General features: G+C 39.0%; 1 protein-coding gene across 4 annotated transcripts; it reads left to right on the top strand.

Annotated features, from left to right (window-relative positions):
- Positions 1-39492: 39492 nt before the first annotated feature.
- Positions 39493-143285, top strand: AK4 (adenylate kinase 4). 4 transcript variants are annotated; one of them, XM_037827009.1, is made up of 6 exons: positions 39493-39542; positions 40146-40418; positions 89893-90012; positions 124391-124563; positions 127265-127383; positions 137515-143285. In XM_037827009.1, the coding sequence occupies exons 2-6, from the start codon at positions 40274-40276 to the stop codon at positions 137627-137629; spliced, it is 672 nt and encodes a 223-aa protein (XP_037682937.1). In that variant the 5' UTR covers positions 39493-39542; positions 40146-40273; the 3' UTR covers positions 137630-143285. The 4 variants fall into 4 exon arrangements, with proteins under 4 accessions (XP_037682937.1, XP_037682938.1, XP_037682940.1 ...); XM_037827010.1 differs by lacking the exon at positions 39493-39542 and having other exon boundaries at positions 40125-40418; XM_037827012.1 differs by lacking the exons at positions 39493-39542; positions 40146-40418 and adding an exon at positions 40487-41055.
- Positions 143286-144179: the final 894 nt, after the last annotated feature.

Below are 144179 nucleotides of genomic sequence, written 5' to 3'. Positions count from 1 at the left end.
GACCTGTGGATATCAACTCACTTGGGGTTTTAAATTCCACTGAAAAAATGGTGCAGTGGTCTTAAAAACATCAATATGTATAATATCCTGGAAATTATAGCCTTTCAGTTACTTAAACTTATGATAAAAATACGAGATGTCAACAAGAAAAAAGTGCAAAGGGTACATATCAGACACAATCTTCTTGAGGGGTATGTGAACAAAAACATTTGAAGACCACAAGTATAGAATAAAGAACAAAGTCTTTGGAGTCAGGAGGCTTGGAGGCTGTTTCCCAGTTGTGTGTCCTTGGACAAGTTACTTCACCTCTCTTAGTTCATTTCCTCCTTTGTGCATGCTATCATTAAAATGGATTTGATAATAGCACGTACTTCATGGGGAGGGTTAAGCAGGATAATACACATAAAAGAACCTGAAACATGGTAGAACTCAATAAAGGCTACTTACTCCCTTCCTATTAACAATGCTGTAGAAGGTATTCATTCATTCATACATTCATTCATATATCCATTCATTCATTCAATAATTATTTTTAACACCCATGGGCCAGTCACTATTCAAGGACCTGAAGAGATAGATAAGAGTGGATGCTTGGAGTCAGATTGCCTGGATTTGAATCGTTTCTTTGCTAGCTGTATAATCATTGACAAGTCTCTAAATGTGTCTCAGTTTTGTGACCTGTGAAACAGGGTTAATAGTACTTTAGAGGGTTGTTTTATTGAATTGTAAAGGAGTTAGTACTGCACCTGGCACACAGAAAGCACTTAGCAAATATTAGCTATTAATGTGATTTTTCATGGAAGTTATGGTCTAGTGTGGGGTGAAGGGGATAAGGATATTTGTCTGCAGTTTACAGGTAAAGAAACAGAAGTTCAGAAAGGTTAAGTAAACTACCTAAGTCAAATAGATAATAGGGGTGATGGAGGTGAGACTTCATCCTCTGTCCCAACTGACTTCAAAGCCTGTATATATACTATTTATACATAAAACCAGGTAGACTTTCTGATGACATATCTTATCTAGATCATTCTTCACTACAAAATCCTATGGATGGGAGAAGGGGTTTAAAACAATTGTCTAGAGAGGACTTAGAAAAATCCAAGAACCCAGTTAGAAGCCCCAGAGCCCTTCAGTATCCCAGGTCTGTCCACTGCAAAGTCTGGCTTCTGTCCCTTTAGGTAAAAAAGAGTATCTCTCAAACCGTCAAACAAGTCATGTGGAAGGAACTGGAATTAGTCCCAGAAAACACACAATGCGTGGAGGTGATAATAGCTTTAGATTCAGCATATTATGAACTTTCATTTCTTATGTTAAAAATTTTTTTTGAATTTTATTTTGAGGCTGTACCAGGTCCCAGGCTCTTTCCTAAGTGATAAGGATATCAGGTCAAATGCCAGGAGTGAGAATCCTTAGAAGGAAGTGATTAACTCAACTACAGGGCCAGGTAGGGCTCCAAAAGAGACAACATTTAAGCTGGACCTAGAGGGATGTATAGATGTTCTTTAGTCAGAGAAAGGGAAGAAGTGTATTCTGGAGCCTGATCAAAGATCCAGAAGTCTGAGAAGGAAAGAGGGTTTGCCAGAAGGGTCTGGAAGGCACTGTGCAGGTAAGAATTTTATGGGGAGGTTAGAGGATGGAACACCATGAGGGCAGGGACTTTTCCTTATTCACGCAAACACCTAAAATGGTCCCCAGCACCTAGTTGATTCATAGCAATTAATTGTTGGCTAATTGAATGGTAAAATCCACAGAATCCACAGATTCTGACTCTATTGGTCTGGGATAGGGCCTGGACATTAGTACATTTTAGAAGCTCCCCAGGTGATTTCAGGCTGAGCACCACTGGACTAAATGAATGATCTGAACAGAACAGCGGAGATGAGAAAATTTACATTTATATTTTTCTGTGGGTCAGAACCTTACCTCTTGAAAACACAAATCAAAGGAAGGTACAGTGATACTTGTGCTATAGAAGGGGGGAAATGTAAACTGCCAAAAACTTGTTTAAAGCTAAGCTTGGCAGATGTGCTGGTTTGGATGTATTATGTTCCCCACAATACCATATTCTTTGATGCAATCCTGTGGGGACAGATGTATTAGTGTTGATTAGGTTGGAACCTATTGATTTGAGTGTTTCCATGGAGATTTGACTCAATCAACTGTGTGCAAGACCTTTGATTGGATAATTTCCATGGAGGTGTTACCTCACCCTTTCAGGGTGGTTCTGAATTAAATCACTGGAGCCACACAGAAGAGCTGACAAACAGAAGGAACTCATAGCAGCTAAGAGTGACATTTTGGAGAGAAGCTAGGAGTGACATTTTGGAGCTGCAGGCAAGAGAGATATTTTTAAGACAGCCATTGAAAGAAGACTTTTGCTACTCCAGAGTTTGCCTGGGAGAAACTAAGATAATACCCCCAGATGCCTAGAGAGAAACATCCTGGGAGAAAGCCATTTTGAAACTCAACCTGGGAGCAAGCAAATGCCAGCCATGTGACTTCTGAGCTAATATAGATTTTTCGGACACCATTGGTCTGCCTTCGGTGAAGGTACTGTACTTTTTGGACACTTTTATGGCCTTAGGGCTCTAACTTTGTAACCAAATAAACCCCCTTTATAAAATCCAATCCATTTCTGGTATTTTGCATAATGGCAGCATTTGCAAACTGGAACAGCAGATATACTGAAATATTAATGGTGGAAACTAAGTTGTGGGTATACGGGTGGGTATATAAATTTTTTCAATTCATCTGTATTAAATTTTTTTTTTTCTTAGTCAAATGTTGGGAAAAAATCAGCCTGCACTAGGGATAACACATGCTAATCAAGTCTCAATAAGAAACTGATAGAAATCTGAGTGCCATTTTGTCCAGCATTCTATGAGGAAGCAGAGAAGAATAGGAGAGGCCTCCCAGGTAGAAAGGCAAATGGTGCTGTGGGTGGTGTGTTGGTGGGTCTGGATTGTCACATAAAAAACAAATCTGGACTTGGTAAGGAAACACTTAATTGGAAGGATTATTGCAAATGGGGAAAAGAGCTATTGCAATATAGAGAGGGAATTATTGCAATAGGGAAAGCTCTGACCATGAGGTCTGCAAGTGTCTCAAGAACTAAGCACAAAAGAGTTTTTCTCTTGTACAGAGAAGAAAGAACTGGATGTAGGGAAGTGGGATGAAAGGTTGGCATGAACAGATAGTAGAACCGAGAATATTTTATGCTGAAGCAGCATTTTTTCTGGGAGGTGCCCTTAAAGTTCACAGGAAGTTCCAGAGGAAGGTAAGAAGCCTAGCAAACATTTGGCTAACAAGCATTTTGTTCTGCATGATCAGTGGGAACAAGCACATCAGCTAATCATTAACGAGGGAAAGAATGGAAATGTGGAGGGTCTATGTCCAACCTTGTCATAGGTAAAAAGGGGGAGCATCTGTGAGTCTTATCTAAGTCAGAAGGGGAAGAGTGGTTTTTCACACTATGCCATTTTCTTGAATACAAAGGGTTGGGGGTGATTTTTTAACCTTCATTTTTCTCCAGGATCACAAGGCTCAGGTAAAAATTTAACATTGTTAGGCTGGAGCAGAAGCAGGGTGACTCTGCTTAAAGAGCCTGGATTTGGATTTAACTAATTTCAAGTGACTTTGGGTAAGTGGTAAAATGTGTCTACACCTTAGTTTCCTCATCTGTAAAATGGAAGTCACATTAATAGCTGTTTTGGGTACTAAGCTCAAAGAGCTTATATGAGGATCAAATGGTATAAATGGTATAAATCAAATGGTTTTCAAAGACAGACACAAAGACTTTCCAAGAGACATAAGGGGACAGATAATTTTAAAGGACATGGTTTCTGGATCTCAATTTGTATTTGTAATTCTGATAAAAAAGATTCATCTGAGAAAATGCCAGGCATTAAGGTGTTATGCCATTTTTTTTTTCTTAACTCCCTTTTCTTGACCACCCTTATTCCATTTGATAAAATAAAACGGCACGCTTCTCCCATCTTATTATGATACCTTGCATTTGGTTGTAAAAACCTCTAGCGCTCCAAAGAGACCACTCAAAATACTGGAGTAGATGACACCTCTTTTAATCCAGGCAGCTGCACCCAAATTAGGGCTTTGTGTTTTCTCCTGACTTATATGTTCTATGAAGGCTGCAGTGTGGCATCTGGAATGGGCTATTTTGGCCCCTGTTGGGATGTTCTGAATTTAGTTACAATATAGAGCTGGTTAGGGGAGTGATGATAATTTTTATTTAACAGCTTCAGACTTTCCATCCCTGACTAAGCAAAAAATCTATCACTCCTGAAGGAAAGTCTTGTGATGGCAAAGGAAAAAGTGTATTGGTAAAAAATATTGAAGAAAGTGACTCCTTATGTCATTTAATAAAAAATTCGTAGCAAGTTTCTTTTTCTCTCTTTCTCTATCTCTTTCTCTTCATTTGATTTCAGAAGAGAGACGGTTGTCATGGGGATGTGTCTTAACATGTTTATTTGAATAGAAAAATTTAATGAGATCTTTTCTGACAAAAAAAATCTGATTGGTCTGGTTTCTTTGACAGGAAAGGCTGACTTTCTAGTTAGGTGGGCATTTTCTGTAAATTAGATGAGCTAATAATACAGTGCTGAGATTTTTGAATCAAATATATTTAAGTCACATAATGAGATAAAAGTACTTTGTCAAAATTTGTATTACCCAAAGTATTTTAACTAAATACTATCTCAATTTCCCAAACTTTTCTGAATGTATCAGGTTAATAAAAATGCCTCGAGGGGGAAAAGTAAACAGATACAACTTAATAATCATTTAATAATTCTTGAAAAACCTTTGATCCCTTTCCCCAAAACTGAGAAAATGAATGACTCGCGTGACTGGATAACAGATACTTTTGCAAGTGAGATATTTTCTAATTCCTTCGTGTAACTGAATTGAAGGAAGAATCAAGTTTCAGCTAAACAGATTATTAAAAATGTATTTTCATGATAAATGAGTTTGTGATTTTTGGAATATAACTTGGAAGGAGTTTAAAGAATTGAATGACATTGCCATAACAAAATTCCTTTCATTCCCTTTGATTTATTTGAATAAAATTTCTTAACACTTAATACCTGTAAAAATGGAAAATAGAATGGAATGCTGTTGAACACTATCTCAATGTAGCACTAATATATGAACATATTTAAAAATTATATCTCAGAAAAAAAGACATTTCCAATAAAATATTAATTTTATATTTAATAATTTTGAACAAAATTAGTAATGCATTTGTCATTTTGATGATTATTGTACTATAAATAATTATAATGATAATTCTGAAGCATTGAGTTCTTTAAAGAGTTAAGGGCACAGGAAATTAACAAAATTAATTTCTGTGTATATACGTGTTTGTTTCTGAAAAGCATATTACGGTGATCAATAAAAGACTTTCAAGAATAAAAATATAATACATCAAAATAAAATTGAGGGGAAACAGGATGGAAATGTTGGTTCATGGTAAAAAGGGTCCAATGTAAAATTTTGATTGTCATAGAAGTCTCGTTCATGTAACTTTCAAGAGATGATAGTGGCTGTCAATTTGCTATGGTATTTAGATTCCATTAATCACATTTAAAAGAGTGATGTAAGTTTTATCTTTAAATGTCAGAATTTATGGTATGGCTGGAAATTATACCCCTTGCAATTTTTTTTTTTACATGTGTACTGTAAAATTTTAACTGTCATTGTCAAAATGTGTTAGGGTTACATTCCAAAATTATTTCAGGAGGTTCTGGAGCACAATTTCACAGGCCGCTGACATGATGTATGTGACAAGAATTCCTCCATCCCTTCACCTGTTTCTCCTCCTCCAGTGTTTCCTGGCTCAGGGAAAGGTGTCATTTTCCCTTAGTCATAAAAGCCACAAACTTCTTTCTCTGCCCTTTCATCTAACCAATTTATTCTATTCCTTAAATAACTCTTATATTTGTCTTACATCTCCATTGCCACTTAGTTCAAGGCCTTACATTCTCTCCTAGAATACTGCTAGCACCTTCTTAATTAGTTTTCCTGACATCAGACTAAACTCCTTCCATGAGATGTTCACAAGGAGGAAAGATTTTTCTTTCTAAAATTCAAAATCAATCACATCACACTTTTACCTGAATTTTAACTCAATGATTCTCCTTTCGCTAACATAAAATCTAAATAGTTAGGACTGTGTACAAATCTTTTGTGATCTGGCTTCCATCTCTTCAGCCTTTTCTACCCTTACTCCTTTGCTCTCTGTCCTCCAGTAATTCTAGGTCCTTATCTCCCTCCATACCTCATGTTCTCTCACTCTTGATGTCCTTCCCTTTGCTTGGGATGCACTATGTGCTTTTGTCCCCTTAGCAGATTCATCCTTCAAGTCTAAAATCAAGAATGATTAGTTTCTCTGGGAAGCCTTACTTGTCTTACTCAAGCAGAATTAAATGCCCTCCCTTATTGTCATTCGTTCTTTCTTTTTTTTTTTTAAACAGTTTTATTCTCACACCGTAAAATCCATCCAAAGAGTACAATAAATGGCTTTTGGTATAATCACAGAGTTGTGCATTTATCACTACAATCAGTTTGAGAACATTCTCATTGCTCCAAAAAGAAAAATGCCATATCCTTTATACCCCACTATTATTGACACTTAGCATTCATATGTTACCTTTGTTAAAACTAATGAAAGAATATTACAATATTATTGTTAAATATAGGACATAGTTTGCATTAGTTGTACTTTTTTCCCATATGCCTCCCTATTAATACCTAGTTCTAGTTCATGGAAGAACATTCTTATATTTGTTCCTTCTTTTATGTATTTATCCAGTGCCTGACAACATCTGGCACTCTGCTAGTATAGCACAGCTGTTGGTGCCTTATCTACATTCCCTTGGATACATGAAGACACCTGCAGATTACTTCCTGTGCATGCGAATGGATTCCAGTGTTTTTCTGCGAATGGATTCCAGTGTTTTTCTGCCTGACAGATGCCTCAGGAGCAACATTCCACCAATGAAGAACTAATTGGTGGACAGATATCCCAGTACAATTCTGCAATTGTAGACATTCTGAGAGTCCCTGTGAGATTGAGTCCCAGTTGTCCATAGAGGTGACACACTAATTCGTGTACACTGTATTGGCTTTCCACCAGTTCTTGTTTCACTTTGCCTCTCCCTTACTGTGCTTTCTAGGATCACCTCCCAAAGGAATGACTTGCATCCAGTTTCTTTTCTCAGGATCTGGGGGAACCAGATATCGCCTGGTGAGCTTCCACAAACACCTTAATTTTATGTATTTATGTTGCATATTTAATGCAGTTTTATTGAGATATATTAACATACCATACAATCATCCGAAGTGTACAATCAGTTGTTCACAGTATCATCATATAGTTGTGCAGTCATCACCTCAATCAATTTTTGAACAATCTCATTACTCCAAAAAATAAGTATAAAAATAAAAGTAAAAAAGAACACCCAAAACATCTTATACCCCTACTCTCCCACTGTTACTCATTTACTTCTTGTCCCTACTTTTCTACTCATCTATTCATACACTAGATAAAGGAAGTGTGAGCCACAATGTTTTCAAGGTCACATGGTTACACTGTGTAAGCTATATAGTAATATAAACATCTTCAAGAATCAAGAATACTGAGTTGCAGTTCAACAGTTTCAGGCATTTCCTTCTAGCTAGTCTAATACACAAAAAACTAAAAAGGGTATCTATATAATGCTTAAGAATAACCTCCAGAATGACCTCTCAACTCCATTTGAAATTTCTCAGCCACTGAAACTTTATTTTGTTTTGTTTCTCTTCTCCCTTTTGGTTAAGAAGTCTTCCTCAATCCTACAATGCCAGGTCCAGGCTCATCCCTGGGAGTCATGTCCTATGTTGCCAGGGAGATTTACACCCCTGGGAGTCATGACCCATGTAGTGGGGGAGGGCAGTGAGTTTACCTGCAGAGTTGGTTTAGAGAGAGGGCTACATCTGAGCAACAAAAGAGGTTCTCTGAGGCTGACTCAGGCACAATTATAAATAGGCTTAACCTCTTCTTTGCAGTAACAAGCTTCATAATGGAGAGCCCCAAGATCAAGGGCTCATCCTACTAAACTGGTAGTCCCCAATGCTTGCAAGAATATCAGGAATTCTCCAGATGGGTGAGTTTTATATTTCCACATTTTTTCCCTAGTCTCTCAAGGGGGTTTTGCAAATACTTTTTATTCTCTGCCCAAATTACTCTGGGATGTATTGGGGTTTCATACAGACCTGTATGAACCAACCAGATCTCACCCCCTATTCAAGGTTCCATGTAAACATGGTGTTTGAATAAACTGATCATACAAGTTAAATTATATAGTGTGCTACAGAAAATACAGATTTTGCACCAAATAAACATCTCTTCCTTTGGTCTCACATAGAAGCCAAGCTTAAGCTGTTTTGGTTTTTATTTTTTCTTTATCCCCAGGCCCTGGTGTCTGAATTCTCTGAGGGAGGGCAGCCACTTGAGCTGGGCCCTGCCCCCCTTTTTTCTTAGGGAAGATATACCCTTTAGGGAATTATCTCCTTCACTTGACTTCTTCCTTTGTTTCGCTAACAATCTTAACTCCACTTTTGCCTGAGTCAGCACTGACAATTGAAAATGCCTGAGGCTTTCTCTAATGAGCTACTTAGAATGAGAGAAAAAAAGAGAAAAAAGAAATTCCCTTTTTAGAGCCAGTCCCCAGCCCCCTAGTTTTGCCAGTGGACCAGAGTTGGTACCCAGTTCTATGTGCCCCTTTTCTTGGGACACAGCCCGTTTCCAATATTCTGAGCTCAGCCAACTCCAAAAGCCTCATTTTTACTTTTTTATTATTATTATTTTCCATCAGCCCTGCTTCCTCTCTTCCCAGAGAGGCCTCAACATTCCTTTCTTGCTTGCTCCAGGTTTATCTGTGCTCATAGCTTGTATCCAGTAGTCCAAATTCATTAATTAAAACCACAATTGGAGCTTGGTTGAGCTACCTTCCCTTGCTTCCAGCACAGATTGCTTCTTTTATCCACAGGGGAGTGTTCCAACTCAGTCTGCTGTGCCAGTGGGGGAGGGGCACCAACTCCTCAGTTTGGAGAGCTTTACTTACAGTTCTATGCTGCAGTCTCAGCCATTCCACTCATTCTGGATGGGTGGTACAGTGTGTGTCCAGTCACGGATTTCCCCCAAACAGTTGTTCCAGACTGTTTACTAGTTGTTCCCAGATATTTACTAGTTGCTCTAGAGGACTTAACTAAATTCCACACTCCCTATGCTGCCATCTTAACCTGCCTCTATTCTTCATCATATTTTATCATATTGCCTGAAAATAGTAATTTAAGGTTCATAAGGACAGAGTACTTTCTTGTATTTACTGTGTATCACAAACATCTAGAATAGTCATACTAGGCACTCAATATGTATTTGTTGAATGAATAGTAATAGCTAAGGTTTATTGAATGTTTCCTATATGCTTGAAATGCAATTTTTTCACCTCATTTAATTTTCAAAATAATCTTATGAAGTAGGTATTAATATTATTTCCCTTTTAAAGATGAGAAAATTAAGGTTAAGCAATGGGTCCAACTCACCCTGTTAGAAAATGGTTGACCCTGGGTTAAGGTCCAATTAATACTAGAGCCATTCTTTCAAATGTACTACTCAACTGTTCTATAGTTTTTTGTTTTGTTTTATTTCTGTTGCTGTTTAAATGTCTGCCTTATCCATTAAACTTTAATACTTTAAAGCTTATTAAAGGCAGAGACCCTGTTCATCTGTATCTTTAACACCTAGCCTAAAGCCTGGAACATACTAGGAATTCAGTAATGTGTGCTGAATGAATGAAGTGAAAAGGGGTTTTGAGAATGTACCTATATTGGGGAAGAAAGGAAAATAAGGTTTGCTGGAGCCAAATGGAGAAAATCCTTGAAAAGCCTGAGATATGATCTCCTTTAAAAAAACAGAACATCTGAGAATATTCCTGCTTAAAGATCCCTTGAGATTTTTTTTATTTTTAAAAAGCAGTTTTATTGAGATTTCTTCACATACCATACAATCCATCCCAAGTTTACAAATGATGGTTTCTAGTATATGCACAGTGTTGTGCATTCATCACTACAATCAATTTTAGAACATTTTCATAACTTCAAAAAGAAAAACCTCATACACCTTTCCAGTTACTTCTCAATCATATAATATGTAATACTTTTTGTCTGTGACTTTCACTTAACATAGTGATTTTTTTAAAATTATTTTTTAATTAGAGAAATTGTAGGTTGACAGAAAAGTCATGTAAAAACGACAATATTGCCATATATACCCCTATTGTTGACACTTTGCATTGGCGTGGTACCATTGTTACAATTGATGAAAGAATATTAAAATAGTACTATTAACTATAGCCCATACTTTACATTAGGTGTATTTTCCCCATATACCACCTGTTCCAGTTTGCTAATGCTGTGGAATTCAAAACACCAGAGATGGATTGGCTTTTATAAAAAGGGGGTTTATTTGGCTTCACAGTTACAGTCTTAAGGCCATAAAGTGTCCAAAGTAACACATCAGTAATCGGGTACCTTCACTGGAGGATGGCCAATGGCATCCGGAAAACCTCTGTTAGCTGGGAAGGCACGTGGCTGGCGTCTGCTCCAAAGTTCTGGTTTCAAAATGGCTTTCTCCCAGGACGTTCCTCTCTAGCAAGCTTGTTCCTCTTCAAAACGTCACTCACAGCTGCACTCCATTTCCTCTCCTTTAGTCAGCTCATTTATATGGCTCCACTGATCAAGGCCCACCCCGAATGGGTGGGGCCATGCCTCCATGGAAATATCCCATCAGTTATCGTCCACAGTTGGGTGGGGCGCATCTCCATGCAAACAACCTAATCCAAACATTCCAACTTAATCCCCACTATTTTGTCTGCGCCACAAGATTGCATCAAAGGATATAGCTTTTTCTGGGGGACATAATACATTCAAACCGGCACACCACCCTATTATTAACACCCTGTATTATTGTTGTAAATTTGTTATAATACATGAAAGAACAGTCTTATACTTGTAATCCCAGTCCATCACCCATATGAGTTCATTATGTCATACAATCCCATGTTTCATCCTCTAACTTTGCTTCTATTAACGTACATGACCCAAAACTTCCCCTTTCAATGACATTCACATACAATTTAGTGCTGTTAATTACACTCACAATGATGGCTACCATTACCACCATCCATTTCCATACCTTTACAATCAACCTAAATAGAAGTTCTGCACAAATTAAGCATCAGCTCCCCTTTCTCTAACCCCCATCTATCCTTTGTTAACTTATATTCTAGATTCTAACTCTATGAGTTTGATTATTTTAATTAGCTCGTATCAGTGAGATTATAAATATTTGTCCTTTTGTGTCTGGCTTGTTTCACTCAGCATAATATCCTCAAGTTTCATCCATATTGTTGCATGCATCAGGACTTCATTCCTTTCTACAGCTGAATAATATTTTATTGTATGTATATACCACAATTTGTTTATCCATTTATTGGTTGATGGATATTTGCATTGCTTCTATCTTTTGGCAATTGTGAATAATACCACTATGAACATTGGTGTGTAGATATCTGTTCAAGTTCCAGCTTTCAATTTTTCTGGGTATATACCTAGTAGCTGGATTGTGGGTCATACAGTGATTCTATATTTAACTTCCTGAAAAACCTCCAAACTGTCTTGCACAATGACTGCACCATTTTACATTCCAACCAGCAGTAAATGAGTACTTCTATTTGTCCACATCTTCTTTAACAACTTGTAATTTTCTGTTTTGTTTAATAGTAGTCATTCTAGTGGGTGTAAAATGATATCTTGTGGTTTTGATTTGCCTTTCCCTAATAGCTAGTGATGTTGAGAATCTTTTCATGTGCTTTTTAGCCATTTTTATATCCTCTTGGAGAAATGTCTATTCATGTCTTTTGCCCATTTTTAATTAGGTTGTTTGTCTATTTATTGTTGAGTTGTAGGATTTCTTTGTATATTCTTGATATTAAATCCTTATCAGATATATGGTTTCCAAATGTTTTCTCCCATTGAGTGGGTTCTCTTACCACTTTCATGAAGAAGTCCTGTGATGTACATAAGTTTTTAATTTTGAAGAGGTCCTAGTTTTCTGTTTTTTTTCTCTAGCTGCTTGTGCTTTGGGTGTAAAGTGTAAGAAACCACTGCCTACCACAAGATCTTGAAGATGCTTCCCTATATTTTCTTCTTAGAGTTTTATGGTCATGTCTCTATATTTAGGTCTTTGACCATTTTGAGTTCATTTTTGCATAGGGCATGAGATAGGGGTCCTCTTTCGTTTGTTTGCATATGGGTATCCAGTTATCCCAGCACCATTTCTTGAAGAGACTAATCTGTCCCAGTTGAACAGACTTGGCACCTTGTAAAAAATCAATTTGTCATAGGTGTGAGGATGTAGTTCTGAACTCTCAACTTGATTCCATTGGTCAATGTATCTGTCCTTGTGCCAGTACCATGTGTTTTGAGCACTGTAGCTTTTAAACATGCTTTAAAGTCAGGAAGTGTGAGTCCTTCAACTATGTTCTTCTTTTTCAAGATATTTTTTGGCTATTCAGGACCCCTTACCCTTCCAAATAAATTTGATAATTGACTTTTCCATTTCTGCAAAGTAGGCTGTTGGAATTTTGATTGGAACTGCATTGAATCTATGAATCAATTGGAGTAGAATTGACATCTCAATAATATTTAGTCTTCTAATCCATGAAAACAGAAAGTCCTTCCATTCATTTAGATCTCCTTTGATTTCTTTTAGCAATATTTTGTAGTTTTCTATGTATATCCTTTACATCCTTGGTTAAATTTATTCCTAGATATTTGGTTCTATTAGTTGCTATTGTAAATGGAATTTCTTTCCTTGATTTTCTCATCAGTTTGGCCATTACTAGTATATAGAAACACTACTGATTTTTGCGTGTTGAACTTATACCCTGCCACTTAGCTAAATTTGTTTATTGGCTCTAGTAGCTTTGTTGTAGCTTTTATGACTTTCTCTATACAGGATCATATCATCTGCAAACAGTGAAAGTTTTACTTCTTCTTTTCCAATTTGGATGCATTTTATTCCTTTTTCTTGCCTAATTGCTCTGGCTGGAACTTCCAGTATAATTTTCAGTAACAGTGGTGATAGTGAGCATCCTTGTCTTGTTCCAGATTTTAGAAGGAAAGCCTTCAGTTTTTGGCATTGAATATGATGTTAACTGTGGGTTTTTCATATATGCCCTTTATCATGTTGAGGAAGTTTCATTATATTCATATCTTTCAAAGTGTTTTTATCAAGAAAGGATGTTAAATATTGTCAAATGCCTTTTCTGCATCAACAGAGATGATCATGTGTTTTTTCCCCCTTCATTTTGTTGATGTGGTGTATTACATTAATTGATTTTCTCATGCTGAACCACCCTTGCATACCTGTGATACAACCCACTTGGTCCTGGTGTGTAATTCTTTTCATGTGCTGTTGGATTTGATTTGCAAGTATTTTGTTGGAGGTTTTGTTTTGTTTTTTGCTTCTGTATTCATTAAATAAATTGGTCTGTAATTTTCTTTTCTTGTAGTATCTTTGTCTGACTTTGGTATTAGGGTGATGTGGCTTCATGGAATGAATTAGGTAGTGTTGCCTCCTCTTCAATTATTTGGAAGACCTTGAATAGGATTGATATTCATTCTTCTTGGAATGATTGGTAGAATTTATCTGTGAAGCCATCTGGTCCCGGGATTTTCTTTTTGGGAGGTTTTTGGTTTTGTGAATTCTCTCTAGTGGTTTTCCCCTCAACTTCCTTTATTTGCAATTCAGTCTCTTTACTTGTAATTGATCTGTTGAGTTCTTCTGTTTCTTTTAGAGCCAATGTAAGTTGTTTGTGTGTTTCTAGGAGTTTGTCCATTTCATCTAGATTGACTAAATTGTTGGCATACAGTTGTTCATAGTGTCCTCTTATTATCCTTTATGTTTTTGTGGGGTCAGTAGTAATGTTTCTGCTCTCATTTCTGATTTCATTTATTTGCATCTTCTTTTTTCTTTGTCAGTCTAGCTGAGGGTTTGTCAATTTTATTGAACTTCTCAAAGAATGAACTTTTCATTTTGCTAATTCTCTCTATTGTTTTTTTATTCTCAATTTCATTTATTTCTGCTCTAATCTTTGTTATTTCTTTCCTCCTGCTAACTTTGGGATCAGTTTGCTGTTCTCTTTCTAGTTCCTGCAGGTATGCAGTTATGTCTTTGATTTTAGCTTTTTATTCTTTTTTAATGTGAGTGTTTAGGGATATAAATGTCCCTTTCAGCACTGCCTTCACTGCATCCTGTAAGTTTTGATATACTGTGCTCTCATTTTCATTTGTCTCAAGATATTTACTGATTTTTCTTGCAATGTGTTTGATCCATTGATTGTTGAAGGAGTGCTGTTTTACATATATTTGTGGATTTGCCAGTTCTCTGCCTGTTACTGATTTCCAACTTCATTCTATTATAGTGACTGAAGATGCTTTTTATGATTTTGATCTTTCTAAATTCATTGAGACTTGTTTTGTGATCCAACATGTGGCCTATCCTGGAGAATGATCTATATGCAATTAAGAAGAATGTATATCCTGCTGTTTTGGGGTGGAATGTTCTGTATATGTCTGTTAGGTCTAGTTCATTTACCACATTGTTCAAGTTCTCTGTTTCCTTATTGATCCTCTCTCTAGATATTCCATCCAGTGACGAGAGTGTGTATTGATGTCCCCAACTATTATTGTGGTGTCTATTTCGCCCTTCAGTTTTGCCAGTGTTTGCCTCATGTATTTGGGGGCATCCTGGTTAGGTGTATAAATATTTATGATTGTTATTTCTTCTTGGTTGATTGCTCCTTTTATTAATATATACTGTCCTTCTTGGTCTCATAACAGTTTTGCATTTAAAGTCTGTTTTTTCTGATATTAGTGTAGCTACCCCAGCTCTTTTTTGGTTACTATTTACATGTAATATCTTTTTTCAATCCTTTCACTTTCAAACTATTTGTGTCTTTGAGTCTAAGGCGAGTCTCTTGTAAACAACATATAGTTGGATGTTACTTTTTTATCCATTATGCTAACCTGTTTCTTTTGATTGGTAAGTTTAATTCATTAACATTCAGTATTATTACTGTTAAGGAAGAACTTACTTCAGCTATTTTTTCCTTTTTTTTTTTAATGTCATATCTTTTTTTTTTTTTGCCTTTCTTTTCCTTTATTACAATCTTCTTTTCTGTATAGTTGATCTTTTGTGATGTATCTGATTGATCCCTTTCTCATTTTTTTTCTGTATATTTTTAAAATACTTTCTTTGTGGTTATCCTGGAGTTTACATTACACAGCCTACATCTACAACCTATTAATTATAAAGAAACCAACTTAACTTCAATAGAATACATGTTGTTTGCTCCTATATCCTTCTGTTTCTCTTCTTCATGATTTTTTTTCACTTATCTTTTTATATTTTGCATGTCCATTATCAGAAAATATGTCTTTTCCTTGTTCAGTTGTTTTCTGATTCTTACATGAATTAAAGAGTAGAGCTGTATATTAAGGAAACAGTACCTTTGAGTTTTGCATTTACCTTTTTATTTACTCTTACTTATGATCTTCATTTTTTCTTGCTACTTCAAGGCACTTTTTCCCATCTTTTCCTTTCAACCTGTAGAACTCCTTTTAGTAATTCTTTTAGGACAGGTCTCTTTTTGATGAACTCTCTCAGTTTCTTTTTATCTGTGAATATGTTAAACTCTTCCTCATTTTTAAAGTCTAGTTTTGCCAGATAATGAATTTTTAGCTAGCAGTTTTTCTCTTTACATTGATCATACCACTGCCTCCTTGTGTCCGTGGTTACTGAGGAGAAATAAGAACTCAGTCTTAATGAGGATTCCTTGTATGTGATGAATCACTTTTCTCCTGCTGTTTTTATCACTCTCTCTGTCTTTTGTATTTGACATTTTGATTAGCATGTGCCTCAGAGTAGGTCTATTATGATTATTCTGTCTGGAGTACTTTGAGCTTCTTGGACATGTATATTTCTGTCTTTCTCAAGAATAGGGAAGTTTTTGGCCATTATTTCCTCAAATATTCTTTTCCCTTCTCTTCTTCTTCTGGGACACTCATGATGCACATGTTGGTGTGCTTCATGGTGTCACTCAAATCCTTGAGACTCTGCTCTATTTTTTCTATTCTTTTCTCTATCTGTTCTTCTGACTTATGATTTTGATTTTCCTGTCTTCTAATTTTCTGATATTTTCTTTTGCCTTTTCCAATATGTGGTTTTATACCTCCTGTGTGTTCTTAATTTCTATTATTTTGCCTTTTATCTCCATAATCTGTTTCTTTATAAACTTTCAAACTCTCCTTTATATTCACACTGTCTTCTTACTATCCTTTATTTCTTTGTGCATATTTTCCTTCATCTCCTTGAATTGATTTTGGAAATTTGTTTGAACAGCTTTGATTGTTGTTCCAACTTCTTAGTCTCCACTGAAATTTTGATTTATTCCCTTGACTGAGCAGTGTCTTTCTGTTTCTTAGTATGGCTTGTAGTTTTTTGCTGATTATCTTAATAAGTTAATTCTGTAGGTCAATTTCTCCCTCTTCTTTAGGGTTTTATTGTTGATTGGGTTTGTGTCAGGCTCTTCTTTGACCCTTGGTGTAACTTACTCTAGACATTTAGAATAGCCCATTTTTAGCTGTTCAGATTTTCTCAGCAGTTCTTCATGCAATTCTTGCCCTGGATATGTGGTGCAATTTTAAGATTGCACTATTTGTGCAATTGTTTCATCTCCATGAAAGAAATTCCTCTCTAATATTCCTCTCTGGAAATCTTGATCTGTTCTGTTTTTGTGCAGACTTCTCTCCCCAGCTCCTGTGATTTGTTTGTATTCTTTCCCTCACTCAGTTCCCTGTTCTTTACATTTTTGAGTTCTGGGGCCTGTCCTGTCTTACAGCAGTTCAATTTAACCTCTCTCCCTTTTTCACTTGTGGGGTTTTCTGCTTCCAGTTTCTTCCCCTTTAGGGCATCCTGCCCCAGGGAGCCAGCTGGGGTCAATCAGGAAATTGGTTCACATCAGAAAAGTCCTTTTTGTCTGACTGACTGAAACTCTATTGACTGAGGGCACCACAATTCTTGCCAGCATTTCTATCATGGTCTCTCCCTTCACTGCCCCATTGTCTGGGGCCCTTTTCTATGCACCAGTCCAGTGTGGCTTGTGTTCAGCCCTGGTCTCTACAGATCTAGGTCCCTGTGCCTGGATGTGTGTGGAGTTCTAACTTGCTGCTGTGCATTGCTCTACAGTCTCTGTCCATGATGGGAAGGACCCAAGCCATACTGCCTCTGTGCAACTTCCAAGCTGTGTGGGACCATGTGTGGGGGAGGGTAATGGGAATGAACTGGCAGTCCAGAATGGAATTTTCCTGACTGATATTTTTCTGTTTCTTTGTGTCAGCATTGTGGACTCCTTCTCTACCATCCTCCAGAGTTCTAAGCAAGTAGGACTTGTCCTTTTATTTGCTAAATCTCTGGGGAGGCTTTTTTAGGGTATGTCTTACATCACCATGTTATGATGTCACTCTCCTCTGAGATTTTTTTACTCTACAACCAACACAATCTGAACTCCATTTGGCTAGTATTTGGATCTGTCTTCCTTAGTGAAGTATCCTTCATTCAAGGACTTAACCTACCTGTCTTTCATTTAAAGTTTTCCTGGCACAGGTGTTAAAACTGCTTCTGAATCTAAACTTCTTGTATGTGCTAATCTGTAAATCGACATAAAAGAGACTTTTTTTCATCACCATTGTGTCCTCATGGCTGATTCAGTGTCTTGCATGCAGGTGGTACTCAATGAATATTTTGAATAAGGCAGTACTGAAGAGTGAGAGTTGTCTAGTTCTCAAAGATTATTTATGAATAACTATAAAAAATGATCTTGGGGTTTTAGGCAACTATGTCAGCATGAGTTAATACATATTGGGTGTGCCAAAAAAGGCAACTTCAAAAATAGGTTACATAAAAGTTTAGCAAAATGAATTTTAGTCCTTTAATCAAATGTGTGAATATTTTAAGTTAAAAATTTTTCTATAAGTAAAATTAATGTTTATTTGTCAGGATGTTTTAACTGCAAGTAATAGAAAATCCTATCAAACTAATTTTAAAAATAAATAATTTATTAGCTAATATAAAATGAAATCCAAATTTATTAGCTAATATAAGAGGAATTTCCAAGCAGGAAAGACTTCAGGTTTGGTTCAGAGGCTAAATATGCCATTGAAGACCAAGTTCTTTCTATCTTTCTACTCTGCTATCATACTATTATCTCCAAATGAATGCTGGCTCCCCTTATGAGCCAACAGCAGTTGGGTTACCAAGACATCATTTTTGAGAGAAAGATTTATTGACTTCCCACTGTTCACTATAAACCTTCCAAGAAACTTCTATAAAACTGCTTTTGCTCATGGTGGAGCAGAATTATGCTGGGATAATTGTAATACCCTTGGACCATTCAGGTATTTCAACCACATTCAAATTGTGGTCAAACATCATTGCTACGAGAGGGAGAGAGAGAGAGAGAGAGAGAGAGAGAGAGAGAGAGAGAGAGAGAGAGAGAGAGAGAGAGAGAGAGAGAGAGAGAGAGAGAGAGAGAGAGAGAGAGAGAGAAAGAGAGAGAATGGATAATGGTTGTTGGGGAGTAATCCACAATGCCCTAAACAAAACTTCTGTTCTGCCAAGTGGCAAAAACTTGGTCTCAATCAATTCAGTGTCCCTATACCTTACCCCAGTCTTGTTAGAGAGTGGGACTTGGGAAGTGCCATCGCTTTGAGGAAGCATCCAGTCTGGTTGTCTCCCATCACCATCAGCATTCTGAGACATCCTTGTTTCCATCTGGTTTCCAATCAGAGGTGAGTTGTTCCTGTGACTATTGGGCTCTTCTTGGTGTGGTTCTTTTTCTCTTTCTGTCTTTCTCACATAAATTGAATTACTCTTCTCAGGCACATGAGGAACAATGTGAAGTTTTTTCATGTCTAAATGTCTAACAAAGGATTTTAATCTCAAATGACTTTAGGTATAGTATAGTATAGCTGTAAGATAATATACCCAGTATAGTATGGGTACAGTATAGTATGGGTATAAGTCAGTATAGTATGGGTATAAGATAATAAGGAGTGAAGAATGGGAAACCTGGAGAGGAAATGACCTACCCAAATATATTTAAAGTCAAATTGTTTAAAAATCCTATGCTTGTGAAACAAGACCGCTTTGTGGACAATATTTGGTTTGTGATACACTTTACTCTGGGGTCTTGCCATTTATCTAGGTTCTAACAGGGACAAAGGAATATAAATCTCCTTCTCATTTGGATCTTCTCAACCTATTTGCTGTTTCTTTCATCCTCACTACAGGAGCACTGTTCTGGAGAGTGAGTAGATATGCAGGTCCTCCTTTTTCAGGTAGTCATTTCCATTTAAGTTCTCCTCCGCCTTTGCCCTTTCCCTAGTCCAGAATTGTGATGGTTAGGTTCATGTGTCAACTTGGCCAGGTGGTGGTGCCCAGTTGTCTGGTCAAGCCAGACAACTGGCCCAGTTGTCTGGCCTAACTGGCACTGAAAGGACATTTTGTAGCTAGTTAATAAACCAGCAGGCTGATTTATTTATCATCAGTCAATTGATTGCATTTGTGACTGATAACATATACAATCAACTAAGGGAGTGTATTCTACAATGAGAGAATCCAATCAGTTGGATTTAATCCAATCAGTTGAAGACTTTCAAGGGAGAAGAGAGAATTTTCATTTCTTCTTCAGCCAGCCAGCCTCTCCTGGGGGGTTCATCAAGGACTTCCATCAGAGTTGCCAGCTTGTGGCCTGCCTTGCGGAATTTGGACTCATGCATGTTGCCCTGTGGAATTTGGACTCATGCATACTTCCCTACAGAATCTGGACTCATGCATCCCCACAGTTGCATGAGATACTTTTATAAAATCTCATATTTATAGATATCTCCTGTTGGTTCTGTTTCCCTAGAGAACCCTGACTAATACAGTTTGGTACTGGGACTGATTCTTGAGAAACAGAATCTTAAAATGGCTTTTACAATTGGTTTTCCACTCTGATTAGTTTTTTGTATATATATATATTTTCATTGGGATTGTTCATATACCATACAACTATCCTAAGATCCAAAGCATACAATCAATTGCCCATGATACCATCATACAGCTGTGCATCCATTACCACAATTAATTTTTTTTTCAATTTTTAGAACATTTTCATTACTCCAGAAAAGAAATAAAGACAAAAAAAGGAGACTCAAATCCTCCCATACCCCTAACCACACCCCCCTCCAATATTGATTCATAGTTTTGGTATAGTACATTTGTTACTGTTGATGAAAGAATGTTAAAATACTAGTAACTGTAGTATATAGTTTACAATAGGTATATACTTTTTTCCTATATGCCTCTCTATTATTAACTTCTAGTCATAGTGTCATACATTTGTTCTGGATCATGAGAGAGATTTCTAATATTTGATATTTAATCATGGACATTGTCCACCACAAGATCCTCTGTTTTATACATTCCCATCTTTTAATCTCCAACTTTCCTTCTGGTGACATTCATGACTCTGAGCTTACCCTTTCTACCATCTTCACAAACCTTTCAGCACTGTTAATTATTCTCACAACATGCTACCATCGCCCCTGTCCATTTCCAAATGTTTAAGTTCACCCTAGTTGAACATTCTGCTCATAATAAGCAAACACTCCCCCTTCTTTAGACTCATCCTATATCCCGGTAACTCATATTTCATGTCTATGAGTTTACATATTATAATTAGTTAATATCAGTGGGATCCTGCAGTATTTGCCTTTATGTGTCTGTCTTATTTCACTCAATATAGTGCCCTCAAGTTTTCTTCATAAACCCCTTTCTTGTAAGATGGTTTTGTTCATACACCATGCGTTCAGTCCTAAGTAAAAATCATTAGTTCCCTGTATAGTCACGTATTTATGTATTCAGCACAATAACCACTATCTATATAAGGACATCTCCATTTCTTCCCCAAAGAGGAGAAAGAGTCAAAGAAGTCAGAGAGACAAAAGAAAAAGAAACGAGAAAGAGCTAGAGAAATAAAACAACAACAAAAAAATCATGACAGCTAGAAAGCAACAAAATGAAAGATATCATTAACCTAAAGTAGAATAAAGAGTCAAAAAACATCACTAATGCCAGGAGTCCCATATCTTTCCCCTACTGTCCCCAACCCCCATATGCATTTAGCTTTGGTATATTGCCTTTGTTATATTAAAGGAAGCATAATACAATGTTTCCATTAATTATAGTCTCTAGTTTGCATTGATTGTATTTTCCCCCAATCCCACCCTATGTTAAACACTTTGCAATGTTAACATTCATTTGTTCTTTTGTATACTTTTTTTATCTTCATTTTATTGAGATATAGTCACATACCACGCAGTCATACAAAACAAATCGTACTTTCGATTGTTTACAGTACCATTACATAGTTGTACATTCATCACCTAAATCAATCCCTGACACCTTCATTAGCACACACACAAAAATAACAAGACTAATAATTAGAGTGAAAAAGAGCAATTGAAGTAAAAAAGAACACTGGGTACCTTTGTCTGTTTGTTTCCTTCCCCTATTTTTCTACTCATCCATCCATAAACTAGACAAAGTGGAGTGTGGTCCTTATGGCTTTCCCAATCCCATTGTCACCCCTCATAAGCTACATTTTTATACAACTGTCTTCGAGATTCATGGGTTCTGGGTTGTAGTTTGATAGTTTCAGTTATCCACCACCAGCTACCCCAATTCTTTGGAACCTAAAAAGGGTTGTCTAAAGTGTGCGTAAGAGTGCCCACCAGAGTGACCTCTCGGCTCCTTTTGGAATCTCTCTGCCACTGAAGCTTATTTCATTTCCTTTCACATCCCCCTTTTGGTCAAGAAGATGTTCTCCGTCCCACGATGCCGGGTCTACATTCCTCCCCGGGAGTCATATTCCACGTTGCCAGGGAGATTCACTCCCCTGGGTGTCTGATCCGACGTAGGGGGGAGGGCAGTGATTTCACCTTTCAAGTTGGCTTAGCCAGAGAGAGAGGGCCACATCTGAGCAACAAAGAGGCATTCGGGAGGAGGCTCTTAGGCACAACCATAGGGAGGCCTAGCCTCTCCTTTTCAGCAACCGTCTTCCCAAGGGTAAAACTTATGGTAGAGGGCTCAACCCATCAAACCACCAGTCCCCTATGTCTGTGGTCATGTTAGCAACCATCGAGGTGGGGTAGGCAAATACCCCTGCATTCTCCACAGGCTCCTCAAGGGGGCACTACATCTTTTTTTTTTCCTTGTTTTTCTTTTTTTTTTTTTTTTTAAGTTTCCCTTCTTTTTTAAATCAACTGTATGAAAAAAAAGTTAAAAAGAAAACAAACATACAATAAAAGAACATTTCAAAGAGACCATAACAAGGGAGTAAGAAAAAGACAACTAACCTAAGATAACTGCTTAACTTCCAACATGTTCCTACTTTACCTCAAGAAAGTTACCTAATACAGCAACATTTCTGTGAACTTGTTCCTACTATATCCATCAGAAATTAACAGACCATAGTCATTCCTGGGTGTATATTTTTTATTACAATTGTTGAGCACCCTAGGTTTCCCTGAGTTATACAGTCCCAGTCTTTATCTTTTGTCTTTTGTTCTGGTGTCCCTCTTGGTCCCAACCTTCCTCTTTCAACCATACTCACAGTCATCTTTGTTCAGTGTACTTACATTTCTGTGCTACTGTATTAGTTAGGGTTCTCTAGGGAAACAGAATCAATGAGAGGTGTGTCTGACTATCAAATTTGTAAAAGTGTCTCACGCAGCTGTGGGTATGCACGAGTCCAAATTCTGTAGAGCTGTCAACAAACTGTCAATTCCAAGGAAGATGTCCGATGGACTCCTCAGGAAATGAACCGGCAACTTCGATGAACTCCTCAGGAAATGCTTCACTGAGCAGCCGAAGAAGAAGTGAAGGTCCTCTATCTGTCTCGCTTATAAGTCTTCCACTGATTAATTGGATTAAATCCAGACAATTGCATTCTCTCATTGTGGAAGGCACACCCTTTGGTGAGTCATCAGTCACAGCTGCAGTCAATTGACTGATGATTTAATAAACCAGCCTGTTGGTTTATTAACCAGCCTCAAACATCCTCACAGCAATTGTTAGGCCAGTGTTTGCTTGACCAGACAGCTGGGTACTATCACCTGGCCAAGTTGACACATGAACCTAACCATCACAGCTACTATCTCTGAAAATTGTGTTCCAAACCTCTCACTCCTGTCTTTTCCTTTCTGTCTGCAGTGCTTCCTTTAGTGTTTCCTGTAGAGCAGGTATCTTGTTCACAAACTCTGTCATTGTCTGTTTGTCTGAGAATATTTTAAGCTCTCCCTCATATTTGAAGGACAGTTTTGCCAGATATAGGATTCTTGGCTGGTGGTTTTTCTCTTTCAGTATCTTAAATATATCACCCCACTTCCTTCTTGCCTCTATGGTTTCTACTGAGAAATCCACACATAGTTTTATCAAGCTTCCTTTGCATGTGATGGATCACTTTTCTCTTGCTGCTTTCAGGATTCTCTCTTTATCTTTGATGTTTGATAATCTGATTATTAAGTGTCTTGGCATGGGCCTATTCAGATTTATTGTTTTTGGGGTATGCTGTGCTTCTTAGATCTGTAATTTTATGTCTTTCATAAGAGATGGGAAATTTTCATTGATTATTTCCTCTATTTTTGCTTCTGCCCCTTTTCCCTTCTCTTCTCCTTTTGGGACACCAATGACATGTACATTCTTGATTTTCATTTTGTCCTTAAGTTCCCAGAGACATTGCTCATATTTTTCCATTCTTTTCTCTATCTATTCTTTTGTGTGTAGGCCTTTAGGTGGCTTGTTCTCCAGTTCCTGAGTGTTTTCTTCTGCCTCTTGAGATCTGCTGTTGTATGTTTCCATTGTGTCTTTGATCTCTTCTATTGTGCCTTTCATATCCATAGATTCGGCCAGTTGGTTTTTCAAACTTTCAATTTCTACCTTATGTATGCCCAGTGTTTTCATTATATGGTCCATCTCTTTTGCCGTATCCTCCCTAAACTTTTTGAATTGACTTAGTATTAGTCATTTCAGTTCCTGTATCTCAGTTGAAGTGTAAGTTTGTTCCTTTGACTGGGCCATAACTTCATTTCTCTTAGTGTAGGCTGTAGTTTTCTGTTGTCTAGGCATGGTTTCCTTGGTTACCCCAATCAAGTTTCCCCAGACCACAATGGACTCCTGTTCCAGAACGAAGGACTATTCAGTATCTGGTTTCCCTGAGGGTGTGTCTTAGAAAATTGGTACACCCTTTGAGGCCTCGGGTCACTGTGCTCTTCTGCCCAGCAGGTGGCACCTGTCAGCCTGTAACACCAGACTGGTGTAAGGAGGTGTGGCCCATGGCTATATTCCCCCAGGCTCTGCAGTCGGTTATGAATGGAAGATGGATAGTAGAGCTGGGCCCTATCCCTTTCCTCTTAGGGAAGATAGACCTCGCCCCCCAGGGAGAGGTCAGTAGCATTTCAGTGGTCTTTCTCTGCCTTTGCTATCTCCACCCTTGTCTGGGTCAGAGCACTGGGAACTGAAAATGGCTGAGGCTTTCTCCACTGAGCTGAAACAGGGACAGAAAGCCCCCTTCAGGGCCACTCCATGCCACCCTCTGGCTCTCCAAGATCAGTCTTCACCCAAAGCCTCTGTCTGCTTGTTGGGGATTCGTATAGAGCAGTCCACACTTGTTAATTAAAACCCCAGTTGGAGCTCAGCTGTGCTGTATTCGCTTCCTTTGAGAGAGCTGCTCTCTGGCTCCACGAGACTTTTCAGCTTGGGCCATGGGGGACGGGGGCTCCCAGCTTGGATCCACAGTATTTACTTACAGATTTTATGCTGCAATCTTGGGCATTTCTCCCAATTCAGGTTGGTGTATGCTGAGTGAATGGTCATGTTTGTCCCCCTGAAGTTATTCCAGATTATTTATTAGCTGTTCCTGGTTGTTTATTAATTGTTCCAGGGGGACTAACTAGCTTCCACTCCTCTCTATGCCACCATTTTAGATCTGTTCATCTCTGATTAGTTTTAAAGGCACTAATGACTCTATTTCCAACAATCAAGATGGCACTGACAGTCCATGGTGTGAGTTGGCAATAGAGATACCATTTGATTTTCCTAATATACTCTCACATGAGGCAAGGCTCTGGGTGATGGTATTTTTTACACTTTAGCAGCGTTTTGTGGAGTTAAGAGGTATAATGATGTTGGCTTGTTGCTCTTAGATACACTGGATACAGTTATAAGAGAAAGGGATGAGCTGAAGACTTCAAACTTGCAACGTAAATGCTGTACAAAAGATGTAAAGATTTCTGTGTGCCCTGAAAGAAAATCTTATTTCCTGTTTCTGCAGATTTGAGGACTCTGAAAACCAGACCCAGAATCTCATGGTGTGAGTTGTGGATTTACAACATAAATTAAAATCTCAGCCTCACAGTGTGTCTGTGTTAAAGTAAAGGCATTGATTGGAAAAGAATGGGATCCTGAAATTTGGGATGGGGACACATGGGTTGATAATGATGGCAGTGAAGACATTGGAACCCTTGGTTCTGCTGAGTCTTTGCTAGATACACCTGTAATGGTCTGCCCTGAGGAAACAGCCCTCCAGCCTGCTGTGAGGAAACAGGTCCCCAACCTCCAGCCTGCCCTGAGGAGCTTGTTATCCAATCTCCACCTAAAGATATTAACACTTCGGTGCCTGCTAAACCTGTAATTGCCTCCTCTGGGGAAAGAGCCCTCACTCATCCTCTGCCTGGAGAGATTAATCCTGTTTCACCAGATGAAATTGCAATGGAATGCCCTGAGGTAATTGACTTGAAGGATACTTCTAAATTCTTTTCATGATCCATTCCCACCACTGCCCTTTTCTTCAAGACCCATAACTAGACTAAAGTCCCAACAGGCCCTGAAAGGTGAGGTACAAAGTGTGACTCATGAGGAAGTACGTTATACTCCAGAAGAACTGCATGAGTTTTCCAACTTATATAGACAGAAATCAGGGGAATATGCATGAAAATCTATGTTAAGGGTGAATTCAGCTGAATCAGGCTGAATTTATTGATATGGACCCACTAAGCAGGGATTCTGCATTGAATGCTATAGCTTGAGGAATTAGAAAGAGAATTGACAATTTGTTTGGGTGGTTGACTGAAACATGAGTCAAAAGGTAGCTGACATTACCTGAAGTCAAAATGCTAAAACTACCTTGGTATAATGTAGAGGAGGGAATTCAAAGGCTTAGAGAAATTGGAATGTCAGAGTGAATTTATCATGGAAGACCTGTTCACACTCCCCAGGAATGTTCAGAAAACACACCTTTTACCAAGACTGTGAGGAATAAATTTGTGAGACTAACTCCATCATCCCTGAAGAGCTCTGTAGTTGCCCTTCTCTGTAGGTCAAGTATTACTGTGGGAAATGCTGTCACTGAGCTGGAATCCTTAAACACAATGGGGATAATCAGATCCTGAGTTGGTAAAAGCCATGTGGCAGCAGTTAGTCACCAAAGACAAGGTAGGCTTGACTACCATAATGCACAACACACTCAAAGCAGCAGTCAAAGTTATCTGACTCGCAGAGACTTATGGCATTGGCTAGTAGGTCATGAGGTACTTAGAAGTAAAATTGATGGGCAGTCTACTAAATTCTTGTTTGATCTGTATAAGCAGAAGGATTCTAGATCAAGTGAACAAAAATCTAATTTGCATTATGGAAACAAAGAGTCATATCCCCTTAATCAATTCCCAGATGTGAGACAGTTTACAGACCCAAAGCCCCTTGAATGAGGGGAAGACTGGGTACCTTTAGGGAAGGACCCTATTACACTGCCAAAAATTTATATGTTAATCTTGCTCCCAGCCTTCCCAGGGAGACCTATGGCCTTTTACCAGGGTAACTGTGCATCGGAGAAAAGGAAATGAACAGATATTTTGGGAATTAGCAGAAACTGGCTCAGAAATGATGTTAATTACAGGAGACCCAAAATGTCACTCTGGTCCACCAGTCAGAGTAGGGGCTTATGGAGGTCAGATGATCAATGTAGTTTTAGCTCAGGTCCATCTCACAGTGGTCCCAGTATTTCCCAAGACCCATTCTTTGGTTATTTCCCCAGTTCTGGAATGCATAATTGGAATAGACATACTCAGAAACTGGCAGAATCCCCACATTGGTTCCCTGACTCGTGGAGTAAGGGCTATTTTGGTAGGAAAGGTCAAATGGAAGTCAATAGAACTGCCCCTGCCTAGTGAAATAGTAAATTAGACACAATACCAAATTCCTGGAGGGATTTCAGAGATTAATGCTACTTTTAAGGACTTCAAGGATGCAGGGGTGGGTGACTCCTACCACATCTCCATTCAACCCTCCTTTTTGGCCTATGCAGAAAAGAGATGGGTCTTGGAGGATGACAGTGGATTATCATAAGCTTAACCAGATGGTGACTCCAATTGCAGTTGCTGTTCTAGAAGAGGTATCATTGCTTGAGCAAATCTACATATCCCCTGGTACCTGGTATGTAGCTATTCATCTGGCAAATACTTTTTTCTCAATATCTGTTAGTAAGGACCACCAGAAATAGTTTGCTTTCAACTGGCAAGGCCAGCAGTATACCTTCACTGTCTTACTTCACGGGTATATCAATTCTCCCACCCTATGTCATAATCTTGTCCACAGGGAACTTGATTGTTTCTCTCTCCCACAAGACTTCTTACTGGCCCATTTTACTGATGATAGCATGTTGATTGGACCTAGTGAGCAAGAAGTAGTAACTACTCTAGCCTAATTGGTAAAGCATTTGTGTGTCAGAGAATAGGAGACAAATCCAACAAAAATATAGGGTCTTCCACCTCAGTAAAATTTCTAGGTGTTCAGTGGTGTGGGGCATGTTGAGATATCCCATCTAAGGTGAAGGGTAAGCTGTTGAATCTGGCCCCTCTTATGACCAAAAAAGAGGCACGATGCCTAGTTGGCCTCTTTGGATTTTGGAGCCAACATAGTCCTCATTTGGGTGTGCTACTTCTGTGAGTGACCAGAAAAGCTTCTAGTTTTGAGTGGGGACTAGAAAAAGAGGGGGCTCTGAGACAGGTCCAGGGTGCTGTGCAAGCTGCTCTGCCACTTGGACCATATGATACAGCTGATTCAATGGTGCTGGAAGTATCAGTGACAAATAGAGATGCTGTTTGGAGCCTTTGGCAGGGTCCTATAGGAGAATCACTACATAAACTGGTAGGATTTTGGAGTAATCCTTGCCATCCTCTGCAGATAACTACTCTCCATTTGAGAAACAGCTTTTGGCCTGCTGCTGGGCCTTGTTAGAGACAGAACGCTCTAATGCGTATCATGAGCTGGGTGTTGTCTGGCCTGCCAAGCCATCAAGTTGGGTGTGCACAGTAGCAGTCCATCATAAAATGGAAATGGTCTATAAAAGATAGGGCTTGAGCTGGTCCTGAAGGCACAAATTAGTTACATGAGGAAGTGGCCCAAATGCCCATGGCCCCCACTTCTGCCACAATACCTTCTCTTTCCCAGCCCAGAGCTATGGCTTTTGGGGGAGTTCCTTACAGTCAGTTGACTGAGGAAGAGAAAACTCAGGCCTGGTTTACAGATGATTCTGCATGACATGCAGGTACCACCCAAAAGTGGACAGCTGCAGCACTGCAGCCCATTTCTGGGATGTCCCTGAAGGAGAGTAGTGAGGGGAAATCCTCCTAGTGGGCGGAACTGAGAGCAGTGCACCTGGTTGCTAATTTTGCTTGGAAGGAGAACTGGCCAGAGGTGTGTTTGTATACTGATTCATGGGCTGTTGCTAATGGGTTAGCTGGATGATCAGAGACTTGGAAGAAACATAACTGGAAAATTGGCGACAAAGCAGTCTGGGGAAGAGGTACGTGGATAGACCTTTCCAAGTGGGAAAAAATTCACATTGTGTCCCATGTGAATGCTCATCAGAAAGAGTGACTTTAGCAGAGGATGGTTTTAATAATCAAGTAGACAAGATGACCTGTTCTGTGGATACCAGTCAGCCTCTTTCCCCAGCCACTTCTGTCATTGCCCAATGGACTCATGAACAACGTGGTCATGGTGGTAGGGATGGAGGTTTTGCATGCACTCAGCAACATGGACTTCCACTCACCAAGGATGACCTTGCCACAGCCACTGCTGAGTGCTCAATCCTCAGTTCTGAAATTGGCACCATTCCCTGAGGTGATCATCCTGCTACCTGGTGGCAGATTGATTGCACTGAACTACTTCCATTATTGAAGGGGCAGAGATTTGTTCTAACTGGAATAGACACATACTCTGGATAGGGGTTTGCCTTCCCTGAACACAACGCTTCTGCCAAAACTACCATCTGTGGACTTACAGTATGCCTTATCCACCATCATGGTATTCCAAACAGCACTGCTTCTGATCAAGGAACCCACTTAACAGCAAATGAACTGCAGGAATGGGCACATGCTCATGGAATTCTCGGGTCTTACCATGTTCCCCATCATTCAGGGGCAGCTGGGTTGATGGAACGGTTGGAATGGCCTTTTGAAGACTCAATTACGGCACCAACTAGGTGGCAACACCTTGCAGGGCTGGGGCAGTGTTCTCCTGGACGCTGTGTATGCTCTGAATCAGTGTCTACTCTATGGTGGTGTTTCTCCCATAGCTAGGATTCACAGGTTCAGGAATCAAGGGGTGGAAACAGGAGTGGAACCACTCACTATCACCCCTGGTGATCCACTATGAAAATTTTTGCTTCCTGTCCCTGAAAGCTTAAGCTCTGCTGGTTTACAAGTCTTAATTCCAAAAAGAGGAGTGCTCCCACCGGAGACACAGCAATGATTCCATCAAACTGGAAGTTAAGACTGCCACCTGGCCACTATGGGCTTCTCATGTCTCTGAATCAACAGGCTAGGAAGGGGGTTACTGTACTGGCTAGGGTGATTAATCCTGATGACCAAGGTGAAAAAGGACTGCAACTACACAATGGAGGTAAAGAAGAGTTTTCCTGGAATACAGGTGATCCCCTAGGGTATCTCTTAGTACTACCATGCTCTGTGATTAAAATCAATGGAAAACTGCAACAACCCAATCTGGGCAGGACTACCAATGGCCAAGAAACTTCAGTAATAAAGTTTCCTGAACTTTATTTATTCTTTGCCCACCAGGCAAAGAACCACAGCCAGCTGAAGTGCTTGCTGAGGGTAAAGGGATTATGGAATGGGTAGTAGAAGAAGGTAGTGATAAATATGAACTATGACCCCATGATCAGTTATAGAAACAAGGACTATGATGGTATGACTATTTCCTCCTTGTTTTGTTATGAGTATATTTGTCTTTGTTTATACAGCCAATGTCTTTATTTTCTTCTCTATCTTATCCCCTTGTCATATGACGTAAGTTGTATTGTTCGTGTTACAGTATTTAAGTTATAGGATATCAAGTTTAAGAGTGAATATTACCCAGAGAGATTTAGCATGTTTCCAGTTGTACATAGGACAGCTGAATATTGTTAGGTGAATCATATGTCTGTTATTATGTTCTATTTAGATATTAAGTATGGTTTAAGGTGATGTGTATAGCTGTCAAGTTGACAAGGTGTGGACTGTAATGGTTTGGTTCATGTGTCAACTTGGCCAGGTGATTTTGTCCAGTTGTCTGGTCAAGCAAACAGTGGACTGTTTCTGCAAGGACATTTCATGGCTGTTTAATAAACTAGAAGTCTGGTTGATTAGATAATAAGTCAATTGATTGTATCTGTGGCTGATTATATCTACAATCAACTAAGAGAGTGTCTTCTGCAATGAGAGAATACAATCAATTGGATTTAATCCAATCAGTTGAAGTCTTTTAAGGGAGAAGAGAGAACTTTCATTTCTTCTTCAGCCAGTCAGCCTCTCCTGGGGAGTTTGTCAAGGACTTTCATCAGGGTTGCCAGCTTATAGCCTGCCCTGCAGAATTTGGAGTCATGCATCCTGCCCTATGGGGTTTGGACTTGTGCATCCTGTCCTATAGAATTTAGATTTGTACATCCCCACAGTTGCATGAGACACTTTTACAAAAACTCATATTTACAGATATCTCCTTTTGGTACTGTTTCTCTAGAGAACTCTAACTAACACAAGGGTATAGGGAGTAGAACTATTTAAATCATTTGCAGTTTCACAAGTCAGTTCTATTATCTAAGCACACACATATTTTCCATTTTCTCCGGGGGTATAGATCAAAACTCAAAGCCAAGAAATGAATTTTTTTCTTTATGTCTACTGTATTATACCTTCCTTACAGAAATGGATATAAAATTCCTTAGCTGCTGCATGAAGAAGAGGAAGGAATATGGGGTAAAATCTGGAGAAATCAGTTAATGTATTAAAACATTATCCTGCTATAGAAGACATATAGTGTCCAGAGCAAAGAATTATTCATCAAACAATACCTATAATGTTTTATGTGTTCTTGTATATTTCACATTTGGAGGGGTGTATTTATCCAAAGGAGATACAGAAGGTGAATGGACTCAGAATCATTTTATATCAGTATAATCAATAGGACTGCTGTACAACATTCAACTCCAAGGAAAGCAAATGTGGCAGATAAAATCAGCTAGGTTATACCTTGATAATAAATTAGTCCCAAATCTTCAAGGCTTATAAAGATAAAGATTTATTTCTTGCTTATGTTGCATGTCCACTATGGGTCAGCCTTTGCTAGGGAGATGGAATCATCTTTATGCCATCTAGGGCAGAAGCCTTTTGCTGACTGTTGTGGCAAAGAAGAAAGGAGCAAAGGGAATCCTTAAAGCTTCTGCCCTGAAGTAACACATTTCATTTGCCAAAGTAAGTCACATGGTGTTCCAGTTTGCTAATGCTGCCATTTTGCAAAATACCAGAAATGGATTGGCTTTTATAAAGCGGGTTTATTTGGTTACAAAGTTACAGTCTTAAGGCCGTAGAGTGTCCAAGGTAAGGCATCAACAATAGGGTACCTTTGCTGAAGGATGGCCAATGGTGACTAGAAAACCTCTGTTAGCTCAGAAGGCAAATGGCTGGCGTCTTCTTGCTCCCAGGCTGTGTTTCAAAAAGGCATTCTCCAAAATATCAGCATCACCTTACAATGGCTGTCTTGAAAATGTGTCTTTAAGCTGCAGCAAGCTCCTTCTGTCTGAGCTCTTATATAGTGCTCTAGAAAACTAGTCAAGGCCCACACTGAATGGGCAGGGCCACACCCCCATGAAAATTATCTAATCAGTTATCACCTACGGTTGGGTGGGTCACAACTCCATAGAAACAACCTAATCCAAAGGTTCCAACCTAATTCACACTAATACATCTGCCCACACAAGATTGCATCACAGAACATGGCATTTTGGGGACATGATACATCCAATCCAGCACACATAGCCACTCCTAAGTCAACTAGATGAAGATCAGGAGGGCTGTTTCATGAAGGGAAATCAGAATATTTTGTGGGCAGAAATGCAATCTATCATGTAGGAAGCCCTGAATCATCCTCTTTGGGGATCCTCTGTGGATCATCTAGGAACCCCAGGGACTTGCACAATTCAAAATGGGGTCTGGTACATAGCATAGTGATATTCAATATAGCTTAGCTATTATTGTTACTATTATTAATATTCTATTGAAAAGAAAAAATCCTTCCTATATGTGCCCTATCTATAAATTTTTTTAAAGATGAGCAGGGCATCTTTCTGATTCTTTTTGCTCAAACAGCAGAAAAAAAAAAAAACCGGAGTGCTTGTCTCCAGTAGGATACCATACTACATATGGAATGGCTAATTCAGAATATTTAGCATGAAGAAGAGATGCTTCATGTGGGCAAGATGGCTGTTTTCAAATACATGAAAGTCTTTATGTGAAAACAAATTACACTTATCCTGAGGGAACTCAGAAGATAGTCCTGGTAGTGGAATAAATTTATCTGGCATGGCTTTATCCTTCCAAGGATTTGCTGTGAAGCACATTGAGTTTGCGGTGGTTGAAGGACCAATGAAAATAAAACTAACATGTATACAGTGCTTACTTCAAGCCAGACCTTGTTCCACATCCTCAGATATGTTAGCTTATTTAAGTTCGCAGCAACTCTATGAGGTAGGAATTATTACTATCCCCATTTTTCAGATGGAAAAAATGAATCACAGACATATTAAAGAATCATTAAAGTCACACATCTAGTAAGCACAGAACCAAGGATTGAACCTGTCAATCTGTCTTTGGAGTCTATACTCTTAACCCCTGTGCTATAAATATTGTTTTTCTAATCTTAGAATTCATTTGGAAATCTTTAATTGATCAGTCTGTCTTATCCTATTTCTAGTCATCACATTTCTGCTCTTTACTTCTCCTCTAAATCCTCTGCATAACCTTCCAGCAAGCCATATCTTTTAATTTATTCTCCTTTTTCTGTGCTTTTGTTTTGTCTTTAGGAATGAATTGTCTGTATTGATCTCTCAGACAAATAGGGCCTGTGACATGGACTGGTGAAGGTAGACAGGTAAGGGTAGGGAGAGAGGAACAGTTGGGATTTGACCCTGGAGTTGGTAGGCTGACCTGTGACCGTGGGGTGAAGAATAAAGGAACGCCTTTTGAAAGTCAGATTAACAGTGAGTCAAGGGGTTTGGCAGCAAGACCAAAAGTTGGGCTGTAGCAATGGTTTGGCAACGGGAGTCTGACATATGAGATTGCAGGTTTGGAAGGGCAGATATAAGTTAAAATCTAGGAAGATTTTCTGAGAAAGATGGTCTAGGGGCAGGAAACTTTCATAGGATGTTGGTGGTCTCATCTTGCTGTTGAGGGACCCAAACCAGTCTGGACATGAGTGTTTTTCTCCTTTCTGGCAGTATTTCTCTGTAAACCAATGATCTGATGCAGAGCATTTCTAACAGATCATTAGGATTCTCTCCACCCAAGTACTGGGGAGGCAGTAGGGTACAGTGGTTAAGTCCTTGGACCCTTTTCTAGACTGCCTGGGTTCAAATCCCAGCTCTGCCATTTTGTAGCTCACTGACACTGGGGTGGGGTGGGGTGGGGTGGGTGGGTTGTAAATGGGTTGTAAATTACCTAACCTCCTCATTTATAAAATGAAAAGAAAAGTCTCTTATTTCAGAGAGATTTGTGAATCAGTTTAGGACAATGATTAAAGAACATGGATTTTGGAGTCAGGATGCTTTGATTTCAAGACCTTACTGTGCCACTTATGGCTGTGGGATCTTTGGCAATTTACTAGCTGTCTAGCTTCAAGTTATGTGCTGGACTTGGAATGAGAAAATCTGAATTTGAGTCCCAGCTGCACCATCAACTAGCTATGAGACCTTGGACAATTCACCTAACTTCTCAGAACCTCAGTTTTCTTATCTGTAAAATAGGAATAAGAATCTCTGCCACTGCTTTCTTTGCAAGCTTGTGAGAATCTGATGAGGGAATGTGTAAAAAGGTCACCAAATATAGACTTCACATTATGATCTAGGGGTGTTGCAGAGAGGCAACAAGGCTTCATATTTGAGAGTGTTAGGAGAGAGAGTGAGACCTGACAATATAATGGAGAATCCATCACAGGCCAAGAACTGAATGTTTTTTTAAAACTTTTAATTTTTAAATAATTTCATAATGGGATAGTTGCAAAAACAATAACAAACCCCATGCAGAGAACTCCAACATACTTTCCTCCAGATACCCAGATCCACCAGTTCCAACACTTTTTCACATTTGCTGAATCATGCCATCCATCTATCATTATCTATCTCTGTGTATCTCCATCCATCCATCCATCCATCCATCCATCTATTTTCTGAACATTTGGGGGCAGGTTGCATACATCATACACCTTGAACATATAATGCTTTCATGCATGTTTCCTATGAACAAGGACAACCCTATTCTCAGTCCTTTAATTACATTATCTCATTTAAGCTTTACCATGAACCTATGCCATAGGCATTACCTCTCTTTAACAGATAAGCAAACTCAGAACCACAGGGATCATGTAATCACTTTAAGTGCAGTCACCAAGTTCAAGAAAGTCAATGTTGATATAAAACTTACATTCTATATTACAATTTTTTCTTAAGTCCCAATAGTGTTCTTTTGAGTCTTTTCTCCTCCACTCTCAGGTCCCATCCAGTATCATGAATTACACTTAATTGTCATTGTCTCTTTAGTTTCTCTTTCTTTCTTTTTTAAATGTGGAAACATATATACAACATAAATCTTCCCATCCCAACCCCTCCCCAAAATACCACTCAGTGGGATCACAGTCACAATGTTGCACTACCCTCACCACCACCCATTACTATAGCTTTCCCTTCACCCCAAATAGGGGCATTAACTCCCTATTGCCCCTGTGCCATGTGTTTTTGAGGACATAAAAATGAATAAAATTGGGTCTCTGCCCTCGGAATTATCGGGATGTGAGAGAGACAAAAAAAAAATAGTTGTGTAATATTTGACAGACTGATAAATGTTATAAATGAGTTAAAAACTGTAGGCAAAGGAAGTATGAGGAAGTTGATCATGTGAGTGTATGTGATAAGAGTAGCTTCCATTTATTATGTTCCAAGCACCTGAAACATATTATTTCATTTATTCTTCGTGATTTGGGAACTGAGATCAGAGAGGCTAAATCATTGGCCCTTCATTAATAATGGTGATGTTCATGATGGAATACTTATTATATTCTCAACCCTATGCTAAGTCCTTTAATTACATTATCTTATTTAAGCTTTACCATGAACCTATGCCATAGGCATTATCTCTCTTTCAACAGATAAGCAAACTCAGAACCACAGGGATCAAGAGGCTTTCAGTTAGTGAATGGTGTGTTGAAATTTGATCCCAGGTCCATTTCACCCCAAAGGCTGTTTCTTTCTGTCCTACTGCACTTCCAGTCTGCAGCTGAGCAAGAGGCCCCAAGGTAACTGTGCACAGGGATGATCAGTTGCGGGCTTTTTTATGAAATCTTAGGTTCCGGTCTCAGCTGGATTTCTCCAATGAGTTTACCTGTGTCACAATCCCTCTCTCTGTTTCGTAATCTAAGCTCTTAAAATGCTAAGTAAAGCATTAAGTTCTAGGAAGTGTGGCTGGCTAGCACTGCACCTTGATATTATATGCTGGTGTTGATAAAGGCATTTCAAAAGTAGGCAAAAGAATCAGGTGATATGCAAGGTGGGTCTATAGGTTCGTCTATTTTATGGGTGCTAGAAGCAGGCAGTCCTGTGGGAACCTACAGAATCAATTCTTGTTAGATATAAAGGGACCTTTGGGATGCTCTAAATCTAACCTTCACATTTTACAAAGAGAAGAGATTAAGGGCTAAAGGTCACACTGTGAGCAGAGGAATCAACAGACCACACACGCCCTGTGTCTCAATTTAATGCTCTTTTCACTACAGCAGTACATTTCAAAGTGTGCTCTCCAGATCAGCAGCTTCAGCATTACCTGGGAACTTGTTAGAAATGCAAATTCTAGGACCCCACCCCAGAACCACTTGATCAGAAACTGTGGGGTTGGGGCTCAGCAATCTGTTTTTTTTTTTAAAAGCAGTTTTATTGAGATATATTCATATACCATACAGTCAATCACAGTGTACAATCAATTGTTCACAATATCATCATATAGTTGAGCATTCATCACCACAATCAGCCGTTGAACACATTCATTATTCCAAATAAATAAACAAATAAAATAAGAATAAAAGTAAAAAAGAACACCCAAAACCTCCCATTCCCCCCATCTCCTATTATTCATTTACTTTTTGTTCCCATTTTTCTACTCATCTATCCATACCTGGATAAGGGGACTGTGAGCCCCAAGGTTTTCACAATCACACAATCACACTGTATAAACTATATAGTTATACCATCATCTTCAAGAATCAAGGCTACTGGATTGCAGTATTAGGTATTAGGTATTAGGTATTTCCTTCTAGCTATTCTCATACACTAAAGACTAAAAAGGGATATCTATATAGTGCATAGGAATAACCTCCAGAATGACCTCTTGACTCCATTTGAAATCACTCAGCCACTGAAACTTTATTTTGTTTCATTTACCTTCCCCCTTTTGGTCAAGAGGGCTTTCTCAATCCCATGATGCCAGGTCCATGCTCATCCCCGGGAATCATGCCCCATGTTTCCAGGGAGATTTATACCTCTGGGAGTCATATCCCACATAGGGGGAAGGGCAGCAAGTCCACCTGCCAAGTTGGCTTGGAGAGAGGGGCCAATCTGGGCAACAAAAGAGGTTCTCTGGGGGTGACTCTCAGGCACAATTACAAGTAGGTTTAGCCTCTCCTTTGCAGCAACAAGTTTCATAAGGCCGACCCCCAAGATTGAGGGCTCAGCCTACTAAATTGGCAGTCCCCAATGCTTGTGAGAATATCAGGAATTCCCCAGGTGGGTAAGTTTAATATTTCCACATTTTTTCCTCAGTACCTTAAGGGGGCTTTGCAAACACGTTTTATTCTCTGCCCAGAGTACTCTGGAATGTATCGGGGCTTCACACTAACCTGTACAAACCAACGAGATCTCACTCTCTGTTCAAGGTTCCATGTAGTTTGAATAAACTGACCATAAAGTTAATTATATAGCATGCTACCTAAAATATAGATTTTCCACCAAATAAACCTCTCTTCCTTCGGTCTCACACAGAAGTTGAAGTTTTAAAACACAGTCAATATCATCCTTTACCCTTTAGTCTGATTTACCTTAATCCTAACGAAGTCCATTTCATTCATAGCTCTAAATGAAACCTGATCTCTGTTTAAGTTAGCAATCTGTTTTAACAAGATGATTATGATGCATGTTCAAGTTTAAAAATCAGTGCACAGAGGTATCTGTTATATCTTATACAGCACATGGAAGGAGGAAGATAGGGGAGATTTAAGTCCTTCCGATAACTCTTCTCCTTCTTTGTTCCCAGATGGAGGCTGAAGGAGCTCAGTATAAAATCTGATGTCTACAGCACAGTCTTTGAGACAGTTTAGAGTTGGAGTCTGCCTTATCTTGCCTGGGGACTTGACAATCAGATGGAATTGCTTATGGAACAAATGCTGGCCTGGGTGTGCTGCCAGGTAGCCAGAGATTAGGCCCTATCTGGCCAGTTCTGTGTGAGGAGGAGGCAGTGAATGGGGGAGAGTGGCTGGGCAGCCGGGTACTCTGTCAGGCTCTGCCACCCTCCCTGCAACACAGACAGAGCCCCCAGGAATGTAGAGGATGATCTTTTCCACATTGTCTTCTCTGCACTGTGTTTCTCCACGTCTCTGAGTCATGGTAGGTGTGCTTAGAACTCCACACCGGATTTCCCTAAAGGCAGGAGGCCTGCAGGAGGGCAGAGGAGAGGGCAGGTGAAATGCAAAGGTGTATATAAGGCACCTGTGGGCTCCTGCTGAAGATTTTTGACTTTATTCTGAAGTGAAGATAATACCTGAGGCAGGAAAATAGAAGTTGATTTGCACTTTAGCAACGTTTCCAGCATCAGTATGGAAGATGGACTGCAGCGGAAGCAAGAGACCTATGGGTGGTTATCGTACTAGTTGGGGTAGGAAAAGAGGGCCGCGGGTGGGGTGGGAACAGATTTAAGAGAATACAGATTGGGATATGCATAGGAGGGGGTAGGAGATGGAGCTCCCGATCGGAGCTGATGAGTTGTAGGCTTAGGTCTAACATCTGGACGCTGGAGATCTGGAATCAGTTGGCCATAAGGTCCTGAGTGCAGTGTCCGCTGCCTCCTTCCCTCTTCCCCCAAACAGCAGGCCTTTGGAGTCCCACGAGGGCAGGAGGGCAGGATTCCTTCTCGGTTGTTCATCCTAAGCAACTGGAACAGCGGCTCACACATAGTAGGCACTCAATAAACATTTGTTGAACGAACAAATCAACGAATGAGTGACCACTCTCCAAGCCTCATTTCATAATCTGTAAATACCCTACTGTGAAAGGTTGCATAATGAAATCACATAGCCCCAAACTTGACGCACAGTAGGAGTTCAACAAGTATTTTTCCTTCTCCGTAACAGCAGACCTGGTCCCTAGCGACCACACACAAAAATGGAGCGTGGGGGTGGGTTCTGTCCCTTCCATCTTCTTCACCACTCTTCGCCCCCACAGACCCCACGGGGTCCTGGGGAGCAAGTGGATCCAGGAAGGCGGGGTGAGGAGCAGAGCGGCGGGAAGGGGAGGGGGCGCCCGCCGGCGGCTCGCGTGGAGCCGGTCTCCCCGGCTTACGTAAGGCTCGAGTCCCGCGCGGCCGGCAGGGGCTCGGAGTGGGGGCGGGCGGAGACGGCGCCGCCCAGCAGGATCCGGGCTGGAGGCCACTCGGAACACTGCTTCCCAGCTGAGGTGTGTGTTTATTTGACTGTTCTTTGTGGAGGAGGCGCCGAGCTCGGGCTCCTCGCGAGCCCTGCGGCCGGGGAGAGCATCTTGACAACCCTCGGCGGAGGTGGGCGCGGGGCCGTCTGCCTGGCCCCTCCGGGTCCGCTCCGCTGGCGGACAGCGGCGGCCGCTGCGAATCCGGGGGATGTGACAGCCGCTAGGGAGGGGCCGAAGCGCGAACTAAACGCTGCCCACGTGCGGGAGCTCAGCCGGTGGGCCGGTGCTTGGGGTGGTGGGTTGCGCACTTCAAGTCACCCCCTATCTCGGCGTCGCCGACTCGGCGGAGACTGGCGTAGGGATGCCTGGCCTCCCGGTCCCCTCCTCAGACGCGGCGTGGAGAGCGAGATAGAAGATAGGATCCAAGGGGGACTGGCTGGGCTGAGCGCTAATTCCCGAAGGCTGACCGCGCCAGGGGCGGGGGCTCTGGAGTGCTCCAGAATCGCTGCGTGGGGGCGAGGAGGTGGAGGAGGGCGGGGAGGTGTAGCGTGGCGCGTTACTCCGCCTTAAGAGTCTGCCGGGGCGCTGGGCTGAGGGGAGGGATTGTCTCAAAAGTCTCTCGTTCCCCTGCAGGGGCGGCCGGCCAGTTCACGCGCTAGCCGAGGGTGCCAGGGGCAGGGAAAGAAGAAACAAAGTTCCCAGGTTCCCTCCCGGGTCGTGTCTGAGTTGCCTGTTTGGTCGCCCCGCTCCTCGCGAAGGCAATGGCTTCCAAACTCCTGCGCGCGGTCATCCTGGGGCCGCCCGGCTCGGGCAAGGGCACCGTGTGCCAGAGGATCGCCCAGAACTTCGGCTTCCAGCATCTCTCCAGCGGCCACTTCTTGCGGGAGAACATCAAGGCGAACACGGGTGAGGGGCCAAGGAGGTGAGGGGTGGGCCGAAGCGAGATCGGGACAGGCCGGGGAGAGAAACAGCAGCTTGAGAGGGGCCAGGTCTCCTCCCGTCCTCGAGCGCCCTTCCCCCGCCCGCGTGTGGTCGTGCAGCACGTACGTGCAGAGGCGCATGCAGTCGTCCGGCCCGTGGCTTGCGGCGGTGCGGGTTAACCGCGCCGCGGGAGGAGGACAAGGTTCTCGGGGAGGCCAGTGGGAGGTGCACGCGGCTCCTCTCCCACCCCCACCGCTTTCCCCGGGCTCCTGTCTTGGAAAAAAGCCGGTAACTATCCAGCCGAGGGAACGAGTACCAGGGAGCTCAAAACCCAGAGCTTCCCTCTCATGCTATCTCCTTACGGCAAAGCCACCCGGTGGCCCATTTGCACTCCCGGGCTCCGCGTCCCCCGGTGAACCGCGGCGCTCCCTCCTCTTGCCGGAGTCCACTGGGCCGAGCGCCGCCCACCTGTGGAGCCCGGCCCGACCGCGCGCGGGGGAACCTGTGGCGCCCGGGGACTCGCAGCCGCGCGCCTCTCCAGCCCTTCGGCGCCTCCTCGGGCCTCCGGGACAGAGTCCCGGGTGGCTCTGAAAGGCCTGTCTGTTCGCTGCCACCTTCTAAGGTAAACTCTCACCACCGATCGCCCCTCCTCCCCAAGCCAGGGCCTGCCCGTTAGGAGATTCGTTCTGATACATTACATTTGAAACAGCATCTCTGGCAATGGTTTCTGGAGAATGCCTCCCTTGGCTTGCATGGTGAAGTTGGGGTTATAGATCTTCAGACTTAAGATGTCTCTTAGTCTGACAATGTGCAATGCGTCCTTTCTCCCCTCCCCACCTTAATCCACGTTTACACCAGTTCTCAATGAATTGGCATTAAAAGGTGAGAAGAAGCGGTTGTGCTGCTGCGAGGTACATTACCTTTCTGGGCTGCAGATGCTTATAATTAGCAACTCCTTTATGAAAACTTAATGCAAATGGAGTGCTTTAATGCCGTTACTGGTCTCACCCGGTGTCCAAGTTGGTTATTGCCCATTGTGGGCTAATTATCCAGGCATCTTCATTTCAGAAGTACAGACTCCTTTTCAAGAAGTGGGTGGAGGACTATGCTGGAAAATAGAAGAAAAGCTTAAAAGCAAGGAACTAAGTATCTCAAATGCAGAGTTTGATTCATCATCTCCTAAGCAGGTTGACAATCAAGCTTATATTCTTTTTCTCCAGACCCCCTAGTCTCTCAGAAGGAAGGAAGAGTTATGTGTACCAGATTTTACTTGAATTTTCTTTTATGGGTTCTGTTACCTAACGTGGGCCTATTTTAATTTTAATCCCACATTTAAATGCATTTTATTCTTCCTGTTTGGTATGTGGTTTGAGGAGAGAAAAGTGGGAGAGGGACCATTGGCCAGCTTAAGGGTTTTGTATTTAGGTGGAGAGGTGAGGGAAGGGAACAGCTAGGGTGAGATAGAGCCAGTTTCATAACATTCTCTATACCTGACTTGGTGATTTTTCTTCTGGCATAAAGGGCTTGGCTGTGTCCTTTCTGGGACTGGACTAGTGGCCCTTTCCATTTTTAAAGAGAATATGATGGAAAGTGGCTTTTTTCTCACTTTCTTAGGGGTTTTGAAAACTTTCTGCTTGCTGTTTTTTTTTTTTTTTTTTTTTTTTTTCATTTTAACTTTCCTCTGTTCTGAATTTTAGTTTCAGTTCTCTTTCAAGTGTCCCCCTCCATCCCCCCACCCCCCAGTTCCCTCTGGAGTAAGAAGTGACTGCGAAATGCTGAAATTATCTCATTTTCTTTTTCTTTTGGGAATTAAGTAGCTTTTGCATGGGCCAGTTTAAAACTGGAGACAAAAGACAGCCATTTTTTTTTAAGTGGCCTATTTCTAGTGGACTTGGAGTAGTTCTCAGATTTTTCTCTCTCAGAAAGTCTGAGTAAGAATCTTATTTAGTCTCACTCTCTGTAAATAAGAAAACATTCCACAGTATTTATTTTTCTGTTACCTGTTTGCTCTTAGCTAATTTCCTGGTGGAGAAGCACAACCACCCCATCTGTATGTACCCTTTAATAAAGTAGAAAATTTGAGGAGATAATGACACCCAGCAAACCCCCAGGAAATAGAACCTTCGTAGGAATTTTAATAGGAAGGGAACTCAGGCCATCTGTTGATCGGATGCATTCTCTTTTCTACATGGTTTTCATCCTTCTGCTGTCACTGCCTGGTGAAAAGCTGTTCCTGGAGGGAAGGGCCGCTCAGATGTGATTGCTGCAGGGAAGTCTTCCCTTACCTGCACATAGCTTAATGATTCTGTTGGTGCTGCCACATACAATTATAAAGCAGTGCAATAAATGTTTACCTAATTTATTCAATAGATACTGAATACCGGCCATGTGTCAGACAGCATTCTAGCAGTGTTCTAGAGCAGTGTTCAAGACATTGCCCCTCTGCCTTCCCGTGCTACCACTTCCAGCTGAGAGAGTGAGAGGACAGGGATCTGGCCAAGTGCTTAATGACACCAAGGCTATCTTGAAGGTATGGGTCACAAATTGTATGTCTTCACCAGAAGGAGTCAAATAGCCTCATGTGATAGAGTCCATTCTGTTTGACCAGCTCTGATTTATGGTAAAAATTTGTGTTTAATATAGGTCTGAGATTAACCTCCTTATAGCTGTCACCCATTGGCCCTTACTAGGCTGCCTGGAGCAGTGCAGGCTCAGGCTTATCAAATATGTTTTTTGAAGACCCACCCCAAGTCTTTGGCTTGCATTCTCTTTAGCACATTAAAGTAAGTAAGTCGTGTTAAATCTTTAGATTGCGAGGAGCCTGGGTCCTAGACTCTGTCAAAGGAATATTACTTCTTTCTGTCTTTCTCTCCGTGGGTCTGTGTTGGGGATAGGCACTCAGTAAAGTGACTTGCATTAAAAATTCTGATACTTAGTGATAACTCCTTTTATTGGGTGACTGAAACTTCCTCTGAAGGATATGAAAACCATGTTTTAAGGAGTTTGACAAATAGTGCAATTTTTAAAAATCACATTCTGTATTAAATCTACAGTGTAGGAAAATTGGCACGTTTCCATTTGGAAGCATCCTGGACTTGAATGAGAGAAAAGGTTTTCAAGACCAAACCTGTTTCTGCTCTTAATTAATAGTAACTGCAGCTCCTGCTGGAGTTTTGCAGATTGGACTAGCATTTCAAATTAGACTATGGGTTGAGCCTTCTCTGAAAAGATGACCTAGTTCAGAGGGCTCAAGCTTTTAGCTACTCAGAAAGTATAAATGTGTGTCTGTCCTAGACTAGGTGAAAACTTCTGAGAATTGGAGGATAGAGAGGTTCTAATAAAGAGGTTGAGAGCCAGACTTCAAAAATGTATCTAAAGCAACTTTTTTTTTTGTAGATCACTCAGGGTCTTTGCTTATTACAGAGTTTACAGAATATTCTCTAGCCCCTTTCTTACCTGCTGAGATTTAGGATGTATCCCAGGTCAAGGGTGTGATCAGTTTTGAGATATCTTTTCAGATACTCCACATCCCTTTTATTTTTTGGTTTCTTTTTATGAGGGTTTTCACATTTATAGAAGAGCATTACTGCTACTTGAATAAAGCATTCCATGACAGTAAGTCTGCCCTTAGCCGCATGGACACCTGAATCTTTGAGAATTCTTCCAGGGTGGTCATTTTTTTTTTTTAAGCCTTTTCTGATCAGTCTTGCTTTATAGAAGAATTGGAAAATGTGAAAAAACTGTATGAAGAAGAAAGAAAGCATTGCCCTTAATGTCACACAGACACTCACAAATGCTAACAGAAGTTATTTTTTCTTTTCTGTGGATTTGTCTTCCTCTTCCCAAACAAACTTGGGAATATATTATCTGTTAATCTTTTTTCTTGTTACTCAGATATATCTTGTGAGCAGCATTCTTTATTCTTAAAGCTTTTTCAGAAACACGTTTAGTGTCTATGTAATATTCCATTCATTCACCAGATATTTTTTGATTATCTACTCAAATGTCTGTTTGTTCACAGAGCTTATAGTCCAGAGAGAGGTGAGGCAACAGGGTGCTACAAGAGGAAGAAGATAAGCAAGTACAGAGTATTAGGTAGAGATTGGTGTTGTGAGGGAACTTGGTGAGGAGGGCTGTGGTGGCTGTCCTAGGTTATATGAGTAGGGAAGGCCTCGCTGGGAGACGGATAACACTAAGGAATGAGCATGTGCCAATCTAGGACCAGGGTGTTCTGGGAGAAGGAATAGCAAGTGCCAAAGGAACAAGCATTTCTTGCTTGAAGAACAGAAAGAAAGGCAGTATGGTTGGAGCTTAGTGAGCAAGAGGGATGTAGAAGGCAGCCAGGTTAGAAGATGAGTGAGAATTAGATCAGGTGGAGCCTTGAGGACTCTGGTAAGAATTGGGTTTAATTCTAAGGGTGTTGGAAAACCACTGAAAGGTTATAAATAGAACAGCGACGTGAATGGATTTACCTTCTAGAAGTTGATCATTTGGAAGCTCTGTGGGAGAATCGGCTCCAGGTGAGCAAGAGTGCTACCAGGGAGATCAGTGGGTTGAAGAGAGTACACCATGGCTTGGACTGGGGGTGGTAATGGTGGAGGAGGAGAGAAATGCAGGGCTTTAGGAAATGTGTGGACGCAGAGCTGACTGGACATGACGAGTTGGGTGTGAGGGGTGATGATGGAGAGAAAGCATTTCACAATGTGTCCTAGGCTGTGGTCGGGCACTGGGGAGAATGTACCTTAGAACTGAACTAGAGTGCATCTAACCAATCTTGTGTAGAGCATTTTTATTTGCCTTCTAATAATACAAATATCATTGTATGTAAACCATTGGATATATATACTTTCCTTGGGATTGATTCCTAGAAATACATAGTTTTTAATACCATAGGGGAAGAAAGGAGTTTTAATTTTAAACTGCGCGGTAAACATTCAGTTAAGTTCTTGGTATAAAGGTAGCTTATAGATGCTCCTTTATTTTTTGGCTTAACATGTTTTCTTTAAGTATACATATAGATATACAAATATACATATATTTCCTTGTTTTTCTGATTATAGAAATAGTATGTGTAAGTTTATAAAAAATTTAGAAAGCCTAGAAGGATAAAGAAGAAAATCACTTGTGACCCCACTAATTGGGGGAAAAAAAAACCTTTTATATATGGTATATCCTACCAGACAGTTTTTCAGGGATATGTACACATAAATATAAATGTATATAAATTTTGAGTTATATTCTATATTACTGTTTTGAAAATTGTTTGCTTTATTTAACAATGTATTATTTAACATTTTTCAGTGTCATTAAATTCTGTTCTTCAATGTGAGTTTATTACCCATGTACTATTCCAATATAATTTTTTGATTCCATTTTTTTCTTTTTTGAAAAGGTAATACATGAAGATGGTAAAATTTTCAGATGAGAATGGAGTGGGAAGTCTCTCTCATTCACACCCCTGGCTTCTCAGTTCCTCTCTACAGGGGCATCCAGTTTTTACTTTTCTTGGATGTTCATCTGAAGTTTGTACGTAGCGTAAATGTATGTATAGCATTGACCCTTTTAAAAAGTGTACAAATTTATTCTTTGTTTTGTATATTTTTTTTTAACTTTGCGGTAGGGTTTCAGATGTTGGTTTCTGTCAGCATGTGTCAATCTGTCTCATTCGTTATTTGTTCTAAAAAATGTCCACATACTCTTATTGCACAAGTGCACCATAATCTCTTTAGCCAGTTGTTCGCGAACATTTTGGTCTCAGTACCTTTTAACACTTTTAAAAATTATTGAGAACCTCAAAGTCTTTTTGTTTATGTGGGTTATACTTAGAGATATTTACCGTATTAGAAATTAGAACTGAGGAATTTAAAAAATATTTATTAATTCATTTAAAAATAACAATAGCAAATCCATTACGTCTTAACATAAATATGTTCCAAAATAAAACCTAATGAGAAGAATAGTGTTGTTTGGCACCTTTGCAAATCTCTTTAATATCTGGATTAATAGAAGAAAACTAGATTTGGTTTAAAGTATTTGAAGAATATCTGGCCTTAACGCAGGTAAGTAGTTGAAGAAGCGGGTATCTCGTGGACTCCTGCAAGTATTTCATGGATCTTCAGGGATCCTTGAACCACACTTTGAGTTCTGCTTATTTAACCCATCCCCTGCTGATGGGAATTTAAATTATGTGCAGTTCTTTGGTATACGAAGTGTGCTACACCGAGTGTTGTTTTAAATATGTCTTTTGTCAAATGTTTGAGTGTCAGGCAGTGTTGGTTTATGGGGTACAGAGAGGTAAAACAAGGTCTGTTCCTTGAAGGAGCTGCTGCTTTATTGGGAGAGGCAGGCAAATCAACAAGTGCAAAAGAAGTAATGAAGGCTTCAAGATAATGCCTGTGTTGGTCCTATAGTAGGGTATGAGCAGTTTATCCAGCGTTTAGGAGGAGGAGAGTTTAGGGAAGGCCTTTTAGAGGAGGTGATTCCTGGGCTGAGTTTTAACAAATGAATCCAGCTACCAGGTGAGGAAATGGGGTGGTAAGGCCACAAGAAACATGTGCAACTCTTCTTGTAGGGCTTGTTTGTGGTCCATAAGAGATCATTGCTTTTATGGCTTGGACACACCTTTTGTAGTTTCATATTAGCCCTTATTCATCTCTGTTTACACTATCAAGGGAAAGAGTTATTATAGTATTTACCCATCAACTTTTTCAGCTTTTGTTACTTATACTTTCCTCTAAGATACAAGCAAATTTACTGTTATCACAGTTTTGAAAACGTTTAAACTTTGACTTCAAAAAGTTTCTGGAACTGAAGCGATGGCAAGTGATCCTGAAACCAGTAAATTGGACACCAAACTATTAGCTATAAATCCACCTGTTATGAAGGGCATATTGAATGAATTACCAGTTTCTTTTAAAATCTGCCAAGTAAATTGTTAAATGATATGTTATGCTAGTCCACTCTTTAGTAATCAGTGCTTTGGTCCATTTTGTGAGAAGAGTTAAGGACTTGTTAAGTTTTGGATGTTGTACATTCACTGTGATCAGGTACCTCGGGTATGATATCATGTGATATCACAACCATTTTCCTTTAGCAAGCTATTTTTTTAAATGCATGAGTAGGTAGTAGAGACTTATATTACTCTGTGCTTTTCCCCCCTCCACTTGATGTTTAGTCCTCAGGTTGGCCTTTAAGACATAGTACAAAAGGTCTCATTTGTACAGGAGTTCAGTCAGGTGGCTGGTGTTATATTTTAACAGTCTCACCTCCAGATTCTAAGAGTTCTTGTTATAGCTAAACAACATTTCTGACAGTAAGCATCTGTTACTTTAGCCTGAGACTAATAGTGTCAAAATAATGCAAAGTCACGGCTACTCATCAGATTCTCAAGCAGCTAGAAGTCAACTGTTTTCTGGTATTCAGCACTTTCTTATTGGGCACCAGCAACCTGTAACCCTGGCACTTTGTAATTCTTGTAACTTGGTCATCATAACAGGTATTGCAATGGAGCAAGCATGTACCAGGCCTTGGACCAACTAATTTATGCGTATTATTTCTAGTCCACATCAAATCTACAGAACAGTTGGTATCACATCATTTTTCAAATAAAGAAATGGCCTCAGAGAGGGTAAGTAACTTGCCCTAGGTCAAACAGCTAGTTAAATAGATAAACTGGCATTCAAACCTGGGACTTCAGGACCAGGACTAAACTTTCCATTATGTTGTGCTACCATCTGAGAACTCCAAATAACTAGTGAATTCTCTACTTCATGTCTTGTGTCTTGTAAATGCCATAGTGGAGCAGTGGATAGCAGAGCGATCAACCCAGCCTTGTTCTCCCCAAGTGGACTGAGATTCAGCAGGCCCTTTATGGGAAGATTAAAGGTACATGGTTTGTTGTTGTTGTTCGTTTCCTAAAAAAAAAAAAAAAAAAAAAATCTGAAAAAAGGAAACACTGAATTTGCTTTCCATCTTGCCAGAAGGACCACAAGTCTAAAATATAAACCTTTAATTGTGGTGCGATAGAAATTGCTTTTCATCACAATGGTGGTGCTCTGGAGTAATGTCTGGATTTGCTATCATTTCATTAGTCATTCAACAAATGTTTGCAAAAGGAAAACATGTTGTCTGCCCTTGAGGTGCTTATAATATAGGGTTCAAAGTCTAGGTTCCACATTGTGTTCCCATGTATCATGGTGGGGTACATGTGTGTGGGTGAAGTGTTGAGGTAATGGACAAAGGGGGAGGTCATTGTTCAGATGTTCCTTTCCCCTGTATGGCCTTTCTGTTAATCTGTTGTAGGCCATTTTCAGTCTCATCAATTCCATGAAGCTTTTCCCCAGGTGTTGCAACTATAGGTTATTTTCTTCTCTGAAATTTCTGTTATATACATCTGTACCTCTAATTCGGTTTTCTTCATTGCCTCCCTGTAAGATCCATTTCATAACTTCATATACGGTCTTTTTCCATTTGAATGTTAAATTGATTAATGACAGTTCAATTCAACAGATGTTTTGCTAGCCTGTTGTGGGAGGAGAGGAGACAAGAGAAAAATAAAAATATTTGTATAGCTTATGCCTTGTACCTTATATGTTATATAAGTACTCTGAAGAAAATAAGATAGTGTGATGAAAATAGTAGTGTAATGGGAAGACTAAATTGGGAAGTTGGAGAAGGCTTCTCTGAGGAGGGGACAATTGGGTTGATCTCTGAATGAGGGTAGGAGCCAGCCATGTAAATATCTGGGGACAAAGGGCACAGCACATGGAAAATCCCTAATGCAGGAGTGAGTATGTGGTAAGCAAGAGAGAGGGCCAGTGTTGCTGGAGCACAGTGGGTGAGGACTCGATGGTAGGAGAGGAGGCTGGAAAGGTAGGCAGAGGCCTGACATAGGGCCTCTGTAGTTGGATGGGAAGCCATTGTTTCTGTTGTTATTTTTTATAACATTTTTACTGAGAGAGAATTGGCATACCATCCAGTTCACCCTTTTAAAGTGTACAAGTCAGTAGTTTTTAGTATATTTTATTGAGTTATGCAACACTCCCATTTCAGAACATTTCATTGCCCCAGAAAGAAAACCCGGTCCCATTAGCAGTCATCCCCCATTCCCTATCCCTCCAGCCCCTGGCGATCTCTAATGTAGTTTCTGTTTCTTTTTTTTTTTTTTTTTTTTTTTTTTGCCTATTCTGGACATTTCACATGAATGGAATCACAATATCTAACTTTTGGTGTCTGGCTTCTTTCACTTAACTTGTTTTCAGGGTCCACCCTTATTGTAGCCTGTACCAGTGCCTCATTTCTTTTATTGCCAAATAATATTCCGTTGTATGGATATACATTTTGTTTGTTCATTCATTATTGATGGCCACTTGGGTTGTGTGGACAAAATGTTTTCACTTCTCTGGGGCATAACCTCAGAGTAGAATTACTGGATCATATGGGAATTCTGTATTTAACGTTTTGATGAGATGCCAAATTCTTTTCCAAAGCAGCTGTACATTCCAATGCATTTGTTCATTTTTGAAGCATTTTACATTCCCACCAGCAGTGAAGAGGGTTCCAATTTCTCCACATCCTTGTCAATACTTGTTATTGACTGACCTTTTGATTATAGCCAGCCTAGTGGGTGTGAAGTAGTTTCTCACTGTGGTTTTGATTTTCATTTCCCTAATGACTAATAATGTTGAGCCTTTTTTGTTATGCTTATTGGCCGTTTGTATGCATTCTTTGGATAAATGTTTATTCTCATCCTTTGCTTATTTTAAAATTGGCTTATTTGTCTTTTTATCATTGAGTTGTAAGAATTCTTTTATATTCTGGTACCAGTCCCTTATCAGATATATGATTTAAAAATATTTTCTCTTATTCTGGGGTTCTCTTTATACTTTCTTGATAGTGTCCTTTCTACAATTTTTTTTTTTAATTTTGATGGCCGGTTTATCTTTTTTTTTGTAATTGCTTATGCTTTTGATATATCTAAGAAATCATTGTCAAATCATGGTGAAGCCACTGGTTTTAAACATAGTACTGACATCTGATTCGCATTTTGAATAGATCACTCAGGCTATTTGGAAGGTGGATTGGAGGTTCTTAGAGTAAAACCAGGGAGAAAATGTAAGAGGCTGTTACAGAAGCAACAGACAAACAGGCAGAATTTAAACTTCAGTAAGCACTTGTTGAGTTAATGTATTCCAATAGCAATCTGTTCACAGAGAAAAAAAGAAGGGTCTCTACCCTCGAGGAATTCACAAGTCGAAACTTGTACCCAATTGTATTGTTTTATAAGGTACATTATACTGAGTGCTATTAAAAAGAATAGAAAAAATTGTGAAAGAATGGTGGAATTACTTGGTTTAAACTTTCATTGAGTTCATTTCTGTATTTCTGGTGTCTAACATACAGTCAGTGCTTAATAGTTATTTTACTTCTCATTGAGTAAATGAGGGCTTTATGAGAGAGGTGACGTTAAAACTGGGACTTGAAGGATGTGTAAGGTATTGACAGTTTAAAAGTGAGAGTAGGTTGTTTTTTGATGGAGGGATCATGTCTGGGTGTAGATGATTAAAGTTAAGGATACTTTGACTGAAACCTACAGTTTGAGGAATTATAGGCAAGGAAGATGGAAAAGATCCCTTGGAGTTACGTGCAGTTCCAGATTAAGTCCATAAATAGGAAGGCTGTGGGGAGTCAGTGCCTTCTTAAAACCCTTTAGTAACCTGATCTATTTGTATTTCATAGCAAAGTATGGAATGGATTGGAGTGGAGAGACGTTGGAGCTCAGCTAAGTTAATGTCACAAGTTTCATGAGGTCTAGGGTAAAATAATGGCAGGAAGAGGATTTGGGGGAAATTGTATGGGAATGGTGGGCCAGGGCAGGGCCAGGGCAGAGCTGAGTGCAGCACTTTGAATGTTGAGCTTTCATGTTTAGGGGCAAAGTGGTCCCATTTAACGTGAAGGAGAGAATTTCAGGATTGGGGAGGATATAATGAGTTTGGGATATATTGAGTTTAACATAACCTCTTCCAGGTGATGGTATGCAGTAGGCTTTGGCATAGCATGTGGTAGGCGTAGGAGTTGGCCCATGGGCTTTGGAGTCTGGCATACCTCTGCTCAGTCTCTTCCTGGCTTTGTAAACTTGGGGGGAAGTTAACCTCAATTTCCGTGTTTGTAAGAATCTACCACATGGGGCTGTTGGGAGGGTGAGATCCAGTCAGCTATGTAAAATGCTTGGCAAGTACAAGGCTTCTCTCTATTTTTTGTTCTCATCTTCTGTGGAGTCATAATATTTTGATTTTATTTAAAATTTCCTTAGTGAATGTTGTGCCTGGAATGAATAGGATGTGGTGAATGGTGGGCCACCCGGCAGAGGCTATAAGCCCTGAGTTTAAACTCCCTATTAATTGTGGTGTCCTCCCACTTTTCCTTGAACTTCTACCATGTCCAACCTTGTACAAATAAAAATACATCTCTTGGAAGACTCCCTGAATCCATAATTTATTTTTAAAAACTGTGTCATCGTTAATATGGATAGTTTTCTAAGTTTACCTGTTTAGAAAGATTTCCTCAAGGATTTTTAATGTATTGGGCTGCTGTCATATCTGATTCAATATTTTCTTTGCTTTGTTTTCATAACTTGTAGCTCACTGATTCTGTGTTGTTGTTTTTTTTTTTGTCTACATGACACCAGTAGATTTTGATAAGAATAACCAATGTAGTTTGCACACAAGCTATCTATTTTCTTAAGTGGTGACTATAAATACCATCTCAGGGCATAGTTTAGTTTTGCCAAAGAGGAGATTGATTTTTTAAAAATTCATTGTTATTGAGATATATTCACATACCAGTCATCCATGGTGTACAATCATCTGTTCACAGTACCATCATATAGTTGTGCCTTCATCACCCCAATCCATTTTTGAACATTTTCTTTATACCAGAAAGAATAAAAATAAGAATAAAAAACAAAAATAAAAAAGAACACCCAAATCATACACTCCATCCCACCCCATTTTTCATTTAGTCCCTGTCCCCATTTTTCTACTCATCCATCCATGTACTGGGTAAAGAGTGTGATCCACAAGGTTTTCACCATCACACTGTCACCTGTTGTAAGCTACATTGTTACACAATCATCTTCAAGAATCAAGGCCACTGGGTTGGAGTTTGATAGTTTCAGGTATTTACTTCTAGCTATTCCAATTCATTAAAACCTAGAAAGAGATATCTATATAGTGCATAAAAATGCCCACGAGAGTGACCTCTTGATTCCATTTGAAATCTCTCAGCCACTGAAACTTTATTTTGTTTCATTCTGCTTCCCCCTTTTGGTCAAGAAGATGTCCTCAATCCCATGATGCCGGCTCCAGGTTCATCCCTGAGAGTCATATCCTGTGTTGCCAGGGAGATTTATACCCCTGGGAGTCGGGTCCCACATAGAGGGGAAGGCAGTGAATTCGCCTGTCGAGTTGGCTTAGCTAGAGAGAGAGGGCCACATCTGAGCAACAAAGAGGCACTCGGGGGAGACTCTTAGGCACAGTTACAAGCAAGTTTAGCGAGGAGATTGATTTTTAACTTCCATAACCTCAATGGCTTTGTTTTAAAAAAAAATCAAGAATTTATTTTGGAGCAAGATGAAAATACAAGACCTTCTTTCCACTGAGCTCAAAATTTTGTTTAGTTTTTTCAGGGCTCTTAGGGACTAAACACTTTGCATAAAAATGAATGTGTTATGTCTTTAATTATTTGTTCCATTTATTAATGTCTAAGATTTGGAAAGGATTTTAGAAGTCATTCTGTCCAAGTGGCCATTCTGGGCTGAATCCTTTCTATAGCAGCTGAAAGCTAACTTGCCTCCTCTGAAGACAGGCTCTTTTATTGCTGGACAGGTCTAATTGTTGGAAGACTTTTCCCTTATACTGAGATGAAAGCAAATGCCTTGAAATAGTAGTCTATAAACTGTCATCCATTTGTGCCACTTCAGTCTTTTGGTGTCACATAAATTAAGTCCACTAGCTCTTCAGATAATTGAAAATAGTTGCCAGGCGCCACTTCCCTGAATTAAGTTGTCTCTTTTTTCCAAGAAAAACAGCCCTAGTTCCTTCAACCACTCTCCCATGATATAGTTTCTACATTCTTTTTCAGCCTGGTTCCTGAGTCCATTTCTTTTCTGTCCTTTCTTTTTTTCCTCCTTACTGTGAAAAATAATAATCCATCCCAACAGTGGACCCAGTGCCTGCTGGGACAGGACTGTGGGTTTCTTGGTCATGACTGTGTTGATGTTCAATGCAGTGTAGATATGTTTTCGAATAAAACAGATGATTGTGTACAAAATCTGGCTAAGTATGGGAGCAAGCTTACTCAATATTCTACTCTTTCTAGATGAACACGTTATTCGGTGAGTGTTTCTGAACATTGTCCTGCAGATAATCATTTATATTAATTCTCCCAGAGGTATGTTTCACATGGCAGCTCAGGTACCGTCTTAAAGCCTATAGTACTTGGAGGGTGTAGACCAGGGTTATCTCAGTACCTAAGTACAGACATAGGCTACTCAAGATGACTCAAATCCATATATCCCGTCCTTTGAGTCATGGACCAGATATCCTCTCTCTTAGCTCACTCCGAGGATTAGAATAGCTGTATAGAGTTGATGGTACAGCAAATTAGAAAAGTGCCAGGAACATAGTGGACTTAACACGTAAGAACATAAATTTTGTGAGATATTGATCAGTGATAAACAACTTATGACTTAACTTGCCCAAATTATCTTTAACTGTAGTTTATTTGGGTAGTTTATTTTTTAAAATCCAGGACTATATCTATTTATGCTAAATGTCATAGCGATGCAGAGCTCTGAGAAGCAGTATGGTTGTCTTTAAGAGTTTGGATTCTGGAACCGGATAGCTTGGCTTGGAATCTGCCTTGGCCACCCTAGCTCTACAACCTTGGGCGAAGTAGCCAACCTTTTGCATTTATTCATTTATAAATGAGAGTAATGGTAGAGCTACCTCATAGGGTTTCCTTGTGACTATTAAACAAGTTACTATGTTGGTAGGACTGGGGCTAGGTACCCTCTTTGAGCAAAATATGTAAGGGGATCCCCCCCCAAAAAAACCTCAGTAATTAAATTAAATACTATTTTAATGCAATAAAATGAACAAAATATCAGAATTTTAAATAAAGTTCAGATCTGAAAGGACCAGAGAGTGAGATGAATGAGTGAGAGTGAGTCATGCATATGCAGGGTTGGATCTTTTTATTTAAAAATTTTTTCATTGTGCATTTTTCCATTAATTGTGACATTTTAAAATATTGCATTAAATATTATTTATCTGATTATTGGATTTTTTGGGGACCACTTTAAATTTTTAACCCAAGATGAGTTCCTCTCTTGCCTCACTCTAGTCCTGATTCAGCATGCTAGTGTTTGGTGTTAATAGTTGATGGCTATGGTCTTGATTTTGTAGAGAAATTGAATTTTATTTAAGAGCCTGATAGAAGGATTTTTTTTCAGGATAGATACTTCTAACTTGATTGATTAAGTGCCAATCTGAATCTTATAACCAAGATCAGTTTTAGGATATTAGAAGAGTAAGTTCTTCCTTGTCTTCTATTAAAGGTGTTTTGAATGTGTTGTTTCAAACATTGCTCGGGCTTAGCCCTTAGAAAATAAAAATGTGCGCACTTAGCCTGTGTCATCTCAAGGAGACTAGCCAAACCGAACAGACGGAAACATTACTTCTCGATGGCTGGGATTGTGAAAGACAGCCACAGATGGTGGCTGAGCCATAGCTGGAACTACTGTGAGGCAGCATGAGATGTTCTAAGAGCCAGGAGCCAGGAACTTACTGTGGGGTGGGAAGGGGGGCTTCTTGAATTAGATTATGGCTCTGCTCCTATTTGTCTTTAGACATACAGACCTGATTATAATCAGATCTTGGAAATCTGTTTCACAGTGGCCAGTGAGGCAAAAAAATAAAAAATCTACTTTTTAAGTTCTCTGTTTAAGGTTTTAGGCAAGGGAACCTTTGAGTATGTCATCCCTATTGTCTGTCTGCCTTCCTCCTCCTCCTCCTCTTTCTCCTCCTCCTTTCTCTTCTTCCTCTTCCTCTTCTTCTTTTTGGTGCTTCTTTTTGCTGCAGATTTATCCAGTGTTGATTTCTGCACAAAGTAGTAGAAATAGTTGCTTTTAAAAGGGGCCATGAACTCCTAGGGGTGTAAGTCTCCCTGGCATTGTGGAACATGACTCCCAAGAATGAGCCTGGACCTGGCATCGTGGGATTGAGAAAGCCTTCTTGACCAAAAAGAGGAAGAGAAATGAAACAAAATAAAGTTTCAGTGGCTGAGAGATTTCAGATGGAGTCAAGAGGTCATTCTGGAGGTTATTCTTATGCATTAAATAGATATTTCTTTTTAGTTTCTAGTATATTAGAATCGCTAGAAGGAAATACCTGAAACTGTTGAACTGTAATGCAGTAGCCTTGATTCTTGGTGATAACTGTGTAACTATATAGCTTTTATCCTATGACCATGTGATTGTGAAAACCTGGTGACTGACACTCCCTGGATCCAGTGTATGGGCAGAAGAGTAATAAAATAAAGATAAAATATATATTTAAATAATACGGGACGATAAGTGGTATGGAATGTGTTTTGGGCATTCTTTTTTATTTTATTTTTTTTTTAGTTAAAAATTTTTTTTTGGATTAATGAAAACATTCTAAAATTGATTGTGGTGATGAATACACAACTATATGATGATACTGTGCACCACTGATTGTATGCTTTGGATGGATTACATGGTGTGTGAATATATCTCAATAAAATTGCAGTTAAAAATAAAAGGTAACATAAACTGGATGTTTTGATGCTTTGCATAAAATGTGTAAAGGTGAATACACTGTTTAGTAACCACTGTTGCAGTTGGCATGTGATTTGATTAGATTTAAATTTACCTGAAGAGTTCAAACAAATGAAATCAAATTATATACTTTAGAAGTGGAGTGAGTTTAAAACATAGCTTAATTTTGCTGGCTGCTGCTAGACATTGCTCCCTTGTCACGGTTGAGGTGGCTTTACTTCTTGAATTTGATCATCTTTAGAGACTCCAGGTATCTTTTGGCTTAGCATTAAAAAAAGGGAGGAGAAATTCTTGTCACAAGAGAATGTATGTCACCTTCTTGTATCAATTTTTAGAGAGCAGCTGTGGCAGCTGCTGAACTATATATGCCTGCTTTGTTTCCCTGCTTTCCTTTGACAGGTGGAGAAAGTGTGAGAATTTTAAAGTGATTCTGAAATTAGTTTCTTTAATGGAATGTTCAATTTCATGTGTATGTTATCTGGAATAGCAATATGGGTCAGAAAAAGATTTAGAATTGAGTATAGAATAGGCTAACAGTTTGAAATTGAGGGGCCGATACACTAGGGGCAGTTTGGTCTATGGGGGAAATACCCACAGATGCTTTGGAGCTTACATCAGGTTGAAGGCCCCTGTAGGAACAGATTGTCCTACCTAGAAAGCAATCCTTGGTTTAATGAGCAGAGGTTAATGTTTCCTGTTGGATAAGTGACAACCTCATTTATAGATTAATTAGTGAAGGAGGACTTCCGTATTGCAAGGTGACATTCAATGCTTTCTTCTCTTTCCCCTCATGACTTCTGTTTCTGGGCCAGCTTGGTCTGAGTTTTAAAGAGATTTGGGGACCACAGATCCTGATTGTTGTCATTGTGATGTATGGCATGGGAGTGTCTGCGCTATATGGGAACAGATGTGTTCTTGTGGCAGGGTGGTTGGTGACACTGGGTGATAGTCTCTGGCACTTGGCTGGTCCTTATCGCTTACATCTTTAATACCTAACCAGAATGCCAGCTATCCTCAAATCCTCCAGTATTATCTATTGCAATGGAAAGACTCATTCCCTACCTGCTGAGAAGTGTAGCACTCCAAGCCCTTGGCTACGGGACTGGGCACTTCCCAATCATCTCTTCTTCAGATTTTATGCTTCTCCGGAATTTTTCACTTCTGCTTTTCTACTCTTTTCTTCTGAGGGCTGCCCTTTTCTGTATGGCTTTATCCATGCAGGGCATGACGCTTATTCTTTCCTTTTCCCAAAGGTCCGCTTAGGTTAGGTCGTTGTGGCAAACTTGTATTGAAAGTTTGGAGATCTGAGTCCAGCACAAGCAACACCTTGACATTGTACATTAGATACCACTGTCCTAAAGACCTGTTGGCCATTCCCTACACGTCCCTCTAGTCCCCCTACCTGCCTTTCCCTAGCTTAGGGTTTAACTTGCTGCCTTTTTGCTCTTTTTCCTCCTGGAAACTTTACTCTTTTTCTGTCTCCCAATTTTTAGCCCACTAATTCCTATTACTTATCCAGAACAGTTTACCTCTATACCCAAAATAAACCCCAACTTTGCTGATCCCAAAACTTATTACTAAGTTGCTTTCCCTGAACAAAGGGCCCAGAACAAAGCATAGGCAGAAGCTTTGAAGCTTTAGTCTTTTTGTTTTAACCTGATCAGATTTTTGGATTTCTTCGTTTCCCTCAAGTCCTTCTATGAAAGAGAAGAACGTTTTAGAGATTTGGTTTCCCATCGCCTAGGACGGAGCCTCAAGTGTCAGGATGTTTGGTTTTGTTATGCTTTGTTTGCTACATTTTTGCTTCTCTTCTTTTTTTCTTTATCCCTTCTTTTTTATCCATTTATTCAATTAAAAACTACTGATTGAATCGTTTACTCCATGAGGCTTTGTTTAAGTCATCCAGCTGAACAAGTCCTGCCCTTGAGGTGTTCTCAGTCCAGAAGGGGTGGATCCTTGCACGTTTGAACAAAGAATTACAGTGTGGTAATGGCCAAGAGGAAGAGCCTAATTGCTTGAGGGAGTGTGGAAAGGCTTTGGAGGTGGGTAGTGCCTGGGAAGGTACTCTAGGGCAAGGGTACGAGCCCGGACTCTGGGATCAGATTGCCTGGGGAGCCAGCAGGGCAAGTTACTCCACTACTTTGTATTTTAGTGTCTTCAACTACAAAATAAGAATAATAATAGCATTACCTCATAGGATTATTGAGGGAATTAAATGGCATAATGATAATGTACATGTAAGGGCTTAGAATAAGGCTTTGCCCGATTTTTTAATCTTTTCTTTTTCCTTCCTTCCTTCCTTCCTTCCTTCCTTCCTTCCTTCCTTCCTTCCTTCCTTCCTTCCTTCCTTCCTATTATCTACAGTAAGAATAAGTTTAACCTTGCAATTAGGTATATGCATACAAATGCATAAAACTAACACTAAAAAATTTATACTGTTTTATTTTTGTGTGCACAAAACATTTTTCAGTTTCACAGAAACAGAATGGTGGTCTTGACAGCAGTTTGACAGCCACTGATCTGGCACTTCTTAAGTATTCAATGAATGTTGCCTCTGGTATTATTATTATCATTGTGTTCTCACTGGATGTTAAAGGACAATGTGGGTCAGCTGCCCAGTGGGCCATTTAACCCTGCTGGAGTCAAGAAGGCCCTGTTAGAAGAGTGTCCCATCAGCTCTTTCTTTCATCCTCGTTCCCTTTGTTTGCAGGATTATCTGCTGCCAGTCTTTGTATGCTGATGAGCAGGGCACATTTTTGGTGCTCTCTTCACCAGAGCATTGCCAGAAAGTACACCACACGCACACGCATACACACGCACACAGACTGAGAGAGAGAGAGAGAGAGAGGGAGAGAGAGAGAAGGGCAGCAGTAGCAATCCATCCTGTTGGAGCAGATGGCATTGGAGGAGAATAGCAGCTTCCTTCGTGCTGATCTACAGCCAAGATTCTGCAGTGAGGCAGCTGATGAGGTGCGTGGTACAGCCAGACCCTGGGCTCTCTGCAAGGAGAAGGAATTATTTTTTATGTTGCTTTAAAAGTGAAATTCTTCTCTGTCTTCTGAATGGGGCTAGTAATTGGGTTGTGATCAGATTACAGGGAAGGCTGTTTTGTAGTGTTTGCACAGTGAGAAAAATCTAGAGAGCCCATGAGATTTGAAGTGTCATATTACTCCTCAGGACTGCATGTGCTTGGTATGGTGGATTCTGAGGCAGATTTTTAGAATGTGAGCTTGAGAAGATACTTAAACACCCTGGGTTTAAAGCTTATCTTTGATTTTGGCAAGCCTTTCAAATTACTTGCCTTTTTCTTGTTTGTTCTCTTGCCCAGCTTCTGTCACCTACATTCCAATCTGCTTTTTCTCCTCTGATGATTATATAAGGCAGCATGTGGTACTCTGCCAGATGTTCATGGTATGTTTACAAATGCATGTATTCCTATTCTGGGCCAGGAAAATACTTCTGACATAAGACATCCAAAAATTTTTGGCTTATGAATCTCCAATATCTTTTTCTTTCATGCTATATTTAAAGTCTTAAAACGAGGTTACTACACCATTATATTCTTTGAGTCAATATGAAGGGTCAAATAATTGATCTGCCGGTAGGATGAGATAAAAAATCTGCTGGATATCCTATGTGCTTATATATTCAGTCACCTTCTTTTCTCAGTAATGCTACCCCCTCCCCTACCCAAAGTCATGGCAGTTGTTCATGCATGTTTTTATCTTGGCTATTACAGAAACATACCCACTGCCAACATATTTTTGGACCCAGGGTACAAAATTAGACCAAGTGAATGTAAATAGCCAGTCTGACTAGAGGGAAAAAAGTAAAGAGGCTTAGCAAAGCATTGGCTGTCAGTCCCAGCAAGTCTCCAAGCTCAAGGTATGATAGAAAGAACGATAACAGATGACTCAGGCCTGAGTTCTGGTCTGACTCCACTCTTCCTGTCTGGCATGGATATAATGATGAGTGCCTTGCCTCATGAAAGCAGCGAGACTCTCCTTAGTGTCTAAGGACCCTTTGCCTACCTCAGAGGTGGGATTTCAGAGACTGAAAGGAAGCTGGTGTGGGTTGATGCATACGGGAGGACAGTACTCTCAATATAAGACCACTAAACCAGGCACAGGAAATTAAAATTCCACCACTGAGATATAAGGGTCTAACTCTTTCCTACAGAGGAGGAAACTTGGGGCCATGAGAAATGAAGGACAGGGATGTGTCCAGAGTCCTGGGGACAGTGAGTTGGAAGCAAAACTAAGACCCAAGTCTCCTGATTATCAGCCAGCCTGGTGGTAATTCCCTGTATCATACTCACTTCCTTCTTCATTTTGAAGTCAGTCCAATGTTTGTAAAAGACTTTTTGTTCCTTGATAAAATGCTGATATCAAGAAATAAATTATATTAAGAATTCTTTATTTTTAAGCCACAATTAGTGGTAGAGTTGTACATTTGTACTTGACATAAATTTGGGTTCAAATCTAGGTTAAAAGATACCTTTACTTTTGACCTAGGGTATAATTGACTGCACAGATTCAATTAATGTTAGTTACAATTTCCTTTGGTTAAACACCCATAGTGGTTTTCCCAGTCATGAGCTAAATAAATCTAATAAAGGGAAAGAAAAGCATACTCTGTCTACCACTGTTCTCTCAGGAGAGTCATTTGGTCAGCAGCTTGATCCCACTGGGATCTTCCCCTGATAATGGCCAAAAAAACAAAGAGTGAATTTGGATTAGAGTCTTATTTTATAGTTTTAAAGTTTTGTTTTACTTTATGTTAAATAAAGTATAAAGCTATCTTTGTTGCCCTCTTTAGAAATAGCTTACATTTGGCTTGTGATTTATCAGAAAACCTCTAAGGCAAAGTTTATCTGAGTCACAGAAACAGCTAAAAGAAGAGATAACCCAAAGAGGTAGCTGGTTTTTGATGGTGAGGCCTAGTATAACCTCTCACATGGTGTGCTTCTAGTTACCTACATGTTAGTTTGAAAAGTTGTTTCCTTATTGCTGAATTTTCTGATTCTTCATTAGATAGTACTATGGAGTCTTAATCTCAGAAAGTTTTAGCAGTTGACTCATACACATTTTGTGGGTATTTAAGAATATTAGATAGCTTCAGGATCAGCAAGCATCTACTTATAGGAACAGATCCGTTTTTATTAAGAGGTTCAGGCTTAGGCTTCAACTACAACCTGTGATTATGATCTTTCTGTACCAGCTTGTATATACTGAAGCAATAGGTGTGAGAACCATTGACAAAATGTACTAAATGCCCATTTATATAGACTAATTGGGTAACAGTGTTTTGCTTAACTCAATAAACAATTTTACTCAGTTATTCAAGGCTTGCCAAAGAATTAGACTACAGGTAGTCTTAAAGTAAACTTTGTTGCACATAATTATTATTGTGTGATTGACAAGGCTTTTCTGAGTCTTAATTGCCTGAAAGTCATAACACAGACTATCAGGACTATTGAACCATACAACAGATAAAAGATATGGCAGGGGGGGTATAGCGAGAAGAAATTTCATCTAATAAATGGGGATGGGAGGCTGGAGAGTTTAAAGATATGGAAGTTCTTCATCTTGAGTAGATTGGCTCATGTTGATTATTAAAATAAGATGGTACCTGGCCTCGAGGAGATTATAAACTGGCATGGAGGATTTGTAAACAATCCGTATCTCACAAAGAAGACTGGAAATGTCAAGTGGTTGTCTAAAGCCAATGCTTGGAGGAATGGGTCTTGAAATGTGTTCTAAGATAAAGTGTGCTCATTAAGCTGGTGCCCCACAGGCAGTATCTGCTCAAGAAGATGCCTTTATCTAATCTTTACTGTGGCATTATATGGACAACCTTCAGCCCAGGTGATGGTGGAATAAAGAAGTGGGAGTTACTACTCTGAATGTGAAAGAAGAGGAAATGATCAGGGAAAGCTGCTTAGATGTGGCTTTCAGTCTGGGTCCTGGATTATTAATGTGATTTTGGTAAATGGGGAATGGGAGGCAGAGGAGACAGTCAGTTACAAGAGGTGGGAAAATGTGTGGCTGTGAGATAGCTGGTACACATAGTACTTGGAGGGTGGTTCTTTTAGCCAACTTTTGCTAGCCCTTCAAAAGCTTGGCTCCAGGTGGGGAAGCTTTCCTTGGGTCTGAGGTCAGATTGAGGTGTCCACTGCTGTTTTTCTGCCTGAGCACATCTCTGTCACAGCACTATCTCTATTCTGTCCTGTCTTTCCTCCATGAGTCTGTGGGCAGCTTGAAGGAAGGGACCATAGTCTCACTTGACTCCTTGCCTGGCACAAAGAAGGGGTCAAAGTTTGGGCAACAAAGGGACTGCTGTGGGAAGTAAGGTTTGAGAAAGTAGTTCAGGACCAGGTAAGAGAGACTTTAAATGCCGTCCTAAGGCGTTTTCATGTCCTCTAGGTCTGGGGACAGGAAATGTAATGTGTATGAGTGTGTATTTTAAAGGATAACAATTGTGTGGCCCTCACCCTGTCTAAGAAATCGAATATAACTAGTACCCTTGAAGTCTCCATATGCCCATTCCCCATACCAACCCTGCTCCCAGCTCAACCACTATCCCATATTTGTGGTAATTTTCCTCTTGTTTTACCATATACTTTTGCCACATATGTGTGTATCCCTCAACAGTATACTGGATAAGCTTGTGTGTTTTAGACTTTTATATAAATGAGCAGACTTTCTAGGCAAAAAGAAAAGGTAAAACTAAGCCATTATTTTTATTTCTGGGTTTTGGCTTGGGAAAGATAGGAGGCCATTATTATAACTTGACCTTGTTTGAAATAGGCCAGCTTGTTAACTGTTTGATGCTTGGCAAAGCCATCAGAAACAGTAACTCCTCATGCTCCCTTCATTGCTTCCCTGACCCTTAGGGAAATGTGCCATAGTCTGAAAGAGTAAATAATTTGAATGAATGACTGAATTGCAAAAGTGGGGTAAATGAGCTTCAATTCTCATGACAACTTCCATGTAGATGTTTTTGACATCTCTTTGCAACTGAACTGAATTTTAAGCCTTAACTGGGAAAGGAGGGTAGGTCTATATTCCAATCTAAATTCTTAATCTAGCATACAGAGTAATAGTTGAAGTGTTTGTAAATAGATCTGATTTCTCTGTCTTGAGTAGATACCTCTGTTAAAAAAGATCCACTTGGCCCCCATCCTCCAGGGAATAAATGGAATTGGAAGGACTGGTTAGTGATCAACTGTATGTTGAACATATGTATCAGATACTGTTTGTGGTACGTGAGAGACAGTGGTGTACAAGACAAATACAATCTTCTGCTTATGGTGAGGAAGACTGACATGAAAAATAAAAACACAAATGTGAATAGTGCTGTGAGGTGAGATGATAGGATGCTATGAGAGCATATACAGGGACTTAACCTAATCCAGGGAATTCGAGGAGGGAAGAAAGCCAGGGAATGGAGAGAAGAGCAAGGCGAGGGGGTGGGGTGGATTGGGGACAGGTGCATGAAGAGAGACAAGCTCTGAGGCTGCTGAGGTAGAAAGGGGCCAGATCTTGAAGGCACTTGGAAGCCACTGAATGGGCGGTGGAAAACCACTGAAGCGTTCTAAGGAGGGGTGCCACACGATCAGACGTGCAAGTTAGATGGCTTGGACTGAAGGATGGAAAAGAGTTGCCTGAGGTTCTGGGATGTGGGGGGAGAATAGTGTTAGAGGATGCTACTGAATATTTTGAAGCCCTGCCTTAAAGGAAAACAATTGATTTGAGGTTTATACCAGAGGCAAAGTGACATTTGGAATTTAAATAGCCCAAATATGAACCTCCTATTTATTTTTGAAGTTTTAACTTAAGGTTAAATGTAGAGACTTCTTTGGTTAAGACCACCCACTTCCATCTCTATGTGTGTCACGGGTTGTTTGTATGCATTGCTTCAAATGTTTGTTGAAAATTTGTGCTGGATACTAGATAAATTATCCATATTTTTATTTAATTGAGGCAGCTGCTTTGTTTGAACAAGACTTCCTGAATCATTTTAGGGGCTGGCCTTGATTGTTTTCTTCTGTGGGGCTTCTTATGCCGTATATGTTGGAGTTGCCCAGAAGAGTTCTACCTTCTCAATGTCCTCTGAATAAGGCCATGTGCTCTTTTTTTTTTTTTTTTTTCATTTTTATTGAGATTGTTCAGATACCATACAATTATCCAAAGATCCAAAGTGTACAATCACTTGCCCCTGGGTCCCCTCATACAGCTGTGCATCCATCACCACACTTAAATTTTTGTTCAATTTTTAGAAACTTTTCATTACTCCAGACAAGAAATAAAGTGAAAGATGAAAAAAGAAAAAAAGGAAAGGAAACTCTAAACCTCCCCTGTCCCTATCCCTCAATTGTTGACTCCTAGTATTGATATAGTACGTTTGTTACTGTTTATGAAAAAATGTTGAAATACTACTAACTGTAGCATATAGTTTGTAATAGGTATATAGTTCTTCCCTATATGCCCCTCTATTATTAACTTCTAATTGTATTGTCATACATTTGTTCTGGTTCATGAAGTGATTTCTAGTATTTGTACAGTTGATCATGGACATTGCCCACCACGGGATTCAGTTTTATACATTTCCATTTTTTGACCTCCAACTTTCCTTCTGGTGACATATATGACTCTGAGCTTCCCCTTTCCACCTCATTCACACACCATTTGGCGCTGTTAGTTATTCTCACATCTTGCTACCAACACCCCTGTTCATTTCCAAACATTTAAGTTCATCCTAATTGAACATTGTGCTCATACTAAGCAAGAGCATCTACATTTCTTCCACAAGGCAGAAGGGAGAGTCAAAGAAGGTAGAGAGGCAAAAGGAAGAGGAAACAAAAAAAAATGACACTAGAAAGCAGCAAAAGGAAAAATAACCTTAAATCAAAGTAGAATAAAGAATCAGACAATACCACCAATGTCAAGTGTCTAACATGCCTCCCCTATCCCCCCCTCGTATCTGCATTCACCTTGGTATATCACCTTTGTTACATTAAAGGAAGCATAATACAATGATTCTATTAGTTACAGTTTCTAGTTTATGCTGATTGCATCCCTCCCCCAATGCCTCCCCATTTTTAACACCTTGCAAAGTTGACATTTGCTTGTTCTCCCTCGTAAAAGAACATATTTGTACATTTTATCACAATTGTTGAATACTCTAGATTTCACCAAGTTACACAGTCCCAGTCATTATCTTTCCTCCTTTCTTGTGGTGTCTCACATGCTCCCCATCTTTCTCTCCCAACCGTATTCATAGTTACCTTTGTTCAGTGTACTTTCATTGTTGTGCTACCATCTCCCAAAATTGTGTTCCAAACCACACACTCCTGTCTTCTATCACCCTGTAGTGCTCCCTTTAGTATTTCCTGTAGGGCAGGTGTCTTGTTCACAAAGACTCTCATTGTCTGTTTGTCAGAAAATATTTTGAGCTCTCCCTCATATTGGAAGGACAGCTTTGCTGGATACAGGATTCTTGGTTGGTGTTTTTTCTCTTTCAGTATCTTAAATATGTCACACCACTTCCTTCTTGCCTCCATGGTTTCTGCTGAGAGATCCGCACATAGTCTTATTAAGCTTCCTTTGTATGTAATGGATTGCTTTTCTCTTGCTGCTTTCAGGATTCTCTCTTTGTCTTTGACATTTGATAATCTGATTATTAAGTGTCTTGGCGTAGGCCTATTCATATCTCTTCTGTTTGGAGTATGCTGTGCTTCTTGGATCTGTAATTTTATGTCTTTCATAAGAGATGGGAAATTTTCATTGATTATTTCCTCTATTATTGCTTCTGCCCCCTTTCCCTTCTCTTCTCCTTCTGGGACACCAATGATACGTACATTATTGTACTTTGTTTCATCCTTGAGTTCCCGGAGACGTTGCTCATATTTTTTCATTCTTTTCTCCATCTGCTCCTTTGCATGTAGGCTTTCAGGTGTTTTGTTCTCCAGTTCCTGGGTGTTTTCTTCTGCCTCTTGAGATCTGCTGTTGTATGTTTTCATTGTGTCTTTCATCTCTTGTGCTATGCCTTTCATTTCCATAGATTCTACTAGTAGGTTTTTTTAACTTTTGATTTCTGCCGTATACATGTCCAGTGCTTCCTTTACAGCCTCTATCTCTTTTGCGATATCTTCTCTAAACTTTTTGAATTGATTTAGCATTAGTTGTTTAAATTCCTGTATCTCAGTTGAAGTGTACATTTGTTCCTTTGACTGGGCCATAACTTTGTTTTTCTTAGTGTAGTTTGTAATTTTCTGTTGTCTAGGCATGGTTTCCTTGGTTATCCAAATCAGGTTTTCCCAGACCAGAACAGGCTCAGGTCCCAGAGGGAAGAAATATTCATTATCTGGTTTCCCTGCGGGTGTGTCTTAGAAAGTTGCTCCACCCTTTGATGCCTCGGGTCACTGTGCTTTTCTGCCCAGCAGGTGACGCCTGTTAGCCTATAATTCTTGACTGGTGTGAGGAGGTATGGCCGTGTTCCCCCAGGCTCTGGGGTCTGGTTCTGAATGGAAGGGCCCCACCCCTTTCCTCCTAGAGAAGACAGAGCCCCCAGGTGGAGGTCATTAGCATTTCAATGGTCTCGCTCTCTGCTTGTGCTGTCTCTGCCCTTCCCGGAGTCACAGCCCTGGAAACTTAAAATGACTGGGGCTTTCTCCACTGAGCCAAAAAAGAAACAGATAGTCCCCTTCAGACCCAGTCAAGGCGACCCTCCGGCTCTCCCAGGTCAGTTGTCACCCAAAGCCTCTGTCTGTTTTTTGGGGCTGCGTACCTGTAGTGAGCAGTTCACACTCGCTACTGAAAACCCCAGTTGGAGCTCAGCTGAGCTGCGTTCGCTTGCTGGGAGAGAGCTTCTCTGTGGCACCACGCTGCTCTGCAGCTCGGGCTATGGGGGAGGGTGGTCTCCCGACCTGGTTCCGCAGGTTTTACGTACAGATTTTATGCTGTGTTCTCGGGCATTCCTCCCAATTCAGGTTGGTGTATGATGAATGGATGGTCTCGTTTGTCCCCCCGCAGTTATTCTGGATTACTTACTAGTTGTTTCTGGTTTTTTGTAGTTGTTCCAGGGGGACTACTTAGCTTCCACTCCTCTCTATGCCGCCATCTTGCCCGAGTCCCCGCCATGTGCTCTTATGGCTTCATAAGGGACTCCTTTATCTTTGTCTCTAGTTTTCTCTTTGCTCCTTAGCTTTCAACTATACTTCAGACTAGCTAATAGATGTCTCAAGTTGCTTGCCTCAATGGTGTCATGGATTCAGTGCTGTGAATGCCATTTATGACTGCCATTTGCTCAGGTTAGAAACTTGGAGATCATCCTTGACTTTTCTCATCCTCATCCCTCACTCCCCACATCTGAGTTGTTTTTACACACATTGTTTTACATTTATAACCTCTCTCCTATTTATTCTGCTTGTTCATACCACGTTCTGTTATTTCTAACAAAATGTAATAATTCATTCTTCTTAATATCCTTTTATGGCTTCTTATGAAATGGCCCTAATCACCTTTTTAGACATATTTCCTCCCACTGCAACCATCCATCTATCCATCCTACCTCCACTGTACTCCTATAGCATTTTGTACACTCCGTCTTATAGCGCTTATTATCCTGTTTTATAATTATTTGTTCATGGGCCTGTTAATTCCTCTCCTCATCAGTGAACTTCTTGAAGGCCTACCTCATTTTATGGCACTTTGCTTTATTGTGCTTCACTGCGTTTTTACAAATTGATGGTTTGTTGCAACCCTGTGTCGAGCAAGTCTATATGTGCCAGTTTTTCCTACAGCATGTGCTCACCTTGTGTCGCTGTGTCACATTTTAATTTAGGTATATACATTGTTTTTTTAGACATAATGTGGTTGCACACTTAATAGACCACAGTATAGTGTAAACATAACTTCTGTATGCACTGGGAAAACAAAAAATTGGTGTGACTCGCTTTATTGCAGTATTTGCTTTACTGCGGTGGTCTGGAACTGAACCCACAATATCTTTAAGATATGCCTGTATTTGTATCTGTAAAGCCTTGGATAGTGCCTGGCATTTACTAGATGTATAGAGTATTTTGGTTAGATAAATGATGTGTTCCAGGGGAGAGAATTTTCTCCTGTGGTTCTAAGTAATTGGAGTGACTTTGGGTTTGGAGCAGTGATCTAGGGGTGAAACAGGATCTCTCTTGGAGGGTGCTGACAGGGTCACAGCTGATTGGAAGCACGTAGTATGCCTCACCTGTGTCACAAAACACACTTGTTATTGTTGTCCATATGCTCGTACTTCCTGGGCTAGTCATAGAAAACAGTATACATAAAGGGAGAGGTAAGACAGACATTTAAAGAAGGTAAAAAGACCTTACTTGCTTTTGCTTAAAGTAGTAATAGTAGTTGAGGTTTGATCCCTAGAGACTTCCATTCCAGTGATGGGTTTTACCTGGCTAAAGGTGATTATGTTTAGGTCTTAATCTTAAACTTTGGCAAAACAAATCTTTTTGTCTCCAGTGTGAAGAGGCTAAGGGGAGCCTGTTTGGTTTTCCGTAACTCTGGACTAGCACTTTCAGAGATAACTCGTCAGTGGTCAAAGCTGAATTTGCTGGAATATTCGATGTTAGACCAAGTGTTTTCATTTAGTATGTAACCAGTGATCTATTCCTTTTTCATAATATATTTACATAGAATTTTAGACAGTGTAAGCACCTGTATAACTTAATTGTGATAACTACTGACTGTTTAATTTGTCAGTCTGGCAAAGAGTAAAATTCTGTAAAATTTTGCTGTTGAAAAACTTTTGGTGGTTGGCACCAAATTCAAGTGTTTAGGCTCTGAGCTTTAGGACAGGCTTCATATTGGTTCACCATGTTTACTCTTCACTTCATGAAGGAACTGGCACATAGTAGGTACTCAGTAAATATCAGCTGAATGATTATTTAGTGGATTCAGAGTACTTAACCCACAAATCCAGCCATAACCCATATTCTCCACTCCCCCCTCAGTGAACAGTGTCCTTTTTTTCCTTTTTATTTCTTGACAGTAATCTGTCTTCTATGTTTTCTTTATGGATTCATTTCTATTTGAAAGCCATTCAGTCCCTGGAATGTTTAAAAAACTGTCTATACTGAGGATTTAAGGTGGCTATAGAATGGATTTTGTGCTACCTAAAGATCCATGTTATAAGTGTGTGTGTATTTTTTGCCGTGATTTTTCTAAAGAAATGTCAATCTACTTAACTGGCGTTCTTAGTTATTTAGAAAGAGGTATTTTCTTTTTAGCCAGTCTCAAGATAATTCACAATATGCATCCAACACCTTCTGCCTGGAGCAGTTGGCAATATTTTGGCATATTTACTGCCCTGAATACAATGATCTATTTCAGTCTGTGTGAAGGTGGGCAACTTTAATGTGAAAGAATTGAGACCAATAAAAATCTCTTATCCATATCCTGAAGCATGAATTTTGGAGAGATGACCAATTTAACAGTTAATCTTAAATTCTGTATTATCTTAAATTTTTAAAATTCAGAATTATCTTAAATGCATAACTTAATGGTGGGCTTAAATTCCGAAAATTTGTATGTATCTGATCTGGTTAGAAATTCAAGTTGAATATTTTCTAAGGTTATCAAGATCATTTTATCTATTTGAATTTATGTTTAATACTGATTAATGGAATAGGTTGTTAAGATGCATTGCCACAAAATTTAGCATTGTAAAATATGTGAAGAATGGATTTCCTTTTAATATAGTTGCTTTTGGAGATGATACCATATATCTTTATCTATACATATACATGTATAATTTTGCAATGTATGTCATTTTGTAATCTGATAATTAGTTTCCTTTTCCAAAGAAATTTTTTCTGTATTTGGCCTTAATCATTGGTGGTCTATTTAATCTCATAAATACATGATGGATTTATTTTTTGATTAATGCAAAGGTGCTGGCTTACTTTAGGTACCTTAAATTGATTTAAGTTTATTTTATAAACCTTCCTGGTACTTTAAGAATTACCGGTGTGTATGTGTGTACACTAAAGATATAAAGCTCTTGTAAGACAGCATTTGTGTGTCCACAGCCTTTCTTTGTAATACTACATGAGAAGGTGGAGCAGGTATGTATTTTATTCCATTCTAGCATTAGCATTTAATGAGGTGGCTTTCTCTCTCAAGCAAACTGACAAGAACAGATGAAGGTCCTATTTTCAGGTCTGGACTTCGTCTTCTGACAAAATGTTATATTTCAGTTTGCCATTGTAATGAGGTCTTTGTTCAGATGCAGATAAATTATTAAGTTCATTTTGTTCTGGCAGTTGAGCTTTCTGGGTTTTCATGGTAGAGATTGAGAGAGGTGGTAGATATTTGATTTTTTTTTTTTTTTGAAGTTCATTTTATTGAGATATATTCACATACCATGCAGTCATACAAAACAAAGCGTACATTCAGTTGTTCACAGTACCATTATGTAGTTATGCATTCATCACTAAAATCAATCCCTGACACCTTCATTACCACACACACAAAAATAACAAGAATAAAAATTAAAGTGAAAAAGAGCAATTATAGTAAAAAAGAACACTGGGTGCCTTTGTTTGTTTTCCTTCCCCCATTTTTCTACTCATCCATCCATAAACTAGACAAGGGGGAGTGTGGTCCATTTGGCTTTCCCAATCACATTGTCACCCCTTATAAGCTACATTTTTATACAATCATCTTCAAGATTCATGGGTTCTGGGTTGTAGTTTGACAGTTCCAGGTATTTACTGCTAGCTACTCCAATTCACTAGAACCTAAAAAGGATTGTCTATATTGTGCGTAAGAGTGCCCATCAGAGTGACCTCTCGGCTCCTTTTGGAATCTCTCTGCCACTGAAGCTTTTTTCATTTCCTTTCTTTCTTTTTTTTTTTTTTTTTTTTTAATCATCATTTTATTGAGATATATTCACATACCACGCAGTCATACAAAACAAATTGTACTTTCGATTGTTTACAGTACCATTACATAGTTGTACATTCATCACCTAAATCAATCCCTGACACCTTCATTAGCACACACACAAAAATAACAAGAATAATAATTAGAGTGAAAAAGAGCAATTGAAGTAAAAAAGAACACTGGGTACCTTTGTCTGTTTGTTTCCTTCCCCTACTTTTCTACACATCCATCCATAAACTAGACAAAGTGGAGTTTGGTCCTTATGGCTTTCCCAATCCCATTATCACCCCTCATAAGCTACATTTTTATACAACTGTCTTCGAGATTCATGGGTTCTGGGTTGTAGTTTGATAGTTTCAGGTATCCACCACCAGCTACCCCAATTCTTTAGAACCTAAAAAGGGTTGTCTAAAGTGTGCGTAAGAGTGCCCACCAGAGTGATCTCTCGGCTCGTTTTGGAATCTCTCTGCCACTGAAGCTTATTTCATTTCCTTTCACATCCCCCTTTTGGTCAAGAAGATGTTCTCCGTCCCACGATGCCGGGTCTACATTCCTCCCCGGGAGTCATATTCCACGTTGCCAGGGAGATTCACTCCCCTGGGTGTCTGATCCCACGTAGGGGGGAGGGCAGTGATTTCACCTTTCAAGTTGGCTTAGCCAGAGAGAGAGGGCCACATCTGAGCAACAAAGAGGCATTCAGGAGGAGACTCTTAGGCACAAATATAGGGAGGCCTAGCCTCTCCTTTGCAGCAACCATCTTCCCAAGGGTAAAACTTATGGTAGAGGGCTCAACCCATCAAACCACCAGTCCCCTATGTCTGTGGTGATGTTAGCAACCATGGAGGTAGGGTAGGCGAATACCCCTGCATTCTCCACAGGCTCCTCAAGGGGGCACTACATCTTTTTTTTTTTCCTTGTTTTTCTTTTTTTTTTTTTTTTTTTTAACTTTCCCTTCTTTTTTAAATCAACTGTAAAAAAAAGTTAAAAAGAAAACAAACATACAATAAAAGAACATTTCAAAGAGACCATAACAAGGGAGTAAGAAAAAGACAACTAACCTAAGATAACTGCTTAACTTCCAACATGTTCCTACTTTACCCCAAGAAAGTTACATAATATAGCAACATTTCTGTGAACTTGTTCCTACTATATCCATCAGAAATTAACAGACCATAGTCATTTCTGGGCATCCCCAGAACATTAAATAGCTTATTTGTTCTTCTTGGATTATTGTTCCCCCTTCCTTAATTGCTCTCTACTGCTAGTTCCCCTACATTCTACATTATAAACCATTTGTTTTACATTTTTCAAAGTTCACATTAGTGGTAGCATATAATATTTCTCTTTTTGTGCCTGGCTTATTTCGCTCAGCATTATGTCTTCAAGGTTCATCCTTGTTGTCATATGTTTCACAAGATCGTTCCTTCTTACTGCCGCGTAGTATTCCATCATGTGTGTATACCACATTTTATTTATCCACTCATCTGTTGAAGGACATTTGGGTTGTTTCCATCTCTTGGCAATTGTGAATAATGCTGCTATGAACATTGGCGTGCAGATATCTGTTCGTGTCACTGCTTTCCGATCTTCCGGGTATATACCGAGAAGTGCAATCGCTGGATCGAATGGTAGCTCTATATCTAGTTTTCTAAGGAACTGCCAGACTGACTTCCAGAGTGGCTGAACCATTATACAGTCCCACCAACAATGAATAAGAGTTCCAATTTCTCCACATCCCCTCCAGCATTTGTAGTTTCCTGTTTGTTTAATGGCAGCCATTCTAACCGGTGTTAGATGGTATCTCATTGTGGTCTTAATTTGCATCTCTCTAATAGCTAGTGAAGCTGAACATTTTTTCATGTGTTTCTTGGCCATTTGTATTTCCTCTTCAGAGAACTGTCTTTTCATATCTTTTGCCCATTTTATAATTGGGCTGTCTGTACTATTGTCATTGAGTTGTAGGATTTCTTTGTATATGCAAGATATCAGTCTTTTGTCAGATACATGGTTTCCAAAAATTTTTTCCCATTGAGTTGGCTGCCTCTTTACCTTTTTGAGAAATTCCTTTGAGGTGCAGAAACTTCTAAGCTTGAGGAGTTCCCATTTATCTATTTTCTCTTTTGTTGCTTGTGCTTTGGGTGTAAAGTCTAGGAAGTGGCCGCCTAATACAAAGTCTTGAAGATGTTTTCCTACATTATCTTCTAGGAGTTGTATGGTACTTTCTTTTACATTGAGATCTTTGGTCCATTTTGAGTTAATTTTTGTGTAGGGGGTGAGGTAGGGGTCCTCTTTCATTCTTTTGGATATGGATATCCAACTCTCCCAGCCCCATTTGTTGAAAAGACCATTATGACTCAGTTCAGTGACTTTGGGGGCCTTATCAAAGATCAGTCGGCCATAGATCTGAGGGTCTATCTCTGAATTCTCAATTCGATTCCATTGATCTATATGTCTATCTTTGTGCCAGTACCATGCTGTTTTGGCAACTGTGGCTTTATAATAAGCTTCAAAGTCAGGGAGTGTAAGTCCTCCCACTTGGTTTTTCTTTTTTAGAGTGTCTTTAGCAATTCGAGGCATCTTCCCTTTCCAAATAAATTTGATAACTAGCTTTTCCAAGTCTGCAAAATAGGTTGTTGGAATTTTGATTGGGATTGCATTGAATCTGTAGATGAGTTTGGGTAGAATTGACATCTTAATGACATTTAGTCTTCCTATCCATGAACATGGAATATTTTTCCATCTTTTAAGGTCCCCTTCTATTTCTTTTAGTAGAGTTATGTAGTTTTCTTTGTGTAGGTCTTTTACATCTTTGGTTAAGTTTATTCCTAGGTACTTGATTTTTTTAGTTGCTATTGAAAATGGTATCTTTTTCTTGAGTGTCTCTTCAGTTTGTTCATTTCTAGCATATAGAAACATTACTGACTTATGTGCATTAACCTTGTATCCCGCTACTTTGCTAAATTTGTTTATTAGCTCTAGTAGGTGTATCGTTGATTTCTCAGGGTTTTCTAGATATAAGATCATATAATCTGCAAACAATGACAGTTTTACTTCTTCTTTTCCAATTTCGATGCCTTTTATTTCTTTGTCTTGCCGGATTGCCCTGGCTAGTACTTCCAGCACAATGTTGAATAACAGTGGTGACAGCGGGCATCCTTGTCTTGTTCCTGATCTTAGAGGGAAGGCTTTCAGTCTCTCACCATTGAGTACTATGCTGGCTGTGGGTTTTTCATATATGCTCTTTATCATGTTGAGGAAGTTTCCTTCAATTCCTACCTTTTGAAGTGTTTTTTATCAAAAAGGGATGTTGGATTTTGTCAAATGCTTTTTCAGCATCTATTGAGATGATCAATTGATTTTTCCCTTTCAAGTTTTTAATGTGTTGTAATACATTGATTGTTTTTCTTATGTTGAACCATCCTTGCATGCCTGGAATGAACCCCACTTGGTCATGGTGTATGATTTTTTTAATGTGTCTTTGGATTCGATTTGCAAGTATTTTGTTGAGGATTTTTGCATCTATATTCATTAGGGAGATTGGCCGGTAATTTTCCTTTTTTGTAGCATCTTTGCCTGGTTTTGGTATTAGATTGATGTTAGCTTCATAAAATGAGTTAGGTAGTGTTCCATTTTCTTCAGTGTTTTGAAAGAGTTTGAGTAAGATTGGTGTCAGTTCTTTCTGGAAAGTTTGGTAGAATTCCCCTGTGAACCCATCTGGCCCTGGGCATTTATTTGTGGGAAGATTTTTGATGACTGATTGGATCTCTTTGCTTGTGATGGGTTGGTTGAGGTCTTCTATTTCTTCTCTGGTCAGTCTAGGTTGTTCATATGTTTCCAGGAAATTGTCCATTTCTTCTACATTATCCAGTTTGTTGCCATACAGTTGTTCATAATATCCTCTTATAATTTTTTTAATTTCTTCAGGATCTGCAGTTATGTCACCTTTTTCATTCATTATTTTGTTTATATGGGTCTTCTTTCTTTTTGATTTTGTCAGTCTAGCTAGGGGCTTGTCAATCTTGTTGATCTTCTCAAAGAACCAACTTTTGGTGACATTTATCCTCTCTATTGTTTTTTTGTTCTCTATGTCATTTATTTCTGCTTTAATCCTTGTTATTTCTTTTCTTGTACTTGGTTTAGGATTGGTTTGCTGTTCATTTTCTAGCTTCTTCAATTGATCCATTAGTTCTTTGATTTTGGCTCTTTCTTCCTTTTTAATATATGCGTTTAGTGCTATAAATTTCCCCCTTAGCACTGCTTTTGCTGCATCCCATAGGTTTTGGTATGTTGTGTTCTCATTTTCATTCGTCTCTATATATTTAGCAATTTCTCTTGCTATTTCTTCGTTAACCCACTGATTGTTCAGGAGTGTGTTGTTTAACCTCCAGGTATTTGTGAATTTTCTAAGTCTCTGTTGGTTATTGACTTCTAATTGTATTCCACTGTGGTCAGAGAATGTGCTTTGAATAATTTCAATCTTTTTAAATTTATTGAGGCTTGTTTCATGTCCCAGCATATGATCTATTCTGGAGAAAGTTCCATGAGCACTAGAAAAGTATGTGTATCCTGGTGATTTGGGATGTAATGTCCTGTATATGTCTGTTAAATCTAATTCATTTATCAGATTGTTTAGGTTTTCAATTTCCTTATTGGTCTTCTGTCTGGTTGATCTATCTATAGGAGAGAGTGATGTGTTGAAGTCTCCCACAATTATTGTGGAAACATCAATTGCTTCCTTTAGTTTTGCCAGTGTTTCTCTCATGTATTTTGTGGCACCTTGATTGGGTGCATAGACATTTACGATTGTTATTTCTTCTTGCTGAATTGCCCCTTTTATTAGTATGTAGTGGCCTTCTTTGTCTCTCAAAACATCCCTGCATTTGAAGTCTATTTTATCTGAGATTAATATTGCTACACCTGCTTTCTTTTGGCTGTAGCTTGCATGAAATATCTTTTTCCATCCTTCCACTTTCAGTTTCTTTGTGTCCCTGTGTCTAAGATGAGTCTCTTGTATGCAACATATTGATGGTTCATTTTTTTTGATCCATTCTGCGAATCTATATCTTTTAATTGGGGAGTTTAATCCATTTACATTCAACGTTAAAACCGTGAAGGCATTTCTTGAATCGGCCATCTTATCCTTTGGTTTATGTTTGCCATATTTTTCCCTCTCTCTATTAATATCCTTTATTGTACCCATACCAAATCTCTTTGGTACTGAACCTTTCTCCAAGTCTCTCTGTCCTGTCTTTGTTTCTCTGTCTGTAGGGCTCCCTTTAGTATCTCCAGTAGGGCAGATCTCTTGTTAGCAAATTCTCTCAGCATTTGTTTGTCTGTGAAAAATTTAAGCTCTCCCTCAAATTTGAAGGAGAGCTTTGCTGGATAAAGTATTCTTGGCTGGAAATTTTTCTCACTCAGAATTTTAAATATATCGTGCCACTGCCTTCTCGCCTCCATGGTGGCTGCTGAGTAGTCACTACTTAGTCTTATGCTGTTTCCTTTGTATGTGGTGAATTGCTTTTCTCTTGCTGCTTTCAGAACTTGCTCCTTCTCTTCTGTGTTTGACAGTGTGATCAGTATATGTCTCGGAGTGGGTTTATTTGGATTTATTCTATTTGGAGTTCGCTGAGCATTTATGATTTGTGTATTTATGTTGTTTAGAAGATTTGGGAAGTTTTCCCCAACAATTTCTTTGAATACTCTTCCTAGACCTTTACCCTTTTCTTCCCCTTCTGGGACACCAATGAGTCTTATATTTGGACGTTTCATATTATCTATCATATCCCTGAGGTCCACTTCGATTTTTTCAATTTTTTTCCCCATTCTTTCTTTTATGCTTTCATTTTCCATTCTGTCATCTTCCAGGTCACTGATTCGTTGTTCAACTTCCTCTAGTCTTGTACTATGAGTGTCCAGAATCTTTTTAATTTGGTCAACAGTTTCTTTAATTTCCATAAGATCATCCATTTTTTTATTTAGTCTTGCAATGTCTTCTTTATGCTCTTCTAGAGTCTTCTTGATTTCCTTCATATCCCGTACTATGGTCTCATTGTTCATCTTTAGTTCTTTGAGTAGCTGCTCTAGGTGCTGTGTCTCTTCTGGTCTTTTGATTTGGGTGCTTGGGCTTGGGTTATCCATATCGTCTGGTTTTTTCATATGCTTTATAATTTTCTGTTGTTTTTGGCCTCGTGGCATTTGCTGAACTTGATAGGGTTCTTTTAGGGTTTGTAGACCTATTGAAGTCCTTATCTCTAATTTATCAGATCTACAGCTTCGTGGAGTACACTTTCTCTAACTAACCAGCAGGTGGCGTCCACGAGCCACCTGTTCTCCACAAGCCAGTTCTCTCCTGCTTAGCCTTTTTGGTGAGTGGGGGAGTGAGTCTTGTGGGGCCCAATTGGTGTACCAAGCTTGCGTGTGTAGTTGGTGTTGCCTGCCCTGTATGTGGGGCGTGTTTCTCGGCAGTCGGAAGGGGGGGTGGCCCTAACAATCAAATCTCCCTGATGATCCTAGACTTTTAAAGCTGCTGCAATAGTCTAATCCTTCAGTTCAGTCCTGCCACAGTTTGTCTCTGCCACTGACCCACAAGTTCTTCGTATTGGCGTATGGCTCCTGAGACTTGCAAGTGGGCCCCTCTTCCAGGCTGTGCACCCCGGGTCCTCTGTTGAGGGATGCCTGTGCTATGTCACAGGTGAGTGCCGTCCCCCCAGGGCAGTTCTGGGCTGCTGGGCTGTGTAGGGAGGCTCCCAGTCTGCTCAAATGATGGCTGAATGGGGCTTTGTTAATTCACACTGCTCTACCTTCCCAACTCTGGGACAATCAGCTGAGGTTGCAGGGAAGGCTAATGTCCACGCCCAGTTTTGTGGTGTGTGCCTGTTATTTGAAGCACTTCCATCACACTGGGTTGTCTGGGGCAGCTCTGGGCTATGGGGCTGGCGATGGGCAGGAGTGTTTCCTGTCCACCAGGATGGTGGCTGTGAGTGGATACCCTCCTTTTCTTGGGAAGTTGTGGTGTTTAGTGAATTTTTTCAGCCACTGGATTATTGCCTTTTGTCTCAGAGCTCTCTTAGTTCTGCTCTTGACTTGACGTGCCCAAATTGCAATTCTTTGAAGCTTTCTGTATTGGGCTTCTTAGAGTAATTGTTTTACAAAAAGAAAAAAGGATTAAAAAAAAAAAAAAAAAAAAAAAAGGGGCCCTCCTCAGAGATCTAATGGGTTATTGAAATGCTAATAGACAAAGCAACCAGGGCCATTAAGGAAAGGTCCACAGGGCAGAGAGATCAGCGTTTCTTCGGGATTTGCATATGTGCCTCAAGGCCTGTGCTCCGCCCTTCCCCTTTCTGTGTTCACCAGAACTCCAAAAATCCTCTGCTTTTATTTTGGAGTTTTTCGTGTTATTTTTTTTTTTTCTATGCCTGTCTCCTCTCTGCTGGGCTGGCAGCTCTCAGATTCTCTGGTGTCTGGTCTCAGTCTATCTATGGTTGGAGTATGGATCAGTAGAATGAGTTTCCGAGAAGGGCTACCACTGCAGTTCTCCCTTCTCCTTCCCGGAGCTGACAGCCCCTCCTCCCACGGGACTGAGCCTGGCAGGGAGGGGCGCGGGTCCCCTGGCCGCAAAAACTTACAGATTTCGCTGATCTCAGCAGTTCGACATTTTCATGAGTGTTGTATGAAGTATGCCCAAAGAGAGACTGCTCTGTGGTGTCCAGTCCACGCAGTTCCTGGCTTTTTACCTACTTTCCTGGAGGAGTAACTAAAACTTACAGCTCACCAGTCTGCCATCTTGCCCCGCCCAGATATTTGATTTTATATCAGTTTAGTGAACGGGTTGCCTTTCCTGCTCCAGAGAGGAGCCAGGGCTGCCAAAAATAGCAAAAGTATGTTAAGCTGAGACCTTGACTCTTAATTAGTAAATTGGCCTAAGATGGTTCTGGGAGTCTTCCACAGTTGTTTTAAACGTGGAGTTATACAGTCTGTGTTGGGTTAATTCAAGGTGCTCTCTCAAGGGTCAAATGAAGGCCTTCCTCCATTGCTTCTGCTTTATCCCAGCCCTTCATCTTGTGCTTGGATTACTGTCACAGCTTCCTTTGCTTCCATTCCCGTGCCCACCTCCTTAATCCAGATTTCACACTGCTGTGGGCAGGACCAGCTTCTTTTGCCTCTTGAGAGGGCATCTCCTCAATTAGTACTCATCACACTCTGCTTGTCTCTATTTTCTTGAAAAAGTTGATATCTGGAAAGGCAGGGACATATTTGATCTTGAGATAATGGTTCTTTAGTAACTGTTCTGGAAGATCAGATTGATTTTTTTGGTTTTCTTTTTTTTGGCCAGGATAAAAAAAGTTTTTTCTATCATCTTCAGGGCATTCATTCATTCAACAAGTTTTGAAAAATTTTTATTATGTAACATGTATAACAAAAAATTTCTTATTTTAACCATTTTTAAGTGTATAATTCAGTGGCATTAATTACATTTACAATATTGTGCTACCATCACCACCATCCATTACCAAAACTTTTTCATCACTCTAAACAGAAGCTCTGTACCCATTAAGGCATAGATACTCATTCCCCTTTTCCCCCCAGTTCCTGGTAAACTGTAATCTTCTGTCTCTATGAATTTGCTTATTCTAGATATTTCATGTAAGTAGACTCTTACAGAATTTGTCGTTATGTGGTTGGCTTATTTCACTTAGCATAATGTTTGCAAGGTTCATCCATATTATAGCATGTATCAGGACTTCATGTTTTTTTATGACTCAGTAATATCTCATTGTGTGGATATAGACCATGTTTTGTTTCTCCATATATTGATGGACAGTTGGATTGTTTCCACCTTTTGGCTATTGTAAATAATGCTGCTGTGAACAAATATGCTACGTACAAATATCTGTTTGAATTCCTGTTTTCAGTTATTTTGGATATTGTGCCAGTTTGTATATATTATGTCCCCCAGAAAAAGCCATGTTCTTTGATGCAATCTTGTGAAGGCAGATTGGTTAATCTTTTTAATTAGGGTATGGCCTCTTGATTGGATGTTTCCATGGAGACATTACCTACCCAACTGTGGGTAATACCTTTGATTAGATTATTTCCATGCAGATATGGCCCTGCCCATTCAGGGTGGGTCTTGATTGATTTACTGGAGTATTTTTTTTTAAATTTTTACATTTTATTACTACATGGAAGCTTCATTATTCTTTTTTTTTTTTTAAATTCAGTTTTATTGAAATATATTCACATACCATACAGTCATCCATGGTATACAATCAGCTGTTCAGAATGCAATCATACAGTTATGCGTTCATCACCACAATCTACTTCTGAACATTCCTTGAATCAGAAAGAATCAGAATAAGAATAAAAAATGAAAGTGAAAAAAGAACACCCAAACCATCCCCCATCCCACACTATTTCTCATCTAGTTTTTATCCCCATTTTTCTACTCATCCATCCATACACTAGATAAAGGGAGTGTGATCCACAAGGTTTTCACAATCACACTGTCACACATTGTAATCTACATGATTATATAATCGTCTTCAGGAGTCCAGACTACTGGGTTGGAGTTTCGTAGTTTCAGGTATTTACTTCTAGCTATTCCAATACATTAAACCTAAGAGGTGTTATCTATATAGTGCATAAGAATGTCCACCAGCGTGACCTCTTGACTCCATTTGAAATCTCTCAGCCACTGAAACTATTTCGTCTCATTTTGCATCCCCCTTTTGGTCAAGAAGATATTCTCAATCCCACGATGCTGGGTCCAGATTCAACCCCAGGAGTCATATCCTGCATTGCCAGGGAGAGTTAAACCCCTGGGAGTCGGGTCCCACATAGGGGGGAGGGCAGTGAGTTCACCTGCCGAGGTGGCTCAGCTAGAGAGAGAGAAGGCCACATCTGAGCAACAAAGAGGTACTCAGGGGGAGACTCTTAGGCACAATTATATGCAAGTTTAGCCTCTCCTTTGCAGTAACAAGCTTCATAAGGGCAAGTCCCAGATCAAGGGCTCAGCACGTCAAACCGCCAGAACCAGTGTTTGTGACAACATCAACACCAGTCCAGGTGAGGAAGTCCAACACTTCTGCACCTTCCCCCAGGTCCTCGGGGTGGGGAGTGGGGAGGCTGTAAATATATTTCTTATTCTCTGCCCAAATTACTTTGGGATGTGTCACTATTTCACTCTAACCTATACTAACTTACTGTATCTTACTTCTATTCAAAGTTCCATGTAATTGTGGTGTTTGAACAAACCGACCGTAGAGTTATACTGTTAAGAAAATATTACTGGAATATTTTGAAAAGAGCCATGCAGGCCCAGATGCTGCTGCAGGTTAGAGAGATGTTTTGAAGACAGCTGTTGAAAGCTGACACTGACATTTTGGAGAATGCCATTTTTGAAACATAAACTGGGAGCAAGCAGACACCAGCCGCGTGCCTTCCCAGCTAATAGGTTTTCCGGATGCCATCACCATCCTTTAGTGAAGGTACCCTGTTGTTGATGCCTTAACCTTAGACACTTTATGGCTTTAAGACTGTAACTTTGTAACCAAATAAACCCCCTTTATGAAAGCCAATCCATTTCTGGTATTTTTCATAACTGCAGCATTAGCAAACTGGAAAAATTATATACCTAGAGATGGGATTGCTGAATCATATAATTCTATGTTTAAATTTTTGAGGAACCACCAAACTGTTTTCCACAATGGCTACACAATTTTACACTCCTACCAACAATGTTCAAGGGTTCTGTTTTGGTTTTCTAAAGCAGCCAGAATGCAATATACCAGAAATGGGTTGACTTTTTTTTTTTTTTTTTCATTTTTATTGAGATATATTCACATACCATGCAGTCATACAAAACAAAGCATACATTCAGTACCATTATATAGTTGTGCATTCATCACCAAAATTAAATTTTGACATTTTCATTGCCGCACACACAAAAATAAGAAGAATAAAAGTTAAAGTGAAAAAGAACAATTGAAGTAAAAAAGAACACTGGGTGCCTTTTTTTTTTTCTTCCCCCATTTTTCTACTCATCCATCCATAAACTAGACAGAGGGGAGTGTGGTCCATATGGCTTTCCCAATCATATTGTCACCCCTCATAAGCTACATTTTTATACAATCGTCTTCAAGTTTCATGGGTTCTGGGTTGTAGTTTGATAGTTTCAGGTATTTACTGCTAGCTATTCCAGTTCATTAGAACCTAAAAAGGGTTGTCTATATTGTGCGTAAGAGTGCCCACCAGAGTGACGTCTCGGCTCCTTTTGGAATCTCTCTGCCACTGAAACTTATTTCAAGAAATGGGTTGACTTTTATGATGGGGATTTATTAACTTACAATTTACAGTTCTCAGGCCATGAAGATGTCTAACTCAAGGCATCAACAGGACAATATCTGAATTCTGAAGACAGGTTGCTGGCATCCAGGACACCTCGGTCACATGGGAAGGCACATGGCTGGCGTCTGATGTTCCTTTGCTCCCAGGTTTCGTTGCTTTCAGTTTCTGGTTCCAGTGGCTTCCTCTGTGAGCTTGTGTGGGGCCTTTTAGCTTGTCTGGGGTTTTTCTCTATAAGCTTCTCTCAAGTGCATCTCTCAGCTTCTTTGGGGCTTCTCTGAACTCTTTCAGCTTTTTCTGTGTATCCTTTATCTGCTTAAAAAAGACTCCAGTAGGGGAATTAAGACTAACCTTGAGTGGGGTGGGTCACATCTCAATGAAAATAACCTAATCAAAAGGTCCCACCCACAGTAGGTCTCCACCTACAGGAATGGATTAAAAGAACATGGCCTTTCCTGAGGTACATAACAGCTTCAAAACACCACAAGTTCTAATTTCTCTAAATCCTTGCCATTTAAAAAATAATAGCCATTGTAGTTGAAGCAAGAGGTGGTATCATTGTAGTTTTTATTTGCCTTTCCCTAAATGCCCAATGAAGTTTAGCATCTTTTCATGTGCTTATTTTCTATTGTATATTTAGATTTCTTTGGAGAATTGTCAGTTCAAGAATCTGCCTGTTTGTTAGATTGTTTGTCCTTTTGTTGTTGAGTTGTAGGAGTCCTTTATGTATTCTGGATAGTAAACTCTTATCACATTTCCAACTGTTTTTCTTCCATTCTTTAAGTTGTCCTTCCATTTTCTTGACAATGTCTTTAATTTTGATGGAGTCCAATTTTCTTATTTTTCCTTTTGTTGCTTATGCTTTTGGTGTCATATCTAAGAATCCAAAATCGCCAAATTTGAGGTCATGAAGATCTCCTCCTATGTTTGCTTTAAAGAGTTTTATGGTTTTATCTCTCATATTTAGGTCATTGATCTATTTTGAGTTAATTGATATAAGGTAGGGGTCGAACTTCATTCTTTTGGATGTGCAAATGACATTTTCTCAGCATCCTTTGTTGAAGAGACTATTCTTTATTGAATGGACTTGGCAGCCTTGCCAAATCAACTGGCCATAGATGTGTGGACTTTTTTCCTAGTCTGTCATTTCTGGAGGCATTTTTCTGTATGTGTGTCCTTATGCTAGAACCACACAGTTTTGATTACCATAACTTTGTAGTACGTTTTGAAATCAAGAAGTGTGAGTCCTCCAACTTTGTTCTTCTTTTTCAAGATTGTTTTGGCTACTCAGGGCCCTTGGCAGTTTCATATGAATTTAAGGGTCATGCAACACATTTTTATGGCACATCTAATATATGCCAGATTTTATTCTAAGCACTCAGAATATGGTAGTGAACAAATTATTTCATCCTTTTTTCATTGAGCTAATATTATTCTAGATGGGGGAGGCAGCAAATGAATTAACAATGCAAAGCAGTGCAAGAGACCAAAGGGTGATGGGGGGGTATTTGTCCCTATGGTATCTTAGGGTGGAAGACCTATGTGAGGAGACATTTGGATGAAGAGAGGGCATGACCCTTGACTCAAAGTATGGAAAGATGAGTTTTTCTGGCAGAAGGAACAAAAATGCAAAGGCCCTGAAGTGGGAGCACACTTGGGATTTTTAGGAAACAGCAAAGAGGCTAGTGTGGCTGGAATAGTGTGTGAAGAAGGGAGAAGTAGGTGATGAGGCCAGAGGGATAGATAGGGCCTGATTTCACAAGGCCTTGTAGGCCATGGTGAGGACTTTGTCTTTTACTCAGAATATGATGGGAAACCATTGGAGCATTACAATTGGCTTACATTTCAAAAGACTATCTCTAGCTCTACTATTCAAAGGATGTGTTGACAAGCAAGGCATTTAAAGTGTGTCTAAGAGAGGAAGTGATCAGCCGTCTCAGATGTTAATTACAATTGAAATAAGCTAAGAATTGAGAATTGACTGTTGAGGTAATATAATTATTCTTTTTGGTTGACTGATGTACAAAGGACCCCCAAAGCGGTTTTTTGATTTTATAGCAAGTCAAGAATTGATGTGGTCAAAGGACTCACTTTGATCTTAGCTATGAGATCCTTTATCAGTCTAGTGATTCTTTGGCCAGTTGTTTCCTCCATACTATGACAGATTTGCAGATTAAGTCTTGGTATATAATGCAGTGATTCCTTCCTTTCACTCTGCCTTCTGATGACCCATCCACATGTGAACTACCATGAGAGTCACTTTACTCTCCAGTGAAGTATGAAGCCTGTTCTGCTGCTGTCTTCACAATTTGCTTTTGTTTTGTTAACAACAGTTACTCTTGCACTGTCATGTTTTGATCAGTTGTCTCTTGGATATTAGTGACTCCATGGAAGTCAAATTTCAAGAATTTCATGTTTGATTGGATATAAAGAATGAGAAGTCAAGACAATCAAAATAACTCGTGTTTAATCCTAGGTGATATCTGAAGACAGTGATGCTGTTGACTTAGGCAGAAACACTAGGGCAAGAACAGAGTGGGAGGGGAAAGTGTGGAGTTTAGGCATGATGAATTTGAGGTGTCGATGGGAGGTACAGATTGAGTCATCTAGCATATATTCAGAGGCTTTAGGGCATCATTTTGGATATTGTCCTCCATTAAACTACCGAATCCAGATGTATTCTAATACCATAAATCCCCCCAGTCCAGTTTTCACATATCCCTCTATAATAGTCCTTGTTTCTCTATTTGAACATTTCCTGAGGCAACTTTTCCCATCTATTTTTATTTCCCTCTGCTAGTCCTGATTCTAAGCCCTGGGGATAGAATGAGATAATACCTTTTCCATGTGTCAAGTATCAGGTTATGGGTAAATTGCAGTCATGTACTTCTGTGGGTCTTCTCTTTTCCAAATAAGGCATCCTGTTCTTTCACTGTTTCCTCATGGGATTTTGGAAACAATTCAAATCTTGATCTCTTACTTCAGAAGATACATATTTGTTGTCTGTATCTTCCTAAAAGTTTAGCTAATAGCTCTAGGTCTACCCTGACTATTGTAGAATAGGATATTACCAGTCTTGTCAGTTGCTCCAAGTATATTTTCTGACAGTGATTTCAGATATAGAATATCAGAAAATAGCCTTTTAAAATTATTCATACATACTTGGAGTGTTTTTATCAGTATTTATTTTATAGCCTCCTATAAATATTTTATTTCCTTCTAACTTTGGTCCTTTATATTGTTGCCACTGAGGGTATTGATCTGGTTGATTGCAGGCAGAAGTCTAGAAGAATTTAATTCTTGGAAATGATTTCCAATCTCCCTTCTGCCATGATAAGGTTTATAAATAAATCTGGTGGTTTAGAGTCATCCTGAAGTCATTGGTTGGAAAAGCATCATTGCTTAGATGCACAATGTCACATAGTAGAAGAAACACGTTCGTTATGTATTATTTATGAAAAGTTTGCTATCTCATGGGTGGTTTTATTTTTACTTTATTTCTTTCATATTAGATAAAGAAATACTTTTTTTAGGGTTCTCTGATTCTAACGGAAATGTGAAAAATTGTCCGTTATGTATGTACTATGGTAGGCATTATTAATTATGCAAACTCTGGACAGTTACAAAAATAGCATAAACCCATAGAGACGACTCCAGCGTACCACTACTCTCCAGATAACCAGATCCACCAATTTTAACATTTTGCCACATTTGCCCTTTCTTTCCTCCCCTCCTCCCTTTCTATCTTCCTATCTATCTGTCAATTCATTTTCTGAACACTTGAGTGTAGGTTGTACATATTATGTTCCTTGAACACTTACTACTGTCATGTACATTTCCTAAGAGCAAGAATATTCACTTATATAACCACCGTAAGTGCAGTTATCAAGTTCAAGAAATTTAACAGTGATATAAAACTAACAATCTATATTTGAATTTTTTCATATGTCCCAATACTGTCCCTTTGAGCCTTTTCTTCTCCCTTGCCAGATCCTATCTAGGATCATGAATTGTATTTATTGTCATTGTCTCTTCGGTTGTTTTTTCTTTCTTTCTTCTTTGTAATTGTGGGAGCATATAACAGACTTTCTCATTTCCACAATTCCCAAGGATAAGGTTAAGTGGGATCAGTCACATTCACAATATACTGCATTACCCCTATCATCTTCGAAAACTTTCTGATCTTCTCAAACAGAAACCTTATGCCCATTAGACATTAACTCCCCATTTCCCTTCCCCTCCACCCCTGGCAACCTGTACTCTAATTTCTTTCTCTATGAGCTTGCATATTTCTTGACATTTTCTTTGTAGTTACCATGGGGCTTAAATTTAACATCCTAAATCTGTAACTGTCTTGTTTGCTTTGATACCAATTTAATTTCAATAGTATACGTGAACTATATTCCTGTACCTTTCCACCCTCCCACCTTTATGTAGTTTTTGTCATAAATAACATTTTAATATGTTATGAGTCCAAAACCACAGATTCTCATTACATTTTACGCATTTATCTTTTAGATCTTTAGGAAGTACAAAATGAAGTTACCAAACCAAAAATATAATAGTACTGGCATTTATATTCCATGTTGTTACCCTCACTGGAGAGCTTTATTTCTTTATGCGGCTTCAGTCATTGTCTACTGTCCTTTCTTTTCAACTTGGAGAACTGTATTTAACATCTCTCTTAGGCCAGTCTAGTGGTGACAGTCTCCCTCAGCTTTTGTTTCTCTGGGAATATTGTAAACTCCCTCGTTTTTGAGAGACAGTTTTGCCAGATAGATATAAGTTGGCAGTTTTTTGGTTTCAGTGTTTTAAATATGTCATCCCACTGCCTTCTTGCCATCATGGTTTCCCATGAGAAATTGGCACTTGACTTTATTGAGACTCCCTGTATACACATTGCTTCTCTCTTGTGGCTTTCAGAATTCTCTGAATCTTAGGCATTTGACCAGTTTGATTATAACATGCTATGACATGGGTCTATTTTGATTTATCCTGTTTGGAGTTTGTTGAGCATTTTGGATGTGTATATTCATGTCTTCTGTTAAATTTGGGAAGTTTTCAGCCATTATTTCTTTGAATATTCTCTCTGCCCCCTTTTCTCTTTCTTCCCCTTCGGGACTCACACAATGCTTATATTGTTATATCTGATGGTATCCCACAGCTTTCTCAGTCTCTGTTAACTTTTCTTCATCTTTCTTCTTTCTGTTCCTCAGACTGAATGAATTCAGTTATCTTATCTTCACATTCTCTGATTTTTTCTGCCAGCTCCCGTCTGCTGTTGAACTCTCTAGGGAATTTTAAATTTCTATTACTGTGGTCTTTAGCTCTATTGGTTCCTTTTCATAATTTCCATCCTCTATTAGTGTTTCTTCCATTCATCCAACATTTTCCTGATTTCTTTTACTTCTTTGTCCATGTTTTCTTTCAGCTCTTTGGTCCTATTCGGATCATTTTTTTTTTTTGAAGTTTTTGTCTGGTATGTTCCAGTTGTGCTCTTCCTCATTGATAGTTTCTAACGCTTTAATCTTCTTTGCCTGGGTCATTGTACCTGTTTCTTTGTATGTTTTGTAATCTTTTTTTGAAACCTGGACAATTTGATATTTTAATGTGTTATCACTGGAATTTAGACTAGGTGTTTTTTCCTTAGTGTTGTTTTCAGATAGTGTTATGACAGAGCTTTCTTTAAATGTAGGAGCTAACAAACAAACAAACAAAAAAAAAAAAAGGAAAAAAAGAAAATACCTCTCCTAGTCTTTGCAGAGTGAAATGTGCAAGTGCTCTCCTTCAGGGCTTATTCATATAATGAGTTTAGAGAATAGCTCTAGGCCAAAGCATAGAGGCCTCCCTGATCATTTCTGTGCATATCTTGCCTTGGACATATGCTTGTGGGCCTAGAAATTTCTCCATTTACCTGGATATGAACCTCACAATATGGGGCACTACACTGTATGTCCTATAGCCAGCAATCCCTTGCCCCACGCAGAACAACTTGACTGTCTTCACACAGTGTTCTTGTAAGACAGGTCTGTGAACTGCCTTGTATATACACAGGACAAGTTCTGGGACAGCATGTTCCTTAGGCCACCACCAAACAGATTGTGCCAGAGTTACATCCTCTTAGTGTGTGCACGTGGGTTTCTCTGCTTCCCCTAGAGCAGGACCAGGGATCCACATTGGGAGCAGTGGCTGGCCTTGTGTTGAGCCGGGGTGGGAGAGGGGTCAGCCAGTGTGCCACGAAATCCTACTGTTTTATGTAGCCATGGTTTTGATTCAGTGCTTGCCCTGTTATTACAATCTTTTAACTGTTTTTTGGAGCTTTGAAAAAGCTGTTTCTGCCAATTCTTGCTGGTTGTTCAAAGCTTCTGTTGAGGGACAGAGCCCTGAAGTGTCTTACTCCGCCATCTTGATTGGTGCCCTCCTTTGTATTTTTATAAGAACTTAATTGGCTTGAAGAGAATGTGGTGTTATTAATAGTTGATTTCATTTCCCTGGAGAGTAGAGATCTTCACCTTTGTTAAAAAAAAAAAAACAAAAACAATCCTCAGTTCCTAGAAATGTGCAGATTTAAGTGGTAATTTGTTCTGTTGAACCCAACTCACAATTCTATTAGAAATTATTATTTTAAACTAAGATAAACATATTTTTTCTCTAAAAATATTTTTTAATACACACGAACAAGCACCCTCTAATAATGCTGAGTAGCTTTTACAATTGTGTCAGCAAGTTGCCATCTGTTCGTATTGAGGCTATGAAAAGAAATCTGTTGGTAGTTGTATTATCAGTGTTCTTTTTATGGGGAACAGTGGAACATTTTTCCTTTGGTCTGTCTAAGCAATATTTGTGCTTCTCAACTTCCTTTAGTCTTCTGGTCACTATGCATCATGTATTGATTATGTTTCCTTGCTTACTGCAAACTGTTAGTTCAGTACCAAGTTTGTGCCTCACCTCTAGGAAGCGTCTAGGACTTCTCTCCCAGTCCTTCATGTGCCACCCTCCCTCTTTATTCTACTTTGTTTTCTATTCTTATTGTCTCTGCCTAATTTATGTTTTCTTTTTACTTTATTTTTTAATTTCACTTTTTGGAGCTGCCTTTTAAAATTCTTTGGGAGACAAATGAGTTAAATAGTAACAATGTCACCATTCCTGAAGCTAATATTTTAAAAATTACTTTAAAAATATTAACCTATGACTTTTCCCCAGTGCTAACAGGGAGGAGGGGAAGTGAAGACAAAACTGTCAGGAAAGAGTTTGTAATTTATAACTTGTTTTTGTTTTAAGTTTTATTGAGTGTCTGTTTTTCCTGTCTTTTTCATAGAAGTTGGTGATATGGCAAAACAGTACATAGAGAAAGGTCTTTTGGTTCCAGATCATCTGATTACACGCCTAATGATGTCAGAGCTGGAGAACAGACGCGGCCAGCACTGGCTGCTAGATGGTGAGTTGAACTTGGTAAACTGGATTTCTGTGACTTGTGGATTATGGTCTCCATTGTATGCTCCTTTAATTTCTCACGTATTAGAAATGCATTTTTTTCTTAAACTGTCAGTGATACATTTAGCCGTGTTCCAGTTTGGTAACATTATAGAAAACATGGTGGAGCAGCCTTTTAATTCCTCTTTCTCCAAACTACCATCACCAGAGCTGCTGAATTGACACAAATCTTCACTGAATTCCATTATTGTTCTGGTTTCTATGGTGCCTTTTGTTTCCATGACTGAGTCATCATAGCATAATTCTTCTTAAATTGAAGTCCTTTTCACAATAGACCAAATAAATTAAAACCATTAGTTACTGTTTTTACCTGTCAGATGAATAAAGATGAAAAAATCTGAAAATCTTTTCTGGGGGTATAGGAAGTCAGTGTTGTTGAGAGTGTAAAACGGGCAACCTTTGGAAAGCAGTTTGACAGTATCTATACATTTTGATTCAACAGTTCCATGCTGGGTTTCTGCCTAAAGATGTATTTTCAAGGTTGTTTATTTTCTCATTATTTATAAATAGCAAGAAACTGGAAAAAACCCAAGTATCCATCATAGGTGCTGTTTAAATTTTGAACATTCATTAATCTAATAATGATATAGACTTCCAAAGTAAACTGCCAAGTGAAAAAGCTATTTGCAGTATAGTGTATATCATATACTATTATTTATGTAAAAAGAGGAGATATAGTATTACTATATGCACTTACACATGCATATGCTATCTTTGGAAGGATATAAAAAAGTCATAACAATGGTTGGCTCTGGGTGAAGATTAGAGTTGGGAGAGAGACTTATCTTTCATTGTATATACCCTTTTGTTTTGTTTGATTTTTAATATGTATTTAAATACTACATGGACCTGATTTAGAAATTTATTTGTGGTTCCTAAGTTTATTAGTGATTATGGACTCCCTTGACGACACTTATATATTATATGTCATCCAGAAAAATGCATATAGAAGCTCATACAAAATATTGTTCAATTTTGGACTCCATGAAGCTGCCATGTTAAGACTCCTCTGCTTTAAGTTTGTCCACTATGAATCATTTGATTTATTAAAAGAAAAAATGGACTAGATGGATTATTTTTCCTGTTCTTAAACTGTACATTCCCTTGGTGCAATGAAAATAGAAACTTGATGAACATGCTGCTCTCTAGGAACACAAAATGTGGATAATGATATTTATCTATAACAAGTTTCTTTCCATTGCAGAACAGTTTTTCTGTACCTCATTCAATGCACTGGTTCCTATCTTGGTTTGGTTAAACTGAAACCTCAGGAAGATTGAAATTTCATTGGAACCTTGATATTTGCGAGTCACAGAGTAGGGAGAGGATTTGTCCTATATTTAAACTGTCGGATTTCTATAGTTCTATTAAACTCTGGAGCCATGAATTCTCCAAAATATGTAGTATGGTAGTGTATATAAATAATTTGACATCAGTGTTTCTTAAATTGTGTAGTGTGGAATGTTAATAATTCGTAGACAAGAAAACAGATTTTGTGGCCAAATATGTTTAGAAAATGTCAGGAGAAGCATTAACAACCTAGCATTTATTGAGTGGTTACTCTGTGTCAAGCATTGTTGTGAACACTTAATATTTATTATCTTGTTCAATTCCTACAATGACCACATGGAGGAGGTATATTGTTGCCCCCATGTAATCAGTGAGAAAATTGAGCGAAAGTAGGGTTCAGTTTTCAGTTACCTGCTTAAAGTTAGTAAGTGTGTAAGTTAAATGGTTTCCTTTAGAACCTTTAATATGATAATTGGAATTAACTGTTTGCAGAAGGAGACAGCATGAGGCATTTTCTGAATGTATTTGACCACAGAATCCTCTGCACCACTCCCAGCCCCCACAGAAAACCTCCAGGATTTGTTCTGTGGAGCATGCTATGTGAAATACTATTCAGTGTTATGTTCCTTACCTTGTAGGTGTTCTGAAACGTTGACTATAAAGTAAATCGTTTCATTCTAGGGTCTTCCATTAAAAAATTTGGAGCTGTGTTCCCATGGGGCTGAAGGGACCCAGCAGACTGAGTTGAAAACATCTGTTAAGATAAAGGCTATACTGGCAAGCACGCATCAGTTCATTAAGGCAATAATGAATAAAGCTCTGACTGTGCATCAAAAATTATTAGGTGCTTTTGATAAAATAGTAAGACCCTGTGTCTCTCCTTTAGGGTGCTTATATCCCACAGTCAGTTGGGTAAAGAAGTGCAAGAAAAGTTAATGACTCCATAATAGAATCATATAAATGTAGTACTCTGAGGACACAAAGTAGAAAATAATCTTTTCTATTGGGGAGAGGAGAGGTTGGAGTGACTTTTTAGAAAAAAAGATGAATAGATAGATGTTCCCCAGGTGGATGAATAAGGATGGGAAAGTGGATTTTTTTTTTTTTTTTTTGGCAGAGGGAGAGCACGAACAGGGTAAGAGAGGTATGACTTAGCCTAGTATGTTCCTGAGCCTACATGCAGAGGAAGACAGGGGTCGTGCTGGGGTGGATGGCCTTTGATTCTGTACTAAAGTGGTGGCAGGGTACTTTGCTGTTAAGTAAGGAGCATGGTGTAATTAGGTTTGTCTCAAAAATTACTATTCTGTTAGCAGCAGAGGACAGATTAGGTGCTGGGTGGGGAGGAGAGGGGATCTCTTTGAATAAAGCCAAATAAGAGATTGTTAGACAAATTGAGCCAAGAAATATTGAAGGCTTGAATTTAAAGCAGTAGCAGTGGGATTAAAAGGAAGGCTTATTTATTAGAGAATGGATGAAGGAGGGAGAAATGATAGGAGTTGTGACTGTAGGTACTGCAGCCCTGGGATTTTCTTACAATGTGTTCAGGGTTCTGTGAGTTTCTTGGCTGTCACCACTTCTCCCTAGACTTCTTCAGGCATGTTAATTTCTCAAATAGTTTTTTTGTGGGTATTTTCTGTTACTGATAAACTGGCTCTGCCACCTCCTAATTGTCATTTCTCTAGTTTAAATACTTTAAGGCCTCTTACCTTGTAAAATGAACGTGTGTAGTGTTAGTGATCTTGAAATTTGTCAAAAAAAAAAAAATGGGGGGGAGGATCATCTATGTTAAACTCCTTTGGAAAAGTAGTGGTGTAACGATTGAGAGCATGGACCCTGGAGCCAGACTGCTTGTTTTTATTGTTTTTAATCCCAGGTCTGCCACTTTCCAGTTTTGACTTTGGGGAAGTTACCTGACCTCTCTGTGCCTCTGAATCCTCATGGGTTAAAACAGCGATGAGAAAAGGGTTTGCAAAGATGAAGTGAATCAATGTATGTAAAGTGCTTCCAAGGCTGTTTGTTACACAGTAAGCACTGTATCTTTTGTCATGGCTGGTGTGCAGGTCCTGAATTTTTTGGCAACTACATGAAGCATTAAGTTTAAAAATAGTTTTAAAAACATTTAGCCATGCAGAGTTGAAAAATCAGATTCAGTTATGTAATGCCATGTGTACTTTTTCAATGTTTGCTTTTGCCATAACTTTTCCTCTCAGGGTAAATAGCTGACGTTCTTTTGCATCAGAGGCCTGTTTTTAGTAAAGTGCATCAGGCTCCGAACTGATTTAGTTTGTATCTTTCTCCTTGAAAACCCATCTGGTCACTTTTTCAGTTGTGATTTTTCTTTAAAGCTCTGGAATAAATCCATTTGGCAAAGTGAGGAGTACAAGGAATGCCTAGTTCCTGTGTTCAGCTGTGAACTCCTTATGTTAAGGGCATGTGCTTTGCAGAGCACATGCCTGTTGAGTGTGCTAAAAGTGATTGAATACAGAAAGGTTGACAAAGGAATTCTGGATGACAGATGACTCATTATCTTGGTCAGTATGGCTGAGGAGAGGCGTCCTGCAAATGGCGGGTAGAAGCTTGTAGAGTGGATGCAAGCCAAAGAAATGGCAAATAGAGGGTGGGTGAGGGCTCTGGGGTTCAGTTAGCTATGTCCTTGCTAAAAAAAGTTCAGCAGTACCTTGTCTTCACAGAGTGCTTTCCAAGTGGGTAAGAAATATTCCTTTGTTTGTGTTAATATGTGTATATATGTGTGGGTTTTTCCTCATTTTTTTTTTTTTTTCTTCCTTGGAAGTTTAATGAGTTAATATTGAGAGCAGTTTTTAAAAAAATAATTTTCTTTATTCTTTAAGACAAATGTTCTACCAGAGAGTTGTAATGCACAAGCCCTGAAAAAAACGATGTTATTTTCACTTTCAGAAAGAGGTTATTTATTGCTGACTAGGTGATCTGAAAGTGAAATAGTAACTAAGGAACAGTAATCAGCTCTTTAAAACAAATACTGATTATTCACTTTTTAAAAGATTGCTGGCAGTAGGATGGCATTTTAGCAGTAAGGTTTTTTCATTTATAAACTCAACTGCCAACTTGTGCCTTTAAATAGTAATCTGCAAGTTCTCTGACACAGTCCTAATTATCTCCAGGTTCCAAGGTGTAACAGAATTGTCTGCCATATGATTTTAGGTATGGGTAACAGAAATTAATTAAAAGTTCATGTCAAAGTTTGGTTGCAAAGAAAACAACCTTAAATTTTGGAATTATAGTGGAATATAATTTAAGCCTTTTAATTGGAGATAAAGATCCCATTAGAAAGAGAATGATCATTTGGTCCATGGCTAAATGTTCCATTTGTTCTGTTCTGAGCAGTGTTGAACACTAACTGGTGCTTTCTGAAGGTCATTCTGGGATTGTTTTCGTTTTGTTTTGTTTTGTTTTGTTTTTGTATACATCAGAGCTGCTTGAATGTGTGCAGTATTTGTGGTGTGTGTGTGTGTTTTCCCTGAGAGCTAAATGATCTGAGCTTTATTCAAGGGTATCTGCTCACTCAGAACCCGTAGTAGCCATGTAAAAGATGTACATCCAGAAAGTAAACTATAGATACTGGAGCAAGAGTATTTTGTCTTGATTTTGCAAATATGTTATGTACCATTCTGGACTGGTACATAACTACTCTGACCTGATTCCTCCACTTTTTTTTTTTCTGAATCAGACTTCTGATGAGTGTTGCTTCCTATTGTGCTTACAAAGAAAAAAAAAAGCCAACATTTTCTGAATCACATCTTTTGGGAAATGCCAAGGACATTTTTCTCTGTTGCCCTTGTGAATGTGTAGGGTATGTTTAGAGAATAAAATGCATGATAGATTGCTTTAGAAGGTCACCGAAGAAATTCTTTCTGGAAAAAAATGAATCAAGCTGTTGCAGCCCAAGAGGGCCATGCCAGTCCAAAGACCAAAGAAGACAGTGAGCATTTTCTGATACATGAACTTTTATTCAGGGCTTACTTACAGGGTGAGAAGTTGTGGAGAGATCATGACAGCTCTCTCAGGCCGGGCATGCATTGTGTTTGCAGAGAAGATGACCGAGAGATGCAAAAAGGACAGAAAGCCTTTTATAAGGGTTTAAGACAAAGGCCCTCCTAAGGGTGGGGGAAGCATAGATGCACGAACAGGTTACTTTGACCTGGGGGGTGGTGCAGGAAGGACTAGAATAACACTTGAACAATTAGATTTTGCTTTTTGTGAGACTAAGAGCCTCTCACTTCCCGCCTGCTTGCATAAAGTTACATTTTAAGGTCAATTTACCCTTTTTCTCTTTACTGGCTTAGAAAGACAATAGGTTAAACATATAGCTGCCTAGGTCATTCAGATTACTGTGCACTAAAGATCTGCAGACCTGTTTTGCTCAGGCCATGGGGTGCTGCACAGGCTTTCTGTGTGTGGATGTGCACATGTGCAATGTTTAGTTCTGAAAAAGAAGACCAGAGACATGTCACATAGCCTTCGCATCTCAGATCACTTTTAAGGCTGATGTATACTCTGATACCTTTAATGGAAAGTTTGAAGCAGTTAGGATTCCTGAAGAATGGAGAGTAGGAGAAGTTTTTGGAACTTTGCTAGGGTACTGTGGCACTTAACATATCTGCTGAGCAAGAATTGAACAGTTACAATCTTTGATACCTTGCCCAGGCTCACCCTTCTTGACACGTCCATGATTTGCCCCTCTTATTGGGCTCTGTTCATTTAACAAGCATTTGTTACACACGTCTAATGTGTGTAATACACTGGGTTAAGTCCTGGAGTTTCTAAAGTGAATGAAGTACAGGTTTGGCTAACTTTGCACTGGGGCAGTGGCAATGAGGAAAAAGGAGGGACAATGTGGAGAGAGGCAGTAGGTTAAGCTTGTCAAGGAGCTCCTGATACAGAACAGAAGACATGTATTCAGCCAACTATAGTACAGGTGAGGTGGCATCTGTGGAATGATTTTTACAAGTAAGGAATGGCATTCTTGGTGGAAATGACAGCATGAACAACTAACTATTGGGTGTGTGTCTAAAATAGTCTTAATGCCACCTTCCTAGAGATCCTCTCTATGCCCCAAGACAGTGTAAATATGTCTGTTTGTGAAGTCCAACCAGTGTAGTTTTTTTGCATCTACAATTCTGATTTGAAGAATTTGGGGTGCAACCCTTACATGTATGTTGTTTTCCTTGTTTTCTTTATGGGCACATTGTCTTTTTGTGTGGGTGCTTTCAAGGTAGTATTTGATAAGGGGTCTGCTTGCTGTATGTTTGATTTGGCTTTCATGAGGGATTGCTAGCCATTTCTTGGGCTAGACTGATTTTAAAAATTGCTTTTGTGGCCATGTAGCTATAACAGTATTCCCTGAAATGTTGCATCTTTAAGTTTGCATTTTAAAAGATACTTGACATTTTTTATCATCTTCTTAGAAGAAGGAATTTTAAAACTTGAGACCTGTGTTTAATTTTACTTCCCAGCATGATTTTTAAGTACTTGGATATACTTAAATGAAAGTGTTTGTCATGCCTTCATTTTCAAATTTTAGGTGGAATAGTGTACTGAATGAGAACTGGACTTTGCTGGGGGAAGATGGGTAAACAAGAAGAAAGGGTATCTCTGTTTGCTTTAAATAAAACTAGGTAACAGTTTTCTAAGCAGAGAAATTGTTTGAATTACACAGGAAAGACCATCTGCAGTATTAAGTTATGAAGAGACATTTTGGGGACACCTGATGTGAAATTTCAGTGCATTCCTGTCTTATGATACACCTTATCCAAAGCACATAGCCTGCTCAGACTTTGTCTAGCTGCCAATTCCATTAAAGCTATTTCAACCCCTTTATTAATGGCCCCAGATGATTGTGTGAATTTCATTTGGCTCTATGTACTCTTCATTTTTTTCCGCAACTAAGTATTTATTGAGCACCAGTAACTCTTAAGGTACAGCAACAAACCGGGCAAATGGGAACTCACTCTGGTGCATTTGTCATCTGATTACTTTGGCTCAAATCCAAACCGTAAGAACTCAGTTTTTATCCAGGCGACTTTCCCTACAGTCTTCATGCTTGGTGTCAGTGTGACTGAAAAACGTGGTAAAGCCTTGGGTCTCTTATCTTCCCCGTTTGATCAGAGCCTCTCCTGAGACCCCATCTTCCCTATCCATTTCTGATGACTTTCTTCTGATTACATTGATTGGTGACTTGGAATGAGGAACAATTTTAATACATGTGACTTTATTCTGTTTGTGTTTTCAGAGAATGACTAGATTCTAACATGTAAGCTTTAAGGGTCATATGAAAAACATGTATACAGATATTTGAGCAGATCCAAGAAAAGCTTTGATTCAGAGATCAAAAAACCAAACTGAGTAGATTTTTTTGTATCCTCTGATGAGCTAGGCATTGGTCAGTCCGAAGAGGAAATAGCACACTTTCTGACCTCACAGTTCCAGAGGAGCAAATGCTGCATAAAGACATTCAGGATAGCATTTTAGAAACACCAGTGAAGTGGGTGAGAAGCCCAGGGGTGGCCCAGAGGAGCTGCCTCCTCTCTTGGGAGTAAGGGAGGCAGCTTTAGGAAGGCTTCCAGGAGAAGGTGATACCTAGAGCTAAAGTTTGAAAGTAGGACGTAAATCATGTTCTAGAGGGAGGGAACATCATATACAAAAGGTATAGAGGCATGAAACAACATGGTGTGCTCTGGAAACCACAAAGAGTTGGATAATCCAGGAGCAGAAAATATGAGCAGATAAAAAGTGGGTGGGAACAAGAGTTAAATACTTCATGAAATTCCAAAACAGGAAGTTGAATAAGTGTTGAAGTGAATATTAGAAAATGAGTTAGAAGGAAGTTAAAAACAAAAAAATTTAAAACTTTGAGTTTAAAGGAGTATTAACTTATTTAACTTTCTTTCCAAGTAACATTTAAAAATTAACCGGATTTTAAAAAATTAATTTATATATACTTTGGACACTAAACTGTGGCTTCTTTCTGTTTGGGTTTGTCTTGTCATACACTTTCAGATGAATCTGCGCCATTTGATATTACTACTTATGCAGAAGTCTGAAGAAAGTAAGGCACTGGATTATTGTTTTCAAATCCTAATTTCAGATGTTAGGCGAGCCTGCTTCCCTAATTTATGAAACAGGTATCTTGGGGATTTGATCATTACAGAAATTCATTGCAAAGCTGCATCTGAAGAATCTAAGATGTACTTTGTTAGTTTAATAATAAAATAATTGTTGTGCACTTATTATGCACAAAGCACTGAGCCAAGAACACATTAATGTAGTGAAAAAAGCGTGGATTTACAAATAGACCTGAATATAAGTTTGTTACTTATTAGCTGTCTAGTCTTGAACAAGTTAAATTACCTCCCTTGGAGACTTTTTTTCCCCCTCATCTGTAAAATAGAAGTGTTTATGGCATAGATTTGTGAGGTTTGGTTAACAAATGTAAAACTCTTAGTTGAGTTGCTGGAACATAGTAGGTGGTCAAATGCTAGACATGTGTTATTGTTATTTATTATTATTGATGTTAAGTGTATGTGTATATATCTTCTGACACTGACAGAGTTTTGAACTTAACATTTCAGTAATAAATGCTGAGAAACATAATGGAAATGTCATTCTAATATATAAGCATCATCGTCTTCAGCTGTCGTTACATATACTTGGGGGAATTTAAACACTTCAGTGAACTAAAATAATTTGTCTTCCATTAAACCTTAACTAGGAATATAAAACAAGAAATATAAAACTCTGCTGACTGTTTTATTACTAATAAGAGCATCCAGAATTTGGAGAAATGAGCAGGTTGGTTAGTCTAAAAGAATTAGATGTAGAAGAATTGCAGAGAATTTAATTTTATCTTTTTTCCATTGTATTTATAAAAATGATACGTGAGCACTATAAAACATTCAGGCAATATGGAAAAATGTGAGAAAGAGCAACAAAATCCCTAAAAATCTCGTCACCCAGAAATAATGAGGGTTAACAGTTGAAAACTGTCATTCTCCACACCTCTCCATGCACATATGCAGATAGAAATGTGTAAGAATGGCATCATCTTTTAAATGCTATTAAAAAGTAATATTAAGCAAATTTAACAATAACAAAACTGAAATGAATCTGAAAGAATTATTACTGCAATTCAGGGATTATTAATTCCTGTGGGAGCTCTTTAAGATTATGAAAGCTATTTAGATATTGACACATTTGTTTAAAAAAACTATACATTTCATTTTGTGTCTCTAGCATGAATAGTAAGGGAGTGAATATACTTACATTTCCTCCAACCCCTCTCTCTCTTCCTCTCTCCCAAATTTTGTCAGTTTTTATTGTTAAAATGTATTCCAATTTTCTTCTTAACCAAAGTTCTGCATATTTCTTTTGTATTACATTAAAATTTTTTTTACATGAATTCTGTGTACTGGTTGTCTTACCCACCCCCACTTCTCTGTTCTTTTCATTTTTTTTTTTTTTTTTGTTCTCTCAGTCACTATTTTCCAGCATGGAGTGTTGCACTACCCTTTTTTAAAACAAAAACAAAAACAAAAAACAACACTTTATTGAGATTTAATTCACAAATCATATACAATTCACCCATTTAAAGCATACAATTCACTGGTTTCTAGTATAGTCACAGTTACACAACTGTCACCACAATCAATTTTAGAACATTTCATCACCCTAAAAAGAAACCCTATACCCATTAGTAGTCATTCTCATTCTCCCTGAACCCCCTCTTTTTTCCCTTCCCCCACCTTAAGCAACCATTAATCTACTTTCTGCATCTATATATTTGCCCATGCTAGACATTCTATATAAAAAGAATCATACAATATGTGGTCTTTTGTGACTGGCGTCTTTCATTAGCTTAATGTTTTCAAGGTTCATCCATGCTGTGTTATTCCTTTTTATGGCTCAATAATATTTTATTGTACTCATTTTGTGTATCCTTTAATCATTTGATGGACATATGGCTTGTTTACACTTTTTGGCTGTTATGAATAATACTGCTGTGAACATTTACATGCAAGTTTTTTTGTGGATATATTTCATTTCTCTTGGGTGTATACCTAAGAGCAGAATTGCTGGGTCATATGGTAACTCTATGCTTAACTTTTTGATAAATTGCCAAACTATTTTCTGAAGTTGTTGCACCATTTTCCATTCCCACCAGCAATGTATGAGGGTTCCAATTTCTCCACATATTTATCAGCACTTGTTATTGCGTATCCTATGACCATCACTAGTGAATGTGAAGTGGTTTTGAATTGCATTTCCCAAATGACTAATCATACTGAGCATCTTTTCATGTCTTGGCAATTTGAATATCTTCTTTGGAGACATATCTGATTCAAATTGCTTCCATTTTTAAACTGGATTATTAGTCTTGTTGTTGAGTTGTAAGAGTACTTTATATATTCTGGGTATTACTCCCTTATCAGATTTATGATTTGCACATATATTCTCTTATTCCTTGGGTTGGTTTTTCATTTCCTTGATTGTGTTCTTTGAAGTACAAAAGTTTTAAATTTTGATGAAGACCAGTTTACCTTTTTAAAATTTTGTTGCTTGTGCTTCTGGTATCATATCTAAGAAACCATTGCCTAATCCAAGGTGGGTAGTGGGGAATGACTGTTAATGGGTACAAGGTTTCTTTATAGGGTGATGAAGTGTTCTAAAATGTAATGATGGCTGCACAACTCTGAATATACTAGAAATCATTGAATTGGACACTTTAGGTGAAATGTAATCATATGTGAATTATATCTCAGTAAAGTTGCACTACTACTTATCCATTCATCACTTAGTTAACTGGATTTTATTGGATGGTTTCCCTCTTTCCATCTTTTCCTCCCTCCAATTCCTACCTTCCTTTTTCCCTTCCCTCTAGAAGGGCTCATGAGGTGGTATATCGCCAAGTTTTCTTGCTTTACAATGTCTCTTTATTGTCCAACAGTTCAGCTGACTGTGATATTCTTGAGTTGCCCTTGTGTCCTTCAGAACTTTGCAGGCTTTGTTCCATTTTATTCTGGCGTAGAATATTGCTATGTAGAAGTATAAGGCTGGTTGACTTTTCCCATTTTTGAAGATCATTTTTTTTGTTCTTGTATAGACTGCCTGAGGAATTATGTCTTCATAATTGAAGTAAATAGACTATTTCAATGTTGATTATTATTTTCTCCCATATTGTGTATCTTTTTGATCTGCAGTTCATTTCAAAGAAGCTTTACTGTGTTAAATCTTATTAGCTATTTGTTCATTTTTTCTATTTCGAGAATGCCAGTTACATTGGATAATGTATTGGATTCAATTGTCTTTATCATAGTTTCTTTAAATTTTTCTTGGCTCTGTATTTTCTTTCTCCCTTAATACATGTTCAGACCTCTTATCTTGAGGGCAGATAAATGCAAATGTATTTGTTTATATTCCATAACTTCTTCATAATTTCTTTACCTGTGTACGCCATGCATACTCATGCCATGGGGCCTTTGCACTTGCTATTCCCTCTAAACTTACAATGCTCTGCCTACAGACGTCCATGTAGATTGCTGTCAAATCTGTACTCATACATCCCCTCCTCAGGGTGTCCTTCTTTTCCAGCCCTGTCTACCCATGGCACTCTTCTTACTTTATTATCACATGGCATTACTTATTTATCTGCATATTTGATTAATGATCTTCCTTACCCTTATTCCCCTCTGTGGTATAGGGCCCAGGAAAGTAGAAGTTATGTCTGTCTTGTTCATAGCTGTATTGCCAGTAGCTAGAACAGTTCTTGACACATAGTAAAGACTTACTGATAAGTAAATGATGGTGAGGTCTTGCCTGCAGCCTATAGCTGAGCCTAGGTAGGAAATACTCAGCCTCTGTTTCTTTCCTTGTGGCAGAATATGGGCTTAGAATGAACTCATTTGTAAATTCCCTTTTTTTTTAAATTGATATATAGTGGGACCAGTTTCTCCTTAATTTGTTTATGGAGACTTACATTCAAAGAGCAAGCAAGCAGCATTCTTAAAAAGAAGAGCCTTTAAGCTAGGGGTTTGCTGATGACAGCTCCGTCCTCAATGCGGTATGCATCTTCCCTTACAGGGAAGAGGGCTCAGTGACTTTAGCCTAACTTGTTTAAGAAAAAGGGTTATAAACTAGTTGTTTCATCTGTGCCTTGAACAAGAAAAATCATCATTGTTGATGCCAAAGGATCTCAATGCTATTTGAGAGTTTCCCCAAGAATTTCTACCTAATAGGAATTCAACTTTTATTTCATTAAGTCACTTTGAAGGGGCAAATTTTTGGTTTAAAACCAAATTTCCTGGAGTATCTATTGTCTGTTTATCAGTGGATGACTAAATGATATTATAGCATTTCTAGGTTTTTAAGTCATTTTCCACTAACCTATGAGCTCCTTGAAGGCAGAACCACTTATTATAAATCTCTTAAATTTTAGCATATAAATGGGGCAATTCCCAGTGTACCAGGAAGCTTTCATCAAACAGGAAATGGGTCCCAGAGCTCTCAGCACAATGGGAAATGTGGAACTCCCAAAGTGATATATCATATGACATAGTATAAGCTCTGTTTATAAGTATAGTGTAAGTGTACATCTGGAACACAGCTGCTTCTTATTCTTTTTACCATCTATTAATAAAAACTGGATGAAATGGAATATGGATTTCTTCGATACATGTACAGATAAACATTATGCAAACAGATAAGGTGATTAAAAGGTATGAGGAAGGCCTTTGTAGAGCAGGCTTTGAAGGCAGTGATTAATTTTAACTTGCTACTAAGGCTTCTGTTTGGTTGTGTAAATGGTTTGAACTCCTCTGGCTGTGGAAGAATAACTGTCTGCTTTCAACTTTAATCATTCAATGATGAGTTGTGATCAACAATGGCTTGCATTTGTTATTGCTTTCCCAGTGACTAGGAAAGGTGGGTGGTGAGAAGTAACCATGTTGGCTCCAGATCTTAGTGGAGGTAGGAAGCGGGGATGGTGCTGATGTTGCATGGCCTTTTCCCAAGCTGCCAATCCGAGATGGATGTTGAAAGTCGCCCTTCAGTACTGCCTTTTTATTTCCATCAGGCTGAGGGCTTGCTTTTCTGCCTTGGAATGTGGTGGTGGACTCTGGCTCTGTACCCTTTCTGTAGAGTAAATGCACTCCAAATTAGAAAAACAGAAGCGTTCTAGTTCTCTGTTCCTCTCCAGTGCTTCAGCTTGTTGCTGTAACACCTCCTACTTCAGATGCCCTCCCTTAGGCTGTTGGCATGGCTGGGGATAGCAGGTGCCAAGGCCCAATGGCCAGTTCAACCAAGAACACACCAGTCAGGAATTTAGCAGTATCTGACTGCACCTACTGAATCTTTTTTGGGTCTAAAAATCAGAGGCCATAGGCACTGTAATTAGTGGTATAGCCTGACGAATTCTGAGAGAAATCTACATAAAAATTCAGCTTTCAGCCTGGATCAGCTATTCGAATGAACAGAACACAACACTTTTGTGGGCCCAATTAGGGAACAAGGGATAAGGATAAACTGGTTTGGAAAGATGCAGTGGGTATTCCATGTTCTGGATGAGAAACTATGCAGTGAAACAGTTCCATATCTGTAGCAAAAGGGAGGAAAGCCAGCTTTCTGTACTTAATTATGATTTATATTTTATTTTAGCTATTGAGTTTTCTGGCTTCTTCAACAGTTAATGGGATAAATGGACTTGGAATAGGCTAGCTAATTAAGGAAGCAGAAATACTGATAGTCAAGTCATTTGGGAAACATTTCTTTAAGGGTTACTTTTAGTAAAAATAAAAGCATACCACAACTTTGTATTAATTCCAAGTGGAAAAACTATTAATGCTGCCACCTGTTGACAAAATTTGAGTGTGCATCTAGTCCATTTGGTCAATAATGAGTGCCCACAGAGAATCGGACAGTTTCATGGACACTTCACGAATAAACATGACCCCAGCCTTTAAGGAGCTTGCCATTTTAATAGGGCCAGAAGTAAGTATGTTTTAAAAGGAATACATGCCCATAACTATAGTGGCATATTCTCTTTTGATCTACCAATGTAATCAGTAGCATGTGTAGTCTAAATCACTTAAGAAAAGATAATCTCACAGTCAGTATGTACTTAAATACTTTACGAGTTCCGTATTCAGAATGGCTGTTACTTATAGACAAGGATTTTCTGTTACAAAATTTCTATGTTTTAACATGCTGTGTACCTGCTAATTATTTGTGTGTTTTTTCAAATGCCAATATCCTAATAATTCAGAGTACCAGGGAGTTGAATCTGAAATCAAGAGTAGATCTCTAGAACAGAACTTGTATCAGTGGATACCCTAGTGTTAACTAAATATACTGATTCAGGGATATTCTTGCTTGATAAGACTCAACCAGTCTTCCTATGTTCATTTTAAAAATAGGTATGGCTGGATAACAGTCGACTAAAAATGATTTAAAATGTGCTGGTCAGACTGCACCTTATCTGACATTCTGTTTGTGGCAACTGATGGATGTGAGAATTATATTGAATTACATTGATTGCTCAGCCCAACTTGAGATATTGACATGAATCAATTTAAGGAATGCTAAAGCTATCATGCCACCTTACAGAATCCATCATTTAGGATACCATTTCATATTGTATGACTTGAATACTTGAAGTTAGGATCTGCAGACTAAAGAATATCCTTACTTTAAGAGTTCTAGCAGAGGGGTGGGGGATGGGTTGTTTTGGGGGTTCTTTTTTACTTTTCTTCTTGTATTTATTTTTATTATTTTCTGTTGAAGTAATGAAAATGTTCAACATTTGTGGTGATGAGTGCACAACTATATGATGATACTGTGAACAACTGATTGTACACATTGGATGATTGTATGGTCTGTGACATCTCAATAAAATTGCAAGGAAAAAAAAGAGCCTTGCAGATAGATAACTACTGTTACTTTGTGGAGTCCTTGCCCTTCTGCCTGCTGAGTGTGACAAAGAGCCCCTCCCCAGAGCCTGTGACACTCCAGACCTGAGACACTGTACCCCAAACTTCAGTGGGAGCTCCAGCCCAGCCCCAGGGCCTTTGTGACTGCATCAGAGTCTAGGACACCACACCTGCCCTGAACAAAGCCTGTCCTTGCTTCTCCTTAGAAGTTCTGTCCACTCAGAGACCTAACCTGTCACTTCCCAGGACTCTTAGGGTGTTATGGTACAAATTACTCATGCCAAAAGCATGCATTCGACTGCCAACTGTGCCTTTCATCTCTGTGATCCTTGGGCATAGTGAATGGTAGGCCACCCCTCAATGTCCTGTTTTCTTTTACAGTCTCTTCCCTTTCTCTACTATTCATCCTCCCCTCTCCTTCCCCTAACTTTACTCTTCCACAGTACCTTCTGGAATCCTGTTTCCTGTCTCCCCATCGCAACCCCTCATACAGATGCCACTTTAATTCTTTGCAGAAAGCTCTCTCCACGTTCTTCCTTAAGGAAAACACTGCTCTCCCCTGAGGATGCTGCTTTCTTCCTTGCCTCTTCTGTTATTGAGGAAATACATTATCGCTCATGGAAACATCATGTTGGGCTGTTCGGTGATGATGGTGATATCCTGTCTTTTGTGAAAGCTCAAATCTATCTTACCCTCATGTCATTCTTGTAGTCACACCTGCAATTTGTCTTTTTTACCTCCAGTCATGTGTTGCCTTCATTTTCTCCCAGTATTGGCACTTTGCCCCTCACCCCCCCACCCTCACACATGCAATTTGCCTTGTACCACCTACCATTCTAGGATTTACGTATATGTAACTTGTTTGTTGCTCACATCAGGTTTTTTAGTTGGGTGTTATTATCATCCTCTTTTCATAAGCAAAGAAAGATTAAGTAACCAAAGGAAGTAACATGGGTGGACCTCAAACCCAGGCTAAACCATTAATTCCCTAGTTATGTGTTTCATATCATGCGCGATGATATTCATTGCAGTATGATTGGAAACAACTTTGGCATCCATCAGAGGATTAGTTTAGTTATGGTATTTCCAAACCATGGAATACTCTGCAGTTATTAAGGAGAGTGAGAGAGCAACATGTACTATGTGGGGAAAAACCTCTCAAGATACGTTAAAGAAAAAAAATTAATGTACAGAACATTTGTTTTATGTATGTGGGAAGAAAAGCTGGCATGGACCAGGCAGTATCCCTAAAGTCACATGGGATTTGGATTTGGATGTGGATTTCTCTAGTCATCTTATAGGCTAAGGGATATAGACATCAGGATCTGGCATTTCTGTCTTAGAATTTGCTTCTCACAGCCTGCCGTTTTCTGTCAGGATGGTGTGGTACATGGTGTGTGATTCTGGAGTCAGATGATAGCACTTAGTTCAAATCTACGTTTCTCACATTAAATATATTAAATATATGGTCTTGGGCATATATACTTAACTTTTCTGAGCCTCAGTTTTGTTTTTTTTTTAATTTAATTTTGAGATTGTTCACATACCATACAATTATCTAAAGAGCCAAAGTATGCAATCAGTTGCCCACAGTACCATCATACAGCTGTGCATCCATCACCACAAGTAATTTTTTTTCCAATTTTTAGAGCATTTTCATTACTCTAGAAAAGAAATAAAGACAAAAAAGGAAACTCAGTTCCTCCCCTACCCCTAGCTACCCATTATTGACTCATAGTATTGGTATAGTACATTTGCTACTGTTGATGAAAGAATGTTAAAATACTGTTAACTATAGTACATAGTTTGCAATAGGTTTATTTTTTTCCCTGTATACCCCTCTATTATTAGCTTCTAGTTATAGTGTCATACATTTGTTCTAGTTCATGAAAGAGATTTCTGATATTTGTACAGTTAATCGCAGACATTATCCACCACAGGATTCACTTTTTATTTATTCCCATCTTTTAACCTTCAACTTTCCTTCTGGTGAAATATGTGACTCTAAGCTTCCCCTTTCCACCACATTCACACACCATTCAGCACTGTTAGTTATTCTCACAATAACGTGCTACCATCACCTCTGTCCACTTCCAAACACTTAGGTTCAACCTAGTTGAACATTCTGCTAATAACAAGCACCTGCTCCCCATTCTTTAGCCTCATTCTATATCCTGTTAACTTATATTTCATGTCTATGTATTTACACATTATAATTAGTTCGTATCAGTGAGACCATGCAATATTTGTCCTTATGTGTCTGACTTATTTCACTCAATATAGTGCCCTCAGGGTTTCTTCATCAACTCATTTTTTTTAAGACAGTTTTGTTCACCCACCATACTTTCTATCCTAAGTAAACAATCGATGGTTCCCTGTGTAGTTACATATTTATGTATTCACCACCCTCACCACTATCTACATAAGGACATCTCCATTTATTCCACAAAGAGGGAGGAAGAGTCCAAGAAGGTAGAGAGACAAAAGAAAAAGATAAAGAAAGAAAAAAACATGACAGCTAAAAAGTAACAAAAGGAAAGATAAGAATTAAACTAAAGTAGAATAAGAGAGTCAGACAACATCCCCAATGTCAAGAGTCCCATACCCCTCCCTAATGTCCCCCTCTTATAGGCATTTAGCTTTGGCATATTGCCTTTGTTACATTACAGGATGCATAATACAATTGTTTCTGTTAATTATACTCTCTAGTTTGCATTGTATTTTTTCCCCAATACCACCCTGTTTAACACCTTCCAAGTTTTACATTCATTTGTTCTCCCTCATGTAAAAACATATTTTTAAATTTTATCACAATTGTTGTGCACTCTAGGTTTCACCGAGTTATACAATCCCAGACTCTATCTTTTTCTTTCCTTCTAATGTCCCACATGCTCCTAACCTTCCTCTTTCAACCATACTCACAGTCATCTTTGTTCAGTGTACTTACATTGCTGTGCTACCATCACCCAAAATTGTGTTCGAAACCTCTCACTCCTGTCTTTTCCTGTCTGTCTGTAGTGCTTCCTTTAGTATTTCCTGTAACACAGGTATCTTATTCACAAACTCTCTCATTGTCTGTCAGAGAATATTTTAAATTCTCCCTCATATTTGAAGGACAGTTTTGCTGGATATAGGATTCTTGGTTGGTGGTTTTTCTCTTTCATATCTTAAATATATCAGACCACTTCCTTCTTGCCTCCATGGTTTCTGCTGAGAAATCTGCACATAGTCTTATCAAGCTTCCTTTGTGTGTGATGGCTCGCATTTCTCTTGCTGCTTTCAGGATTCTCTCTTTGTCTTTGATGTTTCATAATCTGATTATTAAGTGTCTTGGTGTAGGTCTATTCAGATTTATTCTGTTTGGGGTATGCTACACTTCTTGGATCTGTAATTTTATGTCTTTCGGAAGAGACAGGAAATTTTCATTGATTATTTCCTCTATTATTGCTTCTACCCCTTTCCCCTCTCTTCTCCTTCTGGGACACCCATGACATGTCCATTTATTTACTTCATGTTGTCATTTAATTCCCTGAGATGTTGCTCATATTTTTCCATTCTTTTCCCTGTCTCTTCTTTTGTGTGTAGGCTTTCAGGTGCCTTGTTCTCCAGTTTCTGAGTGTTTTTTCTGCCTCTTGAGATCTGCTGTTGTATATCTCCATGGAAGTGGCGAATGTGCTGTGCCTGGGTGAGTGGGTGGGCACCGGAATGCAGGGTCTGAGTGATTGATAGAGGTGCTGAGCTCTAATTGTGGCAGAGAGCACAGAACACCAGCAACAACCAAACCCCTTAGAAAATCTCAGGAAAGGAATTAATATGGATGAGTTAGTGGATGGGGAACTTTCCTCCCTGCTGCCTTTGACTGAATCGGGAAACCAGCTGAGCTCCTAGGAAAGCTCTACCAAGAGTGACAGCAACTCTTTCCTGAATGCTCACTATGTGAGCATAAACTTTGTGTCCTAAATGTTTAGCAGGGATGGTCCCTTTTAATCCCATGCAGTAGGCATTACCCTTGTTTTACATATGAGGAAACTGGGATCAGAGAAGTTGTGAAATATATCGAAGTTTCCCCAGCTATGAACTAGAGCTGGTGTTGGATTCCAAATGTGTCTGTCTCTGAAGACTGTGCCCATAACTAACCAGTTACACTGATTCTGAGTGCCTGTGGCTTAAGTCTGCTTTCCTTACTTTTGAAACAGCACACCTGGAACCCAGATCTTTGACTTCGGGTCCAGTGTTCTCTTCAACATACCATGTTTTCTCTCCTGCCATACCACCTTCTCTAGCAAAAACATACTGACAAATACTTGAGCTTCTCTGGACAGGAATGGCCTAAACGGGTCTTAAGTTAGGATCTTAAGGAACCTGGAAAGATTTTCCTGTTTTTAGCACCTTTCTTCTCAGTTCCTCTCTTTCCCATGACCTGAGCTGAAGGAGACTTGTTCTTCACAATGGCTTTCTTGGAAGGGTTTAGCAGTAGAGTCCCCAGTAAAAAGGGGACACGTAACGGGTACGTACTGAGTATCCGTAATTCCACTGTTGCTGTCTCTGAGAAGTTTGGTGATTCTCTTTTTATTTTTATTTTTACAAACACTGGTTTTATGGTTCTTAATCAATCAAGGGTAAATATTAGAATCATCTCAAGAACCGAAGTCCTGATCCCTTTCCTAGATGTTCTGCTCCAAGAAGTCTGGGATGGGACCTGGGCTTCCATAGTCTTTTTTTTTTTTCTTTTTTTTCTCTCTCTCTCTCTTTTAAATCTTTGCCAGTGATTTTTATGTCCCCCATCAAATGAAGGACCTTTGAAGTTATGGGATGACTTATTTCTGTGCTTATTTCAGAACCATTGGAAGGGTTGTATCATCACAATAATAACATCTTAAAACATACCTCTTTTGCTTTACCTTCCACCCGCTACTTACAGACCTCTGTATTTTGCATGGTTCTTTAAATTTTAGCCTAATTTGAGGATGGAAGGACATGATAAGAAGCCACTGTCCAAGCATAGAACCCAGGTCCTATGCCACCAGGCTTGATTATTCTCTGCTGCTATTAGCAGGTCCAAATGTGAGAACCCAATAGGTACGCACTACCCAACATATTATTGAAGTCTAGTTAGTCCTTTTGAGTTGAGCTTATTTTGTACACAGTTGCATCTTCCACCCATTCCTTCAGAATTCAGAAACAGCTGTGGGGAACTGAACAGGCTGATTGCACCTTCATTAAACAAGGAAACTTTAATCAATAAGATTTGAGCTTTTATTTCTTGAAAGAACTTGTGTTCTTTTTAGAGTACCCTAGTCTTTCTCAGCTTTCTTTTTCAGCTCTCAACCTCCAACCAAAGACTAAAGAATAATGTTTTCTTGTCAGGGTAGCTACAAGTGAGGTTAGAACACAGGAAAGGGACTGTGTCTGAGCACGCAGGTCTTTTAAGGCATGATCTCTTAAATTCTTTGTCCACACTTGTCAGTATGTTTTCAATATGTGGATGTCTATCTTTGTATAAATTGTATATATATGCAATTTCACTAATGTTTACCTTATAAAGTGTACCCTCCAAAGTTGAAGTTTAAAAAGGATATGTTACAAATATAAAATATAATAAAAGTTCTAGTAGTTTCTCTACTCCAGGTAGTGTTATTTTAGAAACTATGCTTTAGAAAATGTCCTTTCCCTGATGTGGGACAGGTTCAGGGAAAGAGTATGAACATGATCCCGGGGTTGTTTGGCTGCAGACACCCTTCTAACTCTATCTGTCACCTTGAGGCTTTAGCAAAGAGTGAGGGAAAGGCAGGACCCAACAGATCAGTGAGAGGGTACCTTCCTACAGATGACTCACTGCCCCCACTTTGCTGGAATTTCAACATAGGGTGTGCCAGACACAGTGCCAGGAGATAACAAGGGGAGTAAGTCATGTCTTAAAATCCCTGTCTTAGGAAGCTCATTGTCACAGCCTGAGGGGGCTTTACCAGTCAAAAGACCAAAGAAAACGCCCAGCATCTGCTGAAACATGAACTTTATTTGGGGCTTACTGACAGGGAGGCAGAATTTAAATGGCTTTTCTCTCGTCGGGCAGGTACCACATTTGCAGGGAAAATCAAAAATCGGCTGCGCAATTTGGAGAACAGCAAGCCCTTTTATAAGGGTTTTAGACAAAGACATTCCTAAACGTGGGGGGAGCATAGATGCAGGAACAGGTCACTCTGACCTGAGGGGTGGTGCAGGAAGGACTAGAATAACACTTGAACAAGTACATTTTGCTCTTTTTGTGAGGCTGAGAGTCTCTCACTTCCTGCCTGCTTCCCATAAAGTTTCATTTGAAGGTCATTTTACCCTTTTTCTTCTTACTGGTTTACAAAGACAATAGGTTAAACATTTAGCTGCCTTGGTCACACAGACTGCTGTGTGCCAAAGATCTGCAGGGCTTGCCACACTCATCTTCTAGGCTAGATTCTGGTGCAGAGTATAGAGAAAATTAGGCTAGAATGTTGAGTAATGGATTTGGATTCTACCAGCAGAGTGCTGTCTCTGTCTCTAACATTCTGAGTCTTGTCGGTAGTGAGCTGTTGGGTGAGGGGGTAGAGGAAAGGACCTGGTTGGGGACATGTCTGGGAGAAGGGTCCATTAGGGTATATATAGTATTCAAAAGGGGCTTTGGCAGAAAAGATGGAGGAGGCATGGCTTTATATGAACTCTCCTGAGACCCCACCCCTGCTCCTCAGAGTGTAGCTGTAGTTTGAATTGAGCCCACACTGGTTTGGCTCTTGCTCCATAGCTACCTAGATGACATCCCACGTGAGCTGGTGAGCTATCACGTATTTGAGGCTCCAGGATGCACCCAGATGCAGTGAGGCTGCAATTCTAAAACTGTTTGCTTTTGAACCTAATCAAAAGAGAAGTTGCTTAATAAACTGTTATTAAAGCAATTCAGCCATTCCATATTAGAAAGAGGATTACCCATTGAGTTTACGGAGCTCGAAAGAGACATAATTTCACGGACTCAACGTGGGGTTTTAAAATAAGGCAGACTGGTTAAATAAGAATAGTCACTGAATGCAAAAGTTAAAAGAAACTGTTCTTGTGTTCACCTACTTTCTAAGGCTGACCCTAGGGAGTTCATAGTATATGTACTTGATTTTAGGCAGGTCTGATTTGACCGTTAATTTACCCAAATGTCAAATAGGAATCTGAGTTACAACCTGATCTAATGGAAATTAAGTTGAGTTTTGAAAAAAATCTAGTCAGCAATTTTTTATTTACAAGCAAAATTTCTTTTTTTATTATGAAAATAATATATTCTTACTAAAAAATATTTGAAACTATGTAAAAGTAAAGAGGAGTCACCTGTCTTCTCATTGCCAAAGAAAGCCACTATGAATAATCTTTGCAGCAATATTTCCTAACATGTGCCTTTATGTGAAGAGAATGCTTGGCCGGAGAATCTGTTTGGGAGGAAGGAGAGAATACAGCTGCGTGACTGTTGGTGTTAAGAGGCAGTACCTGGGCTGCAAGATTAGAAATACCTGGGTTTCTCTGTTGACACCAGAGTGGAGGTAGATCACAAGAAGAGAACACATGGGAGTGTGAAAGTTTCCTTTGACATTATCTCTAGTGTTGGAACACTTTTGCCTAGTGGGAATATGTGTTTATCTTTGGTTCGGCACACCATAGTGAGATGTGTCCTTCAGGGAGCCTTTTCCACTTCTGTTTGAACTTGCATTATCTTTCCCTGCCATAAGAGTAGGATTGAAACATCCTCCAGGTTTGAAGAACCGAAGAAGAAATGCAATTTAATCAGTACCCTTTCTGTAATAAAATCAGGAGTTAGATATTTGGGCCATTGGATAATTTCTCTTTTTGGAAAAATTAGAAAATAAGCTCCAAGTTTATTAGGGAAGGCCTTGAGCAGTGCTTCTCAAACTATCTGTAAAACCCATTTTTCTTTTTTTCCCAAGCTGTTACTGACCAATCCTTTTGTAAAATACAATAAAAGTAAATTACTAGAAAAAATAAAAGAAAAAAAGATGTAAATTCAAACCCAAATTTTAAATTTAACAGGCTTAAAATTATTCAGGCAAATTACTATAGATTTTCTAAATGCTTTTTTTTGAATTCTGTACTTATTTTAACCCAAACCAGCATTGGCGCGCCGACCACTCTTTGAGTTTTATAAGATCTAGGGAATGGATGATTTCTGATGAAACTTGTAACCTTAGATGCAAAGCATAAGCAAGTTTGTCAGGGCATAAACTTTGGAAATAGCCACAAGGCCATGAACTAAATTGCTCATCTCTGTCAAGTGTTTTAGGAGGTAAAGGATAAAGCATGATTGAAATGAAGTCCGTTTTCTCAGGGAGTGAGTTGGGGATAGAAAATAAATATAAATACCAAGAAATTATTAATAGTAATAAACAATATAAAATAGAAAGGGTATAAGATAGATAATAGGAGAAGAATGGGGCTACTTTAAATATGCTAGAAGTTACATTTGTATCCCACGTGATGGGAAGTCAGATACTCAGGGATCTGCAGGAAGAACACTCCAGGCAGAGGACAGAAAATGCAAAGGCCGAGAAGCAGGGTATTCTTGGTACATTCAAGGCACCGGTGAGGCCTGCAAAAATCAATTTTGAAAGCAAGTTGATGATGCCAAGGTTGCCTTTTGGGCAGCATGCCATTTGAGAACTGGAAAAAAGAAGGATCATTTGGGGAGGTTGGATAAGGAAAGCATTCTGTGCAGCCCAAAGGTGAAGTCTTGGGAACTGGTCAGTTGGATTGCAACTGGGAAATGTAAAGGACCCAGGGCCAGGGGTCTCAACAATGACTTGTCCACAGCCCTGCTGTATAGAGGTGAGGAACCAGGGACCTGCTTTTCTGTGGGAAAGATGATGGTTGAGGAGCTTAGGGCCAGTGCTCAGGAACAAAAAGAATAAGGAAGGTATTTAAGGATGCATTGGAGAGAGTTTTCAGTAGTGGCTGGCAAGCAACAGGTGCATGAAGCAGAGACATGGAGACAGCCTTTGGGTGGATTTTGTCACATTTAACTCAGCAAGCACTCGTATCAGCTTGGCATTCGTATGACTTTGGTATTTCATTGCAGAGTGCAGCACACTATGTTTAAACAATCAGCTTCCTGCATTGGGGAAAGGAGTTCTTTGGATGTTAATTGTTTTAGGACCACAAAGACACGCTTTTAAGTTGTCATCATGATACTCTTCAGTGATAAAAGAGGGGAGATGGACAGGTGTCCTTATCTGAAGTGACTTCAAAGTTTATCTTCTGAATGTTGCACCTCCCATTATACTTATCCTTCTACCTCCCCATCCACCTGCCTCTTTTAACTAATTAGGATTTAAAGAACATTTTTTAAAAAGGGACATTAGATACAGTAAGGTTTTCAGCAGAGCAAACTGGAGTGATTTATTTAGGAAAGAGGTACTATTGTGTAGTCCACCTCAGCCTGGAGTGAAATTTAAAGCAGGTCAATCCCTGTCACCTAACTGCTGAAGTTATAAGGAATATAACCATGAGCCCCAATGTTTTTCTTGTTCCTTTTTCCACATTTAGAAAACTGGGGGTGGGGGAGTGGTGGGGGATTTATATGTTTTGAAGTATCCAAATAGTTTTTTTAAATTAAATTCAATTTTATTGAGATACATTCACATACCATAGAGTCATCCATGGTGTACAATCAGCTGTTCACAGTACCATCATATAGTTATGCATTCATCACCCCAATCTATTTTTGAACATTTTCCTTACACCAGAATCAGAATAAGAATAATAAAAGTAAAAGGAACACCCAAATCATCCCCCCCATCCCACCCTATTTTTCATTTAGTTTTTGTCACCATTTTTCTACTCATCCATCCATACACTGGATAAAGTGAGTGTGATCCCACAAGATTTTCACAGTCACACTGTCACCCCTTGTAAGCTACATTGTTGTACAATCGTCTTCAAGAGTCAAGGCTACTGGGTTGGACTTTGATAGTTTCAGGTATTTACTTCTAGCTATTCCAATACATTAAAACCTAAAAAGGGTTAACTATATAGTGTGTAAGAGTGTCCACCAGAGTGACCTCTCGACTCCGTTTGAAATCTCTCAGCCACTGAGACTTTATTGCTTTTTTGTTTCACATCCCCCTTTTGGTCAAGAAGATGCCGGGTTCAGATTCATCCCTGGGAGTCATATCCTGCGTTACCAGGGAGATTTTTATCCCTGGGAGTCAGGTCCCACATAGTGGGGAGGGCAGTGAGTTCACCTGCGAAGTGGGCTTAACTAGAGAGAGCCACATCTGAGCAACAGAGAGGCACTCAGGGGGAGACTCCTAGGCACAATAAGTAGGTTTAGCCTCTCCTTTGCAGCAACAAGCTTCTTAAGTGCAAGCCCCAAGATAGAGGGCTCAGCATACCAAGCTGTCAGTCCTCAGTGTTGGTGAGAACATCAGCAACACTTCCGAATTTTCCCCAGCTCCTCAGGGGAAATATATTTTTATCTTTATTCTCCACCCAGATTACTTTGGGATGTGTCACTATTTCACTCTAACCTATGCAAATCTACCATGTCTCGCTTCTTATTCAAAGTTCCATGTAATTGTGGTATTTGAACAAACTGACAGTAGAAGTTATATTGTTTAGAAAGTATAGATCCTGCACCAAATAAACATCTCTTCCCTTGGTCTCACATGAAGTTGAAGTTTTAACACACAGTTTCAACTTTTACCCTTTGGCCCGATTTGCCCTAGTCTTAACCAGATCTGCTTCATTCATATCTCTGATTGAGTCTGGGCTCTTTTTCAGTTTTTTTTGTTTGTTTTTTTTTATCCCTGGGAGTCAGATCCCACGTAGTGGGGAGGGCAGTGAGAACCCAGACTCAGTTGCTGTATGCACTAACACTGACGTTCGTATCTGCCGACTTCTAGCTCTGAGTTTCGGGTGTCACACAGATGCCCAGTGTTCCAGAGACCAATCAAGTTATACACAAAGGGATCAACATCTCAGAGTTTGGAGACAGCCATTAAAATTCAGGAATAGATTTGACTGCTGTAAGAGCTTATAATCTCGGGACCGTTACAACAATCATTCCCCTGCTAGGTTGTGCTCTAAGATTCAATTCTGAGTTTACAAATTGTAGGTAGTCCATATTGGTGAGGCATTGTAGTGTTTGCTTTTGTTTCTGGCATTCTTCACTCAGAATGCTGTCTACAGGATCCATTCACCTCGTCGTGTGTCTCACAGCTTCCCTCCTTGTAGTTGCTCAGTATTCCAATCTATGCATGTATCATGGTTCCCCATTCTGTTTCTCAGTGGATGTACCCTTACGTCACCTCCACCCATTGCAAATCATGAATATTGCCTCCATAAACACCAGTGTGCAAGTGTCTATTCATGTCTCTACTCTCAGATCTTCTAAGTACGTACCCCATAATAAGGTTGCAGGACCTTATGGTCCCCACATATTTAGCTTCTTGTGGAACCACCACACTGACCTCCAGAGAGGCTACACCATTCTGCCTCCTCCTCAATAGTAAATAGGTACATCCTTCTCTCCATGTTTTCTCCAGCACTTTTACCCCTATTTAAATTTTTTCCTACAATTTTATAGAGCTTCATTCACATACCATACAGTTATCCACAGTGTACAGTCAGTTGTTCACGGTATCATCATATAGTTGTACATATGTCACCACAGTCAGCACTTGAACATATTGATTACTATGAAAAAGTTATTTTTAGTGAATAATGAAAAAGTTGGTAAAAAGAAAAATAAAATGTCATATAATACAATATAATAGTAAGGACAGAGAACACCACCACTACCAAGAATTCCATATCCCTCCCTTGTATCCCTCTCTCATACACAATTAGCTTTGGTATATTGCCTTTGTTACATTTAATGGAAGCATATTACAGTGTTACTGTTGACCATAGACTCCAGTTTGCTTTGATTATGTTTTTTCCCAAATACCGTCCCTTTTTCAACACTCTGCATGGTTGACATTCATTTGTTCTCCCACATGTAAAAACATTTTTGTATTTGTACATTTAGTAACAGTCATTGGCCCCTCCAGTTTTTGCCAAGTTATACAGTCCCAGTCTTCATCATCTATCTTTACCTCTGGTGTCATACATTCCCTTATCCCACCTCTTTCAGCTTTACTCACAGATATCTTTGTTCATTGTACTTACAATATTGTGCTACCATCATACAATATTATGCTATCTATTTCTGGATCTATAACAGTCAATCCTGCTGAACATTCTGTAGTCCTTCAGCATCAAATGCCCAATCTCTACCCTCTTTCTATCTCCTGGTAGCCTGTGTTATCAGCTTTTAACTCATTAATGTTCACTTATGTTAGTGAGACCATACATCATTTGTCCTTTTGTTTCTGGCTAACTTCACTCAACATAGTATCATCAGGGTTCATCTACGTTTTATATGTTCCATGTCTTTGTTCTGTCTTACAGTTGCATAATATTCCATCATGTGTATATACCACAGTTTGTCCACCAGTCTGCTGATGGACATTTGGGCTGTTTCTATCTCTTGGCAATCGTGAATAATGCCACAGTAAATATCGGTTTACAAATGTCTGTTTGTGTCTTAACTTTCAGTTCCTCTGAGTATATACCTAGCAATGGAATAGCTGGGTCATATGGCAAATCTATACTTAGCTTCCTGAGGAATCTCCACACTGTCTTCCAGAGTGGTTGCATCATTCTACATTCCCACCAACAATGAATAAGTATGCCTCTTTTTCTACATCCTCTCCAGCACTTGTAAATTTTTTTTTTTTTTTTGAATAACGAGCATTCTGGTAGGTGTGAGATGATATTTCATTGTGGTTTTGATTTGCATTTGCCTGATAGCCAGTGAAGTTGAGCATTTTTTCATGTGTTTTTGAGCCATTTGTATTTCATTGTCAGAGAAGTGTCTGTCCATGTCTTTTGCCCATTTTTTAATTGGAGTGTTTTGTCTTTCTGTTGTTGAGTTGTAGGATCCCTTTATATATTCAGGATATTAAACCTTTATCTGATATGTGGTTTCCAAATATCATCTCCTGTTGCATAGGCTGCCTTTTTACTTTTCTGACAAAGTCCTTTGATGTACACAAGTCTTTAATTTTGAGGAGATCCCATTTGTCTATTTGGTTTTTTGGTCACTTATGCCTTGGGTGTGAGGTCTAGGAAACCACCTCCTATCACAAGATCTTTAAGGTACTGCCTTACATTTTCTTCAAAGACTCTTACGGTCTTAGTGCTAACATTTAGGTCTTTGATCCATTTCAGGTTAATTTTTATGTAAGGTGTGAGATAAGAGTCCTCTTTCATTCTTTTGGAAATGGATGTCCAGTTCTCCAAACACCATTTATTGAAGAGGCTGCTCTGTTCCAGTTGCTTTGGCTTGACTGCCTTATCAAAGATCAATTGTCCATAGACATGACGGCCTATTTCTGAACACTCAATTCGATTCCATTGGTCGGTATATCTGTCCTTATGCCAGTATCATGCTGTTTTGACCACTGTAGCTTTGTAAATATGTTTCAAAGTCAGGTAGTGTGAGACCTCCCACTTCGTTCCTCTTTCTTAAGATATTTTTGGCTATTCGGGGCACCTTGCCCTTCCAAATAAATTTGATTATTGGTTTTTCTGTTTCTGCAAAGTAAGTTGTTGGGATTTTAATTGGTATTGCATTGCATCTATAAATCTGTTTAGGTAAAATTGCCATCTTAACTGTATCTAGTCTTCCAATCCATGAACATGGTATGTTCTTCCATTTTTTAAGGTCCTGTTCGATTTCTTTTAGCAGTTTCTTATAGTTTTCTGTGTAAAGGTCTTTTGTGGGCTTGGTTAAGTTTATTCTTAAATACTTGATTCTTTTGGTTGCTATTGTAAATGGAATTTTTTTCTTGATTTCTTCCTCTTGTTGCACATTGTGTATAGAAACACTATAGATTTTTTCATGTTGATCTTGTAGCCTGCCACTTTGTTGTATTCATTGACTAGTTCTAGTAGTTTTGCTGTAGATTTTTCTGGATTTTCTACATATAGAATCATGTCATCTGCAAACAGTTAAAGTTTTACTTCTTCCTCTCCAATTTGGATGCCTTTTATTTCTTTTTCTTGCATAATTGCTCTAACTAGAACTTCCAGCACAGTGTTGAATGACAACGGTGACAGTGGGCACCCCTGTCTTGTTCCTGGTCGTAGAGGGAAAGCTTTCAGTCTTTCCCCATTGAGTATGATGTTAGCTGTGGGTTTTTCATATATTGCATTTATCATATTGAGAAAGTTCCCTTCTATTCCTGACATTTGAAGTGTTTTCATCAAGAAAGGATGTTGAATTTTGTCAAATGCCTTTCTGCATTGATCGAGATGATCATGTGGTTCTTCCGCTTTCGTTTATTGATGTGTGGTGTATTACATTAATTGATTTTCTTGTGTTGAACCAGCCTTGCAAACATGGAAGAAATCCCACCTGATCGTGGTGTATAATTCTTTTAATGTGCTGCTGGATTTGATTTGAGAATATTTTGTTAAGGATTTTTGCATCTATATTCATTAAAGAGATTGGTCTCTAATATATATTTTTTTTGTAGTATCTTTGTCTCATTCTGGTATTAGGGTGATGTTGGCTTCATAGAATGAGTTAGTTAGCTTTCCCTCTTGTTCAGGTTTTTTTTGAAGAATTTGAGCAGAATTGGTTCTAATTCTTTCTTGAATGCATGGTAGAATTCACATATGAAGCCATCTGGTCCTGGGCTTTTCTTTTTTGGGAGGTTTTTGATAACTGACTCAATCTCTTTACTTGTGATTGGTTTGTTGAGGTCATCTGTTTATTCTTGAGTCATTGTTGGCTGTTGTTGTGTTTCTAGGAATTTTTCCATTTCATCTAAGTTGTGTAGTTATATTAACGTATAGTTGCTCATAGTATCTTCTCATTATCTGCTTTATTTCTGCAGGTCAGTAGTTATGTCTCCTTTCTCATTTCTGATTGTATTTATTTGCATCTGCTCTCTCTTTCTCTCTCTTTTTTTTGTTAGCCTAGCTAGCAGTCCATCAGTTTTATTGATTTTCTCGAAGAGCCAACTTCTGGTTTTGTTGATTCTCTCTATTGTTTTCCTGTTCTCAGTTTTCTTTATTTCTGCTCTAATCTAATCTTATTTCTTCCCTTCTGTTTGCTTTGGCATTAGTTTGCTGTTCTTTCTCTAGTTCCTCCAGGTGAACAGTTAATTCCTCAATTTTTGCTCTCTCTTCTCTTTTTCTATAGGTGTTTAGGGCAATAAATTTCCCTCTCAGCACCACCTTTGCTGCATCCCATAAGTTTGATATGCTGTGTTTTCATTTGTCATTTGCCTTGAGGTATATACTAATTTCTCTTGTAATTTCTTCCTTTACCCACTGGTTTTCTAAGAGGGTGTTATTTAGCCTCCATGTAATTGTGAATTTCATGATCTTCTGCCTGTTATTTACCTTGAACTTCATTCCATTATGGTCCAAGAAAGTGTTTTGTATGATATCAGTATTTTTAAATTTGTTGAGACCTGCTTTTTGACCCAACATGTGGTCTAACTTAGAGAATGTTCCATGAGCACTTGAGAAAAAATGCATCCTGCTGTTGTTGGGTATGGTGTTCCATAAATGTCAAGTTTAGTTCATTTATTGTAGAATTCAACATCTTTGTTTCTTTATTGATCCTCTGTCTAGATATTCTATCCATTGATAAGAGCAGTGTATTGAAGTCTCCAACTATTATTGTAGAGGTATCTACTTCTCCTTTCAGTGTTTGCCTCATGAATTTTCGGGCACTCTGGCTTGGTGCATAAATATTTATGATATGTTTTCTTGGTGAATTGACCCTTGTATTAATATATAGTGTCCTCCTTTGTCTCTTTTAATTGTTTTACTTTTTAAGTCTTATTTGTCTGATAGTAATATAACTACTCCCACTTTTTTTCTGGTTGTTGTTTGCATGAAATATCTTTTTCCAACATTTCACTTTCAGTCTATTTTTGTCCTTGTGTCTAAGGTGAGTTTCTTGTAGACAGCATATAGGTGGGTCCTGTTTTTTAATCCATTCTGCTAGTCTGTGTCTTTTTATTGGGGAGTTTAATCCGTTAATATTAGAGGCGGTACTTTCTTCTACCAGTTTGTCTTTTGGATTTTTTATGTCATGTTATTTTTTCCTCTCTCTCCTTTTACTCTTCCTGATAATCTTCATTTCTACACTCTTCGCCAAACCTCTTTCACTTGTCTTTTCCTTTCAGCCTGTAGTACTCCCTTTAGTATTTCCTGTAGTGCTGGTCTCTTATTCACAAACTCTCTCAGTGTCTTTTTGTTTGAAAATAATTTTTTAAATTCAATTTTATTGAGATAGATTCAATACCAAGCAGTCATACAAAACATGCATTCAGTTGTTCACAGTACCATTATATAGTTGTGCGTTCATTACCAAAATTAATTTTTAAACATTTTCATTACCACACTCAAAAATAATAAGAATAAAAATTAAAGTGAAAAAGAACAATTAAAGTAAAAATGAACACTGGGTGCCTTTTTTTTTTTTGCCCCCATTTTTCTACTTGTCCATCCATACACTGGACAAAGGGGAGTGTGGTCCATATGGCTTTCCCAATCACATTGTTACCCCTCATAAGCTACATTTTTATACAATCATCTTCAAGATTCAAGGGTTCTTGGTTGTAGTTTGATAGTTTCGGGTATTTATGCTAGCTATTCCAATTCATTAGAACCTAAAAAGGGTTGTTTATATTGTGTTTAAGAGTGCCCACCAGAATGACCTCTGGGCTCCTTTTGGAATCTCTCTGCCACTGAAGCTTATTTCATTTCCTTTCACATCCCCCTTTTGGTCAAGAAGGTGTTCTCCATCCCACGATGCCAGGTCTAGATTCCTCCCCAGGAGTCACATTCCATGTTGCCAGGGAGATTTACTCCCCTGGGTGTCAGATCCAACATAGGGTGGAAGGACAGTAATTTCACCTGCCAAGTTGGCTTAGCTAGAGAGAGAGGGCCACATCTGAGTAACAAAGATATCCCGCATTTTTGAAGGATAGTTTTGCTGGATATGGAATTCTTGGTTGGCAGTTTTTCTCTTTCAGTATCTTAAATATATCATGCCACTATCTTCTCATCTCCATGATTTCTATAGAGAAATCTGTACGTAATCTTACAGAGCTTTTCTTGTATGTGATGGATTGCTTTTCTCTTGCTGCTTTCAGAATTCTCTCCTTTTCTTTGATATTGGGCAATCTGATCAGTAAGTGTCTTGGAGTAGGTCTATTGGGATCTAATCTGTTTGGGGTGTGCTGTACTTGTTTGTTTTTTGGAGGGGGGGCTTGATGGTAAAGTTTTTTTTCTTAAAATGCAGTTTTATTGAGATATATTCATATACCCTACAGTCACCTACAGTGTGCAATCAACAATTCACAGTACCATCGTATAGTTGTGCATTGCGCTGTACTTCTTGAATTTGTAATTTTCTGTCTTTCATAGAGTTGAGAAATTTTCAGTGAATATTTCTTCTATTATTCTTTCTGTCCCTTTTCCCCTTTCTTGTCCCTCTGGGATACCCATAACATGTATATTCATGTGCTTCATGTTGTCACTCAGCTCCCTAAGACCCTGCTTGTATTTTTCCATTTTTTTCACCATCTGTTCTTTTGTGTGTATGAGTTCAAATGTCTTTTCTTCCAGTTCACTGATCCTTTCTTCTGCCTGTTCAAATCTGCTATTGTGTCCCTCCATTGTGTTTTTCATCTCCTCCATTGTGCCCTTCATTCCCATAAGTTCTACCATTTATTTTTTCAAGTTTACAAATTCTTCTTTATGGTCATCCTTTCCCCAGCCTGGAAGTTTTGTCAGTGTCAGAATAGAGTATTTAAAATCACATTGCAGGCTATTATCTGGATAATTACTCTCTAACAGCTTTAATTCTGCCTTTGCCAGGGGGAGCGGGCCTATTGAAGTGTAAAAAGATAAGGAGTCTGAGACAGGAGAAGGGACAAAATGTAGGGATTAAAAAAAAAGCATTTTTGGAGCCAGGGAATGGGTGTCCACTTCTATGTGCCCCCGCATTCTCGAGCCCCGCCCTTCTCTAGCACCCCCAACTCCAAAAATTAATTAATTAATTTGTTATTTAGTTCTGCAGTTGAGGCAGGGTTGAGCCCCCCCTTCTTGCCCTCAGCAGATAGTTGGGTTTCTTTTTCCTTTCAGGGAGCCAGCTGCCAGACAGTCTATGGGTTCTGGGCGGGGAGGGGTGCCAGACGCCTGGTAGGGGGAACTTAAAAAGTTTCCTGCGATCTCAGATTTTCCACCAGTTCTAAACTTGTGTACGGTGTGTGACTGGTCGCTGAAGATCCAGAAAACACTGTTTCATACAGTTCTTGGGTAATTACCAACTGCCCTAGAAGAGAGACTAAATTCCACACCTCACCACTCCGCCATCTTGCCCCTGATCTCCAAATAGTTTTAAAAGCACTGGTTTTTATTTTATATATGGTAACCAAAAAAAAAAAAAAAAAAAAAAAAAGCACCAGTTCTTTTTGAGATGAGACTTTTAGCATCTTGGATAAGGGTACAAACTCAGATGAAGGCTCCTGCTTTAACTGATTTAGCTCTAAAATATATGCATATGATTTTTTGTGGTAGCTTAGGAATAATATGCGTATAAGCTGCTAGAGCTAATAGCACACAAGATGTATTTTTTTCCTATTCGCTTCTTTAACAGAAGAGATGATGTAACTTGTCTAGGGTCACACGGGTAGTTAAGAGCAGAGCCAGGACTATCTAGTGATTTTTAGTTTAGATTATTTTCTACTTTTATCATGTGACTCCTTTATCATTTGGGTCTTATTCACTTCTAAATCCCAGAGTTACGAAGTAGCATATTTTCTTCCAATATTAAATGTATGGAGCTAGATATAAATCCCTGGTTAAAGTTCCTTTTTGGATGGTACACATGCAGATTTGATTATTCTGTCACTGAAAATAGTTCGAAGACTGATTGAATTTGGGAAATGTCTTGCATTTGACATTTTTGTTTTTGGCGTTTAGGTTTTCCTAGGACATTAGTGCAGGCTGAAGCCCTGGACAAAATCTGTGACCTGGATCTAGTGATCACTTTGAATATTCCTTTTGAAACACTCAAAGATCGTCTCAGCCGACGTTGGATTCACCCTCCTAGTGGGAGGGTATATAACTTGGACTTCAATCCACCTCATGTACATGTAAGAATATATGAAGTGCTTTCACAAATTAACAAGAAAAAAGCAAAAATTTGGGGGAAAAAATGGGTGAAGAGTATGAACAGACTACTCAGAAAAGAGCAAATCTACATGGCAAACAAACATTTAAAAATATTCAAATTCACTTGTAGTCAGAGAATGCAAATCAGAGTAAAAATAGGTTATCACTTTAGATCCACTAGACTTTTTAAATTAAAAGATTTAATTAACACTGATCGGGAAATCTGAGAAAAATGGTACTTTCATCTTTATTACAAAAGTTGTTAATAGTCATTTTTTAAGCAAGCTGGCAACATACATTAAAAATTTTGAATAACTATTTCATTCAGTCCATTTTTGGGAATATAGCCTATGAAGAGGTAAGGCACTAGCTGGTAAAGTTGTGTATGGAATGATTCTTTTTTCAGTTTGTTTGCAGTGCAAAAAAAAAAAAAAAATGAAAAGAAAAAGAAAGCAAAATGTTCATTTATAAAGGAATGGTTAATAAATTTAAGAACATCTACCTCTTGAAATATTATGTAATTAGTAAAAAAGAATGAATTAAAACTATACTTTTTGATATGATTTCTCTAGGTTTTCTTAAATAAGAAAAGCAAACAGCAGAATGATCCTATTTTTGTAAAATAGTCACTGTCCCTCTTTATATGTGTGTACATTTGTTCTCTAGCTTTATAGAAATAGGGAGAAATATGTATATACATATGGCTGGTAAAATGGTTGAGGCTAGGACTAGATAAAGGACTGGGGTAAGAGTTCATTGGGGTGGGGAGTTGAGTAAATAGACTGGGGAGACAATATAAAGAGTGTCCTTAAAAGGAAATTCAAAATAGAATATCTATACAATTACCTAAAAATAAATATATGTAAAGTTGTATGTATTAAGAAGCTTTAAATTGTGAAATTCATTTAAAGCATTATTTTTCTTTCTGATAAGAATTAGTTCAATCTGATAATTCTTAACTCCAGTAATTGGGTGGTAAATAGTATTACTTATGATGCAAATGTGGAAAGGGTGGTGATTGTGTTTTACTGGGTTAATCTTTATGGAAAAGGTTAGATTAAGTCAGTGATTACTACAGGATAGTACTTCAAGGTGCCTTCCTAACTCCTAGTGTCAGTAAGGTCCCTGTGAGATGTGTTTCTTTGGGTCAAAACTTGTCTCCTTCTGAAGTCTTCTTTTTAAAATGTAAATAGTTCTGGAATTCCTTTATTGGATCCCTTTCTCCTTTCTTTCCCAAGAAGCTAGGACAAGAAAAAAATGGGCAGAGAGAAAAAGGAGGTTCTGAAAAGTGGGGTTTAGTGTTGGGAACACTGAAGTCCAATACAAATGCTTCACATTTTGGCTCTATCCAGACCTGCTGATGCAAAGATTCTTTAAAAATTTGAGATGCTTTCACACCGAGTTGTTTCCAAAGCCTGGGTTTCCCCAGAAGAACACCTACATTTACACTACTACTTCAAAAGACAGCAATGAAAGTGCTGGTTTAGGCCAACTCTGCCAGCAGCTGTGGCCAGGCTCTTAGGAAAGAAGGTGCTGTTGCCCTAGCATCATTCTGCTCTTTCTGGAGGCAGGTTTGTATTTACTGGTGCTGTGAAGCCCTGGAAGTGACTTCTGAGCTTTGTGGGTCCAAATAAAGTAAACAAGATGGGAATGTAGGTGATGTACAGCTTTATCCCATCCCCACCTCTCCTATTGTGTCACATAGTCTCACAACCATGGAATACACACGTGATCATTATATGGCTCACCAGTAAATCATAAGTGTAAGATAAAGTACCCAGGGCCCTGAGCTGTAATGGAATTTTAGTGTGTTTCGAATTTATAGCTAGTTTCTGATTACCCAATTGAATTGCCTGAGCCTTTTGACTCTTTAGAAGCCTGCCTTTTGACAGATTTATTTCTTGTGACTATATGTCTTCCTTCGTGGGTAATAGCCATAGACATGGGAGGCAAAATTCTGATGGGTCCATTTTAATATTTATAGGTGAATATGGTTCCTGAGGAGGCTAAAATGAATTGAAAATCAGTTTTTGAAATCGTACTTTTTCAATTCTGACTGTCCCTGATTATATGGGTATTTGAATCATGCCTATTTTAATATATCATTATATACAGTATCATTATTTGATCTAGTGAAATAACCTGGTTAAGATTAATCTCAGAGATGCTAACTGATGGAATTTGAAAGCTGGCAGAGATGAGACTCAAAGGTCTTCTCCTAGGTTAGTATTTTTCCTAAGGAAACTGGATTGATTCTTTGAGACATTTTTTTCCCCCATATTAAGAACTCAGGCTTTAGAAAGCAAGGCATTTTGTTAATATGAACTTTTAAGGAATATTTAGAGGACTAGAGTAATATCATATAAAGGTTGTTTGTCGTGAGAGAGGCTGCATTGAATGTTAAACTGTGAATTGAAAGTACCATTTATCAACAGCATTGAAACATCTTTGGAAAGATCTGAGGAATTAATAAGGATTTAATGTCAGCTGTCTTGAGATAAGGTTAACATTCTAAGAATACCTTTTTTTTCCAACTACCCTCACCATAACGTTTGTCACCCAGGCCTAACTCATCACATGGTAGGAATCAAAGGTGAAATACATTGTTTTGCACAGGAAAGTTTTTACCTTTGGAATGGCCCAGCTCTTGGCCATATTAACTTGTTTTTCTGGTACTTTTAGGGGATTGACGATGTCACTGGTGAACCATTAGTTCAACAGGAGGATGATAAACCTGAAGCAGTTGCTGCCAGACTAAGACAGTACAAGGATGTGGCAAAGCCAGTCATTGAATTATACAAGTGAGTGTGTGTCAATATTTTCATGGAGAAGAGCCAACTAGGAAGGTGTGGAGCCTAGTGGGAGTGATATTGGGCTGAGTCAGGGTGGTGTTTATTAAAACTAGTTAAAATCTAAAGGCCCAATCTCTCCCCAGGGTCAGATGAAATGCTGGAGTTCTGCATGGGAGATGACATCTATACTTTTATCATGAAACTGTTGTAACATAAGGACCTAAATCTGATCTTCTCGTTCTGTTCTGATTATAAAATTATATCTAGACTTATTTTCATTTTCCTTATTCAAGTGGCTGAGTTAATGGTAAATATTTTATGCTTCTATATTTAAATATCTGATTGGATAGAAGATTAAAAGGACTTTGGGCCTGGATGTGTTTGTAGGGAGTTTAACAGAGAAAAGCTAAAACCATATACTATAGATTACAAATTCAAATAACTACAAAAGACAGGCAGGTATTAGAAATCCCCCTCATGGAGGATGTGTTGAGCTAGGTGGTTGAATGACAGTTGAACTGGACGGTTCCTGTGCTGTGCCAGCCAATTCTCATTGCAGGGGCACACAGACCTGGTGGCGCTAACAATTCCTGTTTCTCAAGAGAGACAGAAATCTGGCTTTTTTAGTTTTTATATTGGCAACTAATTCAAATTGTTAACACTGTTTCAAGCCAAACAAAACACATATGCTGTTCCAGTTTGCTAATGCTGCCGTTATACAAAATACCAGAAATGGATTGACTTTTATAAAGGGGATTTATTAAGTTACAAAGTTACAGTCTTAAAGCCATGAAGTGTCCAAGATAAGGTATCAACAATAGGGTACCTTCACTGAAGAATGGCTGATGGCGTCTGGAAAACCTCTGTTAGCTGGGAGGGCACATGGCTAGCGTCTGCTGATCCTGGATTGTGTTCCAGCTCCTCTCTTAGCTCCTGTGTGTTCTTGGCTCTTTCTCCCAGGACGTTTCTAAGCACCTGGGGGTCCTGTCTTAGCATATCCCAGGGCAAACTCTGGGCTTCCTCTCTCTTAGCTTCTCCACAGCAAACTCTGGGCTAGCAGAAGTTTGCTTTCAACAGCCATCTCTCAAATGTCTCTCTCAGCTGCCAACACTGAGCTCCTGTCTGAGCTCTTATAGGACTCCAGTTAACTAATCAAAACCCATGCTGAATGGGTGGGGCCACACACCTCCATGGAAATAATCTAATCAAAGGTACTCCCCACAGTTGGGTGGGTCACATCTTCATGGAAACAACCGAATCCAAAGATTCCAGCCTAATCGACACTAATATGTCTGCCCCCACAAGATTGCATTAAGGAACATGCTATTCTTGGGGACATAATACATCCTCACTGGCACATATGTGGGCTGCATTAAGGACAGCAGTTTACAGCTTTCACTATAATCAACTTCTGGTCTTGCAGTTCCCATATTGCAAATCTTTTGATCAGACGTTCCTGATAATATTATATTGATACATCCTGATTTGCTTTTCAAAAGTATATGCTGGGATTGCCAATAGATGGAAACCTCTAGCCAACTGATGAGTGGATAAAGAAACTGGTATATACATACAATGGAATATTATGTGGCTGTAAGAAAGGATGAAGTCATTATGAATGCAACAACGAGGATGAACCTGGAGGACAGTATATTGAGCAAAATAAGCCAGAAACAAAAGAAAAAATCTTTTATGTTCTTACTAATATAAACTAATTACAGTGAACAAACTCTAGGAATTAAGTTCGAAGGCATAGGTTATCAGGAGATAGAAAGAGGGTAGAGATTGGGCAATTGATGGTAAGGAGTACAGAATGTTTAATAAGGTTGATTGTATATGTTCAGAAACATATAGAACAATACTGTGTAATATTACAATACTGTAAGTGTAATTAACAAAGCTGAGTGTGAGTCAGGTTGAAAGAGGAAGGCAAGGCTCGTGTGTGTCAGCAGAAGGAAAGCTAGAGGAGAAAACCTGGTGTTATATAAACTTAACAAAACCTAGAGTGGACGATGATGGTGTTAATTGTACAAATATAAGAAAGTTCTTAAATTAACTAGAACAAACTATGTCACTACTATAAGGTATTAATAATGTGATATATGGGAAAAATACAATTAATGCAGACTAAGGTCTGTAGTTAACAGTAACATTGTAATATTCTTTCATTAATTCTAACAAAGGTATTATACAAAAGCTAAATGTCAGTAATAGTGGGCTATAAGGGGTATGGGATTTATATTTTCCAGAAGAAATGAGATTGTTCTCATATTGGTTGTGGTGGTGAATGCATAATTATACCAAGAACCATTGATTATACACTCAGGATGGATTGTATGGTGTGTGAATTTAAAAAAAGTATATGTTGGGGGTACTTATGGGGAAGATGGCTGAGTAGAGAGCTCCAGGCCTCACTCCTCCCTAGAAATAGCTAGCGGACAAGTAGGAACTGTCTTAAACAACTGTTCTGGGGCTCGAGGCCAAGGTAGGCCTGTACAGCATGCAGGGAAATGCAGGAACAAGAGACTGAGAAACTGTGATAAAGAAGTGTGAGTAACTTGCTGTGCGGTGGCTCCTGGTAGCCTTCTGCCACCCTTGAGGTGCGCTGTCTTGGGGATATGCACACCCTGGCTGGTGACTGTGGACAGAGAGGGACATGGAAGTCCTCTTCCCCAAGAACAGGGTGAATGGCCGAGTACTGATCACAGTTTTTGATTGATGAGTATGAATTGCTGGGCCCCAGCTCTGAGCCACTGCTTTAACCGCACCAGACAGGGGCTGCTCTGGCCATGGCTGAAACACCACTACTGATGGGTGGAGCTGGTGGAGGTTTAAAGACACAGTACCTCCTTAGGACTGCAGGGAACATTTGCACCATCTACTGAGCAGGCCAGAGCACAGCTTTGGAGATCCATCAAAAAAAGCTTTTTGGTCCTCTCTTCAGGGGTCTTTGAGCTGGTCTGTAACCCCTTCATGGGTCCCTTCATGGGTCCCTGACCCTGTTTGAGCTGGGAAATACTGATGTGAGAAAATCATTTCTGAATTAACCTCAGTCCCAGAATTTGCCCTCCAGGAAAAAGCAATTAGAGGCAATGAATGGAGTGTAAAAAAACTATAGCGGCAAAACAAAAATAAACAGAACCAATCAAGATTCATGGAGAAGGAACAGAGGAAAGGCAGCTCTTTCCTGGGGGTGAAACAGTTGTACAAATGGTGCAATCTTAAAAATTGTACCCCTACCCCACCCCCCTGCCAGGGCAATAAACAGATGAAGAAGAGCTGAAAAAATCTACTCAATTAAATTTGGGCAATTATAAAGATCTAGAATAAGTTGAACCAAGTGTCAAAGAAGAGCTTTAACACAAAGCCAATCAACAGTAAAACCCAAGGCAAGAGCAAGAGACTGACCCTCAGAGTAAACTCATTGTGCCAGTTTGAATGTATCATGTCCCCCCAAACACCATTATCTTTGATGTAATCTTGTGTGGGCAGACCTATCAGTGTTAATTAGATTGTAATTCTTTGAGTGTTTCCACAGAGATGTGCCCCACCCAACTGTGGGTGATGACTCTGACTGGATAATTTCCATGGAGATGTTGGCCTGCCCATTCAGGGTGAGTCTGAATTAAATTGCTGGAGCACTATATAAGATCAGACACAAGGAGCAAGCTGCTACAACCAAGAGGGACACTTTGAAGAATGCTCTAGAACTGAGAGAGGAGCTTCAGCTTACAGAGACATTTTGGAGACAGCCTTGGAAAGCAGTGCTCCGGAGAGGCTAAGAGAGGACAAACGTCCCAAGAGCAACTAAGAGTAACATTTTTGAGGAGCTGAAGGCTTAGAGGGAATGTCCTGGGAGAAAGTCATTTGAAATCAGAACTTGGAGCAGACGCCGGCCACGTGCCTTCCCAGCTAACGGAGGTTTTCTGGACACAATTGGCCATCCTCCAGTGAAGGTACCCGATTGTTGATGCATTACCTTGGACACTTTATGGCCTTAAGACTGTAAGTGTGTAACCAAATAAACCCCCTTTTATAAAAGCCAATCCATCTCTGGTGTTTTGCATTCTAGCAGCATTAGCAAACTAGAACACTCATCAAGATAATCAGATGCCTGGATATCAGCAAAAAGTTAAAAGCCATACCAAGAAATAGGAAGATATGGTCCAGTCAGAGGAACAAATTTAAACTTCAGAGGAGACACAGAATTTGGGACAACTAACCAAAGATGTTCAAACAAATCTCAATCAATTCAAGGAGATGAAGGAAAATATGAACGAGATAAAGGATATTAAGAAGACAGTGGGTGAGCATAAAGAAGAATTTGAAAGTATGAAAAGAAACATAACTTATGGGAATAAAAGGCACAATAGAAGAGATTCAGAATACACTAGAGGCATACATCAGCAGATTTAAACAGGCAGAAGAAAGAATCAGCGAACTAGGAGATAGGAAAATCACAATCCTACAGAAAGAAGAATAGATAGATAAAAGAATGGAAAAAATTTAGCAGGGTCTTGGGGAATTGAATGATAGCATGAAGCATACAAATATATATCATGGGTATCCCAAACAGAGATGATAAAGAAAATGGGTCACAAAGAATATTTGAGGAAATAATGACTGAAAATTTTCCAATTCTTATGAAAGAGATAAATATACATGGTCAAAAAGTGTAATGTACTCCAAACGGAATAAATCCTTATGGACCTACTGTGACCTTCTCCTACACATAGTAGTCAGAATGTCACATGTCAAAGATAAAGAGACAACCCTGAAAGCAGCAAGAGAAAAGCACTTCATCACATACAAGGGGACCGTAATAAGACTAAGTGCCGGTTTCTCATCAGAAACCATAGAGGCAAGAAGACAGTGGTATAATATGTTTAAGGAACTGAAAGAGAAAATCTGTTAGCCAAGAATTTTTTATCTGGCAAAACCATCTTTCAAAAATGAAGGGAGAACTATCTGAAACTGTTGAACTGCAATCCAGTATCCTTGATTCTTGAAGGCGAGTGTATAACTATATAGCTTATATGATGAGACCGTGTGATTGTGAAAACCTTATGGCTCACACTCCCTTTACCCAGTGTATGGACTAATGAGTAGAAAAATGGGAACAAAAAATAAATGAATAATATGGGGGAGGAGGGGTATGGGACGTTTTGGGTATTCTTTTTTACTGTTATTTTTATTTTTATTTTTTGGAGTAATGAAAATGTTCAAAAATTGACTGTGGTGATGAATGCACAACTATATTATGATACTGTGAACAATTGTTTTACACTTTGTATGACTATGGTATGTGAATATATTTCAATGAAAAAATAGTAAAAAAAAAATGAAGGGAGTATTTAAAATATTCACAGGTAAACATAAACTGAGTTTGTCAACAAGAGACTTACTCTGCAAGAAATACTGAAGAGAATTCTTCAGGCTGTAAGGAAAAGACAAGAGAGAGGCCTGGATTAGTGTATAGAAATGGAGATTATCAGTAAGGGTAACTAAAAGGGTAAAAAGAGACAAAAATAAGATGTAGCTTATAAAAACCAAAGGATAAATTATTTGAAGTACTGCCTTTACAGTAATAACAGTGAATATTAGTGGATTAAATTTCCCAATCAAAAGACACAGATTGACAAAATGGATAAAAAAGTGTGATCCATCTATATGCTGTCTATAAGAGAATCATCTTAGACCCAAAGATACAAACAGGTTGAAAGTGAAAGGCTGAAAAAAGATAACTCCATGCAAACAGTAGCCACAAGAGCTGGGGTAGCTATACTAATATTGGACATAATAGACTTAAGTCAAAAGCTATTATAAGAGACAAGGAAAGGGTACTATATGTTAAGGGGGCAATCCACCTAACCAGGGTACCCCAAAATACATGAGGCAAACACTGGCAAAAATTGAAGGGAAAAATAGACATCTCTACAGTAATAGTTGGAGACATCAATACACAACTCTCATCAAGAAGTGGAACATCTAGAGAGAGGATTAATAAGGAAAAAGAGAACTTGACTAATATGATAAAAGATCTAGACTTAATAAACATATATAGAACACTGCACCCAAAAAAGCAGGATATGCATTCTTCTCAAGTGCCCATGGATCATTATCCAGGATAGACCATATGCTGGGTCCCAAAACAAGTCTTAATAAATATTAAAAGATTGAAATTATACAAATCACTTTCTCTGACCATAATGGAATAAGCTCAAAATTAGTAACAGGTGAAAACTGGAAAATTCAGAAATATATGGAGGTTAAACAATACAGGCAGTTGGTCAAAGCAGAAATTACATTAGAAATCAGTAAATATCTTGAGATGAATGTAATGAAAACACAACATATCTAAGCTTATGGAATGCAGTGAAGGCAGTGCTGAGAGGAAAATTTACAACCCTAAATACCTACATTAAAAAAGAAGAAAGAGCAAAAATCAAAGACCTTACTGTACACCTGGAAGAACTAGATAAAGAACAGCAAACTAATCCTAAAGCAAGCAGAAGGAATGAAGTAACAAAGAGTAGAGCAGAAATTAAAGAAATTGGGAACAAAAAAATAATAGAATTAGCAAAACCAAAAGTTGGTTCTTTGAGAGGATCAATGAAATTGACAAACCCCTTAGCTAGACTGACAAGGAAAATAAGAGAGAAGATGAAAATAAATAAAATCACAATTGAGAGGGGTTATGTTGACTATTGATCCGACACGAATGAAAATGATCATAAAAGGATACAATGAACAACTGGATGCCAACAAATTAGGCAACCTAGATGAAATGGACAAACTCCTGGGAACACAGAACAATCTATACTCACTCTGGAAGAAATAAAGAAGACCTTAACAGACCAATTAGAAATAAAGAGATTGAATCAGTCATCAGAAACCTCCTCCCAACAAAGAAAAGCCCGGATGGCTTCACAGGTCAGTTCTACCATTCATTCCGGGAAGGATACCAGTCCTGCTCAAACGTGTCCAAAAGTTGAATAGAGGGAAGACTACCTAACTCATTCTATGAGGCCAACCTCACCCTAACAACAAAGCCAGGTAAAGCTAATACAAAAGAAGAAAATTACAGACCAATTTCTCTTATGAATATAGATGCTGAAATCCTCAACAAAATACTTGGAAATCGTAACCAACAGGACATTAAAAGAATTATATACATCATGAGCCATTGGATTTTATCCAAGGTATGAAAGGGTGGTTCAACACAAGAAAATCAATTAATGTAATACACCGTATAACAAATTGAAGGGGGAAAAATACATGATCATCTTGATTGACACAGAAAAGGCATTTGACAAAATCCAGCTTCCTTTCTTGATAAAAACACTTTGAAAGATAAGAACAGAAGGATATTTCCTCAACATGATAAAGGGCATATGTTAAAAACCCTCAGCTGACATTGTACTCAATGGTGAAAGACTGAAAGCTTTCCCTCTAAGATCTGGAACAAGACAAGGCTGCCCACTGTCACCACTTGTTATTCAACATTGTGCTAGAAGTTCTTGCTAGAGCAGTTAGGCAAGCAAAAGCAAATAAAAGGCATCCAAACTGGAGAGAAGCAGTAAAACTTTCACTATTTGCAGATGACATGATCCTATATATAGAAGGTCCTAAAATTCTACAGCAAAGCTACTAGAGCTAATGCATGAGTTCAGCAAAGTGGCAGGATACAAGTTTAATTGCAAAAATCAGTAGTGTTTCTATACACTAAACAAGCAATCAGAAGAAGAAATAAAGAAAAAAGTTCCATTTATAATAGGAACTAAAAGAATCAGACATCTAGGAATAAATTCGACCAAGGATGTAAAGGACTTGTACACAGAAAACTGCAAAACATTGCTAGAAGAAACCAAAGAAAACCTAAATAAATGGAAGGACATTCCATGTTCATGGATTGGAAGACTAAGTATTGTCCAGAAGTCAGTCGTACTCAAATTGATTTACAGATTTAAAACAAACCTAATAAAAATTCCAACAACCTTCTTTGCAGAAATGGAAAAGCCAATTATCAAATTTGTTCGAAAGGGTGAGTAGCCCTGAATAGCCAAAAACATCTTGAAAAGGAAGAACAAAATTGGAGGACTCACATCTTGACTTGAAAGCATGTTACAAAGCCACAGTGGTCTAAACAGCATGGTTCTGGTATAAAGATAGATATATTGACCAATGGGATTGAATTGTGAGTTCAGAAATAGACCCCACATCTGTGGCTAATTGATGTTTTACAAGGCTCCCAAGTCAACTGGGACAGAATATTCTCTTCAATAAATGGTCCTGGGAAAACTGGAAAGCAAAAAGAATGAGGGAGGACTCCTATCTCACACTTTATACCGTAATTTACTCAAAATGGATAAAAGACCTAAATATAAGAGCCAGGACCATAAAAATGTAGGAACGTATCTTCAAAATCTTGTGGTTTCTTAGACTTTACACCCAAAGCACAAGCAATGAAAGAAAAACTAGATAAATGGAACCTCCTCAAAATTAAAAACTTTTGTGCTTCAGAGGACTTTGTCACAAAAGGAGAACATTTTTGGAAACCACATATCCAGTAAGGGTTTAGCATCCAGAATTATATAAAGAAATCCTACAACTCAACAATAAAAAGATGATCCAGTTAAAAGATTGACAAAAGACTTAAGGACATTTCTCCAGAAAGGAAATGTAAATGACCAAAAAGCACATGAAAGATGCTCAACATCACTAGCTATTAAGGAAATGCAAATCAAAGCCATGAGATATCATTTTACACCTACTAGAATGGCTACTATTCTAAAAAAAGAAAACTACATGTGTGGAGAGGATGTGGAGAAATAGGAACGCTCATTCACTGCTGGTGGGAATGTAAAATGGTGTGGCCACTGTGGAAAACAGTTTGACAGTTCCTCAGGTAGCGAAGTATAGAATTGCCATATAATCCAGCTATCTCATTACTAGATATACACCCAGAAGAACTGAAAGCACGGACTCAAACAGACACTTGCATACCAGTGTTCATAGCAGTGGTATCACAATTTTCAAACGATGAAAGCAACACGTGTCCATAAACCGTTGAATGGACAAAATGTGGTATGTACATGTGGTGCTATATTATTCTGTTATAAAAAGGAACAAAGTCCTGATGCATGAGACAACATGGGTGAACCTTGAGGACATTATGTTGGGTGAAATAAGCCAGACACAAAAGGACAAATATTGTATAATCTTACTGAAATGAACTAATTATAATAAGCAAAGTCATAGAGTTAGAATCTAGAATATACATTCCCAGGAGATAGAATAGAGGTAGAGAATGGAGAGCTGAAACTTTGTTCAGAGTTCCTATTTAGGTTGATCGTAAATGGATAGTTTGTTATGATAGCATATTATTGTGAGTGTAATTAATAGTGCTGAACTGTATTTGTGAATGTGGTTGAAAGGGGAAGCTTTAGGTCATGTATGTTACTAGTGTTGGAAAATTAGAAGATAAAACAAGGACTACATAATGCAGTGAACCTGGTTGTGGATGATCATTGTAGTTAATAAAACATATATAAGAATGTTCTTTCACGAATTATAACAAATGTATGTTCCTATTACCAGTTGTTAAGGATAGGGAGGTATATAGGAAAAATACAACTATTGTAAACTATGGACTATAGATGACAGTAATATTTTAATGTTCTTTCATCAGTTGTAACAAAGATACCACACGAATGCAAAGTGTCAACAATGGGGGTGTATGTAGATATGTATTTTTACATGGCTTTTATTTAAACCTACAACTTCTCTAATTAAAAAAACTATTAAAAATTGTGTTTGTATATTTGGCATTATTCCTATAATGTTACCTCTGACATGTTTTAAAGGAAAGATGAAAAGGTGGCATCATGGCAAGCATGCTGGAATTGCAAAACCATTGGCCTTATTTTGCTGTACCAAGTGGGAGTGTTTATACAATTTAAAAGGTGCTGTTTTGTCACTTAGTGATATACAGCATACAGTTAGTTACACAGTGTACTATGCAGTGATACAGACTGTGAGATCACACTTGCTTTATACATGGAATCTTTATCTGCCGTAATATCTTGTTATAACAAAGGAAACCTAAATGTCTTTTTGTGTTGGATTTTTGTTTTTCAGGAGCCGAGGAGTACTCCACCAATTTTCTGGGACGGAGACTAACAAAATTTGGCCCTATGTTTACACGCTTTTCTTGAACAAGATCACACCTGCTCAGTCCAAAGAAGCATACTGAGCCTGCCCAATGGAAGAACAGGAAGATGTGATCCTTCATTCAATTGTGTGTATAGTATTGGTGCAGTGTCCAAATTAGAAGCTAGCTGAGATAGCTTGCAGCATCTTTTCTCATTTAAATGAACTGATATGAAAACTAATGAGTAGAAAGAAATCATGAAGAGGCTCTGCTCTGCCTTTCAAAAGGAGGGATACCTATACATGTTTAAGATGTCTCTGCATGCGTCTCAAGCCCTTCAAGAGAAAGCAAAGTACAGGCTGGATTTCAAATGGTGTATCACCTGAGCTCTTGCTAATTTTGATAGCCATGTTGTTGCTGTGCTAGCCTTTTACATGTGATGGTGGTGGTCTCTTGTTCTCCCCTTTCCCCCAAAAGAGCTATTGAACCACAGCACCAGGGGCCTGAGGATGCCAAGGGTTGTAGCCCAGGCTTTGTCCCAGGTTCTCTGGTAGTGCCTCCTGGTGACAATAGGATTGAAGCCAACTGCTCTTAGTAGGTGCTTCTCTGGTCTTGAGTGATTATGTCCGTGATTCATTTTTTTCTGATAAGAGTGGCACCTTTTCTGCGTTCATGCTTCATAGAATCTCTCCTTTTCAGACATTCTGGTATGAAAGGATTTGGCTTCTACTATTTTTGTTAGACTGTATTTTTAACATCTCTGTTCGTTTTCCTAGGCTATTAAGTCATACTAATCATGGTTGCTTTTATCCTTCCCAAATTCCTCTTTCCAAAGCTGAGATGTAGGGGCCTCTGTAGAATCTCTTCATGCACTGAGCTATGCAGAGGCTCTTAAACTGCTGGTCTGGCTGTCATGAGTTGACACCACTCCTTTCTTTGATTGTGAAAAATAAAATCCCCAAAGTCTTCTGGGAATCCTCAAAAACATCTGAAGTATTTACCCACATAAATGTTGAGAAATCATGCCTAATATGTAGAAGTAATGGTGTCATATGGAATTACTTGACTGAAGAGTTCAGCTTTTTATTCAAGACTTAAAATGTATTTTGGAAATGCTGCTAAATAATGATGCTAAATATTGGTCCTGTGAGTGACCACAATCATGTTTTAAATAGTCGGTAAAGGGAATGAAGCCTGTAGGGTTGATGAAAATGTTGCACTAGATGGGCCTAGACCAAGTATGACAGCTTTATAATAGGAAAACAAAATCTTTACTTTTTCCTATTCCAAAGATAATATGAGGTAGCCATAAAGTCTAGAAATATAGATAATACTATTTTGTCATGCATTGTAATAGCATATCAGCAAACCACCTATTAAGGATCTGCCTGGTTTCCAGACTCAGTGGCCACCTTGTATAATTCTTGCTCTCCTCTGGGAAGGACAATGGCATTTATTCCTGTTGCCTTAAAATAAATGTCCCTTCTTCATTTACCGTGATTCTCCCCAGGGAGGGTCCTTTGTTATTGCTGGGAGAAATTCTAACTCTTCGTACTAGTGAGAAAAAAGAAATCCATTTCAGTATTTCAGTGGTGTTGAAACACATTATTTACTTCCTAAAGGTGTTCCAGCAAATACCCAGTCAGTTAACTGCCATATGTACTCTGTGCAGTAGGTAATGAGTACAAATAATACTACTCAAATTCTTGCTAGTTTCTCTCCCTTTGTCCCTTCATGTGACTGTTCTTTGGCTGCTGTGGTAGAAACATAGATAAATCTTCTCCTCTTTCTCCTAATTACAGCAAAATGAGATTGTTTACTTTTTAAGTTTATGCAATTAAAATGTCCAGTTGAGGTCTCTGAAATGTCATTACATTTATTGACTTCTGAGCACTTTAGAAGAGTTGTGTTTGAATGCCAGTTGTTGTAGATGGGGTGAAAATTAGACGTATAGGTAATGCTCAGGTTATCTGGGGAACCAGGTATAGAGAAAAACAAATCTGATATGAGGAAAATTGCACAATTTAAATAGTACTGCTGTGCAGACTTTTTCCACAAACCAGGAATATAGAGTTAAAATTATCATATGGATAATTCAAGAGAGGAAAGTGTGTGTGCTTTTTTACAAGTGGAAAAATATTCAGACCTCTTTTTTCACTTCCCTTCGTGTTTAGCAGACACTCCAGTGTGATCATTGCCTTTGGAGTTTGGTGGAGAGGTATGGAAAGCGGGAAATGGTCTGTTTACTGATTCCATACTCTGTTCCATCCATCCCTGCTTCCCTGCTTCTTTCAAGACAATTAAAACCAATGTCTGAGTTGCGTGGCGTATCGCGACAGTGTTTGCTATTGCTGAGATTACCTGACAGTTGAAGGTCCTTTGCTAAGTGAGACCAACCCTTTCCACGGTCTTCGAAAGGTGATGCTTGTTTCATGTTCACTGGCCTGAAAAATCTGTTTCTGGCCTTCAACAACTCTCTAGTTTTCCCTTAAAATGATAAAATTAAAGTTATCTTGAAAGTATTTTGAAAAAATTAAATTAAGGGACAGCTTTTCTTGGTTTCCCTCTACCACTACACAAGTGGTTCCTTCATATTTAAGCAGAAAGATTAGTTTAAATGGTCTCTGAGGTTCCTGCCCTGCCTCATATTCTGTGTTTCTTGCCAGCTTTTAATTCAGTGTGCTTTTCATTATCCTAATAGGCTTCCCATTTACATAGCGCTTAAAACACTGCTGTGTTTAACACCCTCTAACATTAATGCAAACTTATAATACACACCATTTATTGAAGGCCTGTTGAGTGATGTGATGCTGCTCTAGGACATTCATGAACATCCTATTTAATGTTTCAAGCATCCTGAGAGATAGGCATGATCCCACAGGGAAAGCCAGAGTCAGAAATGTGAAGTATCTTGCCCATCATCCTGCTGCCGAGGAACAGTATAGTCAGGACTCAAACCCAAGTTTTTCTGACACTGAAGCCTGAGTTTATTCCTGGAAGTTCGTGGTTGATCCTGTCCCAGGCAACCCAGGGCCCCGGGCCTGCATGGTCCTGCTTCTATTTACAAATATAAGAATAGCAGAGTTCACTATGGTGACATTCATCTCTGCATGAGACTATTCCTTTTATTTTTTTCTTTTTTGTCTTTGCTTAAGCAAAGGAAGCTGCTAGAGGGGAGTCTGAACCCTTGATTCTCCTCCATAACTTCTCATTTATAAATAAACTAAAAGGCTGTCAAAATAGTCTGGGCTTGGGTCCAAGCTAATCTGTGGAGGAGGCAAGCTCATGTTCCTTCCCAGCCTTTGATGTCCTTTATGTTGTGCCTCTGAAGGGGCCTTTACCCTTGAGCCATTCCCAAATATGTGCTGACACATAGGCCTGGTATCCTTGGAGCTCTCCAGATGCTACTCACTCTTCTTCCCTGAGAGCAAAACAAATCACCTTCTTGCCCCGACACATAAACAAGGCCCTGCTGATAAACAGATCCTTCCTTAAGTGCTAGTGGGTGAACAGTGAGCACCTAAAATGGATAAACCAGGACATTTGTACCAGCGTCCCTATATTACAGTACATATTAACATGGTCCTGAATACCAAATTCAGACTTCTGCCCAATATCTGATGTGGTAGCACTTGCTTATCATCCAGCAATTTGGTTTCTTTCAACCAGGGAAGATGCACTGCCTGTCTCTTCCTCCTCCTTCCCAGAGATTGCTCATTACTCATTTGCCACCCTCCAATAGCCAAACTCAAATAAGCTCCAGCTTCACCAGGACATGCTCCTCTCTTTGCTAGGGAAGAAAAAAAGGCGAGGACAGGGAGGATTCTAGGAAAGAGGTACTGCTGTGGCTTTTCCTGACATTTAAAATGTTGAGACAGGATAATCTTAGAAAGAAAGATGCTTACATAAACCCATAGGTCAGACTTTAAAAATTTAAAATTTTAAATTTAGTTCATCAGAACCTGAGTTCAACATTTGGCTTTAGCCATTTGTCTAAACAGTTTACCAGTCTGCTGGAGGTCTTGGCTTAAATTATAAAAACCACAGAATTTTAAATGTCTTGATGTGTCAGCATTCTTAATAAATATTATTTATTTGGTACTTATTCTTGAGTGAAATGCATTACGTGTTGTCTAGTTGAATCCTTAACAGCTACTCTAAGATGTAATAGATTTCATTACCTCAATTATCCTGCCTCCTTGTATTTAAAAACTGAAATAGTCTTGTTTTTTAAACATGTGTTTTCATGTATCTATAAAGGATTAATCAGGAAATTCAAAAGGGTCTTGCTTGTACCTTTCTCTAGTTTGATTTCCCCATTCTAATTACTAGGTAAAACTTAATGTATTCACTCCAGCCTGGCACCTTTGCTTCACTCTGGTGCTGAAAGGAAAGGGCACTCGGTGGGTCATGGTGGTACTCGCACACTATAGAGAGGGCGTGTCTCCTTTGTACTGTGCTGGGTTACAGGATCTTGGGAAGCATTCGTGTCCATCTGATGACCTGCATTGATTACCTTCCATTTAACAAACACCATCCTCTCCTACTGCAGTTGATTTTGCTGGAGGCAGTTCATAAGGCAGAGTCGTGTATGTAGTCTGAATTGCTCTCTCTCTGTCTCCCTCCATTTTTCATGACTCCTCGGTCTCTTTGGTATCTCAAAAGAAGAACCCAGTTAACCAAGATTCCTCTTTAACACAGGAATGTGGTCTGGCCATAAGCTATCATCCCTTTCCAGAGATAACTGACCCTGTCTGGCTTCTAAGTGAGAAGTGGGCAGGACACAGATGTCAGGAAACCATGAAGCTGTCTTTCAACTGTGAAAAAAAAATCTGCTTTCTGCATCTGTTGAGACATATAATAATTAAAACTGTTCATAAATGCCATACTTTCTCTGTCTTATAATAAACTGCACAATTCTTGACAAAATAAGTACCATATCTGTGTGCTTCAGGGAATCCCCCAATTTGATCATTGTGTGTGTCTATATAGAGAGAAATGGTAAAATATTTCCAAAGGGTGAAAGCTCTTATATGGAATTCCTTCCTTTGGTAATAATTAGGCTATTACAGGAAGCACAGTTTCATTCTTGAAATAAAATATTTCCAGAATAAAGCTTTTCAAAGGCACAGCCTACCTTCTTGAAGGTTCTCCCTGGGGTTGGTGTGTGTCTAACTTCATTTCATAAAACCTTTCTTTTCTTCAACTTAAACCTTTGGCTATAAAGTCAGAAACATACTAGATAAAAACAAATTATATTTAATTTAGAGAAGAGTAAAGGGAAGAACAATGGAAACTCAAATTCAGTCTTTATGTAAGCTCCAAGGATATTAGGGTTTAGACGGTTTTTCTAGTTTTATGAAGATTTACTACTGATTTTTATATATTCTTTTTGAGATGAGCAGATCTCTGGGGAAAATGTTGAGTTACAATGGCATTTCACTGTGATCTCTCTCTAGGTCAAATCAGTTCTCTAACCCAATGATGACTTGTCTCTCTGGTTTACTGTCCTGTGAAATGTCAGCTCACATTTCCCAGAAGTCATATGTTCATGATGATTCAGAGTGCTCTTCTTCAGTGTGACAGTTGTAGGCCCTCTTGATTTTGGTGTATGTGCCTAAGTATCTAAATCTGTAGTCTAATCTATACATGCTATCCCAACTGTTAATTGTATTATCGATTATTTGGTTATCCTGCTTGAAGAGTGATTCCTACTTTTCAATTTGCTAGAAATAAAGTTTTTTTTTCCTGCTTGTAACCAGTGAATTTATTTAATAATATTTGCATAGCTTTTATACTTGGCAGTATACATTTTCACAGGTATTCTCATTTGTGTCACTCTGCAGCCATTACATTATCGAGTGCTATCTCTGGTTTGCAGAGAAAGATACGAAACATGATTTGTAACCCATAAGGAGACAGTTGGTGCAGAGTAAGATCTGAATCCAAGAGTTAAGATCCCCACTCCCATTTTCTTTTGTACTATACCTTATTGCCTCGCTTTGTATGTGTTTAGGTTCCTTATTTTTCCAGCATTTTATTCTTTACAAAAATTTTTAAAATTCTTTAATTTTATTCTTGAAACAACCTGGATGATGCGAGCAGATTCTGTCCCTATTTTACAGATGGGGAGAATGGATCAGAGTACATGATTTTCCTAAGGTCTTAGGGTCTGGGGTTACTTGGCAGAAGTAAAAACCCAGTAGGCCTGTCTGGTGGGAGCTAGAGTCAAGGACGAAATACAGCCTCATCTCGAGAAGGCATCCAAGAATGGAGATGGAGAGGAAGAAAAACCCTGACTTCTCCCATCCTCACATCCTCCTGTCTCTTACCTGGGTTTCCCATTAGTTGAACCCAGCCAGAAGCCTTCTGGTATATGAGCCAGAGAAGCATGGTCTGCAGGCTTCCCTGCCCCTAAACAAGGAGACAAAAGGTGAACTGGGTATGGTGGCAATTTGTAGATTGTATTAAAGTTTGAGACATTCACTGTCTCTCCTTTTAGGTGGGAGGATTTTACATCTCTGCCCCACTGGCTTCATGCTTAAGCATATGACTTACTTTGGTCAATTAAATGTGAGCAAAGAGTATGCCACTTCTGAGCAAAAGCATTAAAAGCCAGAGGATGGTCACTAATCTCTTTCTTTCTGACACG

This window comes from Choloepus didactylus, chromosome 2 (genome assembly GCF_015220235.1).
Source record: "Choloepus didactylus isolate mChoDid1 chromosome 2, mChoDid1.pri, whole genome shotgun sequence".
In the NCBI taxonomy this organism is placed as follows: domain Eukaryota; kingdom Metazoa; phylum Chordata; class Mammalia; order Pilosa; family Megalonychidae; genus Choloepus; species Choloepus didactylus.
The sequence above is the reverse complement of the archived record's forward strand: the minus strand, read 5'-3'. Positions and strand labels throughout refer to the sequence as shown.

What these genes read in the sequence shown, in the direction of transcription:
- AK4 (XM_037827009.1), top strand. Translation starts at nt 40,274, where the DNA reads ATGGCTTCCAAACTCCTGCGCGCGGTCATCCTGGGGCCGCCCGGCTCG. An exon ending in GAACATCAAGGCGAACACGG is followed by an intron (nt 40,419 to 89,892) that starts GTGAGGGGCCAA and finishes TCTTTTTCATAG; the next exon opens with AAGTTGGTGATATGGCAAAA. An exon ending in TCAATCCACCTCATGTACAT is followed by an intron (nt 124,564 to 127,264) that starts GTAAGAATATAT and finishes TGGTACTTTTAG; the next exon opens with GGGATTGACGATGTCACTGG.